Genomic DNA, 144,179 nt, shown 5'->3' on the forward strand with positions numbered 1-144,179 from the left:
GTGGCAGAGGCCATGTTCACAGATCCAGCAGTAGGAAACTGGCGGAGGCCATGTTGGTACACCCAGCAGTAGGAAGCTGGCGAAGGCCATGTTGGTACACCCAGCAGTAGGAAGCTGGCGGAGGCCATGTTGGTACAACCAGCAGTAGGAAGGTGCAGAGGCCATGTTAGTCATCCCAGCAGCAGGAAGGTGGCAAAGGCCATGTTGGTACACCCAACAGTAGAAAGCTGGCAGTGGCCATGTTGGTACACCCAGCAGTAGGAAGGTGGCGGAGGCCATGCTGGTACACCCAGCAGTGGGAAGCTGACAGAGGCCATGTTGGTACACCCAGCAGCAGGAAGCTGGCAGTGGCCATGTTGGTACACCCAGCAGTAGGTAGGTGGCAGATGCCATGTTCACAGATCCAGCAGTAGGAAACTGGCGGAGGCCATGTTGGTACACCCAGCAGTAGGAAGCTGGCGGAGGCCATGTTGGTACACCCAGCAGTAGGAAGCTGGCGGAGGCCATGTTGGTACACCCAGCAGTAGGAAGCTGGCGGAGGCCATGTTGGTACACCCAGCAGTAGGAAGCTGGCGGAGGCCATGTTGGTATACCCAGCAGTAGGAAGCTGGCGGAGGCCATGTTGGTACACCCAGCAGTAGGAAGCTGGCGGAGGCCATGTTGGTACACCCAGCTGTAGGAAACTGGCGGAAGCCATGTTGATATACCTAGCAGTAGGAAAGTGGGGGACGCGATGTTGGTACACCCAGCAGTAGGAAGCTGGCCGAGGCCATGTTGGTACACCCAGCAGTATGAAGCTGGCCGAGGCCATGTTGATACACCCAGCAGTGGGAAGCTGGCAGAGGCCATGTTGGTACACCCAGCAGTAGGAAGCTGGCAGTGGCCATGTTGGTACCTCCAGCAATAGGAAGCTGGCAGTGGCCATGTTGGTACACCCAGCAGTAGGAAGGTGGCAGGGGTCATATTGACAGACCCAGCAGTAGGAAACTAATGGAAGCCATGTTGGCACACCCAGCAGTAGGAAGGTGTGCGGAGGCCCTGTTGGTACACCCAGCAGTAGGAAGCTGGCGGAGGCCATGTTGGTACACCCAGCAGTAGGAAGCTGGCAGTGGCCATGTTGGAACACCCAGCCGTAGGAAGATGGCAGTGGCCATGTTGGTACACCCAGCAGTAGGAAGGTGGCAGGGGCCATGTTGACAGACCCAGCAGTAGGAAACTGACGTCAGCCATGTTGGTACACCCAGCAGTAGGAAGTTGGCAGTGGCAATGTTGGTACACCCAGCAGTAGGAAGCTGGCGGAGGCCATGTTGGTACAACCAGCAGTAGGAAGGTGCAGAGGCCATGTTAGTCATCCCAGCAGTAGGAAGGTGGCAAAGGCCATGTTGGTACACCCAACAGTAGAAAGCTGGCAGTGGCCATGTTGGTACACCCAGCAGTAGGAAGGTGGCGGAGGCCATGCTGGTACACCCAGCAGTGGGAAGCTGACAGAGGCCATGTTGGTACACCCAGCAGCAGGAAGCTGGCAGTGGCCATGTTGGTACACCCAGCAGTAGGTAGGTGGCAGAGGCCATGTTCACAGATCCAGCAGTAGGAAACTGGCGGAGGCCATGTTGGTACACCCAGCAGTAGGAAGCTGGCGGAGGCCATGTTGGTACACCCAGCAGTAGGAAGCTGGCGGAGGCCATGTTGGTACACCCAGCAGTAGGAAGCTGGCGGAGGCCATGTTGGTACACCCAGCAGTAGGAAGCTGGCGGAGGCCATGTTGGTACACCCAGCAGTAGGAAGCTGGCGGAGGCCATGTTGGTACACCCAGCTGTAGGAAGCTGGTGGAGGCCATGTTGGTACACCCAGCTGTAGGAAACTGGCGGAAGCCATGTTGATATACCTAGCAGTAGGAAAGTGGGGGACGCGATGTTGGTACACCCAGCAGTAGGAAGCTGGCCGAGGCCATGTTGGTACACCCAGCAGTATGAAGCTGGCCGAGGCCATGTTGATACACCCAGCAGTGGGAAGCTGGCAGAGGCCATGTTGGTACACCCAGCAGTAGGAAGCTGGCAGTGGCCATGTTGGCACATCCAGCAATAGGAAGCTGGCAGTGGCCATGTTGGTACACCCAGCAGTAGGAAGGTGGCAGGGGTCATATTGACAGACCCAGCAGTAGGAAACTAATGGAAGCCATGTTGGCACACCCAGCAGTAGGAAGGTGTGCGGAGGCCATGTTGGTACACCCAGCAGTAGGAAGCTGGCGGAGGCCATGTTGGTACACCCAGCAGTAGGAAGCTGGCAGTGGCCATGTTGGAACACCCAGCCGTAGGAAGATGGCAGTGGTCATGTTGGTACACCCAGCAGTAGGAAGGTGGCAGGGGCCATGTTGACAGACCCAGTAGTAGGAATCTGACGTCAGCCATGTTGGTACACCCAGCAGTAGGAAGTTGGCAGTGGCCATGTTGGTACACCCAGCAGTAGGTAGGTGGCAGAGGTCATGTTCACAGATCCAGCAGTAGGAAACTGGCGGAGGCCATGTTGGTACACCCAGCAGTAGGAAGCTGGCGGAGGCCATGTTGGTACACCCAGCAGTAGGAAGCTGGCGGAGGCTATGTTGGTACACCCAGCAGTAGGAAGCTGGCGGAGGCCATGTTGGTACACCCAGCAGTAGGAAGCTGGCGGAGGCCATGTTGGTACACCCAGCTGTAGGAAGCTGGCGGAGGCCATGTTGGTACACCCAGCTGTAGGAAACTGGCGGAAGCCATGTTGATATACCTAGCAGTAGGAAAGTGGGGGAGGCGATGTTGGTACACCCAGCAGTAAGAAGCTGGCCGAGGCCATGTTGGGACACCCAGCAGTAGGAAGGTGTGCGGAGGCCATGTTGGTACACCCAGCAGTAGGAAGCTGGCGGAGGCCATGTTGGTACACCCAGCAGTAGGAAGCTGGCAGTGGCCATGTTGGAACACCCAGCTGTAGGAAACTGGCGGAAGCCATGTTGATATACCTAGCAGTAGGAAAGTGGGGGAGGCGATGTTGGTACACCCAGCAGTAGGAAGCTGGCCAAAACCATGTTGGCACACCCAGCAGTAGGAAGGTGTGCGGAGGCCATGTTGGCACACCCAGCAGTAGGAAGGTGTGCGGAGGCCATGTTGGTACACCCAGCAGTAGGAAGCTGGCAGTGGCCATGTTGGAACACCCAGCCGTAGGAAGATGGCAGTGGCCATGTTGGTACACCCAGCAGTAGGAAGGTGGCAGGGGCCATGTTGACAGACCCAGCAGTAGGAAACTGACGTCAGCCATGTTGGTACACCCAGCAGTAGGAAGTTGGCAGTGGCCATGTTGGTACACCCAGCAGTAGGTAGGTGGCAGAGGCCATGTTCACAGATCCAGCAGTAGGAAACTGGCGGAGGCCATGTTGGTACACCCAGCATTAGGAAGCTGGCGGAGGCCATGTTGGTACACCCAGCAGTAGGAAGCTGGCGGAGGCCATGTTGGTACACCCAGCAGTAGGAAGCTGGCGGAGGCCATGTTGGTACACCCAGCAGTAGGAAGCTGGCGGAGGCCATGTTGGTACAATCAGCAGTAGGAAGGTGCAGAGGCCATGTTAGTCATCCCAGCAGTAGAAAGGTGGCAAAGGCCATGTTGGTACACCCAACAGTAGAAAGCTGGCAGTTGCCATGTTGGTACACCCAGCAGTAGGTAGGTGGCAGAGGCCATGTTCACAGATCCAGCAGTAGGAAACTGGCGGAGGCCATGTTGTTACACCCAGCAGTAGGAAGCTGGCGGAGGCCATGTTGGTACAACCAGCAGTAGGAAGGTGCAGAGGCCATGTTAGTCATCCCAGCAGTAGGAAGGTGGCAAAGGCCATGTTGGTACACCCAACAGTAGAAAGCTGGTAGTGGCCATGTTGGTACACCCAGCAGTAGGAAGGTGGCGGAGGCCATGCTGGTACACCCAGCAGTGGGAAGCTGACAGAGGCCATGTTGGTACACCCAGCAGTAGGAAGCTGGCAGTGGCCATGTTGGTACACCCAGCAGTAGGTAGGTGGCAGAGGCCATGTTCACAGATCCAGCAGTAGGAAACTGGCGGAGGCCATGTTGGTACACCCAGCAGTAGGAAGCTGGCGGAGGCCATGTTGGTACACCCAGCAGTAGGAAGCTGGCGGAGGCCATGTTGGTACACCCAGCAGTAGGAAGCTGGCGGAGGCCATGTTGGTACACCCAGCAGTAGGAAGCTGGCGGAGGCCATGTTGGTACACCCAGCAGTAGGAAGCTGGCGGAGGCCATGTTGGTACACCCAGCAGTAGGAAGCTGGCGGAGGCCATGTTGGTACACCCAGCTGTAGGAAACTGGCGGAAGCCATGTTGATATACCTAGCAGTAGGAAAGTGGGGGAGGCGATGTTGGTACACCCAGCAGTAGGAAGCTGGCCGAGGCCATGTTGGCACACCCAGCAGTAGGAAGGTGTGCGGAGGCCATGTTGGTACACCCAGCAGTAGGAAGCTGGCGGAGGCCATGTTGGTACACCCAGCAGTAGGAAGCTGGCAGTGGCCATGTTGGAACACCCAGCCGTAGGAAGATGGCAGTGACCATGTTGGTACACCCAGCAGTAGGAAGGTGGCAGGGGCCATGTTGACAGACCCAGCAGTAGGAAACTGACGTCAGTCATGTTGGTACACCCAGCAGTAGGAAGTTGGCAGTGGCCATGTTGGTACACCCAGCAGTAGGTAGGTGGCAGAGGCCATGTTCACAGATCCAGCAGTAGGAATCTGGCGGAGGCCGTGTTGGTACACCCAGCATTAGGAAGCTGGCGGAGGCCATGTTGGTACACCCAGCAGTAGGAAGCTGGCGGAGGCCATGTTGGTACACCCAGCAGTAGGAAGCTGGCGGAGGCCATGTTGGTACACCCAGCAGTAGGAAGCTGGCGGAGGCCATGTTCGTACAATCAGCAGTAGGAAGGTGCAGAGGCCATGTTAGTCATCCCAGCAGTAGGAAGGTGGCAAAGGCCATGTTGGTACACCCAACAGTAGAAAGCTGGCAGTGGCCATGTTGGTACACCCAGCAGTAGGTAGGTGGCAGAGGCCATGTTCACAGATCCAGCAGTAGGAAACTGGCGGAGGCCATGTTGGTACACCCAGAAGTAGGAAATTGGCGGAGGCCATGTTGTTACACCCAGCAGTAGGAAGCTGGCGGAGGCCATGTTGGTACAACCAGCAGTAGGAAGGTGCAGAGGCCATGTTAGTCATCCCAGCAGTAGGAAGGTGGCAAAGGCCATGTTGTTACACCCAACAGTAGAAAGCTGGCAGTGGCCATGTTGGTACACCCAGCAGTAGGAAGGTGGCGGAGGCCATGCTGGTACACCCAGCAGTGGGAAGCTGACAGAGGCCATGTTGGTACACCCAGCAGTAGGAAGCTGGCAGTGGCCATGTTGGTACACCCAGCAGTAGGAAGCTGGCAGTGGCCATGTTGGTACACCCAGCAGTAGGTAGGTGGCAGAGGCCATGTTCACAGATCCAGCAGTAGGAAACTGGCGGAGGCCATGTTGGTACACCCAGCAGTAGGAAGCTGGCGGAGGCCATGTTGGTACACCCAGCAGTAGTAAGTTGGCGGAGGCCATGTTGGTACACCCAGCAGTAGGAAGCTGGCGGAGGCCATGTTGGTACACCCAGCAGTAGGAAGCTGGCAGAGGCCATGTTGGTACACCCAGCAGTAGGAAGCTGGCGGAGGCCATGTTGGTACACCCAGCTGTAGGAAGCTGGCGGAGGCCATGTTGGTACACCCAGCTGTAGGAAACTGGCGGAAGCCATGTTGATATACCTAGCAGTAGGAAAGTGGGGGACGCGATGTTGGTACACCCAGCAGTAGGAAGCTGGCCGAGGCCATGTTGGTACACCCAGCAGTATGAAGCTGGCCAAGGCCATGTTGATACACCCAGCAGTGGGAAGCTGGCAGTGGCCATGTTGGTACATCCAGCAATAGGAAGCTGGCAGTGGCCATGTTGGTACACCCAGCAGTAGGAAGGTGGCAGGGGTCATATTGACAGACCCAGCAGTAGGAAACTAATGGAAGCCATGTTGGCACACCCAGCAGTAGGAAGGTGTGCGGAGGCCATGTTGGTACATCCCAGCAGTAGGAAGGTGTGCGGAGGCCATGTTGGTACACCCAGCAGTAGGAAGCTGGCGGAGGCCATGTTGGTACACCCAGCAGTAGGAAGCTGGCAGTGGCCATGTTGGAACACCCAGCCGTAGGAAGATGGCAGTGGCCATGTTGGTACACCCAGCAGTAGGAAGGTGGCAGGGGCCATGTTGACAGACCCAGCAGTAGGAAACTGACGTCAGCCATGTTGGTACACCCAGCAGTAGGAAGTTGGCAGTGGCCATGTTGGTACACCCAGCAGTAGGTAGGTGGCAGAGGCCATGTTCACAGATCCAGCAGTAGGAAACTGGCGGAGGCCATGTTGGTACACCCAGCAGTAGGAAGCTGGCGGAGGCCATGTTGGTACACCCAGCAGTAGGAAGCTGGCGGAGGCCATGTTGGTACACCCAGCAGTAGGAAGCTGGCGGAGGCCATGTTGGTACACCCAGCCGTAGGAAGATGGCAGTGGCCATGTTGGTACACCCAGCAGTAGGAAGGTGGCAGGGGCCATGTTGACAGACCCAGCAGTAGGAAACTGATGTCAGCCATGTTGGTACACCCAGCAGTAGGAAGTTGGCAGTGGCCATGTTGGTACACCCAGCAGTAGGTAGGTGGCGGAGGCCATGTTGGTACACCCAGCAGTAGGAAGCTGGCGGAGGCCATGTTGGTACACCCAGCAGTAGGAAGCTGGCGGAGACCATGTGTGTACACCCAGCAGTAGGAAGCTGGCGGAGGCCATGTGTGTACACCCAGCAGTAGGAAGCTGGCGGAGGCCATGTTGGTACACCCAGCAGTAGGAAGCTGGCGGAGGCCATGTTGGTACACCTAGCAGTAGGAAGCTGGCGGAAGCCATGTTGGTACACCCAGCAGTAGGAAGCTGGCGGAGGCCATGTTGGTACAACCAGCAGTAGGAAGGTGCAGAGGCCATGTTAGTCATCCCAGCAGTAGGAAGGTGGCAAAGGCCATGTTGGTACACCCAACAGTAGAAAGCTGGCAGTGGCCATGTTGGTACACCCAGCAGTAGGTAGGTGGCAGAGGCCATGTTCACAGATCCAGCAGTAGGAAACTGGCGGAGGCCATGTTGGTACACCCAGCAGTAGGAAACTGGCGGAGGCCATGTTGGTACACCCAGCAGTAGGAAGCTGGCGGAGGCCATGTTGGTACACCCAGCAGTAGGAAGCTGGCAGTGGCCATGTTGGAACACCCAGCCGTAGGAAGATGGCAGTGGCCATGTTGGTACACCCAGCAGTAGGAAGGTGGCAGGGGCCATGTTGACGGACCCAGCAGTAGGAAACTGACGTCAGCCATGTTGGTACACCCAGCAGTAGGAAGTTGGCAGTGGACATGTTGGTACACCCAGCAGTAGGTAGGTGGCAGAGGTCATGTTCACAGATCCAGCAGTAGGAAACTGGCGGAGGCCATGTTGGTACACCCAGCAGTAGGAAGCTGGCGGAGGCCATGTTGGTACACCCAGCAGTAGGAAGCTGGCCGAGGCCATGTTGGTACACCCAGCAGTAGGAAGCTGGCAGAGGCCATGTTGGTACACCCAGCAGTAGGAAGCTGGCGGAGGCCATGTTGGTACACCCAGCAGTAGGAAGCTGGCGGAGGCCATGTTGGTACAACCAGCAGTAGGAAGGTGCAGAGGCCATGTTAGTCATCCCAGCAGTAGGAAGGTGGCAAAGGCCATGTTGGTACACCCAACAGTAGAAAGCTGGCAGTGGCCATGTTGGTACACCCAGCAGTAGGTAGGTGGCAGAGGCCATGTTCACAGATCCAGCAGTAGGAAACTGGCGGAGGCCATGTTGGTACACCCAGCAGTAGGAAGCTGGCGGAGGCCATGTTGGTACACCCAGCAGTAGGAAGCTGGCGGAGGCCATGTTGGTACACCCAGCAGTAGGAAGCTGGCGGAGGCCAAGTTGGTACAACCAGCAGTAGGAAGGTGCAAAGGCCATGTTAGTCATCCCAGCAGTAGGAAGGTGGCAAAGGTCATGTTGGTACACCCAACAGTAGAAAGCTGGCAGTGGCCATGTTGGTACACCCAACAGTAGGAAGGTGGCGGAGGCCATGCTGGTACACCCAGCAGTGGGAAGCTGACAGAGGCCATGTTGGTACACCCAGCAGTAGGAAGCTGGCAGTGGCCATGTTGGTACACCCAGCAGTAGGTAGGTGGCAGAGGCCATGTTCACAGATCCAGCAGTAGGAAACTGGCGGAGGCCATGTTGGTACACCCAGCAGTAGGAAGCTGGCAGAGGCCATGTTGGTACACCCAGCAGTAGGAAGCTGGCAGAGGCCATGTTCGTACACCCAGCCGTAGGAAGATGGCAGTGGCCATGTTGGTACACCCAGCAGTAGGAAGGTGGCAGGGGCCATGTTGACAGACCCAGCAGTAGGAAACTGATGTCAGCCATGTTGGTACACCCAGCAGTAGGAAGTTGGCAGTGGCCATGTTGGTACACCCAGCAGTAGGTAGGTGGCGGAGGCCATGTTGGTACACCCAGCAGTAGGAAGCTGGCGGAGGCCATGTTGGTACACCCAGCAGTAGGAAGCTGGCGGAGACCATGTGTGTACACCCAGCAGTAGGAAGCTGGCGGAGGCCATGTGTGTACACCCAGCAGTAGGAAGCTGGCGGAGGCCATGTTGGTACACCCAGCAGTAGGAAGCTGGCGGAGGCCATGTTGGTACACCTAGCAGTAGGAAGCTGGCGGAAGCCATGTTGGTACACCCAGCAGTAGGAAGCTGGCGGAGGCCATGTTGGTACAACCAGCAGTAGGAAGGTGCAGAGGCCATGTTAGTCATCCCAGCAGTAGGAAGGTGGCAAAGGCCATGTTGGTACACCCAACAGTAGAAAGCTGGCAGTGGCCATGTTGGTACACCCAGCAGTAGGTAGGTGGCAGAGGCCATGTTCACAGATCCAGCAGTAGGAAACTGGCGGAGGCCATGTTGGTACACCCAGCAGTAGGAAACTGGCGGAGGCCATGTTGGTACACCCAGCAGTAGGAAGCTGGCGGAGGCCATGTTGGTACACCCAGCAGTAGGAAGCTGGCAGTGGCCATGTTGGAACACCCAGCCGTAGGAAGATGGCAGTGGCCATGTTGGTACACCCAGCAGTAGGAAGGTGGCAGGGGCCATGTTGACAGACCCAGCAGTAGGAAACTGACGTCAGCCATGTTGGTACACCCAGCAGTAGGAAGTTGGCAGTGGACATGTTGGTACACCCAGCAGTAGGTAGGTGGCAGAGGTCATGTTCACAGATCCAGCAGTAGGAAACTGGCGGAGGCCATGTTGGTACACCCAGCAGTAGGAAGCTGGCGGAGGCCATGTTGGTACACCCAGCAGTAGGAAGCTGGCCGAGGCCATGTTGGTACACCCAGCAGTAGGAAGCTGGCAGAGGCCATGTTGGTACACCCAGCAGTAGGAAGCTGGCGGAGGCCATGTTGGTACACCCAGCAGTAGGAAGCTGGCGGAGGCCATGTTGGTACAACCAGCAGTAGGAAGGTGCAGAGGCCATGTTAGTCATCCCAGCAGTAGGAAGGTGGCAAAGGCCATGTTGGTACACCCAACAGTAGAAAGCTGGCAGTGGCCATGTTGGTACACCCAGCAGTAGGTAGGTGGCAGAGGCCATGTTCACAGATCCAGCAGTAGGAAACTGGCGGAGGCCATGTTGGTACACCCAGCAGTAGGAAGCTGGCGGAGGCCATGTTGGTACACCCAGCAGTAGGAAGCTGGCGGAGGCCATGTTGGTACACCCAGCAGTAGGAAGCTGGCGGAGGCCAAGTTGGTACAACCAGCAGTAGGAAGGTGCAGAGGCCATGTTAGTCATCCCAGCAGTAGGAAGGTGGCAAAGGTCATGTTGGTACACCCAACAGTAGAAAGCTGGCAGTGGCCATGTTGGTACACCCAACAGTAGGAAGGTGGCGGAGGCCATGCTGGTACACCCAGCAGTGGGAAGCTGACAGAGGCCATGTTGGTACACCCAGCAGTAGGAAGCTGGCAGTGGCCATGTTGGTACACCCAGCAGTAGGTAGGTGGCAGAGGCCATGTTCACAGATCCAGCAGTAGGAAACTGGCGGAGGCCATGTTGGTACACCCAGCAGTAGGAAGCTGGCAGAGGCCATGTTGGTACACCCAGCAGTAGGAAGCTGGCAGAGGCCATGTTGGTACACCCAGCAGTAGGAAGCTGGCGGAGGCCATGTTGGTACACCCAGCAGTAGGAAGCTGGTGGAGGCCATGTTGGTACACCCAGCAGTAGGAAGCTGGCGGAGGCCATGTTGGTACACCCAGCAGTAGGAAGCTGGCGGAGGCCATGTTGGTACACCCAGCTGTAGGAAGCTGGCGGAGGCCATGTTGGTACACCCAGCTGTAGGAAACTGGCGGAAGCCATGTTGATATACCTAGCAGTAGGAAAGTGGGGGAGGCGATGTTGGTACACCCAGCAGTAGGAAGCTGGCCGAGGCCATGTTGGCACACCCAGCAGTAGGAAGGTGTTCGGAGGCCATGTTGGTACACCCAGCAGTAGGAAGCTGGCGGAGGCCATATTGGTACACCCAGCAGTAGGAAGCTGGCAGTGGCCATGTTGGAACACCCAGCCGTAGGAAGATGGCAGTGGCCATGTTGGTACACCCAGCAGTAGGAAGGTGGCAGGGGCCATGTTGACAGACCCAGCAGTAGGAAACTGACGTCAGCCATGTTGGTACACCCAGCAGTAGGAAGTTGGCAGTGGCCATGTTGGTACACCCAGCAGTAGGTAGGTGGCAGGGGCCATGTTCACAGATCCAGCAGTAGGAAACTGGCGGAGGCCATGTTGGTACACCCAGCATTAGGAAGCTGGCGGAGGCCATGTTGGTACACCCAGCAGTAGGAAGCTGGCGGAGGCCATGTTGGTACACCCAGCAGTAGGAAGCTGGTGGAGGCCATGTTGGTACACCCAGCAGTAGGAAGCTGGCGGAGGCCATGTTGGTACACCCCGCAGTAGGAAGCTGGCGGAGGCCATGTTGGTACAATCAGCAGTAGGAAGGTGCAGAGGCCATGTTAGTCATCCCAGCAGTAGGAAGGTGGCAAAGGCCATGTTGGTACACCCAACAGTAGAAAGCTGGCAGTGGCCATGTTGGTACACCCAGCAGTAGGTAGGTGGCAGAGGCCATGTTCACAGATCCAGCAGTAGGAAACTGGCGGAGGCCATGTTGGTACACCCAGCAGTAGGAAACTGGCGGAGGCCATGTTGGTACGCCCAGCAGTAGGAAGCTGGTGGAGGCCATGTTGGTACACCCAGCAGTAGGAAGCTGGCGGAAGCCATGTTGGTACACCCAGCAGTAGGAAGCTGGCGGAGGCCATGTTGGTACAACCAGCAGTAGGAAGGTGCAGAGGCCATGTTAGTCATCCCAGCAGTAGGAAGGTGGCAAAGGCCATGTTGGTACACCCAACAGTAGAAAGCTGGCAGTGGCCATGTTGGTACACCCAGCAGTAGGAAGGTGGCGGAGGCCATGCTGGTACACCCAGCAGTGGGAAGCTGACAGAGGCCATGTTGGTACACCCAGCAGTAGGAAGCTGGCAGTGGCCATGTTGGTACACCCAGCAGTAGGTAGGTGGCAGAGGCCATGTTCACAGATCCAGCAGTAGGAAGCTGGCAGAGGCCATGTTGGTACACCCAGCAGTAGGAAGCTGGCGGGGGCCATGTTGGTACACCCAGCAGTAGGAAGCTGGCGGAGGCCATGTTGGTACAACCAGCAGTAGGAAGGTGCAGAGGCCATGTTAGTCATCCCAGCAGTAGGAAGGTGGCAAAGGCCATGTTGGTACACCCAACAGTAGAAAGCTGGCAGTGGCCATGTTGGTACACCCAGCAGTAGGTAGGTGGCAGAGGCCATGTTCACAGATCCAGCAGTAGGAAACTGGCGGAGGCCATGTTGGTACACCCAGCAGTAGGAAACTGGCGGAGGCCATGTTGGTACACCCAGCAGTAGGAAGCTGGCGGAGGCCATGTTGGTACACCCAGCAGTAGGAAGCTGGCAGTGGCCATGTTGGAACACCCAGCCGTAGGAAGATGGCAGTGGCCATGTTGGTACACCCAGCAGTAGGAAGGTGGCAGGGGCCATGTTGACAGACCCAGCAGTAGGAAACTGACGTCAGCCATGTTGGTACACCCAGCAGTAGGAAGCTGGCAGAGGCCATGTTGGTACACCCAGCAGTAGGAAGCTGGCGGGGGCCATGTTGGTACACCCAGCAGTAGGAAGCTGGCGGAGGCCATGTTGGTACACCCAGCAGTAGGAAGCTGGCGGAGGCCATGTTGGTACACCCAGCTGTAGGACGCTGGCGGAGGCCATGTTGGTACACCCAGCTGTAGGAAACTGGCGGAAGCCATGTTGATATACCTAGCAGTAGGAAAGTGGGGGACGCGATGTTGGTACACCCAGCAGTAGGAAGCTGGCCGAGGCCATGTTGGTACACCCAGCAGTATGAAGCTGGCCGAGGCCATGTTGATACACCCAGCAGTGGGAAGCTGGCAGAGGCCATGTTGGTACACCCAGCAGTAGGAAGCTGGCAGTGGCCATGTTGGTACATCCAGCAATAGGAAGCTGGCAGTGGCCATGTTGGTACACCCAGCAGTAGGAAGGTGGCAGGGGTCATATTGACAGACCCAGCAGTAGGAAACTAATGGAAGCCATGTTGGCACACCCAGCAGTAGGAAGGTGTGCGGAGGCCATATTGGTACACCCAGCAGAAGGAAATTGGCGGAGGCCATGTTGGTACACCCAGCAGTAGGAAGCTGGCGGAGGCCATGTTGGTACACCCAGCAGTAGGAAGCTGGCGGAGGCCATGTTGGTACACCCAGCAGTAGGAAGCTGGCGGAGGCCATGTTGGTACACCCAGCAGTAGGAAGCTGGCGAAGGCCATGTTGGTACAATCAGCAGTAGGAAGGTGCAGAGGCCATGTTAGTCATCCCAGCAGTAGGAAGGTGGCAAAGGCCATGTTGGTACACCCAACAGTAGAAAGCTGGCAGTGGCCATGTTGGTACACCCAGCAGTAGGTAGGTGGCAGAGGCCATGTTCACAGATCCAGCAGTAGGAAACTGGCGGAGGCCATGTTGGTACACCCAGCAGTAGGAAGCTGGCGGAGGCCATGTTGGTACACCCAGCAGTAGGAAGCTGGCGGAGGCCATGTTGGTACAACCAGCAGTAGGAAGGTGCAGAGGCCATGTTAGTCATCCCAGCAGTAGGAAGGTGGCAAAGGCCATGTTGGTACACCCAACAGTAGAAAGCTGGCAGTGGCCATGTTGGTACACCCAGCAGTAGGAAGGTGGCGGAGGCCATGCTGGTACACCCAGCAGTGGGAAGATGACAGAGGCCATGTTGGTACACCCAGCAGTAGGAAGCTGGCAGTGGCCATGTTGGTACACCCAGCAGTAGGTAGGTGGCAGAGGCCATGTTCACAGATCCAGCAGTAGGAAGCTGGCGGAGGCCATGTTGGTACACCCAGCAGTAGGAAGCTGGCGGAGGCCATGTTGGTACACCCAGCAGTAGGAAGCTGGCGGAGGCCATGTTGGTACACCAGCAGTAGGAAGCTGGCGGAGGCCATGTTGGTACACCCAGCAGTAGGAAGCTGGCGGAGGCCATGTTGGTACACCCAGCGGTAGGAAGCTGGCGGAGGCCATGTTGGTACACCCAGCTGTAGGAAACTGGCGGAAGCCATGTTGATATACCTAGCAGTAGGAAAGTGGGGGACGCGATGTTGGTACACCCAGCAGTAGGAAGCTGGCCGAGGCCATGTTGGTACACCTAGCAGTATGAAGCTGGCCGAGGCCATGTTGATACACCCAGCAGTGGGAAGCTGGCAGAGGCCATGTTGGTACACCCAGCAGTAGGAAGCTGGCAGTGGCCATGTTGGTACATCCAGCAATAGGAAGCTGGCAGTGGCCATGTTGGTACACCCAGCAGTAGGAAGGTGGCAGGGGTCATATTGACAGACCCAGCAGTAGGAAACTAATGGAAGCCATGTTGGCACACCCAGCAGTAGGAAGGTGTGCGGAGGCCATGTTGGTACACCCAGCAGTAGGAAGCTGGCGGAGGCCATGTTGGTACACCCAGCAGTAGGAAGCTGGCAGTGGCCATGTTGGAACACCCAGCCGTAGGAAACTGGCGGAGGCCATGTTGGTACACCCAGCAGTAGGAAGCTGGCGGAGGCCATGTTGGTACTCCCAGCAGTAGGAAGCTGGCGGAGGCCATGTTGGTACAACCAGCAGTAGGAAGGTACAGAGGCCATGTTAGTCATCCCAGCAGTAGGAAGGTGGCAAAGGCCATGTTGTTACACCCAACAGTAGAAAGCTGGCAGTGGCCATGTTGGTACACCCAGCAGTAGGAAGGTGGCGGAGGCCATGCTGGTACACCCAGCAGTGGGAAGCTGACAGAGGTCATGTTGGTACACCCAGCAGTAGGAAGCTGGCAGTGGCCATGTTGGTACACCCAGCAGTAGGTAGGTGGCAGAGGCCATGTTCACAGAACCAGCAGTAGGAAACTGGCGGAGGCCATGTTGGTACACCCAGCAGTAGGAAGCTGGCGGAGGCCATGTTGGTACACCCAGCAGTAGGAAGCTGGCGGAGGCCATGTTGGTACACCCAGCAGTAGGAAGCTGGCGGAGGCCATGTTGGTACACCCAGCAGTAGGAAGCTGGCGGAGGCCATGTTGGTACACCCAGCAGTAGGAAGCTGGCGGAGGCCATGTTGGTACACCCAGCTGTAGGAAGCTGGCGGAGGCCATGTTGGTACACCCAGCTGTAGGAAACTGGCAGAAGCCATGTTGATATACCTAGCAGTAGGAAAGTGGGGGAGGCGATGTTGGTACACCCAGCAGTAGGAAGCTGGCTGAGGCCATGTTGGCACACCCAGCAGTAGGAAGGTGTGCGGAGGCCATGTTGGTACACCCAGCAGTAGGAAGCTGGCGGAGGCCCTGTTGGTACACCCAGCAGTAGGAAGCTGGCAGTGGCCATGTTGGAACACCCAGCCGTAGGAAGATGGCAGTGGCCATGTTGGTACACCCAGCAGTAGGAAGGTGGCAGGGGCCATGTTGACAGACCCAGCAGTAGGAAACTGACGTCAGCCATGTTGGTACACCCAGCAGTAGGAAGTTGGCAGTGGCCATGTTGGTACACCCAGCAGTAGGTAGGTGGCAGAGGCCATGTTCACAGATCCAGCAGTAGGAAACTAGCGGAGGCCATGTTGGTACACCCAGCATTAGGAAGCTGGCGGAGGCCATGTTGGTACACCCAGCAGTAGGAAGCTGGCGGAGGCCATGTTGGTACACCCAGCAGTAGGAAGCTGGCGGAGGCCATGTTGGTACTCCCAGCAGTAGGAAGCTGGCGGAGGCCATGTTGGTACACCCAGCAGTAGGAAGCTGGCGGAGGCCATGTTGGTACAATCAGCAGTAGGAAGGTGCAGAGGCCATGTTAGTCATCCCAGCAGTAGGAAGGTGGCAAAGGCCATGTTGGTACACCCAACAGTAGAAAGCTGGCAGTGGCCATGTTGGTACACCCAGCAGTAGGTAGGTGGCAGAGGCCATGTTCACAGATCCAGCACTAGGAAACTGGCGGAGGCCATGTTGGTACACCCAGCAGTAGGAAGCTGGCGGAGGCCATGTTGGTACACCCAGCAGTAGGAAGCTGGCGGAGGCCATGTTGGTACAACCAGCAGTAGGAAGGTGCAGAGGCCATGTTAGTCATCCCAGCAGTAGGAAGGTGGCAAAGGCCATGTTGGTACACCCAACAGTAGAAAGCTGGCAGTGGCCATGTTGGTACACCCAGCAGTAGGAAGGTGGCGGAGGCCATGCTGGTACACCCAGCAGTGGGAAGCTGACAGAGGCCATGTTGGTACACCCAGCAGTAGGAAGCTGGCAGTGGCCATGTTGGTACACCCAGCAGTAGGTAGGTGGCAGAGGCCATGTTCACAGATCCAGCAGTAGGAAACTGGCGGAGGCCATGTTGGTACACCGAGCAGTAGGAAGCTGGTGGAGGCCATGTTGGTACACCCAGCAGTAGGAAGCTGGCGGAGGCCATGTTGGTACACCCAGCAGTAGGAAGCTGGCGGAGGCCATGTTGGTACACCCAGCAGTAGGAAGCTGGCGGAGGCCATGTTGGTATACCCAGCAGTAGGAAGCTGGCGGAGGCCATGTTGGTACACCCAGCTGTAGGAAGCTGGCGGAGGCCATGTTGGTACACCCAGCTGTAGGAAACTGGCGGAAGCCATGTTGATATACCTAGCAGTAGGAAAGTGGGGAAGGCGATGTTGGTACACCCAGCAGTAGGAAGCTGGCCGAGGCCATGTTGGTACACCCAGCAGTATGAAGCTGGCCGAGGCCATGTTGATACACCCAGCAGTGGGAAGCTGGCAGAGGCCATGTTGGTACACCCAGCAGTAGGAAGCTGGCAGTGGCCATGTTGGTACATCCAGCAATAGGAAGCTGGCAGTGGCCATGTTGGTACACCCAGCAGTAGGAAGGTGGCAGGGGTCATATTGACAGACCCAGCAGTAGGAAACTAATGGAAGCCATGTTGGCACACCCAGCAGTAGGAAGGTGTGCGGAGGCCATGTTGGTACACCCAGCAGTAGGAAGCTGGCGGAGGCCATGTTGGTACACCCAGCAGTAGGAAGCTGGCAGTGGCCATGTTGGAACACCCAGCCGTAGGAAGATGGCAGTGGCCATGTTGGTACACCCAGCAGTAGGAAGTTGGCAGTGGCCATGTTGGTACACCCAGCAGTAGGTAGGTGGCAGAGGCCATGTTCACAGATCCAGCAGTAGGAAACTGGCGGAGGCCATGTTGGTACACCCAGCAGTAGGAAGCTGGCGGAGGCCATGTTGGTACACCCAGCAGTAGGAAGCTGGCGGAGGCCATGTTGGTACACCCAGCAGTAGGAAGCTGGCGGAAGCCATGTTGGTACACCCAGCAGTAGGAAGCTGGCGGAGGCCATGTTGGTACAACCAGCAGTAGGAAGGTGCAGAGGCCATGTTAGTCATCCCAGCAGTAGGAAGGTGGCAAAGGCCATGTTGGTACACCCAACAGTAGAAAGCTGGCAGTGGCCATGTTGGTACACCCAGCAGTAGGTAGGTGGCAGAGGCCATGTTCACAGATCCAGCAGTAGGAAACTGGCGGAGGCCATGTTGGTACACCCAGCAGTAGGAAGCTGGCGGAGGCCATGTTGGTACACCCAGCAGTAGGAAGCTGGCGGAGGCCATGTTGGTACAACCAGCAGTAGGAAGGTGCAGAGGCCATGTTAGTCATCCCAGCAGTAGGAAGGTGGCAAAGGCCATGTTGGTACACCCAACAGTAGAAAGGTGGCGGAGGCCATGCTGGTACACCCAGCAGTGGGAAGCTGACAGAGGCCATGTTGGTACACCCAGCAGCAGGAAGCTGGCAGTGGCCATGTTGGTACACCCAGCAGTAGGTAGGTGGCAGAGGCCATGTTCACAGATCCAGCAGTAGGAAACTGGCGGAGGCCATGTTGGTACACCCAGCAGTAGGAAGCTGGCGGAGGCCATGTTGGTACACCCAGCAGTAGGAAGCTGGCGGAGGCCATGTTGGTACACCCAGCAGTAGGAAGCTGGCAGAGGCCATGTTGGTACACCCAGCAGTAGGAAGCTGGCGGAGGCCATGTTGGTACACCCAGCTGTAGGAAGCTGGCGGAGGCCATGTTGGTACACCCAGCTGTAGGAAACTGGCGGAAGCCATGTTGATATACCTAGCAGTAGGAAAGTGGGGGAGGCGATGTTGGTACACCCAGCAGTAGGAAGCTGGCCGAGGCCATGTTTATACACCCAGCAGTGGGAAGCTGGCAGAGGCCATGTTGGTACACCCAGCAGTAGGAAGCTGGCAGTGGCCATGTTGGTACATCCAGCAATAGGAAGCTGGCAGTGGCCATGTTGGTACACCCAGCAGTAGGAAGGTGGCAGGGGTCATATTGACAGACCCAGCAGTAGGAAACTAATGGAAGCCATGTTGGCACACCCAGCAGTAGGAAGGTGTGCGGAGGCCATGTTGGTACACCCAGCAGTAGGAAGCTGGCGGAGGCCATGTTGGTACTCCCAGCAGTAGGAAGCTGGCAGTGGCCATGTTGGAACACCCAGCCGTAGGAAGATGGCAGTGGCCATGTTGGTACACCCAGCAGTAGGAAGGTGGCAGGGGCCATGTTGACAGACCCAGCAGTAGGAAACTGACGTCAGCCATGTTGGTACACCCAGCAGTAGGAAGTTGGCAGTGGCCATGTTGGTACACCCAGCAGTAGGTAGGTGGCAGAGGCCATGTTCACAGATCCAGCAGTAGGAAACTGGCGGAGGCCATGTTGGTACACCCAGCAGTAGGAAGCTGGCGGAGGCCATGTTGGTACACCCAGCAGTAGGAAGCTGGCGGAGGCCATGTTGGTACACCCAGCTGTAGGAAACTGGCGGAAGCCATGTTGATATACCTAGCAGTAGGAAAGTGGGGGAGGCGATGTTGGTACACCCAGCAGTAGGAAGCTGGCCGAGGCCATGTTGGTACACCCAGCAGTATGAAGCTGGCCGAGGCCATGTTGATACACCCAGCAGCGGGAAGCTGGCAGAGGCCATGTTGGTACACCCAGCAGTAGGAAGGTGGCAGGGGCCATGTTGACAGACCCAGCAGTAGGAAACTGACGTCAGCCATGTTGGTACACCCAGCAGTAGGAAGTTGGCGGAGGCCATGTTGGCACACCCAGCAGTAGGAAGGTGTGTGGATGCCATGTTGGTACACCCAGCAGTAGGAAGCTGTGGGAGGCCATTTTGCTACACCCAGCAGTAGGAAGGTGGCGGGGGTCATGTTGGTACACCTAGCAGAAGGAAGCTGACGGAGGCCATGTTGGTACACCCAGCAGTAGAAAGCTGGCAGAGGCCATGTTGGTACACCCAGCAGTAGGTAGGTGGCAGAGGCCATGTTCACAGATCCAGCAGTAGGAAGCTGGCGGAGGCCATGTTGGTACACCCAGCAGTAGGAAGCTGGCGGAGGCCATGTTGGTACACCCAGCAGTAGGAAGCTGGCGGAGGCCATGTTGGTACACCAGCAGTAGGAAGCTGGCGGAGGCCATGTTGGTACACCCAGCAGTAGGAAGCTGGCGGAGGCCATGTTGGTACACCCAGCTGTAGGAAGCTGGCGGAGGCCATGTTGGTACACCCAGCTGTAGGAAACTGGCGGAAGCCATGTTGATATACCTAGCAGTAGGAAAGTGGGGGACGCGATGTTGGTACACCCAGCAGTAGGAAGCTGGCCGAGGCCATGTTGGTACACCTAGCAGTATGAAGCTGGCCGAGGCCATGTTGATACACCCAGCAGTGGGAAGCTGGCAGAGGCCATGTTGGTACACCCAGCAGTAGGAAGCTGGCAGTGGCCATGTTGGTACATCCAGCAATAGGAAGCTGGCAGTGGCCATGTTGGTACACCCAGCAGTAGGAAGGTGGCAGGGGTCATATTGACAGACCCAGCAGTAGGAAACTAATGGAAGCCATGTTGGCACACCCAGCAGTAGGAAGGTGTGCGGAGGCCATGTTGGTACACCCAGCAGTAGGAAGCTGGCGGAGGCCATGTTGGTACACCCAGCAGTAGGAAGCTGGCAGTGGCCATGTTGGAACACCCAGCCGTAGGAAACTGGCGGAGGCCATGTTGGTACACCCAGCAGTAGGAAGCTGGCGGAGGCCATGTTGGTACTCCCAGCAGTAGGAAGCTGGCGGAGGCCATGTTGGTACAACCAGCAGTAGGAAGGTACAGAGGCCATGTTAGTCATCCCAGCAGTAGGAAGGTGGCAAAGGCCATGTTGTTACACCCAACAGTAGAAAGCTGGCAGTGGCCATGTTGGTACACCCAGCAGTAGGAAGGTGGCGGAGGCCATGCTGGTACACCCAGCAGTGGGAAGCTGACAGAGGTCATGTTGGTACACCCAGCAGTAGGAAGCTGGCAGTGGCCATGTTGGTACACCCAGCAGTAGGTAGGTGGCAGAGGCCATGTTCACAGAACCAGCAGTAGGAAACTGGCGGAGGCCATGTTGGTACACCCAGCAGTAGGAAGCTGGCGGAGGCCATGTTGGTACACCCAGCAGTAGGAAGCTGGCGGAGGCCATGTTGGTACACCCAGCAGTAGGAAGCTGGCGGAGGCCATGTTGGTACACCCAGCAGTAGGAAGCTGGCGGAGGCCATGTTGGTACACCCAGCAGTAGGAAGCTAGCGGAGGCCATGTTGGTACACCCAGCTGTAGGAAGCTGGCGGAGGCCATGTTGGTACACCCAGCTGTAGGAAACTGGCAGAAGCCATGTTGATATACCTAGCAGTAGGAAAGTGGGGGAGGCGATGTTGGTACACCCAGCAGTAGGAAGCTGGCCGAGGCCATGTTGGCACACCCAGCAGTAGGAAGGTGTGCGGAGGCCATGTTGGTACACCCAGCAGTAGGAAGCTGGCGGAGGCCCTGTTGGTACACCCAGCAGTAGGAAGCTGGCAGTGGCCATGTTGGAACACCCAGCCGTAGGAAGATGGCAGTGGCCATGTTGGTACACCCAGCAGTAGGAAGGTGGCAGGGGCCATGTTGACAGACCCAGCAGTAGGAAACTGACGTCAGCCATGTTGGTACACCCAGCAGTAGGAAGTTGGCAGTGGCCATGTTGGTACACCCAGCAGTAGGTAGGTGGCAGAGGCCATGTTCACAGATCCAGCAGTAGGAAACTAGCGGAGGCCATGTTGGTACACCCAGCATTAGGAAGCTGGCGGAGGCCATGTTGGTACACCCAGCAGTAGGAAGCTGGCGGAGGCCATGTTGGTACACCCAGCAGTAGGAAGCTGGCGGAGGCCATGTTGGTACTCCCAGCAGTAGGAAGCTGGCGGAGGCCATGTTGGTACACCCAGCAGTAGGAAGCTGGCGGAGGCCATGTTGGTACAATCAGCAGTAGGAAGGTGCAGAGGCCATGTTAGTCATCCCAGCAGTAGGAAGGTGGCAAAGGCCATGTTGGTACACCCAACAGTAGAAAGCTGGCAGTGGCCATGTTGGTACACCCAGCAGTAGGTAGGTGGCAGAGGCCATGTTCACAGATCCAGCACTAGGAAACTGGCGGAGGCCATGTTGGTACACCCAGCAGTAGGAAGCTGGCGGAGGCCATGTTGGTACACCCAGCAGTAGGAAGCTGGCGGAGGCCATGTTGGTACAACCAGCAGTAGGAAGGTGCAGAGGCCATGTTAGTCATCCCAGCAGTAGGAAGGTGGCAAAGGCCATGTTGGTACACCCAACAGTAGAAAGCTGGCAGTGGCCATGTTGGTACACCCAGCAGTAGGAAGGTGGCGGAGGCCATGCTGGTACACCCAGCAGTGGGAAGCTGACAGAGGCCATGTTGGTACACCCAGCAGTAGGAAGCTGGCAGTGGCCATGTTGGTACACCCAGCAGTAGGTAGGTGGCAGAGGCCATGTTCACAGATCCAGCAGTAGGAAACTGGCGGAGGCCATGTTGGTACACCGAGCAGTAGGAAGCTGGTGGAGGCCATGTTGGTACACCCAGCAGTAGGAAGCTGGCGGAGGCCATGTTGGTACACCCAGCAGTAGGAAGCTGGCGGAGGCCATGTTGGTACACCCAGCAGTAGGAAGCTGGCGGAGGCCATGTTGGTATACCCAGCAGTAGGAAGCTGGCGGAGGCCATGTTGGTACACCCAGCTGTAGGAAGCTGGCGGAGGCCATGTTGGTACACCCAGCTGTAGGAAACTGGCGGAAGCCATGTTGATATACCTAGCAGTAGGAAAGTGGGGAAGGCGATGTTGGTACACCCAGCAGTAGGAAGCTGGCCGAGGCCATGTTGGTACACCCAGCAGTATGAAGCTGGCCGAGGCCATGTTGATACACCCAGCAGTGGGAAGCTGGCAGAGGCCATGTTGGTACACCCAGCAGTAGGAAGCTGGCAGTGGCCATGTTGGTACATCCAGCAATAGGAAGCTGGCAGTGGCCATGTTGGTACACCCAGCAGTAGGAAGGTGGCAGGGGTCATATTGACAGACCCAGCAGTAGGAAACTAATGGAAGCCATGTTGGCACACCCAGCAGTAGGAAGGTGTGCGGAGGCCATGTTGGTACACCCAGCAGTAGGAAGCTGGCGGAGGCCATGTTGGTACACCCAGCAGTAGGAAGCTGGCAGTGGCCATGTTGGAACACCCAGCCGTAGGAAGATGGCAGTGGCCATGTTGGTACACCCAGCAGTAGGAAGTTGGCAGTGGCCATGTTGGTACACCCAGCAGTAGGTAGGTGGCAGAGGCCATGTTCACAGATCCAGCAGTAGGAAACTGGCGGAGGCCATGTTGGTACACCCAGCAGTAGGAAGCTGGCGGAGGCCATGTTGGTACACCCAGCAGTAGGAAGCTGGCGGATGCCATGTTGGTACACCCAGCAGTAGGAAGCTGGCGGAAGCCATGTTGGTACACCCAGCAGTAGGAAGCTGGCGGAGGCCATGTTGGTACAACCAGCAGTAGGAAGGTGCAGAGGCCATGTTAGTCATCCCAGCAGTAGGAAGGTGGCAAAGGCCATGTTGGTACACCCAACAGTAGAAAGCTGGCAGTGGCCATGTTGGTACACCCAGCAGTAGGTAGGTGGCAGAGGCCATGTTCACAGATCCAGCAGTAGGAAACTGGCGGAGGCCATGTTGGTACACCCAGCAGTAGGAAGCTGGCGGAGGCCATGTTGGTACACCCAGCAGTAGGAAGCTGGCGGAGGCCATGTTGGTACAACCAGCAGTAGGAAGGTGCAGAGGCCATGTTAGTCATCCCAGCAGTAGGAAGGTGGCAAAGGCCATGTTGGTACACCCAACAGTAGAAAGGTGGCGGAGGCCATGCTGGTACACCCAGCAGTGGGAAGCTGACAGAGGCCATGTTGGTACACCCAGCAGCAGGAAGCTGGCAGTGGCCATGTTGGTACACCCAGCAGTAGGTAGGTGGCAGAGGCCATGTTCACAGATCCAGCAGTAGGAAACTGGCGGAGGCCATGTTGGTACACCCAGCAGTAGGAAGCTGGCGGAGGCCATGTTGGTACACCCAGCAGTAGGAAGCTGGCGGAGGCCATGTTGGTACACCCAGCAGTAGGAAGCTGGCAGAGGCCATGTTGGTACACCCAGCAGTAGGAAGCTGGCGGAGGCCATGTTGGTACACCCAGCTGTAGGAAGCTGGCGGAGGCCATGTTGGTACACCCAGCTGTAGGAAACTGGCGGAAGCCATGTTGATATACCTAGCAGTAGGAAAGTGGGGGAGGCGATGTTGGTACACCCAGCAGTAGGAAGCTGGCCGAGGCCATGTTTATACACCCAGCAGTGGGAAGCTGGCAGAGGCCATGTTGGTACACCCAGCAGTAGGAAGCTGGCAGTGGCCATGTTGGTACATCCAGCAATAGGAAGCTGGCAGTGGCCATGTTGGTACACCCAGCAGTAGGAAGGTGGCAGGGGTCATATTGACAGACCCAGCAGTAGGAAACTAATGGAAGCCATGTTGGCACACCCAGCAGTAGGAAGGTGTGCGGAGGCCATGTTGGTACACCCAGCAGTAGGAAGCTGGCGGAGGCCATGTTGGTACTCCCAGCAGTAGGAAGCTGGCAGTGGCCATGTTGGAACACCCAGCCGTAGGAAGATGGCAGTGGCCATGTTGGTACACCCAGCAGTAGGAAGGTGGCAGGGGCCATGTTGACAGACCCAGCAGTAGGAAACTGACGTCAGCCATGTTGGTACACCCAGCAGTAGGAAGTTGGCAGTGGCCATGTTGGTACACCCAGCAGTAGGTAGGTGGCAGAGGCCATGTTCACAGATCCAGCAGTAGGAAACTGGCGGAGGCCATGTTGGTACACCCAGCAGTAGGAAGCTGGCGGAGGCCATGTTGGTACACCCAGCAGTAGGAAGCTGGCGGAGGCCATGTTGGTACACCCAGCTGTAGGAAACTGGCGGAAGCCATGTTGATATACCTAGCAGTAGGAAAGTGGGGGAGGCGATGTTGGTACACCCAGCAGTAGGAAGCTGGCCGAGGCCATGTTGGTACACCCAGCAGTATGAAGCTGGCCGAGGCCATGTTGATACACCCAGCAGCGGGAAGCTGGCAGAGGCCATGTTGGTACACCCAGCAGTAGGAAGGTGGCAGGGGCCATGTTGACAGACCCAGCAGTAGGAAACTGACGTCAGCCATGTTGGTACACCCAGCAGTAGGAAGTTGGCGGAGGCCATGTTGGCACACCCAGCAGTAGGAAGGTGTGTGGATGCCATGTTGGTACACCCAGCAGTAGGAAGCTGTGGGAGGCCATTTTGCTACACCCAGCAGTAGGAAGGTGGCGGGGGTCATGTTGGTACACCTAGCAGAAGGAAGCTGACGGAGGCCATGTTGGTACACCCAGCAGTAGAAAGCTGGCAGAGGCCATGTTGGTACACCCTGCAGTAGGAAGGTGGCAGAGGCCATGTTGGTACACCCCTCAGTAGGAAGGTGGCGGAGGCCATGTTGGTTCACTCCGCAGTAGGAAGGTGGTGGAGGCCATATTGGTACTCCCCGCAGTAGGAAGGTGGCGGAAGCCATGTTGGTACACCCCGCACTGAATCCTTTACATTTACAGTAATACATTACATCACCGGGTCTCTTTGATTCTGTATGTCGTGTTGGATGATCATGGCTGGTGGGAGGGGGCTACCTGAATACAGCACCCTGCTTCATTCTCCACTCAGGATTCCTCAGTCCTGATGCAAGCAGTGGGCTGGCTCTTTGGAAGAGTTATGCAAATATCAAATTACCTTAATGGGGGGAGTGTCAGTCTGGAGTACTGGGAGTTCCTAGGCAGGTGCATTTGCATAGGTAACGCCCACATGTGATTCTGAGCCTCCATGCTTTTCCCTGATACTTTTGTGGGGTGCTGGTGACCCACTCCTCCAAGGTGACAGCACTAATGCTCAGTGAGTGGCTGCTCATGGCTGTCACATATGGGGTGGGGGGGAGATGAGGTCTGAGTCCTTTGCCCATATAAGCTCCAGTCCCAAACCATTTTTTTTTTTTTTTGCCAATTTGCCATAGGCAAAGACTGTCCGAGTTACATTTATGATAAAATGCCCCACCATCAAGGATGCAGCTTGTCCACACCCCCAAAATATTGTGTAGGCGGGATTATCATAGCACTGGGCGGGTTCTGGGAAGTGATGGGACGTTTGACCAACACTTTTCCATGCAACGGGGTCCATAACTCTTTCCCGGCCGCCCCAGGGTCCCTCTATAAAGTTCTGAACCCGGGGGGGGGGGGGGGGGGTAGATCAGCCATTCATGTGAGCATTGTGACACAGTGGTCACATGATCAGGAGTGGTTCCCATATTCGCCACATCCATTTTTATTTTTCTGGGGGGAGGAGCCGCACACACCCCACCCACTTTAGATGTTGGTCCCATCCAGACTCTGCCTCTAAATATGCAAGGACTGCCCATCCCACCCACCTTATTGGTTGGGCCTTGCCCAGTCTCCACCTCTAAAGGTGGAGACCACCCGCTTGTAGCCTCAGTCCCCATAATGGGATGGATTGCCTTTACAAGTTACTGAGCATGTGCAGTCACTCAGTGCTGTAGACCCGGGACACCGCATTGGTTGGACAGAGGGGCAAGGGGTGGGACTGTCCTGGCAAAGCTGACCTAATTGGCTAATTGGTACATTTTGGGAAAAAGTGTAAATTTTCCTGTTATGTGGGCGCTGTGCCGTGGCAAGGTCATCTTGAGCCCAGAGCGAAGATGGCAAAGGGCACCCCCTAAAATGTGTCAGCAAAAATCCCCCCCCACCCCCCCAAATAAAAAATTGAGCACCAATCTTCACAATTGCCTTCTAAGCATAAATTCCCTTTGCAAGCCAAAATTCTCCCCAAACAAAAATTCCCCCTCCCAGCTCAAATCTGATTCCTCCTCCTAGCACAAATCCCCCCCCCCCCCCAAATTTACATTCTGAATATGAATCCTCTACCCCCTCCAAATCCCCCCCTCCCAGCAAAAATCTCCCCCAAATCCCTTCTCCTAGCACTAACCCCCCCTTCAATACTCCCCCTCCAAGCACGAACCCCCCATCATACCCCTTCCTAACACAAATCCATCCTCCTTGCTCAAATTCCTGCTTCCAAAGTACCCCTTCCAACACAAATCACCCCCTCTAAATATCCCCTCCTAGCACAATTCCCCTCTTTTCATACCCCATCCTAGCACAAATCCCCCTCCCCCAAATTTCCATTCTGAACATGAATCCTCTGCCCCCCTCCAAATCCACCACTCCCAGCAAGAATCTCCCCCAAATCCCCTCTCCTGGCACTAACCCCCCCTCCTAGAACAAACCCCCCTCCCCCTCCCAAATTTCCATTCTGAACATGAATCCTCTACCCCTCCTCCTCCAAATCCCGCACTCCCAGCAAAAATCTCCCCCAAATCCCCTCTCCTAGCACTAACCCCCCCCCCCTCCAGTACCCCCCCCTCCTAGCGCGAATCCACCCCCCCTTCATACCCCTTTCTAACACAAATTATCCCTCCTTGCTTAAATTCCCATTTCCAAAGCACCCCTTCCAGTACAAATTTCCCCTCCTAGCATAATTCCCTCCCTTTCATACCACGTCCTAACACCCCCCCCCCCTCCAAGTTTCCATTCTGAACATGAATCCTCTACCCCCCCCCCCCCCATCCAAATCTCCCATTCCCAGCAAAAATCTCCTCCAAATCCCCTCTCCTAGCACTAACCCCCCCTCCAGTACTCCCCCTCCTTGCGCGAATCCACCCCCCTTCATACCCCTTCCTAACACAAATGATCCCTCCTTGCTCAAATTCCCATTTCCAAAGCACCCCTTCCAGTATAAATTTCCCCTCCTAGCACAATTCCCCCCCCCCCCCCAGCAAAACCTCCCTCCAAATTTCCCCTCCTAGCACAAATCCACCCTTCCTAGCTCAAATCCCGTTTCCAAAGCACCCCTTCCAGCACAAATCCCCACTGCGCCCAGGGCACCGCCTGCCCCCCCCCTCCCCTCTCATCCCCACCTCTTGTCTGGGCTCTGTGGGCGGGTCTCCCTAGTTACACGACTTATTGGCTCTTGCAGATAGTTTATGCAGCTGAGTTTATTTCAAACAAAATGATTGAGAATATGAACAATAAAAAAAGACTACTGTGAAGGATATGCTGTGATGAGAGGGCGGGCTTACTGGCCGGATGTAGAAATGACTCCTCCCCCAAAGACTTCTAACACTCCTGAGATTGCCCTCAGTATAGCAATCTGTATCGTCTCTCGTCTGCTCCGCCTCCCATGCTGCTAGACTTCCAGGCTCTGCGGGGGCGGGGTCTGTTGTGCGTACAGGGCGGAGCACTTCACTGGAGCATGTCCCTACAAACCGAATAACATCATCAGTTTTTGGAAGAAAATGAAAGTAACTTTTATATGAAATATTTTCATGAGCTTTGTGTGATTGTGACTTCTGTTCATAAAATGATACAATGTACGAGAGAAGAACACGGCAACCTCCCCCGCTGATCAGACTGTACATTGTAACTTTGTAGAAGGAGGCGGGGTCATTATCACAGTCTCCCCTCCCCCACTGATCAGACTGTACATTGTAACTTTGTAGAAGGAGGAGGAGTCATTTCCTCAGTCTCCCCTCCCCCACTGATCAGACTGTACACTGTAACTTTGTAGAAGGAGGAGTCATTTCCTCAGTCTCCCCTCCCCCACTGATCAGACTGTACACTGTAACTTTGTAGGAGGAGGAGGAGTCATTTCCTCAGTCTCCCCTCCCCCAGTGATCAGACTGTACATTGTAACTTTGTAGAAAGGGGAGGAGTCATTTCCTCAGTCTCCCCTCCCCCACTGATCAGACTGTACACTGTAACTTTGTAGAAGGAGGAGTCATTTCCTCAGTCTCCCCTCCCCCACTGATCAGACTGTACACTGTAACTTTGTAGGAGGAGGAGGAGTCATTTCCTCAGTCTCCCCTCCCCCAGTGATCAGACTGTACATTGTAACTTTGTAGAAGGAGGAGGAGTCATGTCCTCAGTCTCCCCTCCCCCAGTGATCAGACTGTACATTGTAACTTTGTAGAAGGGGGAGGAGTCATTTCCTCAGTCTCCCCTCCCCCAGTGATCAGACTGTACATTGTAACTTTGTAGAAGGAGGAGGAGTCATGTCCTCAGTCTCCCCTCCCCCAGTGATCAGACTGTACATTGTAACTTTGTAGAAGGGGGAGGAGTCATTTCCTCAGTCTCCCCTCCCCCAGTGATCAGACTGTACATTGTAACTTTGTAGAAGGGGGAGGAGTCATTTCCTCAGTCTCCCCTCCCCCAGTGATCAGATTGTACATTGTAACTTTGTAGAAAGGGGAGGAGTCATTTCCTCAGTCTCCCCTCCCCCAGTGATCAGGCTGTACACTGTAACTTTGTAGGAGGAGGAGGAGTCATTTCCTCAGTCTCCCCTCCCCCAGTGATCAGGCTGTACATTGTAACTTTGTAGAAGGAGGAGTCATTTCCTCAGTCTCCCCTCCCCCAGTGATCAGACTGTACATTGTAACTTTGTAGAAAGGGGAGGAGTCATTTCCTCAGTCTCCCCTCCCCCAGTGATCAGACTGTACATTGTAACTTTGTAGAAGGGGAGGAGTCATTTCCTCAGTCTCCCCTCCCCCAGTGATCAGACTGTACATTGTAACTTTGTAGAAGGGGGAGGAGTCATTTCCTCAGTCTCCCCTCCCCCAGTGATCAGACTGTACACTGTAACTTTGTAGAAGGGGAGGAGTCATTTCCTCAGTCTCCCCTCCCCCAGTGATCAGACTGTACACTGTAACTTTGTAGAAGGAGGAGTCATTTCCTCAGTCTCCCCTCCCCCAGTGATCAGACTGTACATTGTAACTTTGTAGAAAGGGGAGGAGTCATTTCCTCAGTCTCCCCTCCCCCAGTGATCAGACTGTACACTGTAACTTTGTAGAAGGGGAGGAGTCATTTCCTCAGTCTCCCCTCCCCCAGTGATCAGACTGTACACTGTAACTTTGTAGAAGGGGAGGAGTCATTTCCTCAGTCTCCCCTCCCCCAGTGATCAGACTGTACATTGTAACTTTGTAGAAGGGGAGGAGTCATTTCCTCAGTCTCCCCTCCCCCAGTGATCAGACTGTACATTGTAACTTTGTAGAAAGTCACACGGTGAGAGGCTTCAGCAGGGGGCTGATCTGTGTCAGACATTTGTTTACATGATTGTGTGATCTGAGTCCAGGAAGTAGATGATGCCACAACAAAGATGGCGCCTCTCTTCTGGAGAGAAAAGCAGATGAAGACGTTATCAGTCCTGTGATGTCCGGGTTGGAATGAATCTCCGGACACATTACTGGGGATGTATATAATGTGATGACACTTTACACTCTCCATGTGGAAGTACTGGGGGGTCCTGAGACCCCCCCACAGTCCGGGTGTTCTTTGTCCTCCGGCTCCCGGGCGGGGAATAGAAATGGAAAATGTTGCTTTCTGGTAACAATGATCATTCAGCATCCCGGCGTAATAATCCCCCCCAGGAGGGAAATCTCTCTCCGCCGCTCAGGAAGTTCTTATCTGCATTTCCTGCCACTCGCAAAAACAATGGCGGCCAACAAAAGGGGCGTGTCCCCCCTCCCCCGCTCTCTTCTACTCTTATCAAAGAGGACCACCGACCATGGATGGTGACACCGGCAGTGCCCCCCCCCCCCCAACACAAATCTTTACCCCTCTACCACCTCCCTCTCCACCCCAAATACCACAAAATTAACCCCTAAAAATCACTTCTTAGTACAAGTCCTTGCTCTGCCCCCACCCAAAAAAAAACCCCTCTAAATAAAAATGCCCTCCATCCCCCTTCCCAGCACAACTACTCCCTCAAATTTCTATCTACCCCCCAGCACAAATCCACCCCCTCAAAAAAATTCCCCTCCTAACACAAATCCCCCCCAAAAATTCCCCTCCTAACACAAATGCCCCCATCCCCCCTCCCAGCACAAATCCTCCCCCCAGCACAAATCATTCCCCCATCACCCCCTAGCACAAATACTCCCCCTCATCACCCCCCCTAGCACAAATCCTCCCCCCATCACCCCCCTAGCACAAATACTCCCCCTCATCACCCCCCCTAGCACAAATCCTCCCCCCATCACCCCCCTAGCACAAATCCTCCCCCCATCACCCCCCTAGCACAAATCCTCCCCCCATCACCCCCTAGCACAAATCATCCCCCTCATCACCCCCCCAGCACAAATCCTCCCCCTCATCACCTCCAGCACAAATCCTCCCCCTCATCCCCCCCTAGCACAAATCATCCCCCTCATCACCCCCCCCCAGCACAAATCATCCCCCTCATCACCCCCCCAGCACAAATCATCCCCCTCATCACCCCCCCTAGCACAAATCCTCCCCCTCATCACCCCCCTAGCACAAATCCTCCCCCTCATCACCCCCTAGCACAAATCCTCCCCCTCATCACCCCCCTAGCACAAATCCTCCCCCTCATCACCCCCTAGCACAAATACTCCCCCTCATCACCCCCTAGCACAAATCCTCCCCCTCATCACCCCCCAAGCACAAATCCTCCCCCTCATCACCCCCCTAGCACAAATCCTCCCCCTCATCACCCCCCAGCACAAATCCTCCCCCTCATCACCCCCCTAGCACAAATCCTCCCCCTCATCACCCCCCAAGCACAAATCCTCCCCCTCATCACCCCCTAGCACAAATCCTCCCCCTCATCACCCCCCTAGCACAAATCCTCCCCCTCATCACCCCCCAAGCACAAATCCTCCCCCTCATCACCCCCCTAGCACAAATCCTCCCCCTCATCACCCCCTAGCACAAATCCTCCCCCCATAACCCCCTAGCACAAATCCTCCCCCCATAACCCCCTAGCACAAATCCTCCCCCTCATCACCCCCCTAGCACAAATCCTTCCCCTCATCACCCCCCTAGCACAAATCCTCCCCCTCATCACCCCCCAAGCACAAATCCTCCCCCTTATCACCCCCCTAGCACAAATCCTCCCCCTCATCACCCCCCAAGCACAAATCCTCCCCCTCATCACCCCCCTAGCACAAATCCTCCCCCTCATCACCCCCCTAGCACAAATCCTTCCCCTCATCACCCCCCAAGCACAAATCCTCCCCCTCATCACCCCCCTAGCACAAATCCTCCCCCTCATCACCCCCCCTAGCACAAATCCTTCCCCTCATCACCCCCCTAGCACAAATCCTTCCCCTCATCACCCCCCTAGCACAAATCCTCCCCCTCATCACCCCCCAAGCACAAATCCTCCCCCTCATCACCCCCCCTAGCACAAATCCTTCCCCTCATCACCCCCCTAGCACAAATCCTCCCCCTCATCACCCCCCAAGCACAAATCCTCCCCCTCATCACCCCCCCCCTAGCACAAATCCTCCCCCTCATCACCCCCCAAGCACAAATCCTCCCCCTCATCACCCCCCTAGCACAAATCCTCCCCCTCATCACCCCCTAGCACAAATCCTCCCCCTCATCACCCCCTAGCACAAATCCTCCCCCTCATCACCCCCCTAGCACAAATCCTCCCCCTCATCACCCCCCTAGCACAAATCATTCCCCTCATCACCCCCCTAGCACAAATCCTCCCCCTCATCACCCCCCAAGCACAAATCCTCCCCCTCATCACCCCCCTAGCACAAATCCTCCCCCTCATCACCCCCCTAGCACAAATCCTCCCCCTCATCACCCTCCTAGCACAAATCCTTCCCCTCATCACCCCCCCTAGCACAATTCCTCCCCCTCATCACCCCCCTAGCACAAATCCTCCCCCTCATCACCCCCCAAGCACAAATCCTCCCCCTCATCACCCCCCCAGCACAAATCCTCCCCCTCATCACCCCCCCTAGCACAAATCCTCCCCCTCTTCACCCCCCTAGCACAAATCCTCCCCCTCATCACCCTCCTAGCACAAATCCTTCCCCTCATCACCCCCCCTAGCACAATTCCTCCCCCTCATCACCCCCCTAGCACAAATCCTCCCCCTCATCACCCCCCAAGCACAAATCCTCCCCCTCATCACCCCCCCAGCACAAATCCTCCCCTCTCATCACCCACCTAGCACAAATCCTCCCCCTCATCACCCCCTCTAGCACAAATCCTCCCCCTCATCACCCCCCTAGCACAAATCCTCCCCCTCATCACCCCCAAGCACAAATCCTCCCCCTCATCACCCCCTAGAATATATCCTCCCCCTCATCACCCCCCTAGCACAAATCCTCCCCCTCATCACCCCCAAGCACAAATCCTCCCCCTCATCACCCCCTAGAATAAATCCTCCCCCTCATCACCCCCCCAGCACAAATCCTCCCCCTCATCACCCCCCTAGCACAAATCCTCCCCCTCATCACCCCCTAGAATAAATCCTCCCCCTCATCACCCCCCCAGCACAAATCCTCCCCCTCATCACCCCCAAGCACAAATCCTCCCCCTCATCACCCCCCTAGCACAAATCATTCCCCTCATCACCCCCCTAGCACAAATCCTCCCCCTCATCACCCCCCAAGCACAAATCCTCCCCCTCATCACCCCCCCTAGCACAAATACTCCCCCTCATCACCCCCCTAGCACAAATCCTCCCCCTCATCACCCCCCTATCACAAATCCTCCCCCCAGGAGTATTGATGCTGCAGCTGCTGTCATTACTCCTCTCAGCTTCTAGCAGCAGGAACCCCCCCCCCCCAAAGTTCTCCTTAGACATAATGTGTGCTGCCGAAAAGTTTGTTTTCGTTTCATTTTTTTTTTCTTTTCGTTTTTTGGGTCATTCGTTATGATTCATAAATCCGAATATAAGAAAGGAAAAACAAAAATTCAAAAGAGTAACTAACTAATAATAACTATTAAATTCTTGGTATTGGAATTTCCTTTGAAATTTGTCTGTTACTGAATGTAACGAATGCGAATTTCTCCGAAGTGATGAATTATCCGACAGAAGGAATGCCGCACTGAAACAAATCGAAGGTAATGAATTAATAATAATAAATAATAATAACAGTACAAGATTTGTATAATTATTTATTATTATTAGATTGTTACGTTGCGTTGGTTTAGAAGCGCCATTCCTTATATACAGATAATTGGTAACTTCGGAGAAATTCCTATTCCTTGCATTCAGTAACAGACAAATTTCAAAGGAAATTCCAATTCCTAGAATTTAATAGTTATTATTAGTTATTTCAGATTTCCAAATTTTCAGGTTTTCGGATTTCCAAATTTTAGAATTTCTGAATTTTTGGCTTTCAGAATCTACAAATTTTCAAACGTTCGAATTTACGCATTTTTCAAAAAATTAAACGGGTTTTCATTAATTCTGAAATATTTTAACCACTTGCCGCCCGCCCTATAGGCAATTGACGGTGGCAAAGTGGTTTCATAATCCTGATCGGACGTCATGTGACGTGATCAGGATTATGAGCCGCTGCGCGCCCCCGGGGACGCCCATCGCGGCAATCGTTGTTGCAGGGGGGTCAGTCTGACACCCGGCAACTACGATCTCGGTAAAGAGTCTCCGACGGAGACTCTTTACCACGTGATCAGCCGTGTCCAATCACGGCTGATCACAGTGTAAATAGGAAGAGCCGGTGATCGTGTCAGACGCGAGTAGAGGAGAGCCGATCGGCTGCTCCTCTGACAGGGGGGGGTCTGTGCTGATCGATTATCAGCACAGCCCCCCCGAGGATGCCCACACTGGACCACCAGGGACGCCACCAGACCACCAGGGATGCCCAGCAAAAGATAATCCTCCCTAGACCACCAGAGATGCCAGTCAGTGCCACAATGGATGCCAATCAGTGGCCATAATGGATGCCAATCAGTGCCCACAATGGGCATCACTGATTGGCATGCATTATTGTTTGGCACTGATTGGCATCCATTAGTACTGTATAACACCAATGCCGCCTATCAGTGTCCACCTGTGCCGCCTATCAGTGCCCACCCATGCCCATCTGTGCCGCCTATCCATGCCCATCTGTGCCGCCTATCCATGCCCATCTGTGCCGCCTATCCATGCCCATCTGTGCCGCCCATCCATGCCAATCCGTGCCAGCTATCAGTGCCAATTTGTGCCACCTATCAGTGCCCATCCGTGTCGACCATCAGTGCCACCCATCAGTGCCACATATCAGTGTCCATCAATGCCACCTCATCAGTGCCACTTCATTGGTGCCCATCAGTGTAGCCCCATCAGTGCCCATCAGTGAAGGAGAAAACGTACTTATTTACAAAGTTTTGAAACTGAAACAAAAAAAACATTTTTTTTTTCCAAATTTTCGGTATTTTTTTATTTGTAGCGCAAAAAATAAAAACCGCAGAGGTGATCAAATACCACCAAAAGAAATCTCTATTTGTGGGAAAAAAATGATAAAAATTTCATTTGGGTACAGTGTAGCATGACCGCGTAATTGTCATTCAAAGTGCGACAGCGCTGAAAGCTCAAAATTGGTCTGGGCAGGAAGGTGTTTAAGTGCCCCCCGGTATTGAAGGGGTTAAATTTGCCTAAATTCATTCGTTTTAGTTAAAAAAAAAATTTTTTTTTTTCATTTTTTGGGTCAGTCGCTATGACCACAATCCATAAATAGATGCGGCATTCGTTATTTCGGATAATTGGTAACTTCGGATGAATTCGTATTGGTTACATTCACCAACAGCCAAATTTGAAAGGAAATTCCAATACCGATAACCTATTATTAGTTCATTATTTCAGGTTTTTCGGATTTCTGAATTTCCGGATTTTGGAATTTTCCAATTTACGAATGTTCAAATGTTCGTATTTATGAAATTTCGAATGTTTGAATTTACGCATTTTCGGAAAAATGTGTTAAACGGGTTTTCGTTAATTCGGAAAATATTTAGAATTTGTCAAAATTTGTTGAAATTTGTTAAAATGACTAATTCGGAACAAATTGCACAATTCTAGTGCCCCCTCCCCCCACATGAGGCCGCTGCAATCCCCTCATCCCGAAGCTGTCCTCCAGGGAGCACTCACACAGGTCCCGGCTTCCTTCTTAGGCTTTCTGGCTCCTAAACTGAACTCCATAGAAGTCTATGGGGGGGGGGGGGGTCCGGGAACCCGCGGGCATCTCGCAGAGTTTAGGAACTTCTACGTTGTGGTTCAACCTCCATCTCCTGAATGCAGAACGATCGCTTTCAGGAGAGGAACGTCCTGACTACCGGCCAACAGGGGACACGAGACGTGGCAAAAAAAACATTTCCCCGCAGTCAGGGTCGGCTAGTGCACATGTAAGTCTTATGCAACATGCGGTCACTGACTCCGCCTACTGCTAAACGCGTAACGCGCACCGCTCAAATTTTTGGGCGGATCTTACATATTTTATCAACCTGATGAAGTGGAAGGCCCCCCCGAAACGTTTCCTTTGTTATGATTTTTTTTTTAAATTATTATTCATATTAACGGCTTCCTGGACTGCCCACCGTACATATACTGCGGCAGGGCGGCCCGGCAGCGGTTAATATGAATAATAATAAAAAAAAAATCATAATAAAGGAAGTGTTTCGGGGGGGCCTTCCACTTCATCAGGCTGATAAAATATGGAAGGTCCAGCCGAAATGCTTCTGTAAGAGCGGTCTCGGGCATGCGCGCTCCGCCGGCGAACCCACTCCCGCTGCGATTGGACACAGCAGGAGCCAATCAGCGGGTCCCGGCAGGCCCACGATGGCCGTTGGGACCCGCCGATCGTTTACCAATTTTCCAATTCACGAATATCGGGGAAAAAATCTTTGTTAATTCTGATATTTCTGAATTAACAAATTTGCAGAAATCCGTTAATTTGGAAGGAAAGGAATTGTCTAGTTGTTCAGGCGGGCGCAGTATTGAAGTGGCACGTTTGGGATCTATTCACTCGGTGTGACTTCATCTTTTATATTATACAACAAAAAAAATGGGGTTATTTGTTGTGGGTTTTTTTTTTTTTTTTTTTTGCGATAAAACCCACAAAAAGTGCGTTTGAAAAATCACGGCACAAATTACCACGTGACCTAAAAAATTGCGAAACCCACCAAATTTACTCTCTAGGGCAGCGATGGCGAAGCTTGGCACCCCAGATGTTTTGGAGATACATTTTATGGGAAATGGGGGTACCAAGGTTCACCAATCACTGCCCTGGGGCCTCTGCTCTACATACAATATATAATGTTTGGGGGGTTCGAAGATATTTTCTAGCAAAAAAAAAAATACAGATTGTTACATGTAAACAAAAGGGTCAGAAAAAGCCAAGTCTTCAAATGGCTATAGGTGGGCGGTCAGTAAAACTTTGGCTCAACCTTGGCCCCCAATCCTCTAATTGGATATTCATTTTATCTTGTTATTTTTTTGGGGCTGGAGTTCTGCTTTAACCACTCCCATCCCCCCTCTCAGGGGGGGCGCTCTCCCACCCCCCTCTCGGAGGGATGCTCTCTCATTCCCCCTCTCGGAGGGACGCTCTCTCATTCCCCCTCTCGGAGGGGCGCTCCCCTCTCGGGGGGGGACTTTCTCCCATCCCCCCTCTCGGGGGGACTTTCTCCCATCCCCCCTCTGGGGGGGCGCTCTCCCATCCCCCCTCTCGGGGGGGACTTTCTCCCATCCCCCCTCTCGGGGGGGACTTTCTCCCATCCCCCCTCTCGGGGGGACTTTCTCACATCCCCCCTCTGGGGGGGCGCTCTCCCATCCCCCCTCTCGGGGGGGACTTTCTCCCATACCCCCTCTCGGGGGGGACTTTCTCCCATACCCCCTCTCGGGGGGATGCTCTCCCATCCCCCTCTCAGGGGGGTCATGGATGTCCCATCCTAAGTTAGCTAGACGCAGACAGTCTGGAAGTTTTCCGATGTTCCGGAAGAATCTTCCATGTAAAATGAGAGTGATCCGAAGAGGAAGGTGATTATTACCGTCTCAGTGACGTCATCACTGGGTCTCTGTGCTTCTCTATGCAATGCAGGCAGATCATGGCAGGTGGGAGGGGCCGGCAAGGGGCGGTACATCACTTCCTGAAAACATCTGAGCCCCCCCCCCCCCTGGCCTCAGTACTCCTTCTCAAGAGCCCCCAGCCCAGTGGGAGGAGTTATGCTGATATCAAAGTGCTTGATGGGTCGGGGTGGAGGAGTGGGTGTTCCCAGACAGGCGATATTTGCATGCAGACCGCCTTTTGTGATCATCACAACTCCCGCCCTCATTACTCCTCTGAGTCCTCAATCCTGATGTAAGCAGTGGGCGGGCTCCTGGGAGGAGTCATGTAAATATCAAAATGGCTTGATGGGTGGATGTCAGTCGGGAGGAGTCTGATAGTGCCCCACCCCCACACTCACTGGTGAAGACAGAAGTCTATGGCTCAGTGTCGGTGTTCTGGCAGATAGTGTCCGACCATCATATAGTGTCCGCCCTGTACTGCGCATGCGCAGTGCGGGGCAGAAGAAGCTTCGGAAAATCTCCGAAGATGAACGGCGCCTGCGCCGTGAGTGGAGGTGGTAGCCCCACCATCCAAGCGGACATAGGGCTGTGAAAATTAGAGGGCTCCCCGCGGGTTTGATTCGCTCGCCACGCTTCGGGCTCGGCCTCGCTGCGCTCGGCTCTTTTATATTCCGACTCTATGTCCACTTGGATGGTGGGGCTGGAACCTGGACTCACGGTGCAGGCGCCGTTCATCTTCAGCTATTTTCGGAATCTGTGTGTGCTGTGTACTGCGCATGCGCACTACACAGCGGACACTATCCGATGGGGGACCATATATGATAGGACACCGGTGCAGTGCAGAGATGATTATTAATGTTTTAGTTTAATTAATAACTGACCTCAATCTTCAATTCTTCCGCAGAATTCCTGCAGGTATCCCAGGCGGGTATGGCTGGTGGCCTCTACCCCCTAGGCGGGTATGGCTGGCTGCTGTCCCCAGGGCGTGTAAGGCTGGCGGCTGCTGCTGGCTGTCCCCCAGGTGGGTATGGCTGGCAGCTGCTGTCCCCCAGGCTGGTGACTGCTGTCCCCTAGGTGGATATGGCTGGCGGCTGCTGCTGTCCCCCAGGCGAGTATAATTGGCGGCTGCTGTCCCCTAGGCGGGTATGGCTGGTGGCTGCTGTCTCCCAGGCGGGTATGGCTGGCGGCTGCTGTCCCCTAGGTGGGTATGGCTGGCAGCTGCTGCTGTCCCCCAGGCGGGTATGGCTGGTGGCTGTTGCTGTTCCCCCAGGCAGGTATGACTGGGGCTGCTGCTGTCCCCCAGGTGGGTATGGGTGGCGGCTGCTGCTGTTCCCCCAGGCAGGTATGGCTGGGGCTGCTGCTGTCCCTTAGGGCGGGTAGGGCTGGCGGCTGCTGTTGTCCCCCAGGCGGGTATGGGTGGCGGCTGCTGTCCCCCAGGCGGGTATGGCTGGCGGCTGCTGTCCCCCAGGCGGGTATGGCTGGTGGCCTCTACCCCCTAGGCGGGTATGGCTGGCTGCTGTCCCCAGGGCGTGTAAGGCTGGCGGCTGCTGCTGGCTGTCCCCCAGGTGGGTATGGCTAGTGGCTGCTGTCCCCCAGGCGGGTATGGCTGGCAGCTGCTGTCCCCCAGGCTGGTGACTGCTGTCCCCTAGGTGGATATGGCTGGCGGCTGCTGCTGTCCCCCAGGCGAGTATAATTGGCGGCTGCTGTCCCCTAGGCGGGTATGGCTGGTGGCTGCTGTCTCCCAGGCGGGTATGGCTGGCGGCTGCTGTCCCCTAGGTGGGTATGGCTGGCAGCTGCTGCTGTCCCCCAGGCGGGTATGGCTGGTGGCTGTTGCTGTTCCCCCAGGCAGGTATGACTGGGGCTGCTGCTGTCCCCCAGGCGGGTATGGGTGGCGGCTGCTGCTGTTCCCCCAGGCAGGTATGGCTGGGGCTGCTGCTGTCCCTTAGGGCGGGTAGGGCTGGCGGCTGCTGTTGTCCCCCAGGCGGGTATGGGTGGCGGCTGCTGTCCCCCAGGCGGGTATGGCTGGCGGCTGCTGTCCCCCAGGCGGGTATGGCTGGCAGCTGCTGCTGTCCCCCAGGCGGGTATGGCTGGCGGCTGTTGCTGTTCCCCCAGGCAGGTATGACTGGGGCTGCTGCTGTCCCCCAGGCGGGTATGGCTGGGGCTGCTGCTGTCCCTTAGGGCGGGTAGGGCTGGCGGCTGCTGTTGTCCCCCAGGCAGGTATGGGTGGCGGCTGCTGCTGTACCCCAGGCGGGTATGGCTGGCAGCTGGCTGCTGTCCCCAGGGCGGCTAAGGCTGGCGGCTGCTGCTGGCTGTCCCCCGGGTGGGTATGACTAGTGGCTGCTGTCCCCCAGGTGGGTATGGCTGGTGGCTGCTGTCCCCCAGGCGTTTATGGCTGGTGGCTGCTGTCCCCTAGGTGGCTATGGCTGGCGGCTCCTGCTACTGCTGTCCCCAGGCGGGTATGGCTGGCGGCTGCTGTCCCCCAGGCGGGTATGGCTGGTGGCTACTGTCCCCTAGGTGGGTATGGCTGGTGGCTGCTGTCCCCTAGGTGGGTATGGCTGGCGGCGGCCGCTGTCCCCTAGGTGGGTATGGCTGGCAGCTGCTGCTTTCTTTCAGGTGGGTATGGCTGGCGGCTGCTGCTGTCTTTCAGGTGGGTATGGGTAGCGGCTGCTGCTGTTCCCCCAGGTGGGTATGGCAATGGCTGCTGCTGTCCCTTAGGGCAGGTAGGGCTGGCGGCTGCTGCTGTCCCCAGGGCGGGAAAGGCTGGCGGCTGCTGCTGTCCCCCAGGCGGGTATGGCTGGCAGCTGGCTGCTGTCCCCAGGGCGGGAAAGGCTGGCGGCTGCTGCTGGCTGTCCCCCAGGTGGGTATGGCTAGTGGCTGCTGTCCCCCAGGTGGGTATGGCTGGCGGCTGCTGTTGTCCCCAGGGCGGGTATGGCTGGCGGCTGCTGTTGTCCCCAGGGCGGGTATGGCTGGCGGCTGCTACTGTCCTCCAGGCGGGTATGGCTGGCGGCTGCTACTGTCCTACAGCTGGGTATGCTATGGCTGGTGCTGTCCCCCAGGGCGGTTATGGCTGGCAGCTTGTACTGGCTGTACCTGGGGTGGGTAAAGGCTGGCAGGTACTGCTGGCTGTCTACCTGGGTGAGTACAGCTGGTGGGTATCGCTGGCTGTTGCTGTCCCAGATGGCGTGCATTTGGTGTCGCTCTCCCTGTGACAGGAGTCGGCGTTATACAGGAAGCAGCGGCTCTGCTCTCTACTGCAGCCGCATGCTTCCTCTAGCGATGACTCTTCACACTGATGCTCGGGGCTGGCGTGTCAGAAACCTGTGATCTGGGAAACCTGTGATCTGGTCCCGCCATCCCAGAGCAGGAGGTGGCCGGCCACGCCAGCGGTTTGGGCACCCCTGGCATAGTGTGAAGGAATGGGTACAATCAGGTAGATACCAAACATGCCTGTATTAAGAAGGGCAGAAAACGCGAATGCGAAAACATTACATCTCCTAGGGAAGAATTCATATCCTATTCCGTGTGACCCAAATCAGAATTTTGATACATTTAATAATATGTTTCTTCCCAGAGTGCAGAGTGATTGTCATCGGGAAATATTGATATCGTTACTCTATATGGCCATAAAGGAATATCTGCTGTAGATATAATATAATGCTTCAGCCCCCCATCATACCATTGTGATTGAATGGGGGATTTACTCAGTGGCGCCCTCTACAGGGCCAACAAAAATAGGAGACATTTGCATCTACGCAGTTCTTGTCTCCATCAGAACTACGAAGGAATGCTGAGAGGTATTTCTGAGAGCCGCTGACTCTGCCAGGCTGGACTTGAATCCGATTGGACGCTTCATAAAGCCAAAGACCAGGACCCAATAGTGCTAAATACTTTTCCATTTCAATTCCAGTTATTTTATTGATGTTATTTGCATAAATATTATTTATTTATTTTTCTTTTCAAAGAATACTTTAAAATCATTAAAGCGGAGGTCCACCCTAAAATGGACCTTCCGCTCATCGGAACCCTCCCCCCCTCCGGCGCCACAATTGGCACCTTTCAGGGGGGAGGGGGGTGCAGTTACCTGGATAATCCAGGTAACTGCACCCACTTCCGGGATAGCTCTCTGCGGAAAGGGGCGTAGATTACGCCCCTTTCCGCAAGTGCCCGCCCCCTTCCGCAAGTGCCCCGCTGCCTGCTGGGAAACACACAGATCCCAGAGGCAGCGGGGACCGTCCTCATTGCGCAGCGCGGCTCGCGCATGCGCAGTAGGGAACCGGGAAATGAAGCCGAAAGGCTCCATTTCCTGATTCCCATACCCAAAATGGCGGCGGCAGCACCCGAGTGACGATCTAGAGATCGGCTTCGGGTGCCGACATCGCGGGCGCGCTGGACAGGTAAGTGTCACTATTTTAAAAGTCAGCAGCTGCAGTATTTGTAGCTGCTGACTTTAAAAAAAAAAAAAAAACGCGGAGTCCCAGCGGACTCCCGCTTTAAGCCAAATCTGTAAATGCTCTAAACCCGAAATGAAAGAACCCAACGCCTTTCTTTGAAGAAAGCAACCATACGTCGAAGTGGTAATTCCTTGCATTGAGGTAGAAAATGTTTAGGCACCCCCCCTCCCCCCCCTATACTTGAGCCCTTATTGGATCCAGCGCCGCGCACATCTGCAGATCGTCTCTCCTCTCATTAGCGGGTCTCGCTGGCTTTACTGTGGCACCAGCAACCATTGGCTCCCTGGCCTGTCAATCAAAGCCAGTGATAAGGGAGCAGGGGGGGGGCAGGGCCGAGTCCCGCTGTTTGTGTCAATGGACGCAGGTGCGTGGTTTGGGAGCGAGCGCGCTCGAGTGCCCCCCATTGGAAGCGGCTTGGAAAACTTTTCATATACTTAAAGCGGAGTTCCCACTTAAAAAAAAAAAAAAAGTCAGAAGCTACAAATACTGCAGCTGCTGACTTTTAATAATCGGACACTTACCTGTCCCGGGGTCCAGCGCTGCTGGAGATCGAAGCCCCGCTCGTCTTCCCCCCTCCGCTCGGCGGCGCCTATATTTTAGCTGTGGGCGCCCAGCTGTGGCTTTACAGCCGGGCACCCACTGCGCATGCGCGAGCCGCTCGCCGTGACTGCCCACGCAATCACGTCCTGTCCCAGATGATTTACAAGAGGGAGAGGGGAGGGGCGATCTCCCTTCCTGCGCCGAGGGGAAGTGACGTCAGGAGTCCAGGCGCCGAAGGAGGCAGATTACGAGGGACCCCCTAGCAACAGCCATTCAAGTGAGTAAAGGGAAAAAATTTTTTTTTTTTTTTCATGCACATTAATGATTTTTTTAATTTTTTTTGGGTGGAACTCCACTTTAAGATCTACGCTTGATAGACCCTCATAAATACCTGGTTAACCACTTCAGCCCCGAACCATTTGGCTGGTAAAAGACCAGGACGTTTTTTGCGATTTCGGCACTGCGTCGCTTTAACTGACAATTGCGCGGTCGTGCGACGTGGCTCCCAAAAAAAAATTGACGTCCTTTTTTCCCCACAAATAGAGCTTTCTTTTGGTGGTATTTGATCACCGCTGCGGTTTTTATTTTTTGCGCTATAAACAAAAAAAAGAGCAGCAATTGTGAAAAAAAACAACATTTTTTTTTACTTTTTGCTATAATAAATATCCCCCCAAAAAAAATGTTTTTCCTCAGTTTAGGCCGATACGTATTCTTCTACATGTATTTGGTAAAATCACAATGAGCGTTTATTGATTGGTTTGCGCAAAAGTTATAGTGTCTACAATATAGGGGATAGCTTTATGCCATTTTTATTATTAATTTTTTTTTTATTAGTAATGGTGGCGATCTGTGATTTTTTTATCATGACTGCGACGTTATAGCAGACAGATCGGACACTTTTTTGGCGCAATTTTGGGACCATTCACAATTATACAGCAATCAGTGCGATTAAAAATGCATTGATTCCAGTGTAAATGTGACTGGCAGGGAAGGAGTTAACCACTAGGTGGCGCTGTAGGGGTTAAGTGTGTCCTAGGGAGGGATTCTAACTGGAGGAGGGGGGGGCTGTGTGTGTCACGTCACTGATCACCGCTCCTGATTACAGAGATCAGTGTCCTGTCACTAGGCAGAACAGGGAAATGCTTGTTTACATCAGCATCTCCCCGTTCTACCTCTCCGTGAGACGATTGCAGGTATCCCTGCGGTCATTTATGAAAAAAATTTTGGCGTGGGTTCCCCCTCCGAGAGCATACCAGGCCCTTAGGTCTGGTATGGATATTAAGGGGAACCCCCTACGCCAAAAAAACGGCGTGGGGGCCCCCCCCAGATCCATACCAGACCCTTATCCGAGCACGCTACCCGGCCGACCAGGAAAGGGGGTGGGGACTAGCGAGTGCCCCCCCTCCTGAGCCGTTCCAGGCCGCGCTCCCTCAACATGGGGGGGTGCATTGGGGAAGGGGGGGGCCGCGCGGCCCCCCCCCACCCCAAAGCACCTTGTCCCCATGTTGATGAGGACAAGGGCATCTTCCCGACAAAACTGGCCGTTGGTTGTCGGGGTCTGCGGGCGGGGGGCTTATCGGAATCCGGGAGCCCCCCTTAATAAGGGGGTCCCCCGGATCCCGGCCCCCCACCCTATGTGAATGAGTATGGGGTACAACGGGGTACCCCTACACATTCACCTGTTAAAAAAGTACAAAAAAAAAAAAACACAACACACAAGGGTTAAAATAGTTTATTGCACAGCTCCGGGGGTCTTCTTCCGTCTTCGGGGGTCTTCTCGCCGGACTCCTCTATCTTCCTCTATCTTCTGCTAGCTCTTTTACTAGCGGAGGAGCCCGGCATTCTTCTTTGCGGCCGCCCTCTTCTTCCGACTTCGGGGGACTGTGACATCATAAAGGGCGGGGACATCATCCGGCGATGTCCCTATATAAGTCGCCGCACGCCGCGTGTTCTGTCATAGTAAGCGGAGACAGCGGCGAGGCAACATCTCCAGAAGAGAAGGACAGAAGACGGCGGCGGCGACAGAAGACCGGGCCACCGCTTGTAAAAGAGCTATAAGAAGGCGCGGTGGCCCGGCAAGAAGAACCGAAGAGGGGGACAAGACCCCCGAAGTCGGAAGAAGAGGCCGGTGGCGAAGAAGAAAGCCGGGCTCCTCCACTAGTAAAAGAGCTAGCAGAAGATAGCGGAGGAGTCCGGCGAGAAGACCCCGAAGACGGAAGACCCCCGGAGCTGTGCAATAAACTATTTTAACCCTGTGTTGTGTTTTTTTTGTACTTTTTTTTACAGGTGAATGGGTAGGGGTACGTTGTACCCCATACTCATTCACATAGGGTGGGGGGCCGGGATCCAGGGGCCCCCTTATTAAAGGGGGCTCCCGGATTCCGATAAGCCCCCCGCCCGCAGACCCCCACAACCAACGGCCAGGGTTGTCGGTAAGAGGCCCTTGTCCTCATCAACATGGGGACATGGTGCTTTGGAGTGGGGGGGCCGCGCGCCCCCTCTTCCCCAATGCACCCCCCCATGTTGAGGGCGTACGGCCTGGTACGGCTCAGGAGGGGGGGGCGCTCACTCGTCCCCACCCCCTTTCCTGGCCGGCCGGGTAGCGTGCTCGGATAAGGGTCTGGTATGGATATGGGGGGGACCCCCACGCCGTTTTTTCGGCATAGGGGGTTCCCTATAACATCCATACCAGACCTAAGAGCCTGGTATGCTCTCGGAGGGGGAACCCACGCCAATTTTTTTTCTCATAAATTTGGCGTGGAGTTTCCCCTTGAGAGCTCATTCTCTGATTTGCTGTGGCAAAAGTCGCCTGGCCTGGGGCGACTTAAAGTCGTGTTGTAAGTCACCCCAAGTCGTGTTCAGGTCGTGTCCAAGTTGCCTCCAAAAGTCGTGTTGAAAGTCGTGTTGCCCCTGTGTGAACGGACCCCTAGTAACTTTTTTTCTTGTGCCTCACACCTGAATTATTTGTTTTTGCTACATGTTTAGTTATGGCAACAGCAGCCTACGTGGTGTAGGATCTGTGATGGGCGCTGGTGAGGCTGCATTTGATAGACACTGGTGAGGCTGAATTTGATAGGCACTGGTCAGGCTGCATTTGATGGGCACTGGTGAGGCTGCATTTGATAGACACTGGTGAGGCTGAAATTGATGGGCACTGGTCAGGCTGCATTTGATGGGCACTGGTGAGGCTGCATTTGATGGGCACTGGTGAGGCTGCATTTGATGGACACTGGTGAGGCTGAAATTGATGGGCACTGGTCAGGCTGCATTTGATGGGCACTGGTGAGGCTGCATTTGATGGGCACTGGTGAGGCTGCATTTGATGGACACTGGTGAGGCTGCATTTGATGGACACTGGTGAGGCTGCATTTGATGGGCGCTGGTGAGGCTGCATTTGATGGACACTGGTGCGGCTGCATTTGATGGGCACTGGTGCGGCTGCATTTGATGGGCACTGGTGAGGCTGCATTTGATGGCTGCTTCATTAAAAAGGTGGGGTATACATGGGCAGGGCAGGGAGTCAGAGGTGGAGCCAATGGGGAGGGGGGAAAAATGAGGTTTCGCCTAGGGTATTGGTATTTTTTTTTGTTTTTTTTGCTAGAAAATGACTTAGAAACTCCAAACATTATATATATATATTTTTAGACACCCTAGAGCAGGGATATACAATTAGTGGACCTCCCAGCTGTTGCAAAACTACAAGTCCCATCATGCCTCTGCCTCTGGGTGTCATGCTTGTGGCTGTCAGAGTCTTGCTATGCCTCATGGGACTTGTAGTTCTGCAAGAGCTGGAGGTCCGCTAATTGCATATCTCTGCCCTAGAGAATAAAATGGCGGTCTATGCAAAACTTTATGTCACACTATATTTGCACAGCGGTCTAACAAACGCATTTTTTTGGGGGGGGGATACACATTTTTAAATTAAAGAATAACGGTAAAGTTAGCACAATTAATTTTTTTATATTGTGAAAGATGATGTTACTCCAAGTAAACTGATAACTAAAATGCACACTTCAAAAATTGCGCACACTTGCGGAATGGCGACACACTATGACCCTTAAAAATCTCCATATGCGATGTTTAAACTGGTTACCAGTTTTGAGAGAAGGTCTAGGGCTAGAATTATTGCTCTCGCTCTACCGATCGTGTGTGATTTGAACACCGTTTACATATGCGGGCGCTACTCCCGTATGTGTTCACTTCTGCGCACGAGCAACAGGGCATTTTTTTCTTTTTTACTTTATTTTATTTTTATTTTTTTACACTGTCCCTTTAAAAAAAATGTGAACACTTTTATTCCTATTAGAATGTAAACATCCCTTGTAATAGAAAAAAAGCATGACAGGACCTCTTAAATGTGAGCTCTGAGGTCAAAAATACTTCAGATCTCAGAGCATATAAGCGAGAACTTTTGGGTGGAACTCCGCTTTAAATACAATAAATAAATAAAAAATAAAATGTGTGTATATATATATATATATTTTTTTTTTTTCAATAAAAAAAAAAGAAGTCCCTTTTAACCACCTCAATACCGGGCACTTTCACCCCCTCCAAGCCCAGGCCATTTTTCAGCTTTCAGCGCCTTCACACTTTGAATGACAATTCCGTGGTCATGTAATACTGCACACAAATGAATTTTTTATCATTGGTTTCTTCGGATGACAATGATTGACTCCTCCTGAGGAAGTGCCTTACGCTGCGAAACATGTGGAGGACTGTGCCAACATCTACCTTTTACCCTTGGGGCTCATCAACCCTTTGAAATCTCTTGAATGAAAAATGCACGGCTGTAACTATTGTTTGTACAAAGCCCCCCTTTTTTAAAATTGTCCTCTTTCCTTATTTTAATCATGTTTTTCTATTAATAAATTGTTACATTTTATCATACTTCTTGCCTAATCCTTGTGTACCGAGTCCAATCCTCTCCATTTTTGCCAGGGGCTTGTTTGGGGGAGCCCACACTTTGAATGACAATTACGTGGTCATGTAATACTGCACACAAATTATTTTTTTATCATTTTTCCCCCCACAAAAATGATAATAATACTTACATAGTATAAAATTATTTCTATTATTATTATTATTATTATTATTATTATATAATAATAATAATAACAGTATAAAATGATTACTAATTTTAATAATAATGATGATGATAATAATAATAATAATACTAACATAGTATAAAATGATTACTAATAATAATAATACTAACAGTATGAAATGATTACTAATTTTAATAATAAGAATAATAATAATGATGATAATAATAATAACATAGTATAAAATGATTACTATTAATAATAATAATAATAATAATAATAATAATAATATACTAACAGTATGAAATGATTACTAATTTTAATAATAAGAATAATAATGATGATAATAATAATAATAATAATAATAACATAGTATACAATTATTACTATTTTTAATAATAATAATAATAATAATATACTAACATTATGAAATGATTACTAATTTTAATAATAATGATGATGATAATAATAATACTAACATAATATAAAATGATAACTAATTTTAATAATAATAATAATGATGATAATAATAATAATAATAATAACATAGTATACAATTATTACTATTAATAATAATAATAATAATAATAATAATATACTAACAGTATGAAATGATTACTAATTTTAATAATAATGATGATGATAATAATAATACTAACATAGTATAACATGATTACTATTAATAATAATAATAATAATAATAATAATAATAATAATGATAATAATAATAATAACATAGTATACAATTATTACTATTAATAATAATAATAATAATAATAATAATAATAATAATAATAATAATATACTAACAGTATGAAATGATTACTAATTTTAATAATAATGATGATGATAATAATAATACTAACATAGTATAACATGATTACTATTATTAATAATAATAATAATAATAATAATAATGATGATGATGATGATGATGATAATAATACTAACATAATATAAAATGATAACTAATTTTAATAATAATAATAATAATAATATACTAACAGTATGAAATGATTACTAATTTTAATAATAATGATGATGATAATAATAATAGTAATAATAATAATAACATAGTATAAAATGATTACTATTAATAATGATAATAATAATAGTATTAGAAGAAGAATCCTGTGACTCGTCGGTCCTCCGGGTCTCTCCATGTCTTGTTATTTCCTCCATATCCGGCCATCTGGCGGACCATTGTTCCCGTGTCTTGTCTGCGCGCTCCGGATCCGTACGTTCTACACATTCTCTGTCCTCCTCATTCAACAACTTCTCTGACTGCGTGCCAAATAGAAGGACAATTCCCCCCGGAGAGGGAGGAGAGGACTGTTTACATCTGGAAGACTGGGATGGAAGCTTCCATCGGGGCTCAGAGCACTCACCACGCCGGGCGACTGCACGCAGGACGCGGTTCACGTTCCCGGTAAGTTTTTACTGCTATTATTTTTACTTAGAAAATGATCGTGCCGGTACAATCTCCTTCCTATTCATTACACTGGTCGGAAACAGGTCCCATTTAGGGCTTCATCACACTAGCAGTTGAGGGTCAGTAAAGCTCTGTGATTGAGAGACTTTTTTTTTTACCCCCCCCCAACTGCTCCCCAATTAGCCACCAGTGGTGTACACATGCCACGGCAATGATGCTTTGCTTCATATTATATATATATATATATATATATATATATATATATATATAATTCTTTTTTTTTTCTTTTTTTTTTAGCAGAGACCCTAGGGAATAAAGTGGCGATTGTTGTAATATTTTATGTCACACGGTATTTGCGCAGCGGTCTTTCGAACGCATTTTTTTGCGGAAAAAATAATAATTTTCATGAATAAAAAACAAAAAAAAACTAAACAGTAAAGTTAGCCCAATTTTCTTTTTGTATAATGTGAAAGAGGATGTGACGCCGAGTAAATAGATACCCAACATGTCGCGCTTTGAAATTGCGCAACCCTCGTGGAATGGCGACAGGCTACGGTACCTAAAAAAAAAAAAAAAATCCCCATAGACGCCACATTTCAAAAAATTTTACAGCTACCAGGTTAGAGTTACAGAGGAGGTCTTTTGCTAGAATTATTACTCTCACTCTGGCGATCGCGGCGATACCTCACATGTGTGAGTTGAACACTGTTTACATTTGCGGGTTGCGACTTACGTTTGTGTTTTATTTAATTTTTTTCTTATTTTTTTTTTTTATTTTTTTTTACATTGTCCCTTTAAAAAAAAATAAAAAATCTGATCACTTTTATTGCTGTCACAATGAATGTAAACATCCCATGTGACAGTAATAGGGGGTGACAGGTACTCTTTATGGAGGGATCGGGGGGGTCTAAAAGACCCCAAATTGCTCCCTTGCATCTCAAAGTAATCAGATCGGCAAAATTGCTGAATTCTGAATATTGTCATTTTTTTTTTTTTTTTTTTTAAATCTGCGCCATTGGCAGCCGAGTAACCGTGGAAGTGACGTTGCTTCCAGGATTTTACATCGGAGACCCGTTCAGAGCCGAATCCATCTTTGTTCGGATCATTCCGGTATAACCCCCTTTTTAGCCATGAATTCAAATTTGCGTATGGTCGGCGTGAAGGGGTTAAAATAAGGAAGGAGGACAGTTTACAAAAAGGGCTATGTACCAACAATAGTTACAGCCGTGCATTTTTCATTCAAGAGATTTCAAAGGGTCGATGAGCCCCAAGGATCACAAGGGGCACCAAAGTGCAGATCCGGTGCTACCACTAGGCAAACTAGGCAGCTGCCTAGGGCACCCGGGCCACTGGTGTTCCTACTCTCTTCTCTCTGCAGCAAGCAACTAAGTCTCAGCATCAGCGGGCAGAGGGGGGAGGACTGCGTCTGTGTCCCGACTCTCGAATGGAAGCAAGCAAACGTTAATTGATGGGCGCTGGTAGGCTGCATTATTGGGCACCGGTGAGGCTGCATTTGATGGGCGCTTCATTAAAAAGGTACATAGGCAGGGAAAAGGGGGGTGGAGTTTCACCTAGGGTGTAAAAAAAACCCTTGCACCAGCCCTGCTGAAATATAGATCTTGACACAGTCCTCTACATGTTTCGCAGCAAAAGCTGCTTCCTCAAGAGGAGTCAATCATTGTCATCTGAAGAAACCAATGGAGCGTAAGACAGCACAATAGAGGCAACTAAAGGGGTAGCCCCCCAGGGCGGACATGGGAGACACTGGAGAGTGCTGAGTTCTAATATTTCTGGATGTGTTTATCCAAACCGGGGGTCAAGGGCAAAGGCTGAAGGCAATTTTAGTGGATATGGAAGTTTTTAAAAGAAGGTTTTTGCAGACAGGGACTATGTTGGGAGACTCCCGCCATACGGGGGAGGGGGGGGGTCTACCCCTTTGGGTGCCTCTATTGTGCTGTCTAACGTTCCATTGGTTTCTTCGGATGACAATGATTGACTCCTCCTGAAAAAGCGCCTTTTGCTGCGAAACATGTGGAGGACTGTGTCAAGATCTACCTTTTCGGTGCCCCTTTGGGGCTCATCGACCCTTTGAAATCTCTTGAATTAAAAATGCACGGCTGTAACTATTGTTTGTACAAAGCCCCCCTTTTTTTTTTAAATTGTCCTCTTTCCTTATTTTAATCATGTTTTTCTATTAATAAATTGTTACATTTTATCATACTTCTTGCCTAATCCTTGTGTACCGAGTCCAATCCTCTCCATTTTTGCCAGGGGCATGTTTGGGGGAGCCCACGGGGTATCTTTCTCTAATACTAAACCATTGTTGACGATGGTACCTGCCCCTATCTCCAGATCATTTCCATTGCGGCACTCCTCCAAATTATAGTCAGGAAGTGGAAAAATAGCAGATCTGCTGGCAGGATCACCCCTCACCGCCAATCCCTATGCTGGCTTCCGATCGCCCAGCGAATTAAATTCAAAATACTAACCACAACATACAAAGCCATTTCCAATTCTACCCCGAGCGACATCACCAACCTTCTCTCCAAATATCAGCCAAATCGTCCTCTCCGCTCCTTCCATGGCCTCATACTCTCAAGCTCTCTCGTCTCCTCCTCCCATGCCCGTCTCCAGGATTTCTCCACAGCCTCTCCCATCATCTGGAACTCGCTACCTCAACCTGCCCGGCTATTCCCTACTCTGTCTCCAGGCGATCCCTGGAAACTCGTCTCCTCCTCCCATGCCCGTCTCCACGATTTCTCCAGAGCCTCTCCCATCCTCTGGAACTCGCTACCACAACCTGCCCGGCTATTCCCTACTCTGTCTCCAGGCGATCCCTGGAAACTCGTCTCCTCCTCCCATGCCCGTCTCCACGATTTCTCCAGAGCCTCTCCCATCCTCTGGAACTCGCTACCTCAACCTGCCCGGCTATTCCCTACTCTGTCTCCAGGCCATCCCTGGACACTCGTCTCCTCCTCCCATGCCCGTCTCCACGATTTCTCCACAGCCTCTCCCATCCTCTGGAACTCGCTACCTCAACCTGCCCGGATATTCCCTACAATGTCTCCAGGCGATCCCTGGACACTCGTCTCCTCCTCCCATGCCCGTCTCCAGGATTTCTCCAGAGCCTCTCCCATCCTCTGGAACTCGCTACCTCAACCTGCCCGGCTATCCCCTACTCTGTCTCCAGGCGATCCCTGGAAACTCGTCTCCTCCTCCCATGCCCGTCTCCACGATTTCTCCACAGCCTCTCCCATCATCTGGAACTCGCTACCTCAACCTGCCCGGCTATTCCCTACTCTGTCTCCAGGCGATCCCTGGAAACTCGTCTCCTCCTCCCATGCCCGTCTCCACGATTTCTCCAGAGCCTCTCCCATCCTCTGGAACTCGCTACCACAACCTGCCCGGCTATTCCCTACTCTGTCTCCAGGCGATCCCTGGAAACTCGTCTCCTCCTCCCATGCCCGTCTCCACGATTTCTCCACAGCCTCTCCCATCATCTGGAACTCGCTACCTCAACCTGCCCGGCTATTCCCTACTCTGTCTCCAGGCGATCCCTGGAAACTCGTCTCCTCCTCCCATGCCCGTCTCCACGATTTCTCCAGAGCCTCTCCCATCCTCTGGAACTCGCTACCACAACCTGCCCGGCTATTCCCTACTCTGTCTCCAGGCCATCCCTGGACACTCGTCTCCTCCTCCCATGCCCGTCTCCACGATTTCTCCACAGCCTCTCCCATCCTCTGGAACTCGCTACCTCAACCTGCCCGGATATTCCCTACAATGTCTCCAGGCGATCCCTGGACACTCGTCTCCTCCTCCCATGCCCGTCTCCAGGATTTCTCCAGAGCCTCTCCCATCCTCTGGAACTCGCTACCTCAACCTGCCCGGATATTCCCTACAATGTCTCCAGGCGATCCCTGGACACTCGTCTCCTCCTCCCATGCCCGTCTCCAGGATTTCTCCAGAGCCTCTCCCATCCTCTGGAACTCGCTACCACAACCTGCCCGGCTATCCCCTACTCTGTCTCCAGGCGATCCCTGGAAACTCGTCTCCTCCTCCCATGCCCGTCTCCAGGATTTCTCCAGAGCCTCTCCCATCCTCTGGAACTTGCTACCACAACCTGCCCGGCTATTCCCTACTCTGTCTCCAGGCCATCCCTGGAAACTCGTCTCCTCCTCCCATGCCCGTCTCCAGGATTTCTCCAGAGCCTCTCCCATCCTCTGGAACTCGCTACCACAACCTGCCCGGCTATTCCCTACTCTGTCTCCAGGCGATCCCTGGAACCTCGTCTCCTCCTCCCATGCCTGTCTCCACGATTTCTCCAGAGCCTCTCCCATCCTCTGGAACTCGCTACTTCCATCTGTCCGGCTATTCCCTACTCTGTCTGCCTCCAGGTGATCCCTGGAAACTCATCTCTTCAGGGAAGCCGATCCCACCTCCAACTAATCTCCTATCACTTCCATCAGCTCCTCCCCCACAGTTACAACCCTTTGTACCACCTGCCCCACCCTATTAGATTGTAAGCTCTTCTGAGCAGGGCCCTCTTAATCCTCTTGTATTTTATTGTATAACTGTGTTGTCTCCCTTTTATATTGTAAAGCGCTGCGTAAACTGTTGGTGCTATATAAATCCTGTATAAGGCCGGGTTCACACTGCTGCGATGCGGGAACGCCGCGAATCCGCTGCGTTTTCCCGCATCGCACACCTCCCGCCGGCAGTTCACACTGCCCTATGCGGACGGCTGGGAGTGTCAATGTTATGTTAATGACACCCCCAGATCCGTCCGCATATCGCAGTGCGATCTGCCAACTCGCACAGGAATCGGATCGCATGGTGTGAACCCCCATGCGATCCGATTCTGTTGCGGACCAAAAAAAGGGTCCCGTGCGAGTTTGCTGCGGGAGCGATGCGAATTCAGCCATACTATCTGTATACTATCTGTATACTATCTGTATGGCTGAACTCGCATCGCTACAGAGATCGGATGTGATTTGCGGTGCGAATCACATCCGGATCTCCCCCCGCAGCGGTGTGAACCCAGCCTAATAATAATAATAATAATAATGTTACTGTATTACAGGGAAGACTCAGGAAAAAAAACAATATTACTGACAGATGGCATCATAGATGTCATTTTTATATTTAGTAAAACATGGTGCAGACTGGCGCTATAAAAATCCTGTATAATAATGATAGTAATAATAATATTTCTAATATTAACCCCTTCCGTTCTGCTCTATAGCGGATCCGCTCTGTGGGGAGGCCGTCAATAGATCTCCTCCCCTTGGCACGCTTGCCACGCCCCCCCAAAGGGTGATCAAAGAGCGGAGTAAGGGGTCGATCGCCATCCCTTACCACGTGATCAGCTGTCGGCCAATGACGGCTGATCACGTGATGTAAACAGAAGATCGGCAATCGTTTTTTGTTTTTTTTTTCTTCTCACGCCGACAGCATGAGGAGGAGAAAAAAAAAAAGCCGATCACCGGCTTCTGTTGAAGGGACATCGATCCTGAAGAGGAAGAGGTGAAGACGCCTTATATGTGCCCTCCAGTACCGCCTGCCGGTGCCACCTGCCAGTGCCACGAATCAGTGCCCACCAATCAGTGCTCACCAGTACATAAGTGTCAGCAATCAGTGCCAAATATCAATGCCCATGAGTGGCACCTATCAATCACCACCAGTGCAGTGGTGTCAATCAGTGCCACGAAGCAGTGCTGCTTACCCTGTTTCCCCAAAAATAAGACCTAGCGTGATTGTCGCTGATGGCTGCAATATAAGCCCTACCCCCCCACAAAGAAGCCCTACCCTGTTTCCCCCTGAAAATATGCCCTACCCTGAAAATAAGACCTACAAGGACTTTAACTAGGGCTCATTTGGGGGGGGGGGGTAGGGCTTATATTGCAGCCATCACTGACAATCACGCTAGGTCTTATTTTTGGGGAAACAGGGTATCAGTGTCACCTATCAGTGCCGATATGTGCCCATCACTGCAACCCATCAGTACCCATCTATTAGTGCACTTCAGTGCCCACCTATCAATGCCCTTCAGTGCCGCCCATCAGTGCCACTTCCAGGGGCGGACTGACAACTCATGGGGCCCCCGGGCAATAGGAGATTATGGGGCCCCCAGGCAATCAGAGATTATGGGGCCACACAGTATACAATCACATAGTATACACAGACATGTTTCTATTGGCTACTGGAGAGGTGGGGCAGCTATAATCTCTGGATTTTTAGACCAAAAGGATGTCGGTAAGGGACATTTCAGAGGCTGGCAACCCTGATGGGGCCCCCTAGTGGCCAGGGGCCCTCGGGCAGTGGCCGAGTGGCCAAATGGTCAGTCCGCCCCTGGCCACTTCTCATTGCCCACCAGTGCCACCTATCAGTTTCACCTATCAGTGCAGCCTCATCAGCGTACATCAATGAAGGAGAAAAATTAACTGTTTGCTAAATTTATTAACAAAAAATATAAAACGGTTTTGCATTTTTTTTTTTTTTTTAACAAAAAATAAAAACCCCCAGAGGTGATCAAATACCACCAAAAGAAAGCTCTATTTGTGGGTAAAAAAAATGATAAAAATGTCATTTGGGTACAGTGTTGTATGACCGCGTAATTGTCATTCAAAGTGCATCAGCGCTGAAAGCTGAAAATTGGTCTGGGCAGGAGGGGGGGGGGGGGGGGGGGGGGGGGTTTAAGTGCCCGGTAAGCAAGTGGTTAATAACATAATAGTAAATATAATAATAATGATAATAATAATTTTCCTTTAAGTAAATAAAATTCCTGTGTATGTGTGTTTCAAAATAATGACACCACCTTCCCTACATAACCTTTAGACTAAAGCCCCCTACAGACGGTGCGATTGTTGGACGCCGGGTGTCTGATTTATTTTGCCGTATGCCAGGATCTTGTCTTGCAAACGAACGTTACACAAATTGTCGCACCACAAACACGAACGTAGTGACGTACTACGAGGAATTTCAGCTCTTGAGCGCCACACCCTTTGGGCACCCTTCTGCTAATTTCTTTTTCGTGTTTGGTGAGCATGGATTCCGAGCGTGCGTCGTGTTTGTACATTTTGGAATTTTGGGTGACGGATTTGTGCACTGGCCACCCGAACGTCTGACGTGGCGCCGCCGCTCGAAATTTACTCGCCTGCCATCCAACATTTGTTGTCGGAAAATTGGAAAACAGTTGTCAAAAGGAGCGTACTAAGGGTAAGATTTTACGGGGCAACAGTCTGTCAGACAATCCCCCTTCCAGAAAGCGAACCGCGTGTACGAGGCTTTAGAGACGAGCGGGGGGCGGGGCGGGGCGGGGGGCGGGGTGGGGGGGAGGGAATGTCTTTAACTGATTTTGCCATATAATTACTGATTGGAGAATTATCGCTCAAAGCACAAAAACGCAGCTTTGCTTAATGAGATAATTAGCTGAACTTTGCTTGAAAAAACAAACAAACAAAAATCTATTTCCTGGCGCCACCATGGCAGCAAACTAGTGATAGGCTCCGCCTCTCTTCCACTCCCCCTCGGGACCAGCCAATAACATAAATGAACCACTCCCCGCCCGCGCTATAGCTGAAAGACGGTTACAGCACGGACCTACTTTGCCGGGAGGGCGTCCATAGAAGTCCTTCTGTGCTCGAGGGGCCTGCGCGCCCCCTGCAGGGCGTGGGCGGCGCGCTCTGTGATCAGCGAGTCTTTGAGACTCAGCTGATCACAGATTGGAGAAAGGGGTCGATCCCGACCGCTTACCGCGTGATCAGCTGTCAGCCAATGACAGCTGATCATGTGAGGTAAACGGAGCCGGTAATCGGCTATTTTTTCCCTTCGCGCTGGTAGAGTGAGGAGGGAAAAGAAGCCGATCACCAGTGGCTGTGAGAGGGACATCAGTCCCAAACGTGGAGAGCCTCTGCAGATGCTTCTGTGCCACCTACCGGTGCACAGCAGTGCCACATCAGTGCCCACAGTGCCACCTATAAATGTCACCAATCAGTGCCTCACCACCCGTGCTGCCTATCAGTACCACCTACCAGTGCCCATAGGTGCCACCTATCAGTGCCCATAAGTGACATCTATCAGTGCCCATAAGTGACATCTATCAGGGCTCATCAGTGTCGCCTTATCTGTACCCATCAGTGCCATCTTATTAGTGTCACATTATCTGTGCCTATCAGTGTCGCCTTATCTGTGCCTATCAGTGCTGCCTCATGAGTGAATATCAGTGAAGGAGAAAAATTACCCGTTTGTAAAATTTTATAACAGTCTTATCAGTGCTTATCAGTGTCGCCTTATCTGTGCCCATCAGTGCTGTCTTATCAGTGCCTATCAGTGCCGCTTTATCTGTGCCCATCAGTGCTGTCTTATCAGTGCCTATCAGTGTCGCCTTATCTGTGCCCATCAGTGCTGTCTTATCAGTGCTTATCAGTGTCGCCTTATCTGTGCCCATCAGTGCTGTCTTATCAGTGTCGCCTTATCTGTGCCCATCAGTGCTGTCTTATCAGTGCCTATCAGTGTCACCTTATCTGTGCCTATCAGTGCAGCCCATCAGTGCCCATCAGTGCCACCTCATCAGCGAATATCAGTGAAGGAGAAAAATTACCCGTTTGTAAAATTTTATAATAAACTATGAAACCTTGTTGTTTTTTTTTGTTTGTTTAACAAAAAATAAAAACTCCAGTGCTGATTACATTTTATCAGTGCCATATTATCATTGCCTATCAATGTCGTCTTATCAGTGCCCATCAGTGCTGTCTTATCAGTGCCTATCAGCGTCACCTTATCTGTGCCCATCAGTGCCATATTATCAGTGCCTATGGGTGTCGCCTTATCTGTGCCCATCAGTGCCGTCTTATCAGTGCCTATAAGTGTCGCCTTATCTGTGCCTATCAGTGTCGCCTTATCTGTGCCTATCAGTGTCGCCTTATCTGTGCCTATCAGTGTCGCCTTATCTGTGCCTATCAGTGTCGCCTTATCTGTGCCTATCAGTGCAGCCCATCAGTGCCCATCAGTGTCGCCTTATCTTTGCCTATCAGTGCCATATTATCAGTGCCCATCAGTGCCCATCAGTGCCGCCTCATCAGCGAATATCAATGAAGGAGAAAAATTTCCCATTTGCAAAATTTTATAACAAACTATGAAATGTTTTTTTTTTCAAAAATTTCTGTCTTTTTTAAAACCCGAGTGGTGATCAAATACCACCAAAAGAAAGCTCTGTTTGTGGGAAAAAATATATAAAAAATTCATTTGGGTACAGTGTTGCATGTCGGCGTAATTGTCGTTCAAAATGTGACAGCGCTGAAAGCTGAGCATTGGTCTGGGCAGGAAAGGGGGGGGGAAGAGCTAAAGGCCTAGCTCACTGCAGGTCTTCTATGAGCCGGTCCACAGGTGGGGGAAACCACAGACAGGCCACATTGCTTCTCACAGCAATTACAAACGTAGGAGGACATTGGAATGAGTTCCGCCCCCCCCCCCCCCGAGGCGGAGCCAACAAACGCCTTCTCCATGGATCTGCAGTCTAGCCTATAGATATTCCAACAACATTTCTGGTAATGGGATTCCTCCTGAGAAGTGAACGCGGTGGTCATATCCAATCCTCCATGTGGACTATGAAGGGCTCACGTTTTCGTGGCCATTCATCTCAGAAGCCGATTCCCCTTCACATACGGAGGCCGTGGCTGCAAACAGGACGACCGAAACCAAAATAATTTCCAGGAACGTAAAACACCCCTCCCCCTCCCTCCCCAGAGAACTTGATACAAATGATATCTTAGAAAAAAAGGGATTTTTATTTTACTGCAGATCGGGGAATTTCCAAAGGAAGAAAACAGATTGGTTTTCAATGGTGGAAGACTTCGGGAAAAACAAAGAGTATTGTCGGCGTTGGTGTACTGTGATGTATTGGGGACGATCAACGCCATATACAATAGACAGAAGCAATAAAAATAGACATACAATAATAACAGTAATAGGGGCGTATTTATAAAAAAGGAAATTGCATAGCAATTTGCCCAGTTAAAGTGTGTGTGCGTGAATATGGGGGGGGGGGGGGGATACAGTAAAACCTCGGATTGAGGGTAACTTGGTTTGAGAGCGTTTTGCAAGACAAGTAACATTTTGAAATACATTTTGACTTGATATACAAGCGATGTCTTGATATACAAGTAGCGTTATGTCACAGCTAATTATAAAAGAGAAGAGAGGGGCGCCTCTAAGTGTAGCAATGTGGTTACATTTAATGAAGGTACAACATTTAGAAACTCACATGGTTTATGATTAAAACAGGTACCTGGGGTAAAGCTGTCCACATAGACCACCCCCCGCACTGCCGTCGACGCTGTCTCTCATGGTGGAGGACAGGGGTCAGAATGGCAGTGTACAGGGGTCAGAAGGGCATGTGTACAGAGGTCCACAGGGCCAGGGGAGGGCTGGGCCAGGGGGCAGGGATGCAATTGCCCCCTGGGCTGCTCTGTTATGCGATGGCAAAGGCTGCTGTGTCGTCAGCTCAAAACCGCAACATGCACAGTTCTTGAGCTGGCCGAGTCCAATACTGTGAGCCAGCGATGTCTTCATGTCCTGGCTGACAGTCTGTGTTACACAGCACAGCCCCGCCCAGCCTCTCCCTACTCCACACCATTGGCTGGCAGAGGCTGGACCTGCTCTCTGCTCAATCTGAGCAGTTGGCTGGAATCCAGTGAGGCTCCTGGGAGGCGGGGACCATCCAAGTAAGTGAGCTCCTCCTCTCTCCTCCTCTCTGCAGCCAAAGAGTTTTTTTTTCTAGCAGCCTGTGCCAGTACCTTGCCCTCCTAGGGCTAGGTGGTATGATGTGGGCTGTCGCTGACATGCTGCAGTTTGGCTGCAGTGCTGGTGTACTGGCAGTCATCCTGCATATTGCCCCTTGGACATAGAGGATGCACATTTTTACTGCATGTTCTGAAGGTGCACAAAACGTCCTGCATGCTGCATGTTTGGTGCACTTTCAGAACATGCAGCAACAATGAGTAACCTAAAAGAAGTCTGAGGGGGTGTGACACCCGCCAGTACACCCGCACTGCAGCCAAACCGCAGCACACCAGTGTGAGCCTAAATGCTTGTATTCACTTGCAGCAGCCACTGCCACTCCTCTGAAAAGTGATCCATGCTCAGGTCACTTTTCAGAGGCATTTGACAGACAGTGAATAGTTGATATCACATTTCATCCCTGCCTGCTTTAACCCCCCTAAATGCCAATCCCTGCAGGTAATGACACAGTTCACTTTGAACTCCACCTTATTTCCATTACTCTCTGTAGGTATTAGATGTGGTCTCACCTTTTTGTTTGCACATCTAATACCAAAGGGTTCATTCACACTGGGGCGATGTGGGCGGTAGTGGTACAGCGCTGCTCGTTTTAGTGGCGCTTTACCATTGTTTTAGTGGCGCTAGCGGGGCACTTTTAACCCCCACTAGTGGCCAAAGAAAGTGTTAAAAACGGCCGTGTTGCATTCATTTCAATGGGCTGGGCACCTCTCCCAAACCGCCCCAATAATGCTGCTTGCTGGACTTTTCAGAATGTCCTTCAAGCGCACCGCCCCAGTGGGAAACCTGGGGTGGCATAAGAAGCACTTTACAGGTGCTATTTTTTAGCACTAAAACGCCTGTACAGCGCCTTCAGTGTTAAAGGACCCGAAAGAGAGTTCTGGAAATAAGGTGGAGTTCAAAGTGAATTTCTACACCTAAGTGGAGCCCCCCTTTCAGAAGATTTGAGGATATTATTAAACCCAGAGACTGGTGGACTTAGGCCACAATAGACATATTGAAATTCTGCCGCTACAGCAGACATTTCAATCTATCTCTGTGCAGACTGGTTGTACAGAATTTGACTCCATCAACTGACAGGACAACCAGCGTGTCTTTATGTTTTTTAGCGATCAGTGCTGGATGCTATAGCTGCCAGCAGTGATCACTGTATTCTGATGGCTTGGAAACTTTCCCCTCAGAGCACACACCGACACACGGCTCTTACGGAAGCTTGGTAATTCAAGTTCTGGGCTTCCCTAACATTACAGCCCTGTGGGGCTGTGACCAAGTCTGGGCAAGAGCTGGGATATGACATTACTTACCTCATATCCCTGCCACTCCTAAACCTGCTCCACTGCAGCACCAGGCCCACAATGCCCTTAATCTGGCCTGTGCTCCGGCATGCGCCTGCATGTGCATTTCTTACTATCCGCAATTGAGACAGGAGGAACCTGCACCCTGGTGAATCTGGTGTTCATGCCGGGGAGACAGCAGGACTTGCGTGTTTAGTCTGCTGCGCTCACTGTGACTCTCGGCTACTCTGCTGGCTTGGCTTGCCCAGTGGTGTGGTGCTCACTCACCAGAGAAGCTCCGGACTCCACAAGTAGTGCTAAGTGTGGTGGCAGTGACAGCACAGTCTTTAGTCTTCATCTTCCTGCAGTCTCATTGGTCTGTGTACTGGGTGTGGGGAAGGGGCCAGCTCTTTTTCTCAGTCTCTCTGGGGGCAATCATGCAGTCTCTTTCTGAGAGACTGCTCCATTCTCTGAGAGTCTGCTCCACTTCACACTACCTGTACAGAGACTGACTGCTTCACAGTGCCTGCACAGAAAGTGACTGCTCTCTCTGTGCAGGCAGTGTGAAGCGGGGTCTGTGCAGGCAGTGTGAAGCGAGGTCTGTGCAGGCAGTGTGAAGCGAGGTGTGTGCAGGCAGTGTGAAGCGGTCTCTCTCTCTGTGCAGGCAGTGTCGAGCAGTCTCTCTCTCTTTGGGGCAATGTGGAGCAGTCTCCCTCTCTCGCTGTACGGGGAATGTGGTGTAGATGGGTTGTGATTCAGTGGTTCAATGGGCCACTTGACTGGACTTTCCCCCCAGGCCTAAGGCTGCCAGACCTCCCCTGCACAGGGCGGTGCACAGGGGTCAGAAAGGCAGTGTACAGAGGTCCACAGGGCAGTGTACAGGGGTCAGAAAGGCCATGTACAGAGGTCCACAGGGTGGAGGACAGGGGTCAGAAGGGCAATGTACAGGGGTCAGAAGGGCAGTGTACAGAGGTCCGCAGGGTTGAGGACAGGGGTCAGAAGGGCAGTGTACAGGGGCCCAGAAGACAGGGATCTGCAGGGCAGAGGATAGGGGTCAGAAGGGCAGTGTACAGAGGTCCACAGGGTAGAGGACAGGGTTCATAAGGGCAGTTTACAGGGGTCAGAAGGGCAGTGCAAAGGGGTCAGAAGGGCAGTTTACCGAGGTCCACAGGGTGGAGGACAGGGGTAAGTAGGGCAGTGTACAGGGATCCAGAAGACAGAGATCCGCAGGGCAGAGGATAGGGGTCAGAAGGTCAGTGTGCAGGGGTCCACAAGGGGGAGGACAGGGGTTAGAAGGGCAGTGTACAGAGGTACGCAGGGTGGAGGACAGGGGTCAGATCTGAAGGGCAGTGTACAGAAGTCCGCAGGGTGGAGGACAGGGGTCAGAAGGGCAATGTACAGGGGTCCACAAGACAGAGGACAGGGGTCTGCAGGGCAGAGGATAGGGGTCAGAAGGTCAGTGTGCAGGGGTCCGCAAGGTGGAGACAGGGTTAGAAGGGCAGTGTACAGAGGTACGCGGGGTGGAGGACAAGGATCAGGACAGTCAGTGTACAGTGTTCTGCAGGACAGGGGTCTGCAGGGCAGTCTACAGCGTAGGGTTGCCACCTCATTCCGTTAAAACCCGAACATATATAAATTACACGAGTTCTGAGGCCCAATTTCATGCAGAGAAGGCACCAAGTGAGTTTAATTACCACCTTAATCAGCCACAGAACCCGTGTAATTATTATGTGTTTGGGTTTAACCACTTGCTTACTGGGCACTTAAACCCCCTCCTGCCCAGACCAATTTTCAGCTTCAGCGCTGATGCACTTTGAATGACAATTGCGCCGTCATACAACACTGTACCCAAATGACATTTTTATCATTTTTTTCCCACAAATAGAACTTTCTTTTGGTGGTATTTAATCACAGCTCGGAGTTTTATTTTTTGCTAAACAAACAAAAAAAGATGCAAAATTAAAAATCATGTTTAATAGTTTGTTATAAAATTTTGCAAACAGGTCATTTTTCTCCTTCATTGAAATGCGCTGATAGGCGGCACTGGTGGGCACTGATAGGCACAGTTAAGCGGGCACTAATAGGCACAGATAAGGTGGCACCAATAGGCACAGATAGGGCGCTGTGGGCAAAGATGGGCACAGATAAGATGGCACTGATGGGTGGCACTAAGGGGCACTGATAGGTAGCACTGATAGGTGGCACTGATAGGTGGCTCTAATAGGTGGCACTGATAGGCGGCACTGATGGGCACTCGTAGATGACACTGATGGGCACGGATATGTGGCACTGAGGTGCAGCACTGTTGTTGAGGCAGATTGTGGGCACTGATAGGTGGCACTGTGGGTACTGATGGGTGGCACTGATGGGTGGCACTGTTTTAATATTTAGGTGGAACTGGCAGGGGGCAGGTGGGCACTGATGAGCTGGCCGTGATCGGGACTGAAGTCCCTCTCACGGCCGCCGGTGATCGGCTCTTTTTTTTTTTCTCCTCGCGCTGTCAGTGCGAGGAGGAAAAATAGCCGATTACCGGCTCTGTTCTGTTGTGTCACATGATCAGCTGTCATTGGCTGACAGCTGATCACGTGGTAAGGGGTCGGGATCGACCCCTTGCTCCGATCCGTGATCAGGCGAGTCTCATAGACTCGCTGATCACAGAGCGCGCCGCTCGTGCACGGGACGATGTCAATAGACATAGTCCCGGCAAAGCAGGCCCACTCTGTAGCCATCATTCGGCTATAGCGCGGATCTCCAGTGGTTAAAGGGATGAGGTGGCAACCCTAGTACAGGGTTCTTCAGAACAGGGGTCAGCAGAGCAGTGTACAGGGTTCCGCAGGGTGGATGACAGGTGTCAGCAGGGTGTAGGACAGGGCTTTTGGGGGGTACAAATGAAACCCCATCAACCCCCCTAGATTCGGCCATGATTTAAAACTATCTTCCTTCTTAGCTATCTCCTGTAAACTACCAACTGCCTTGCCACCCATGTAATGGACATATTTCGAGTCCATGTCAGGGGGGCAGCATAGGGTGACAACCATGGCTTCCTCCATAGATACAGTGTATTGGCAGAAGTATCAGGTAATACTTGAAAAGAAAAAGGAGAAGAATGCAGCCACCACACCAAGGACTAGTAGTCTCCAATATATTACATTTTTGGTTTGGGGTTTAGACACCCCCACCATATATAACCCCTATTCTACTGTTTAATCACTTTGTAAGAAAAAATGACTTTAATTAAATGGCCCCCAGTTGAGTAAATTTATATGAGGCTTAAAGGGTCAGTCCATCCAAATGTTAATAATCACATATCAATGAAGTCTGATGGGCGGAGCTACCTGCTTAGTGCATCTCTAGATGGGCCCTTGATGAATGGTGTAAAACTTAGAGTGGATCTCAACTTTGGCTTTGGCTCTTTGCAGTGCCAGGACAAGGTCACCTAGGGCCCAGGGCGAACATGCCAAATTGCACCCCCAAAATAGGCCGCTAATCTGCATGCTTAGCTCAAATGCCCTCATTTCACATGTGCTGCCCCCCCCCCAAAAAAATCCCCCTTCCTAACACAAATCCTCTACCCCTCAAATGTCCCCTCCAAGCGCAAATCCCCCCCCCCCCACACTACAAATCCCCCTTCCCTAATCTCCCATCCTTGCACAAATCCCCCCCCCTGCAAATCCCCCCTCCTAGCACAAATGCCCCACCCCCCAAAAAAGTCTCCTCCTAGCACAAATCCTCTCCCCCCACCATATTACCTGTTCTAGCAGAAATCCCCCATCCTAGCACATATCCCCTACCCCATCTCCCCTCTCAGCAACCCCCCCCCCCCCCCAATCAACTCACCTCCCCAAATTCCACCTGAGAGCAATTCTTACCTCCAGCCACCCCCCCCCCCAAATTCCCCCCCAACATAATTCCCCTCCCCCCAATCACCTTGGGATGCTCCCAAACCTCACATGATACCAGAGTGCCCAGGTCAGCTGCCCCTCCTGCCCTCGTCCTGGCCCTGCTCTTTGGGCGTTCGGTCAAATGCCCCAACATTTACCGTGTGGTTATAATGAACAACACTGGTTTTACTTTCACTATTATAAATAACAGCTTCCCGCTATCAATGGATGGTAAAGACGCGGGTGGGTGCGGGATGCCGGCAGGTAGGGTGGTACACCTGGTATAGTTCTGGATGGCGGGGGGAGGGGAGGGTAAATAGTGACGCTCTCCTCTGTGGATTAAAGGTCTGCTTTGCATTTTGGGGACCTTTAGGAGGTTTTTTTTTTTTTTTTTTTTTTTTTTTAGGAAGCAGGCAGGAAAATGTCATTTGATGGCAATTTAAAAACGTTCTTCCTTTGTAAATGTCGGAGCTTTAAAAATCGCAGCTCCTGGCCAAATTTTCGTTTTTTTGCATTGGTACATGTTCCCCAGGGTAGGGGTTCGTGTTTGAAGTTCACTGAATCCTGCTTGAGCCAATCCCAGGGCAGTTCAGTTTATCCCGATGCAGGAGCTGAGAACCCCGCCGTTAGTTTTCGGGAGATTTCCCTCTGCTGTGAGACTAAAACAAGCAGAGGATATCTGATGGGACTTTGGCCTGGATCTACCATTGTGTTGGGTAGAGTTGGAACAAATAAATGAGAGGAAATGTCTAAAGATGACCATACATGTTATCATTTGATTGCATCTCCTATAGTAGCACCACAGCCTGGCTGAATGAGGACACATATCATTGGTTTCCATTGGTTTTAGTAAATCTAATGGAGATTGTGGAGATTGTTAGATATACGGCTCCTTTGGCAACCTCACTCACTGTTCAGATCTTTTATCCTAATCAGCAGTGGATCTTCCAGCTTGTTGACTGACCGGCTCGGAGATTATAAAGATCCTGGAATGGGGACAAAGTTTCCATATTTCCTCACTTGACTATTTTCCCAGATGTCTGCCAAAGTAGTAAAATCTTCCATCCGTAATGATAGGTGGCTGATCCTCAGGGGGCCATTGCAGTTTACATTGGGGGAGGGGGCAAGGGCTGTTTCACAAACTGTAACGTTTTCTCAAATAAAATTACTGTTGTACATTATGTACTTCTGTGAATTTTGATCTCCTCAGGGACTTGTACGAGGAGAAATGCTGGTATAAAATATGTAAAAAGCCTACATGTTTTTCCCTTTTTGGATAGAGTGTAGAAGGATTAGATCCATCCACCATATCTTCCTTTATGTCATCCATCCCCCATATTCTCCTAGATGTCCCCCATCCACCATATCGTCTTAGGTGTCACCCATCCCCCATATTCTCCTAGATGTCCCCCATCCACCATATCGTCTTAGGTGTCACCCATCCCCCATATTCTCCTAGATGTCCCCCATCCACCATATCGTCTTAGGTGTCACCCATCCCCCATATTCTCCTAGATGTTCCCATCCACCCACCATATTCTCCTAGATGTCACCCATCCACCATATAGTCTTAGGTGTCACCCATCCCCCATATCCTCCTAGATTTCACCCATTCACCCACCATATCCTCCTAGGTGTCACCCATCCACCATATTCTCCTAGATGTCCCCCATCCATCTACCATATCCTCCTAGATGTCACCCATCCCCCATATTCTCCTAGATGTCCCCCATCCACCATATCGTCTTAGGTGTCACCCATCCCCCATATTCTCCTAGATGTTCCCATCCACCCACCATATTCTCCTAGATGTCACCCATCCACCATATAGTCTTAGGTGTCACCCATCCCCCATATCCTCCTAGATTTCACCCATTCACCCACCATATCCTCCTAGGTGTCACCCATCCACCATATTCTCCTAGATGTCCCCCATCCACCTACCATATCCTCCTAGGTGTCACCCATCCACCATATCCTCCTAGGTGTCGCCCATCCACCATATCCTCCTAGATGTCCCCCATCCACCATATTTTCCTTTATGTCATTCATTCCCCATGTTCTCCCTTCATGTCATTCATCCACCACGATTTCCTTCATTTTATCTATCCTCTATGTTTTCCATGTTCTTTTTCATGTCATCAATCCACTATATCCTCCTAGATGCCATCCATTCACCATATCCTCCTAAATGTCATCCATCCACCATATCCTCCTAAATGTCATCCATCCACCATGTTTTCCTTTATGTCATCCATCCCCAATGTTCTCATTCATGTCGTTCATGCACCATGATTTCCTTCATTGTATCCATCCTCCATGTTTTCCATACCCTCCTAGATGTCATTCATCTACCATATTCTACTTTATGTCCTCCATCCACCATATCCTCCTAGATGCCACCCATCCACCGTATCCACCTAGATGTCATCCATCCACCGTATCCACCTAGATGTCATCCATCCACCGTATCCACCTAGATGTCATCCATCCACCGTATCCACCTAGATGTCATCCATCCACCGTATCCACCTAGATGTCATCCATCCACCGTATCCACCTAGATGTCACCCATCCACCGTATCCACCTAGATGTCACCCATCCACCGTATCCACCTAGATGTCATCCATCCACCGTATCCACCTAGATGTCACCCATCCACCGTATCCACCTAGATGTCATCCATCCACCGTATCCACCTAGATGTCATCCATCCACCGTATCCACCTAGATGTCATCCATCCACCGTATCCACCTAGATGTCATCCATCCACCGTATCCACCTAGATGTCACCCATCCACCGTATCCACCTAGATGTCATCCATCCACCGTATCCACCTAGATGTCACCCATCCACCGTATCCACCTAGATGTCATCCATCCACCGTATCCACCTAGATGTCATCCATCCACCGTATCCACCTAGATGTCACCCATCCACCGTATCCACCTAGATGTCATCCATCCACCGTATCCACCTAGATGTCACCCATCCACCGTATCCACCTAGATGTCATCCATCCACCGTATCCACCTAGATGTCACCCATCCACCGTATCCACCTAGATGTCACCCATCCACCGTATCCACCTAGATGTCACCCATCCACCGTATCCACCTAGATGTCATCCATCCACCGTATCCTCCTAGATGTCATTCAACCACCATATCCTACTTTATGTCCTCCATCCACCATATCCTCCTAGATGCCACCCATCCACCGTATCCACCTAGATGTCACCCATCCACCGTATCCTCCTAGATGTCACCCATCCACCGTATCCTCCTAGATGTCCTCCATTCACCATATCCTCCTAGATGTCCTTCATCCACCATATTCTCCTAGATGTTTTTCATCCACCATAGCCTCCTAGATGTCATCCATCCACCATTTTCTCCTAGATGTCCTCCATCCACCATATCCTCTTTGATGTAATCTATCCATCGTATCCTCCTAGATGTCATCCATCCACCATATCCTCCTAGATGTTCGCCATTCACCATATCCCCTGAGATGTCATCCATCCACATGTGCTCCATTATGTCATCCATCCCTGATGTTCTCCATGTCGTCCATCCACCATGTTCTCTTTTATATCATCCGTTTACCGTGTCCTTCTATATGTCATCCACCCACCATGTTCTCCTTTATATCATCCATCCAACATGTTCTCCCAGATGTCATCCATCCAACATGTTCACCTTTATGTCATCCATCCACCATGTTCTTCTTCATTTTATTTCACCTCCTAGATGTTCTTCATTATGTCATTCATCCCTGATGTTCTCCTTCATGTCATCCATCTACCATGTTCTTCTTCATTTTATTTCACCTCCGTGATTTCCTTTATATCTTCCATCCAACATCCCTTTCCCTTTATGTCATCCATACATATTGTTCTCCTTTATGTCAGGCATCTACTATGTTCTCTTTTATGCCATTCACTAACTATGGTCTTCTATTTTTCATTCATCCACCATGTTCTCCTTTATGTCATCCACCATGCAATCCTTTATGTCACCCATTCACCATATTCTCCTTTATGTCATCCAGCATGTCCTCCTTTATGTCATCCATCCACCATGGTATCCCTTATGCCATCCATCTACTATGTTCCACCTCATGCCATGCATCCACCATGTTCTTCTTCTCCTTTTCTTTATGTGGAAGAAAGCAAGATATTTATAATGCTTTCTTCCACAATTTTTCATAACCCCCTCTACAGTTAAGTTTTATTCAATATGTGCAAAAAATTGCCATTTTCTAATCCATATTCTTTCCAACAGATGTATATTTGTTTTTTGACCCTTTGCAGCACTTCTGCATGCCTGTCCAGCTAATATTTAACATCCTCCTGTAGCAACGCAGTTCAAAATATGTGATATTCCTAATTAGTCACATTTTGAGTAGAAATGTTTCATCCACCATATCCTCAGATCTTAGATGGAGATTGTATATGATACACTATAAGGCCAGAAGTATGGACACCCTTCCATATAATGCCTCCAGTGAAGGGTACTGTAAATACTGTTAACACATACAAACACATTATAGACCATGGTGTGCTTCCAACCTTGTGGCAATTTCCTACAAATAAATTCAAAATAATTTTGCAAAGCCTTCCCCCTCCAATTTTCTGGGAAGACTTTCCACAAGATTTTAGAGGGTGGTGTCTGTGGGAATTTGTGCCTAATTATGGGGTCAGGCACTGATATTGTGTGAGATGATCTGGCTCATGTGTTGGGCCTCACGTTGGGCGAAAAAAATCACAAATAGCGTTCAAATTTATCCTAAAGGTGTTCAGTAAGGTTGAGCTCAGGGCTCTGTGCATGGGAACTTGTGCCTAATTATGGGGTCAGGCACTGATATTGGGTGAGATAATCTGGCTCATGTGTTGGGCGTCATGTTGGGCGCCAAGAATCACAAATGGCATTCAAATTCATCCTAATGGTGTTCAGTAAGGTTGAGCTCAGGGCTCTGTGCAGGACACTCAAGTTCCTCCACATGTTTTTATGGAGTTGGATTCTGGTCAACCCATGTCTTTATGAAGCTGCTCCAAAATGGTCTACCCATGTCTTTATGAAGCTGGCCCAAACTGGTGACACCACGTCTTTATGGAGCTGGCTTTGTACACAGGGGGCACAGTCATGCTAGAACAGAAAGGGGTCTTCACCAAACTGTTACCACAAGGTTAGAGGAGCACAATTGTCTACAATGTCTTTGTATGATGTAGTATTACCAGGGCCCTTCACTGGAGACTCCTGAACTCCATTACTTGGAGAGATGTCTACATATGTTTGTCCATAGCGTGTATTATATAGTGATATTTGGCCTTATAGTATATGAATCCTCAGTAGATATGAAGATGTGGATCTAAGTGATTGCATTGCAATGGGTTGGAGGTTATACGCTTGCTTTGCGTTATTATTAGTTACATAGAGGGAGGTGCCCATAGACAGCTCATGGTGGCAGTTCACCAAGTACTATTCACGCTGGACATAGACAATGCATGCCGTGATTACACCCTGTGCCACTGATCTGCAGATGTGGAGGAACAATTGGAAGGACATCTGTTATTCTGCAGGAAAATAGAAGAAGGGGGGTGTGATGGGGGGCATCACACAGCATCTAAAATTGGATCTGACATTTTATACACAATCATTGACGCCAGGACATAGCCAGGAACAGATACAATCTATTTACTGCTGAGAGTGCTACCTTCAAAGGTTAAAGTTTCCACTCAAATATATTTAGGTTGTACAGTAGGTTATAGATGGAGACTGGCTGGTGGGCACCCCACTGGTTGCTTGTGTCTCCAGCAGGCTGCAGTGGTGATACCTCCCTGCTATTATTCCCAGATCTTTTCATGCCCACCTGGGAGTTTGGGTTCCAGATTCTTCGCTTACATTCTCCATAATGTAAGGTAGAATAAAAGTCCAAGAGGAATGAAAGGAGACTGTTGTGATGGGCACAGCAAGTATACAGACCCGGGAACTCAGCACAAGGATTATGGGAACTCCTCATAATGGGCACAGCGGGTGTACAGACCCGGGAGCTCAGCACAAGGATTATGGGAACTCCTCATAATGGGCACAGCGGATGTACAGACCCGGGAACTCAGCACAGGGATGGTGAGAACCCCTCATAATGGGCACAGCGGGTGTACAGACCCGGGAACTCAGCACAGGGATGGTGAGAACCCCTCATAATGGGCACAGCGGGTGTACAGACCCGGGAACTCAGCACAGGGATGGTGGGAACCCCTCATAATGGGCACAGCGGGTGTACAGACCCGGGAACTCAGCACAGGGATGGTGAGAACCCCTCATAATGGGCACAGCGGGTGTACAGACCCGGGAACTCAGCACAGGGATGGTGGGAACCCCTCATAATGAGCACAGCGGGTGTACAGACCCGGGAACTCAGCACAGGGATGGTGAGAACCCCTCATAATGGGCACAGCGGGTGTACAGACCCAGGAACTCAGCACAGGGATGGTGGGAACCCCTCATAATGGGCACAGCGGGTGTACAGACCCAGGAACTCAGCACAGGGATGGTGAGAACCCCTCATAATGGGCACAGCGGGTGTACAGACCCGGGAACTCAGCACAGGGATGGTGAGAACCCCTCATAATGGGCACAGCGGGTGTACAGACCCGGGAACTCAGCACAGGGATGGTGGGGAACCCCTCATAATGGGCACAGCGGGTGTACAGACCCGGGAACTCAGCACAGGGGTGGTGGGAACCCCTCATAATGGGCACAGCGGGTGTACAGACCCGGGAACTCAGCACAGGGATGATGAGAACCCCTCATAATGGGCACAGCGGGTGTACAGACCCGGGAACTCAGCACAGGGATGGTGAGAACCCCTCATAATGGGCACAGCGGGTGTACAGACCCGGGAACTCAGCACAGGGATGGTGAGAACCCTTCATAATGGGCATAGCGGGTGTACAGACCCGGGAACTCAGTACAGGGATGGTGGGAACCCTTCATAATGGGCACAGCGGGTGTACAGACCCGGGAACTCAGTACAGGGATGGTGGGAACCCCTCATAATGGGCACAGCGGGTGTACAGACCCGGGAACTCAGCACAGGGATGGTGAGAACCCCTCATAATGGGCACAGCGGGTGTACAGACCCGGGAACTCAGCACAGGGATGGTGGGGAACCCCTCATAATGGGCACAGCGGGTGTACAGACCCGGGAACTCAGCACAGGGATGGTGAGAACCCCTCATAATGGGCACAGCGGGTGTACAGACCCGGGAACTCAGCACAGGGATGGTGAGAACCCCTCATAATGGGCACAGCGGGTGTACAGACCCGGGAACTCAGCACAGGGATGGTGGGGAACCCCTCATAATGGGCACAGCGGGTGTACAGACCCGGGAACTCAGCACAGTGATGGTGGGAACCCCTCATAATGGGCACAGCGGGTGTACAGACCCGGGAACTCAGCACAGGGATGGTGGGAACCCTTCATAATGGGCATAGCGGGTGTACAGACCCGGGAACTCAGCACAGGGATGGTGGGAACCCCTCATAATGGGCACAGCGGCTGTACAGACCCGGGAACTCAGCACAGGGATGGTGGGAACCCCTCATAATGGGCACAGCGGGTGTACAGACCCGGGAACTCAGCACAGGGATGGTGGGAACCCCTCATAATGGGCACAGTGGGTGTACAGACCCGAGAACTCAGCACAGGGATGGTGGGAACCCCTCATAATGGGCACAGCGGGTGTACAGACCCGAGAACTCAGCACAGGGATGGTGGGAACCCCTCATAATGGGCACAGTGGGTGTACAGACCCGAGAACTCAGCACAGGGATGGTGGGAACCCCTCATAATGGGCACAGCGGGTGTACAGACCCGGGAACTCAGTACAGGGATGGTGGGAACCCCTCATAATGGGCACAGCGGGTGTACAGACCCGGGAACTCAGCACAGGGATGGTGAGAACCCCTCATAATGGGCACAGCGGGTGTACAGACCCGGGAACTCAGTACAGGGATGGTGGGAACCCCTCATAATGGGCACAGCGGGTGTACAGACCCGGGAACTCAGCACAGGGATGGTGGGAACCCCTCATAATGGGCACAGTGGATGTACAGACCCGAGAACTCAGCACAGGGATGGTGGGAACCTCTCATAATGGGCACAGCGGGTGTACAGACCCGGGAACTCAGCACAGGGATGGTGGGAACCTCTCATAATGGGCACAGCGGGTGTACAGACCCGGGAACTCAGCACAGGGATGGTGGGAACCCCTAATTCCTCTTCCGTTCTAATAACATTCTTGAGATTTTACATATAACGACTATCTTTAATAGCTGTATATAGATGATCTTATATTATATAAGATGCCTTGTGCCCTCAGTCTGCACCGGGCCCCTGGAGGTCCAGTACTGGTGGAAAACTTTGGCAGGCGGAGTTGTTATTCCTTCTCTGCATTCTGTGTGGAGCCGATTGTTTTATGTTTATTATTATGCCTGTGTTATCGTCAATGAATGAATGTCCCCGCAGGAGGGGCCCCGTCCACTTCTTGTTTGTACTCCAAGCGGAGCTCTCCTGAGTTACCAATATCGGTTGTCATCTAATGATATTTCTGATCTTCAGGTGTGTGAACGGCTGACTCGGGAGCACCATGACCCACCAGAGAGCCCTGTCGCCCCTCTCCCTCCTGCTCGCCTCCCTCCTAGGCTATGGTGAGTTCATTCTACTGATCAGTGCTAACAATGAAAAAATGTTTTCATATTATACAGGAGTGACATCATCAGTCTCCAGATATAAGATATATTATACAGGAGTGACATCATCGGTCTCCAGATATAAGATGTATTATACAGGAGTGACATCATCAGTCTCCAGATATAAGATGTATTATACAGGAGTGACATCATCAGTCTCCAGATATAAGATATATTATACAGGAGTGACATCATCGGTCTCCAGATATAAGATGTATTATACAGGAGTGACATCATCAGTCTCCAGATATAAGATATATTATACAGGAGTGACATCATCGGTCTCCAGATATAAGATATATTATACAGGAGTGACATCATCAGTCTCCAGATATAAGATATATTATACAGGAGTGACATCATCGGTCTCCAGATATAAGATATATTATACAGGAGTGACATCATCAGTCTCCAGATATAAGATATATTATACAGGAGTGACATCATCAGTCTCCAGATATAAGATATATTATACAGGAGTGACATCATCGGTCTCCAGATATAAGATATATTATACAGGAGTGACATCATCAGTCTCCAGATATAAGATATATTATACAGGAGTGACATCATCGGTCTCCAGATATAAGATATATTATACAGGAGTGACATCATCGGTCTCCAGATATAAGATATATTATACAGGAGTGACATCATCGGTCTCCAGATATAAGATGTATTATACAGGAGTGACATCACTGCTCTCCAAATATAGCATACACTGTATTACCAAAAGTATTGGGACGCCTGCCTTTACACACACATGTACTTTAATGACATCCCAGTCTTAGTCCGGAGGGTTCAATATTGAGTTGGCTCCGCCCTTTGCAGCTATAACAGCTTCACCTCTTCTGCGAAGGCCGTCCACAAGGTTTAGGAGGGCGTCTATGGGAATGTCTGACCTTTCTTCTAGAAGAGCGTTTGTGAAGTCAGGCACTGATGTTGGACAAGAAGGTTTAGCTCACAGGCTCCACTCAATTCATCCCAAAGGTGTTCGGTTTGAGGTCAGGATTCTGTGCAGGCCAGTCAAGTTCCTCCACCCCAAAACTCGCTCATCCATGTCTTTATGGACCTTGCTTTGTGCACTGGTCCAAATCATTTGGTGGAGGGGGAATTATGGTTTGTGTGTGTGTGTGGGGGGGGGGGGGGGGTTTAGGGGTTGGGCTTGGTCCCTTAGTTCCAGTAAATAGAACTTTTAAGGCGCCAGCATACAGTTTGGGGACGGCCCCTTCCTGTTCCAACATGACTGCGCACCAGTGCACAAAGCAAGGTCCAAAAATAGATGGATGAGCGAGTTTGGGGTGAATGAATGAATGAATGAATGAAATACTTGTATAGCGCACAATGCGAACTGAATCGCCTCTAGGCGGGGAGGAACTTGACTGCCCTGCACAGAGTCCTGACCTCAACACCTTTGGGACGAATTAGAGTGGAGACTGCAAGCCAAGCCATCTCATCCAACATCAGTGCCTGACCTCACAAATGCGCTACTGAAAGAATGGTCAAACATTCCTGTAGCCAACAGTGGACTACAGTTACCTTGTTCTTCAGACTATCCCCCCCCCCGTTATTATTCATCTATTCCATTGTCCCTCTAGTGCTGGGCTCCAGTGACTGACATCATATCTTTGAGCCAAGCAGGCTGGATTGTGGGACTAGTAGTCTCTTGAGCAGCCATTCTGATGTGGTGATATTACCCCTGGACTACACATCCCAGAGGTCCCTCTGCAACACGAACAGACCTCTGGGAGGAACTATGAATGGGCCAGCAGATCCGCCTCATGCTCTCTATTTCCTGGGCCTGATTGAGTGAGCACCTCTCTGCTGCTAGGCGAGAGGGCTGCGGCCTACCACGCGGCGATCGAGTGACTCCAGCCTGGCCCCGGAGGGCCCAACTCTGCTCGCACATCCCGGCGGCACCAGCTCATTAGATGGATCCAACGACCGCCCGTGTCCAGCAGCTGGTGGGTAACCGCCGTTCGTCTCCCAGAAGGACATCTAATCCAGGACCGCTGTTCTGGAGGTTCCTATTCAGCTCTGCAGTCGGTGAGAGGGCAGTCGCCCATCATTCACGACCCTTACCTGATTATCTTGCTACAGACACCTTGCCCATGGAAACACTTTATTGCATTACATAGGACACTGTACATAGACATCCATATCCTGAACTACTCGAAGGAATATCACTAGCCTGTTTAAGGTGTGCTGCTTCTATCATATCGCTGTGCCATATTTTTGATATAATTCAATGAGCTCCAACTGCTGGTGAAGACTACTGCAGGCCTGCACTCTGGACATTGCTGTTGCTATTGGTTACAGGGCCCTTATGCTATTCCTATTTTAACTGGTCTCTCATTAGGATTTAAAGGTTGAATAGGCCGGCCTGGGATTCTCCTTTAGCGTGGCATCATATTGCATTAACTAGTGGATTCTTTACAACCCCTCCAGTCTATTCTCTAGTTGGTATTTCACTGTATGTATATGTATATATATATATATATATTTTGCTCCTTGCTATTGAACTGTAATGAAGCTGTTTCAAGGGGATTCTTCACCTGAGTCTCGGAAGTATATCCAGGACTGAGTTGATCAATAACCACTTTTTGTACACATATCCTTACTCCAGTAAAACCTAATAGAATATCTATTTGACATGTGATAGAGTGTCATTTAAAGGGTCTTGCAAGAAGATGTCTGAACCCAGAGTGTCAGGTGGGTCGGAGTGTTCACAGCAGGGTCAGGGCGGTGCAGATGAACAGGTAAATCAAAGCAGGCCTCAAGGGGGCAGCACTACATTCCCATAGACAATTAACGGCAAACCTCGGCACCCCAGATGTTTTGGAATTACATTTCCCATGATGCTCAACTACACTGCAGAGTGTATGAGCATCATGGGAAATATAGTTCCAAAACATCTGGGGTGCCAAGGTTCGCCATCACTGCCATAGACACCCTCCTAAACCTTGTGGACGGCCTTCCCAGAATAGTTGAAGCTGTTATAGCTGCAAAGGGGCGGAGCCAACTCAATATTGAACCCTCCGGACTAAGACTGGGATGCCATTAAAGTTCATGTGCGTGTAAAGGCCGGGTGTCCCCAATACTTTTGGTAATATAGTATATATTATACAGGAGTGACACAGATCTCTAGATATAAGATATATTATACAGAGTGACATCACCCCTCTACAGATATAAGATATATGTGTATATGTATATATATATATATATTACACAGAGTGACTTCACTGCTATCCAGTGGTCATGTTGTAGCTGCTTTCCAATAAATAGAAAACTTTTATTTGCCGCAAGACATAAGGGGTGACGTTTGGTGCTGCCTTTTGCTTGCAGCACATCACTGCTTCATTTAAAAGGAAAATAAAACTAATGCCGCGTACACACGAGTGGATCTCCAATGCTTCCGAGCATGCGTAGGAATTTTGCGCGTCGGAAATGGTACAGACGATTGGAATTTCCGATCAAAACTTTTTCTGACCGAATAGGTGAGAACACGCTCTCAATCTTTTGCTGGCGGGAATACGGCCAGCAAAAGTCCGATGGAGCGTACACACGGTCGCATTTTCCGACCAAAAGCTCTCATCGGTCTTTTGCTGGCTGAAATTCCGATCGTGTGTACGCAGCATAAGTATAAGAACAGTGAAAACCTAAATCACCTCCAGCTATATCACTCACATTCTTCGCACCTCCCTATCCCCACAGAGAAATCAAAAGTTAGGCATATGCCAGTTAGGTCTGTTATCCCTGATCAAAATTGTCCTGCCGCTGACCTGTTTTACACTGCTATATCCTCTGCTGTCTTTTAATTCTTGTAAAAAAAAAAATACCCGTCTACTCTTTTCTCTAGTACATTTTGGCCTATTCTCCCCAATAAATATTTCCTGTTGCTGCCCAGTTTTACACTGCTGTATTATCTGCATTATCATAATTCTGAAGGTCAAGGGGAGCCTGTTAAGAGTTTGCTTTGTCACTGCTGACACTTCCTGAAAATATGAAATGAATGAGATTGAGGTGCTGCTATATGTGAGCCAAGAATGCCCATCTACCATCTGCTCACACTGGTGTGTGCTGGAGGTTTCAGAAAGAGACCGAGGGGGCCCCTTTTTCTTGGGACACGTTCAGCTGTGCCTTTGAGCCTAGTGAGAGGGCCATCGGGCCATTACTTATACTGCTAGCAGAGACTGAGTTGTCATAAGCAGGACACTAACTGCCCTACACGCAGACCGCTTCAGTGCCAGTCTTACATGGCAATTTACCAACACTATACTGCATTCGTACCAGCTCTATACCACCGCCACACCAAACTATCACCGTGTCTGACCCACATCCACTCTGTATCTGTACAAAGAACACACCACCTCTATACTATAGCATACGTTATCTGCATGCAGGCTTTTCAGGACTGTAATTAAGCGCACCAACATGTCTTAAAGGGCCTCAATGATAGCCGGCAGAAGAAACATCTTAAGAACTGCCCGTCTGCCCAAATCCTACCCCACCACCTCTCACCTATTACTGACTCATCAAGCCCTGACAGTGCTTAGCAGACAGTCTTAGACCTACCATAGCCACCGTTAGTGCTCCTATGAAAGTATAGCTCCTGTGACTTGTAGTTAGAGTCTTATTACTGATCGCTGCGGCACTGCAGGTGGCATTGTTACTGTTTATGCTGATCTGGACAGCCAGTATTATTCCATGCCTTGTCTTTGTTGTTAATTATCTTGCAAACCAAAGTGTATTATTACCATCCTCATTTTAACCCTTTATCTCTGCATGCCTATTATAAACTTTGTAGAATGACAATATATACGAAGCTTGCTTTACTACTTGATTTGGTTCCCCGCATTCTTTGCAATAGCATTACTGCCGGGTACTCAGTGTTGCTGTCGGTGATCTCTTGTGATACCGTACAGGCGTACATTTGTGCGCTCAGCCTGGTGTGTCAGAGGGGCTGAGGTCTGTGAGAAGGTTGAGATCAAGAACAGAGGACCCATCCCAACCAGCGGCTCCTGCGGGGGTAGCGCTACATTAATGTTGCCCCTGAAGTTAATAAGAAATGACTCCCCCCCCCCCCCCCCGACTCCTGTGGGAGTAGCGCTACATTAATGTTGCCCCTGAAGTTATAAGAAATGACTCCCCCCCCCCCCCGGCTCCTGCGGGGGTAGCGCTACATTAATGTTGCCCCTGAAGTTAGAAGGAATAACTCCCCCCCCCCCCCGACTCCTGCGGGGGTAGCGCTACATTAATGTTGCCCCTGAAGTTATAAGAAATGACTCCCCCCCCCCCCCCCGGCTCCTGTGGGGGTAGCGCTACATTAATGTTGCCCCTGTAGTTATAAGAAATGACCCCCCCCCCCGGCTCCTGTGGGGGTAGCGCTACATTAATGTTGCCCCTGTAGTTATAAGAAATGACCCCCCCCTCCCACCTTGTTGTATGGTAACTTTGTTTTTAATCTTTGCATTGGTCCATGTCCCCCGTGGCAGTGCCCAGACCCCTGTGCCCTTTTTTTTGTACAGTTGTTGGCCTATTATCCCCTAAAAATGGTCAGAATTGAATTACAAGATTGCCCCCCCCCCCCCCCCCCCCCTTTGACTTCAATGCGATTCGCCACTAAGCTCGAGTTTTCTGAATTTGAAACTGGATTCAGCAGATTGATCCCATGCGGAGGTGCTCGGCCCTTCCCCCAAATAAGTGATATTTTGCCATTTCCCCTCCCAGTCATATAGTCAGTATAATAAATGGTTACAATGTATCCTCTGGGCTCTGAGTACATTGTCGCGGTGCGTCTCCCGTATCTGATCTCCTCGTGGTCTGGGAGGTTTCCGGCTCAGAAGTTGGGATGGCTCCCGTTGTGCGGAGTCAGCGGGATCCGTATTGCTCTAAGATTCCCTTCCTCCGGTAGGACGCACGTTGTCAGGAAATCCTCACTTCATTCAGTCTGAAGAAGAATCGGAGTAATAAAGTAAATCGGAGATCATATCCTCAAGTGTTCTGTGAGAGGCGCTATGGAGCGAGGCCAACAAGAAGTATCTCCATAGGGAGTCCTTCTGCTCCGTTCCCCGTTCTATGACACTGTTACCTTAAAGAGGAACTCCACCCTTACTATCAAAATATTTTGTTTTGTTAAATCTTAAAACTAGTCCCTGAATAGAAGACAAAAAACTAAAACAAAACCATAGTAGTCTATGGAGTCCAGCGCTGTCTTGTAGGGAATGTGCTCCCCGCACTGCTCCTCTGGTGCCGCTATCTTCAATTCAGTAGCGCCGCTATGGGGGCTATGGTGGTGCGTATCGCACCCGGGTGGTACTCGCCAGAGGGGTGACACCATCAAGTAGGAAGTGATATCCCACTGTGATGATGTTGATCCCCCCCCCCCAATCCGTGAGGGAGAGGTTAGACAGGAGACAGCCCAAAAAGGGGGTTATGTCACCCCCCCTGTAGGGAGGTCACTGTCACTCCCCCTGTAGGGAGGTCACTGTCACTCCTCCTGTAGGGAGGTTATGGTCAGAGGTTATGGTCACTCCCCTGTAGGGAGGTCACTGTCACTCCCGCTGTAGGGAGGTCACTGTCACTCCCCCTGTAGGGAGGTCACTGTCACTCCCCCTGTAGGGAGGTCACTGTCACTCCCCCTGCAGGGAAGTCATGGTCACTCCTCTGGTAGAGAGGTCACCTGCAGGAGGAGTGACAATGACCTCCCTACAGGAGGAGTGACAATGACCTCCCTACAGGAGGAGTGACAGCAGCATGGGGAGAAATGGGGAGGAGAGGGAATGGGGAGGAGGAGGATGTGTTTTGGGAGGGGGGATTTGGAGGGAGATGATTTGTGCTAGGAGGGGAAATTTGGGGGAATTTGTGGGATTTGTGGTAAGGGGATGGGGGGGGGAGGGTGAGTAAAGATCAGTGCTTAGAGGGAGGATTTAGACTAGGAGGGGAATTTGCATTTTTGTTTGTGGAGAATCTGCAGCAGAAAATGTGGGTGAGTCGGTCGTAGTCAAACCCTACAAAGTCCCAATCTTATCGCATTCCTGCATCAGCTCCTGTATACCAACCGGAGGGGGGGGTGAGAGATCCCAGCCAGCACCTCCTCCCGGCTCTCTCCTCCTCTCTGCTGCTGTCACAACTCCTGTAGCGAGTTCTCACCGCTGTAACATTTGAAGTCTGGAAGTTTCAGGGAGGGAGGGGGAATTGCACTGGGAACACTATGGTGGGGGTGGGGTAACAAACATGAATGGGTAAATTTTGAGGGGAGAGGATTTGTGCTATGGATGGGGGGGATTTGTGCTAGGAGGGGGGATTGGGGAAGGATTTATGCCAGCAAGGGACATTGGGGGGATGTATGCTGGGGTGGGGGGGGGGGGGTTGGGGGGTTGAGAATCTGTGCTAGGAAGGGTAATTTCTGGTGGGTGTTTTTTGCTAGACAGGGATGGGGGGTGGTTTACGCTAGGAAGGGGGATTGGGGTGGCTGAATCTATGCTAGGAAGGGTAATTTTTAGGGGTGGTCTTTGCTAGAAGGGGGAATGGTGGGCGGGGGTGTTTGTGCTAGGAGGTGGCATTGAGGTGGGTTTGTGCTGATAGGGGTAATTGGGGGAGGATTTGTATTGAATGGAGGGATTTGGGGGCAGAGGATTTGTGCTGGGGAGGGATTTGTGCTAGGAGGGGGGATTGGGGAAGGATTTATGCCAGCAAGGGACATTGGGGGGATGTATGCTGGAGGGGGGTTGGGGGGTTGTGAATCTGTGCTAGGAAGGGTAATTTCTGGTGGGTGTTTTTTTCTAGACAGGGATGGGGGGTGGTTTACGCTAGAAAGGGGGATTGGGGGGTGAATCTATGCTAGGAAGGGTAATTTTTAGGGGTGGTCTTTGCTAGAAGGGGGAATGGTGAGCGGGGGTGTTTGTGTTAGGAGGGGGGGGGGGGTTGTTTGTGCTAGGAGGTGGCATTGGGGTGGATTTGTGCTGATAGGGGGAATTGGGGGAGGATTTGTATTGAATGTAGGGATTTGTGGGCAGAGGATTTGTGCTGGTGGGGGGGGGGGATTTGTGTTAGGAGGGGGGATTGGGGAAGGATTTATGCCAGCAAGGGACATTGGGGGGGATGTATGCTGGAGGGGGGTTGGGGGGTTGTGAATCTGTGCTAGGAAGCTAGGAAGGATAATTTCTGGTGGGTGTTTTTTGCTAGACAGGGATGGGGGGTGGTTTACGCTAGAAAGGGGGATTGGGGGGTGAATCTATGCTAGGAAGGGTAATTTTTAGGGGGTGGTTTTTGCTAGACAGGGGAATGGTGGGCGGTGGTGTTTGTGCTAGGAGGTGGCATTGGGGTGGATTTGTGCTGATAGGAGGAATTGGGGGAGGATTTGTATTGAATGTAGGGATTTGTGGGCAGAGGATTTGTGCTGGTGGGGGGGGGGGGATTTGTGTTAGGAGGGGGGATTGGGGAAGGATTTATGCCAGCAAGGGACATTGGGGGGATGTATGCTGGAGGGGGGTTGTGAATCTGTGCTAGGAAGGATAATTTCTGGTGGGTGTTTTTTGCTAGACAGGGATGGGGGGTGGTTTACGCTAGGAAGGGGGATTGGGGGGGGGGGGGGTGTTTGTGCTAGAAGGGGGAGATTTTCGCTAGAAGGGGATGAGGGGAAGCATTTGTGCTCAGAGGGGGAATGGGGAGGAGGAGGACGTGTATTGGGAGGGGGGATTTGGAGGGAGATGATTTGTGCTAGGAGGGGAAATTTGGGGGAATTTGTGCTAAGGTGATGGTGGGGGGGGGGGGGGAGATCAGTGCTTGGAGGGAGGATTTAGACTGGGAGGGGAATTTTTGCATTTTTGTGAGGAAATTTATGCTTAGACGGGTAAGAGTGCAGATTAGTGCTTGATTTTTTTTGGGGGGGGGGGGGGGGTTTCACTAAAACATAGGATGACCTTGTTCCAGCTCTGAGCACAATACCTCGAATCATGCAGATACGGGTCAGGAGCACCTTTGAACCCCTCACACACTTTGATCCACATTTTTTTTTTTTATGTTTACAAGTTTTCAGGTTAACGTTTTATATAAATTTTTATTATCAATTTTATTATCAATCATCAACACAGGGCACTTCCATGACACCAACTTTGCAGAAAACCCAACACTGCCTGCTTTTTGGCCACCTGTGTATAATTGTTAGATGTAAAATATTGGTAAAAAAAAAAAAAAATGGACCCCAAACCATTATAATTTCAGGACAATATCTATACACCGGGTTCTATATACTGTATATACGTGTGCGGATTCTACAAGTAAATAGGTGTTTCCTGTTTTGGGTTTTCAGGCTTCATGTTGGTGTGGACACAGAAGGTCACCCTTGACACGACGACAACCTTCGAGGATCTCAGCACACCGTTTTCCGCACCTAGGGTGCTGTCCGGTGGGAACTTCTCAGTGTCTGTGGCCCCGTGGGAGAGTACCACGGAGCCGCCTGCTGTCAGTACTCGGAGCAGCCTCGCTATACACAACACTACACCTAAGGACAGCATCGCCATCCCGCCGCCAACTGCCATGGAGAGCCCTTCCACTACGGTGACCACGGGTGGCACAGAGACCACTACAAGCGACGAGCTTACGATCGCTGTAGGCAGCACTGGGGCTCCAATGGCCACAACTACCAACACTGCCGTCAGCGCTCCGACCGAGAGACCGAGGGGCACCACTGAACTAGAAATGTCATCTTCTGTAAGTGAAAACGGCAACAAAGTATCAACTGGGACCCCCACGGCCGGCGACACCACAGACACCGCTGCAACCAGTACTGGAGTCCGTGTAACCAGGAATGTATCTGCCCCACTGAGGGCCATGGAGAAGTCCTCCACCATTGGTGGTGAGCCATTAAATCTGTGTATTATTTATTGTGCATCATCCGAGGTAATTCTGAGTGATGGGTAGATGGCGCTGGCAAGCCCACGATGGCTGACAAAAAACCTAAACACCCTGCGAACAAAAAAAATGCATGGAAGGACCCCCCCCCGTCCTCTCTGGGGCACAAGGCTCCTGACAGGGACAGCGCGCTCTGGTCCACCGAGAATGCCTGGTGGAGCCTTCTTCTCATGGCCAACTGAAGCAACTACTGGGTTAGGCACTCTACCAAAGAAAGACCCCACCCCACCCCCCCAAGGCAGTGAAAGAAGGAACCTAAGGGCTATGCATTCCCCCCCTAGACTTTAGGTTAGGCCCAAAGACCTGCACCCTACCACCCATGGAGTGGTTACAATGGCTACAATCCAATGTGTAATACAACATCTAGGTCTTGCAGCCCCGGTAACAAAAACTTCCCCGGTCTTGTCCAAAGACTTAGCTCGTGAGGCGTAGTGCAGAAAAAAAGAATTTGGTGTGGTGGCCTAGTGCAGTTTCACACAGTGGGGTCCCAAACCCATATTGTTACTCTGGCACTCCTGGGTGGCCAATCCCTGGGGGTGCTTGACATGGTGGGGCTCTCTGCTTTCCCATCCTTCATCCAGGCCAGTTAGCACTGCTCAATTCAGGGGGCACTCCCCCCCCTCCCCAGTGGGCACTTAATTTGGATTCCTTTCCATGGGGGCACAGCGAGGGGGGGGGGAGGCACAGTGATTGGGGGCACAGCGATGGAGAGCACAGCGATGGAGGGCACAGCGATGGGGGGCACAGCGATGGAGAGCACAGTGATGGGGCGCACAGTGATGGGGCGCACAGTGATGGGGGGCACAGTGATGGAGGGCACAGTGATGGGGGCACAGTGATGGGCACAGTGATGGAGGGCACAGTGATGGAGGGCACAGTGATGGGGGGCACAGTGATGGAGGGCACAGTGATGGAGGGCACAGTGAGGGGGAGCACAGTGATGGAGGGCACAGTGAGGGGGAGCACAGTGATGGAGGGCACAGTGATGGAGGGCACAGTGAGGGGGAGCACAGTGGTGGGTAGCACAGTGATGGAGGGCACAGTGATGGGGGGCACAGTGATGGAGGGCACAGTGATGGAGGGCACAGTGATGGGGGGCACAGTGATGGGGGGCACAGTGATGGGGGGCACAGTGATGGGGGGCACAGTGATGGAGGGCACAGTGAGGGGGGGCACAGTGATGGAGGGCACAGTGATGGAGGGCACAGTGATGGAGGGCACAGTGAGGGGGAGCACAGTGATGAGCGCAGTAACAACACTTTAACACAGTGACAGTGAGGCTTTTTTTTCTGATTGTGTTGAGGTTTATGTGTGTTTGAGACTCTTGCTTGTGGCGCAGCAATCAATGTTTATGTTACAGGTACAAGGAAGCCTGTTTTTTTTTTTTTTAACCATGCTCCTTTAGCCCCTCCTACTGTCTGGCCACACCCGCTTTTTGCAGCCATGCGCTACATACACTGCAGGTCATTGTCTCCTTGAAGTGTCCCACATTCTCAAGTACCACAGTTGGGAGGTATGCATGGGGAAAGACCCTCAGGACCCCCATCATGCCAGCAGAGATACTATACAGCCAGTCATTCCTGTCAAAAGGCCAGATTGATGGTGGAGCGCCCCCTACTGGACACTGATAAGAACAACACTTACGATCTCTGACATTGCATGTGATTTGCACCCGCACCGCAGGTGCCGATCACATGCGATGTCTGAGCAATGCGAGTTCAGCCATATGGTTGTATACAGTTGTATGGCTGAACTTGCATTGGATTTGCACAGAAAAAGGTTCAGGGGCTTGTTTTTCTCAGCACTAGAATCGGATCGCATTGGGTGTTCTCCCCAATGCGATCCGATTCCTGTGGGAGTTTGCTCTGGGGGTGTCATTAACATAGTATTGACACCCGCAGTGGTTCGCAGAGGGCAGTGTGGTTCCCGCATCTCACTAGTCTGAACCCGGGCTTAATGTTATCCAATAGCCAGAGGAGTGATGTAGTGTAAGGATGTGCAGTGATTAAAGCTGGGCAGACAGCTCATATGTGCAGAAGTGCCTCTCAGTGATATCAGCACTGTGCTGTACATTGCTTGTGCAGAGAGTAGAGGGAGGAGTCCCCAGCAGGCTCCACCCACTACAAGCTGATCGCTTGTAGCAGAAAACTACAGGAGGGGGCGGAGACAAGACCAGTCTCCCTGCAGGGAGAGAGCAGAGCTGTGGGAGGGGCCGAGCAGACCCTACCCACTACAGGAGACTACAGGAGGGGGCGGAGACAAGACCAGTCTCCCTGCAGGGAGAGAGCAGAGCTTTGGGAGGGGCCCAGCAGACCCCACCCACTACAGGAGACTACAGGAGGGGGCGGAGACAAGACCGGTCTCCCTGCAGGGAGAGAGCAGAGCTGTGGGAGGGGTCCAGCAGACCCCACCTACGACAGGAGACTACAGGAGGGGGCGGAGACAAGACCAGTCTCCCTGCAAAAGGAGAGAGAGCAGAGCTGTGGGAGGGGCCCAGCAGACCCCACCTTCTACAGGAGACTACAGGAGGGGGCGGAGACAAGACCTGTCTCCCTGCAGGGAGAGAGCAGAGCTGTGGGAGGGGCCCAGCAGACCCCACCTACGACAGGAGACTACAGGAGGGGGCGGAGACAAGACCTTTCTCCCTGCAAAAGGAGAGAGAGCAGAGCTGTGGGAGGGGCCCAACAGACCCCACCTTCTACAGGAGACTACAGGAGGGGGCGGAGACAAGACCGGTCTCCCTGCAGGGAGAGAGCAGAGCTGTGGGAGGGGCCCAGCAGACCCCACCTACGACAGGAGACTACAGGAGGGGGCGGAGGCAAGACCAGTCTCCCTGCAAAAGGAGAGAGAACAGAGCTGTGGGAGGGGCCCAGCAGACCCCACCTTCTACAGGAGACTACAGGAGGGGGCGGAGACAAGACCTGTCTCCCTGCAGGGAGAGAGCAGAGCTGTGGGAGGGCCCCAGCAGACCCCACCTACGACAGGAGACTACAGGAGGGGGCGGAGGCAAGACCAGTCTCCCTGCAAAAGGAGAGAGAGCAGAGCTGTGGGAGGGGCCCAGCAGACCCCACCTTCTACAGGAGACTACAGGAGGGGGCGGAGACAAGACCGGTCTCCCTGCAGGGAGAGAGCAGAGCTGTGGGAGGGGCCCAGCAGACCCCACCCACTACAGGAGACTACAGGAGGGGGCGGAGACAAGACCGGTCTCCCTGCAAAAGGAGAGAGAGCAGAGCTGTGGGAGGGGCCCAGCAGACCCCACCTTCTACAGGAGACTACAGGAGGGGGCGGAGACAAGACCGGTCTCCCTGCAGGGAGAGAGCAGAGCTGTGGGAGGGGCCCAGCAGACCCCACCTACGACAGGAGACTACAGGAGGGGGCGGAGACAAGACCAGTCTCCCTGCAAAAGGAGAGAGAGCAGAGCTGTGGGAGGGGCCCAGCAGACCCCACCTTCTACAGGAGACTACAGGAGGGGGCGGAGACAAGACCTGTCTCCCTGCAGGGAGAGAGCAGAGCTGTGGGAGGGGCCCAGCAGACCCCACCCACTACAGGAGACTACAGGAGGGGGCGGAGACAAGACCGGCCTCTCTGCACAAGGAGAGAGCAGCAGTGGCCGGTCTTTTTTTAGTGGTGAGCTGAACATTCCTGGGTTTGGTTCAGGGCAGGTTTGCCGAACATTACCGAAGTTTGGATGCCGAATCCGACTCCTTAGTCAATGAGGAGATTGAATACTGGAAATCACCACTGGCCATTTTCTAGGCACGAACTTGCCAAACATGACATGGGGTGGGGGCTGGGCACTGCCCTAGGGAACATGTGCCAAAGCAAAAAAAATAAATAAAAAATCAGTTTGGCGGGGAGCAGTGATTTTAATACTGTTTAACATTAAAATGCAGGGTCTGGTCTGGTAGTTAATGGGGGACCCCACATATAAACCCCCCCCCTCCGCAAATTCAATCCCCAGCACTCCCCCAGGAATGGCCAATGTCTCTTCTTAGGAAGCTTTTTAGCCCCCTCTAGTGGTGATTAGAGAGAAGTGCAGTATTTTTTTTATTTATTTTTTTGCAAAGTTTATTTTGCACCAAAAACACCTTTTGACCCATCCCTAGAGGTGACAACCGGCCAAAAACCGACCCAATTCACTCAACATTTCCAGTGTTGAATGGCCGGTGATGGGGTGATTCACTTCAGAGACTTCAATGGTTCATTTTTTTCCCCCTCTCACCGAACCATAAAGTCAGTGTTCTGGTTTTATCCTTTTGTCTCTTTAGTAGATTTAATCCCACTGACCGTACACCAGGAGAATCTTCTTCCCGAAATGTCGGCTTTCAGAACATTTATCAGATTTTTCTATAAATATCGAGCAGAATTTAGTTTGGCCTCCACAACAGTCGCAGTTTCTCATGTGGCCCCCTCTGGGAAAATGAATTGCCCACCCTTGCTATGGGTGGTAAAAATATAGATCAACCTCCTGTTTTTACCATCCCCCCCCAGCTGCCCATGTGAACAAGGTAAAAGATAAATAAATGCAGAAATATCCCCACCGCTGCATCTCTTTAGGCCTCGTTGACACGGGAAGAACGATCATTGCATTACGGCATAAGGTATAGCACATCGCCTCAAGAGTGGACATGTGCAATTTGTTTCGTTTCGAATTTATTTTTTAAAAGAATTTCAACAAATTCATTAATTTGGAAATATCGGAGATTAACGAAAAACCCATTTAAGGAATTTTTCTGAATATTTTTCAATTTTTAATATTTGAAAAGTTGCAAATTTTGTAAATTTGAAAAGTCGTAAATCCGAAATAATAACTAATAATAATAACTTACCTATTACTAACTATTAAATGATAGGTATTGGAATTTCCTTTGAGATTTGGCTGTAAAGTGAATGTAACAAATAATTTTTTTTTTTTTTTCGAAGTTAAGAATTATCCGAAATAACGAAGTCCTCATCTAAACAAATGGAATGCAACAAAATAATAATAAAAACTTTTTATTCTTCTTCTTATTATTTATTATTCATTTGTTTTGTTCCATTTGTTTAGATGCGACCTTCGCTATTTCGGATAATTCTTAGACCCCTTTCACACCACACCGCCCTTTGCGTCGGCGGTAAAACGGCGCTATTTTTAGCGGCCGTTTTACCGCCGGATTTGCGGCGTATTTTTCGGCCGCGAAATGGCCGCGAAAGGGTTAAAGCCGCCGGTAATACGCCGCAATAGCGGCGTTTTGCCGGCGGCATTACAGCGCTGCCCCATTGATTTCAATGGGGAGCAGCGGTGGAGGAGCGGTAAACACACACCGCTCCAAAGAAGCTGCTGGCAGGACTTTTTTCTGACGTCCTGCCAGCGCACCGCTCCAGTGTGAAAGCCCTCGGGGCTTTCACACTACACACAATGGTGCAGCTTCTTTAGGGCGTTTTGCAGGCGCTATTTCTAACGCTATAGCGCCTGCAAAACGCCCTGGTGTGAAAGGGGTGTTAAAGCGGAGGTCCAGCTGAATTTTTTTTTTTTTAAAGTCAGCAGCTACAAACACTGTAGCTGCTGACTTTTAATAAGCGCACTTACCTGTCCAGGTTGCCCGCGATGTCGGCCGCCCCGAGGCTGAATCGTCCATCGGATCGGGTCCCAAAGCCGCCTTCCTAACTAAGGCAAACAGGCCGTGGAGCCTTGCAACTTCACTGCCCGTTTTCCTACTGCGCATTTGCGGGGTGCTTTGTGAATGGCCGGCTTTGTTCCTGGGACACATAGAGTTCCCAGAACACAGAGCGCCACCTTCCCCAGAAGACAACGCGGAGGAGGAGAAGAATGAAGACCACTGCGGAATAGGAAGTAGCAGATTAGGACGATCTGCCTAGCAACAGCCATTTCTGGAACGTAAAAAAATTTTTTTTCCCGATTTTTAGGAGGATTTTTATGTCTTTTTTTTTTTTTTTAGGGTGGACCTCCGCTTTAAAGCGGGATTCCACCCTAAAGTGGAACCTCCGCTGATCGGAACCCCCCCCCCCCCCTCCGGTGTCACAATTGACACCTTTCAGGGGGGAGGGGGGTGGAGATATCTGTCAAAGACAGGTATTTTCACCCACTTCCAGGCATAGACTCCCACGGGAGTCTACGCCATTTCCTGCCCTGCCGCGCTGTCTGCTGGGACACACGCGGGTCCCAGTGACAGCGCAGAGATTTCCTATTGCGCGGCGCGGCTCGCGCATGCGCAGTAGGGAACCGGGAAGTGAAGCCGTTTTGCTTTACTTCCTGATTCCCTCACCTCGAATGGCGGCGGCAGCAGCCAAGGCCTGAGCGGTCGATCGGCCTCGGCTGCCGGCATCGCTGGAACCCGGGACAGGTGAGTGTCCATTTATTAAAAGTCAGCAGCTGTAGTATTTATAGCTGCTGGCTTTTAATATTTTTTTTTTGGGCGGAATCCCTCTTAACTTCGGATAAGTTCGTATTTGTTACGTTCACTAACAGCTAAATTTGAAAGGAAATTCCAATACCTATCATTTAAAAGTTATTGTTGGTTAGTCATTCTTTCGAATTTTCTTTCTTATTTTCGGATTTCCGAGTTGCGATCATAACGAATGACCCGAAAAAAAAAAAAAAACAATAAAAAAATAAAAAAAAATAAATGAATGAAACTAAAATAAAATTGAACAAATTTTTCAGCAATGCGCATGTCTAGGGATCTCTACAGCAACAATAAACAGCACAGGGCGCAATCTAAAGGCAGCACAACAGTGGAAAATAAAAATGGCGACTCGCGTCATGTGGACTAACGCTGTCACCTGTGCGGTACGCAGTGCAGCGAGAATCCAATGTGAGATTCAGGGCCCTCCGCCGGCCCCGGGAAGACTCAAAGCCTGGGGAATCGTTTTGACATTGTGGGAACAGTCCACTGTGACGTCAAACGGTGAGGGGTGTAAAAGTCGCATGCCTACGCATTTCGAGGCCGCGCCTTCTCTTTCTTAAGCCTGCTTAACCTGTGTGTAGAGCAATCTATAAACATATATATATATATATATATATATCCGTCCCAGACAGGGTGGGCAGGCTGGAGAAAGAGGCAGAGCTTGGAGACATGTAGCCACACCCCTGTGATACCCCTCAGCGGTTGACCTCACATTGGACTGTTCCCACGCTGTCAGATTGGCCCGTCAGGCTTTGAGTCTACCCAGGCCAGTGGCGGTGTATGAATGTCGGACTGCAATAAGCACCATCATACAGACGACATTCTTAGTCCACCTCACAGAGGCACATATGGTTTAACTGCAGGTGAGCTGCGATTTTTTTTTCTTTTTTACTAATAAACATTCGTTTTGCTGCACTTAGAATGCGCCCTCTGGCGTTTTTCTTCTCAATCACACAGGCGCTGAGACTTGTAGTCCATGAATGGGCTGTGTGATTATACAGTCTGACCTGCCAGGTGCTGTACGCAGGTAGCCCATTTAAGCCAATAGGGATGCAGCAGTTGCATAGACACAGTCGCTCCTCCCAATTTGACGGGCGTATGGGTGGGTGGCCCCAAAAGCCCACTGTCTGCATTAAGGGCCCCTGTACAGCACGCCTTTGAAATTGGGATGAACGACGGTGTCCATGCAACTGCTGCATCCCTATAGGCTTGAATGGGCTAGAGATCAACATTCATGGACTACGGGTCTCAGTGCCGGTGTGAATGAGGCCCGCAGATTTTATATACGTATATAGATATATATATCTATATATATCTATATATGTGTATATATATATATCTATATATCTGTGTGTGTGTGTGTGTGTGTGTGTGTGTGTGTGTGTGTGTGCGTATATATATATATATATATATATATATAATGTATGTATATGTGTGCGTATATATATATATATATATATATAATGTATGTATATGTGTGCGTATATATATATATATATATATATAATGTATGTATATGTGTGCGTATATATATATATATATATATATATATATATATATATAATGTATGTATATGTGTGCGTATATATATATATATATATATATATAATGTATGTATATGTGTGCGTATATATATATATATATATATATAATGTATGTATATGTGTGCGTATATATATATATATGTGTGTTATGTAACAATGTAGCCAGCAGGTGTATGATTCAACATGGCAGCGAGCACCCAACGCTGAGAGATGATTTGTGGGCGGAGTCTGGCTGTAGCGCTGGAACACTGACTCCGCTCTATAGATTCAATTTATTGGAGATCTATTAATAATCAATCATTTCTGTATCCCAGGAAAGCTGACATGGAGGGTGAAGCTGCAGAGTAGTCTGTCCCGGGAAGACGCCGTCCGCGCATTCTATGAGAAGGTAAGAGAAAGAATCACGGCTTCCTTCTTCCGTGCCGCGCGCCTGGCTGTCATGTGGATCCGCCGGTGTTCTGTCAAGTTAGCCAACTCGTCAGAAACTCCCAACGACCTCACTAGATAGAGAGAGAAGAGAAAGTAAGAGGGACGGCGAGAGACAAAAAGAACAAGAAAGAAAGAGGGATGGAGAGAGAGAGAGAGAGAGAAAAAAGAAAAGAAAAGAAAGATGGATAAAAAATTAAAATAAACAAAAGAAAGATAAAAAATTAAATAAAAAATAAAATAAAAACAAAGAAATAAAGAAAGATTAAAAACAAATAAATAAATCTAAAAACATAAAAGAAGATTACAAAAAATAAAAACAAAAGAAAGACTCAAATTAGCCGATTCGTCAGAAACTCCCAACCACCTCACTTCCGCTTTCTTTAACCACCTTCAGACCGGACCATTTTGCTGGTAAATGACCAGAGGTCTTTTTACAATTTGGCACTGCGCTGCTTTAACTGGTAATTGCGCGGTCATGCAATGTTGTACCCAAACAAAATTTGCGTCCTTTTCTTCCCACAAACAGAGCTTTCTTTTGATGGTATTTGATTGCCTCTGCGATTTTTATTTTTTGCGATATAAATGGAAAAAGACCGCAAATTTTGAAAAAAAATGATATTTTCTACTTTTTGTTATTAGAAAAATCCAATAAACTCAATTTTAGTCATACATTTAGGCCAAAATGTATTCAGCCACATGTCTTTGGTAAAAAAAAAGTCAATAATTGTATATTTATTGGTTTGCGCAAAAGTTGTCACATCTACAAACTAAGGTACGTTTTCTGGAATTTACGCAGCTTTTAGTTTACGACTGCCTATCTTATTTCTTGAGGTGCTAAAATGGCAGGGCAGTACAAAACCCCCCAAATGACCCCATTTTGGAAAGTAGACCCCCTGAGGAAATTGATAAGAGGCATGTTGAGCCCATTGAATATTTTATTTTTTTGCCTCAAGCGATTGAATAATGACACAAAGTTGTCACTAAATGATATATTGCTCACACATGCTATGGGCATATGTGAAATGACACCCCAAAATAAATTCTGCTGCTTCTCCTGAGTACGGGGATACCAGATGTGTGGGATTTTTTGGGAGCCCCGAAAGCCAAGAACCGCCTTCAGGCTTTCTAAGGGCGTAAATATTTGACTTCACTCCTCACTACCTATTACAGTTTTGAAGGCCATAAAATGCCAAGATGGCACAAAACCCCCACAAATGACCCCATTTTAGAAAGAAGACACCCCAAGCTATTTGCTGAGAGGCATGTTGAGTCCATGGAATATTTTATATTTTGCCACAAGTTGCGGGAAAATTACAAACTTTTTTTTTTATTTATTTTTTTCACAAAGTTGTCACTAAATGATATATTGCTCATGCATGCCATGGGCATATGTGAAATGACACCCCAAAATAAATTCTGCTGCTTCTCCTGAGTACGGGGATACCACATATGTGGGACTTTTTGGGAGCCTAGCCGCGTACGGGGCCCCGAAAACCAAGCACCGCCTTCAGGCTTTCTAAGGGCGTTACAGTTTTGAAGGCCATAAAATGCCAAGATGGCACAAACCCCCCCCCAAATGACCCCATTTTGGAAAGTAGACACCCCTAAATTTAGGGGTACACTAGTGAGACTAGGTAATAAATGGCGGGTGCCCTGAAACTATAAAAAAATAACTAACCAACCAGCGTCACCTGTAACAGTTATATGGTGATCACTGGTGAAAGGGTTAACTAGGGGGCAATCAGGGGGCTTTATGCGGTAGTATATGGGGGTCCCTGGCGCTATAAAAAGCTGCGGCGAACCTAAATACCTACCTGCCTAACTAGCGTCACCTGTGACACTAATACAGCGATCAGAAAAACGATCGCTTATTAGGCTGGGTTCACACTGGAGCGATGCGGGAACGCCACGAATGCGCGGCGGGTTCCCGCATCGCATGCCTCCCGGCGGCAGTTCACACTGCTCTATGCGAACTGCTGGGAGTGTCAGTGAAATGTTACTGACACCCCCAGATCAGTTCGCATATCGCAGTGCGATCTGCAAACTCGGATCGCATGGTGTGAACACCCATGCGATCCGATTCTGCTGCGGGCCAAAAAAGGGTCCCGTGCGAATTTGCGGCGGGTGCGACACGAATTCAGCCATACTATCTGTATACTATCTGTATACTATCTGTATACTATCTGTATACTATCTGTATGGCTGAACTCGAATCGCACAGAGATCGGATGTGATTTGCACTGCAGTGCGGTGCGAATCACATTCGTTCTCATAAACCGCTGCAATGTAAACCCAGCCTTAGTGACACTGGCGACGGGGGGTGATCACGGGGTTAAACCTTTATTGGGGGGTTATGGGGGGTACATTAGAATTAAAGGGGGCTAACCCTAACTGCCCTAACAGTTATTACAGTCACAAATGACACCAATGCAAAAAAAAAAAAAATGCAATTGGTGTCACTGTGACTGGGGGGGCAGGGGTAATTGGGGGGTGATCGGGGGGGTGTGAGTGTGCCTGGCATGTTCTACTGTGTAGTGTCGTGTTGGTGCAACTCACCGATCCTCTCTCCTCGGTGCCGGAACGAAAAATACCGACACGGAGGAGAGATCACATCACTTCCTCTCCTGTGTTTACATTACAGGAGAGGAAGTGATGTCACGGAGCATTTCTATTCGCCGGGAGCGATCGCGAGGGGGTGGTCATGAATGAATGGCCGCCCCCTCATCCCGGATCGCTCCCGAACGAATGCCAACCGCCGCAGTCACCGGGGGGGGGGGGGGGGCCCGATCGGGCCCCCCACCCGCGGGCAGGCAGGGACTTATATATACGCCCATATGCCTGCCCGTGCCATTCTGCCGACGTATATCGTCGTGCGGCGGTCGGCAAGTGGTTAAAACATCATTAATTGGAGATTTCGAAGAATTGCTGTCTGGACACAACGCCGGCAACCGAATACGGTCCGCTGCAGGATAATATGAGCGGAGATTGTTACTCGTTCCGATACTAACCAACAAAATGGCCGCCTTCTAGGCGGCGACAACTTTTTGTCCTCGTTAGCCGCTGTGCTGTCAAAACAGCGAAATCTTCCTGCGTCGCACCGTATTCGGTTGCCGGCGTTGTGTCCAAATAGTAATTTGTCGAAATCTCCAATTACTGATGTTTTAACCGCTTGCCGACCAGCCGCGGTCATTATACTGCGGCAGGTCGGCGTGATCCCGCAAACCGTCGTAGCTGTACGTTGGTCCCTGTAAGCGCGATAGCAGATGCGCGTGCCTGCTGCACTGAGGGGGTGCCAATGCTTGTGACGCTCTCGCCATGAGCGATCACGGGCACGAGAGGCAGAACAGGGACGTGTGTGTGTGAGAACCCACAAATCCCTGTTCTGTGAGGAGAGGAGAGAGAGATTGTGAGTTCCTACGAGCTGAGAACCATGATCTGTCATCTCCTATAGTCACTCCCCTCACCCTACAGTTAGAACACGCCGAGGGAACACAATTTACCCCTTGATCGCCCCCTAGTGTCAACCCTTCCCTGCCAGTGACATTTACACAGTAATCAGTGCATTTTTATAGCACTGATCGCTGTATAAATGTCAGTGGTCCCAAAAATGTGTCATAAGTGTCCGATGTGTCCGCCGCAATGTCGCAGTCCTGATAAAAATTGCAGATCGCCGCCATTACTAGTAAAAAATAAGAATAATAATAAAAATGCCATAAATCTATCCCCTATTTTGAAGACGCTATTATTTTTGCGCAAACCAATCAATATACGCTTACCAAAAATATTTTATTTTATTTTTTATCCATCTTTCTTTTCTTTCTCTCTCCCCCCTCCGTTCCTCCACCCCCTCTCTCTCTCTCCCCCTCCATCCCCCTCCATGCCTCTTTCTCTCTCCTCCTCCACCCCTTGTCTCTCTCCCCCCTCCATTCCTCCACCCCCTCTCTCTCTCCCCCTCCATCCCCCTCCATCCCTCTTTCTCTCTCCTCCTCCACCCCTTGTCTCTCTCCCCCCTCCATTCCTCCACCCCCTCTCTCTCTCCCCCTCCATCCCCCCTCCATGCCTCTTTCTCTCTCTCTCTCCCCCTCCATCACTCTCTCCCCCCCACCCCTCTTTCTCTCTCTCTACCCCCTCCTCCATCCCTATTTCTCCTCCATCCCTATTTATCTCTCTCCCCCACCCTTCCCTCCCTCCTTTCTCTCTCCCCCCCTCCACCTCTCTCTCTCTCCCCCTCCACCCCTCTTTCTCTCTCTCCCCCTCCACCCCTTGTCTCTCTCCCCCCTCCATTCCTCCACCCCCTTTCTCTCTCTCCCTCCACCCCCTTCCTCCATGCCTCTTTCTCTCTCTCTCTCTCCCCCTCCACCCCTCTTTCTATCTCTCTACCCCCTCCTCCATCCCTATTTCTCTCTCTCTCTCCCCCTCCTCCATTAATCCCCCCTCTTTCACTCTCTCTCTCCCCCTCCTCCATCCCTATTTCTCTCTCGCTCGCCCTCTCTCTCTCCCTCCCTCCCTCTTTCTCTCCCTCCCTCCCTCTTTCTCTCTCTCCCTCCCTCTTTCTCTCTCTCTCCCCCCTCCACCCCTCTCTCTCTCCCCCCTCCACCCCTCTCTCTCTCTCTCTCTCTCTCCCCCTCCACCTCTCTCTCTCTCTCTCTCTCTCTCTCTCTCCCCCTCCACCCCTCTCTCTCTCTCTCTCTCTCCCTCCACCCCTCTTTCTCTCTCTCCCCCTCCACCCCTTGTCTCTCTCCCCCCTCCATTCCTCCACCCCCTTTCTCTTTCCCCCTCCACCCCCTTCCTCCATTCCTCTTTCTCTCTCTCTCTCCCCCCTCCATCACTCTCTCCCCCCTCCATCCCTATTTCTCTCTCTCTCCCCCCTCCTCCATTAATCCCCCCTCTTTCACTCTCTCTCTCCCCCTCCTCCACCCCTCTTTCTCTCTCTCTCCCTCCCTCCACCCCTCTTTCTCTCTCTCTGTTCCCCCTCCTCCATCCCTATGTTTCTCTCTCTCCCCTTCCACCCTCTCTCTCTCCCTCCCTCTTTCTCTCTCTCTCTCCCCCTCCACCCCTCTTTCTCTCTCTCCCCCTCCACCCCTTGTCTCTCTCCCCCTCCACCCCTCTCTCTCTCTCCCCCTCCATCCCCTTCCTCCATGCCTCTTTCTCTCTCTCTCTCCCCCTCCATCACTCTCTACCCCCTCCTCATCCCTCTTTCTCTCTCTCTCTCTTCCCTTCCCCTATGTTTCTCTCGTTCTCTCTCTCTCTCTCTCTCCCCCTCCACCCTCTCTCTCTCTTCCTCTCTCTTTCTCTCTCTCCCCCTCCCTCCCTCTCTCTCTCTCCCCCCTCCACCCCCCCTCTCTCTCTCCCCCCCTCCACCCCTCTCTCTCTCTCTCCCCTCCCCCTCTCTACCCCTCTTTCTCTCTCTCTCTCTCTCTCTCTCTCTCTCTCCCCCCCTCCTCCATCTCTATTTTTCCCTCTCTCCCCCTCCACCCCTCTTTCTCTCTCTCTCTCTCCCCTCCCCCCTCTTTTTCTCTCTCCCCCCTCCTCCATCCCTCTTTCTCTCTCTCTCTCCCCCTCCATCACTCTTTCTTTCTGTCTTTCTCCTGACAGGGGCTCTAATCCTCCTCTCTCGGGTTCTATATTATCCATGGTCCTGTCTTCTCTTGTAGGTGTGCATTGTGATCATCCAGAACCTTCACCTGAAGGACATCTCCATCTCGGGGGCCCCGGGGCTCACACCCCTGCGCTGCACATAGCCGCCTCCCATGTTCTGCAATGACCCGGAAATATTATTATCCCTTCCCTCCCATCACCGGACGCTGAGCTGAAATAAGAGAATCTTCATAGAGAGCATCAGAGCGACCCTCAGGAACTGTAATAAGAACGCTCCTCTGTGACCCCCGGATACGGGAAGTATTTATGTCCTGCAGGTTCCTGGGCCTCCGATGGACCAGAATCTCTATATTCCGGAAGATTCCAGAACACAGAGGGCGACCTCCGATTACAGGAGATGTCAGAGAAATAATCTATTATAGGGACGGAGACTCCGCAGATACAAAACAATGGTGTGACTTTGGACTATGTGAGCTCCTCACCATGTGCATTAGAAGCAGCAGCAAGTCAGATAGAACCACTGCCTCATTTCCTGGCTGGAGGACGTCCAGCATCATCCAGCCCTTTCCTCCCCATCCTGTCACCCATCCACCCTTTTCATTCATTGGATTTCAATTCTGTCACTCAGTGAGGCTCAGCACCACATGTGGGTGTTACCAAACTTCAAATCAAAGCCTACAAATACTGCCTGCCTAGGAACGCCCACTCCTCCAGACTGACGCCCGCCATCGAGGCATTTTCATATTTGCATAACTCCTCCCATGGTCCAGCCCACTGCTTACATCAGGACTGAGGACTCTTGAGAAGAGTACTGGGGGAGGGTGCGGTGATGTTTTCAGAAAGCCGTGTACAGCGCCCTGCTGGCCCCTCCCACCAGCTACAATCTGCCTGTGCTGAATAGAATAGCACAGAGGCCCAGTAAAAAAAAAAGCATCTCTGGATCTGATGTAGCATTTTAAAGATTCAGCACTATTACTTCCAACACTGATAATGTTAGGCAGGTTAGGGGTCTGGTGAAGGTGGGAGGGATTGGGTTAGGGCAAAGTTTTAGGGGTAAGGTGAAGATGGTGGTAGGGGGTGGGGGATTGGGTTAGGTGTCGGGTTTTAAAGTTATGGTGATGTGTTAAGGCTACTTTATAGGTTTAGATTGAAGCCCAACTTCAGGCCTTTTTTTTTTTTATTAATGATAAAATGTCTTTTATCATTAAAAAATAAAAAAAAACAGCTTGGGCTGCAATACTCATGTATACGCTAGAGCTATCCCCCGTAGTATCCTGCAGATAACCATTGGTTACATTCATTTGGTAATTCCCTCCAGTGTTCTCCACTATTGTTACATTGTATCTCTTGCTACTAAGACGTATGCACTTCCTCTGCTTCTCAGCTCCACCTAGTGGCCATAAAGTGGTACAATGAGTGAAAAAAGTATTTGATTGGCTGCTGATTTTGTACGCTTGCCCACCGACAAAGAAATGATCAGTCTATACTTATAATAGTTGGTTTATTTTACCAGTGAGAGACAGAATAGCAAAAAAAAAATAAAAAATACGCATTTCAAAAAAGGTATTAATTGATTTGCATTTTAATGAGTGAAATAAGTATTTGATCCCTTATCAATCAGCAAGATTTCTGGCTCCCAGGTGTCTTCTATACAGGCAACAAGCTGAGATTAGGAGCACTCTCTTAAAGGGAGTGCTCCTAATCTCAGCTTGTTACCTGTATAAAAGACACCTGTCCACAGAAGCAATCAATCAGATTCCAATCTCTCCACCATGGAGGCCAAAGATCTGTCAGAGGATGTCGGGGAGAAGATTGGAGACCTACACAAGGCTGGAATGGGCTACAAGACCATCGCCAAGCAGCTTGGTGAGAGGAGACAACAGATGGTGGGATTATTATTCACAAAATAACGATGGATCTCCTCGGTCTGGGGCTCCATGGAAGATCTCACCTCGTGGAGGATCAATGATCAGGAGAACGGTGAGGAATCCGCCCAGAACTACACCGGAGAATCTTCTCCATGATCTCAGCTGGGACCATAGTCACCGAGAATACAATCGGTAACACACTACACCGGGAGGGACTGAAACCCTGCAGCCCCTTCAAGGCCCCCCCGCTCAGGAAATCACATGTACAGGAACGTCTGAAGCTTGCTAATGAACATCTGAATGATTCCGAGGAGAACCGGGGAAAGTGTTGTGGTCAGAGGAGACCAAAATCCAGATCTTTGGCATCAACTCAACTCACCGTGTTTGGAGGAGGAGGAATGCTGCCTATGACCCCAAGAACACCATCCCCCACTGTCATACATGGAGGACCTATGACCCCAAGAACACCATCCCCCACCGTCATACATGGAGGTCCTATGACCCCAAGAACACCATCCCCCACCGTCATACATGGAGGACCTATGACCCCAAGAACACCATCCCCCACCGTCATACGTGGAGGACCTTTGACCCCAAGAACACCATCCCCCACCGTCATACGTGGAGGACCTATGACCCCAAGAACACCATCCCCCACCATCATACATGGAGGACCTATGACCCCAAGAACACCATCCCCCACCATCATACGTGGAGGACCTATGATGCCAGAACACCATCCCCCACCATCATACATGGAGGACCTATGACCCCAAGAACACCATCCCCCACCGTCATACATGGAGGACCTATGACCCCAAGAACACCATCCCCCACCGTCATACATGGAGGACCTATGACCCCAAGAACACCATCCCCCACCATCATACGTGGAGGACCTATGACCCCAGAACACCATCCCCCACCGTCATACATGGAAGACCTATGACCCCCAAGAACACCATCCCTCACCGTCATACATGGAGGTCCTATGACCCCAAGAACACCATCCCCCACCGTCATACATGGAGGACCTACGACCCCCAAGAACACCATCCCCCACCGTCATACATGGAGGACCTATGACCCCAAGAACACCATCCCCCACCGTCATACATGGAGGACCTACGACTCCAAGAACACCATCCCCCACCGTCATACATGGAGGACCTATGACTCCAAGAACACCATCCCCCACCGTCATACATGGAGGACCTACGACCCCAAGAACACCATCCCCCACCGTCATACATGGAGGACCTACGACCCCAAGAACACCATCCCCCACCGTCATACATGGAGGACCTATGACCCCAAGAACACCATCCCCCACCGTCATACATGGAGGTCCTATGACTCCAAGAACACCATCCCCCACCATCATACATGGAGGACCTATGACCCCAAGAACACCATCCCCCACCATCATACATGGAGGTCCTATGACCCCCAAGAACACCATCCCCCACCGTCATACATGGAGGACCTATGACCCCAAGAACACCATCCCCCACCATCATACATGGAGGACCTATGACCCCAAGAACACCATCCCCCACCGTCATACATCATACATGGAGGTGGAAACGTTAGGCAATGGGGGTGTTTTTCTGGTAAGGGGACAGGACAACTTCACCGCATCGAAGGGATGATGGACGGGGCCATGTACCAACAAATCTTGGGTGAGAACCTCCTTCCCTCAGCCAGGGGTCATAGATGGGTCTTCCAGCATGACAATGACCCAAAACACACGGCCAAGGCAACAAAAGGAGCGGCTCCAGAAGAAGAAGAAGCACATTAAGGTCCTGGAGTGGTCTAGCCAGCCTCCAGACCTTAATCCCATAGAAAATATGTAGAGGGAGCTGAAGGTTCGAGTCACCAAACATCAGCCTGGAAACCTTAATGACTTGGAGAAGGTCTGCAAAGAGGACAAGATGTGTGCGAACCTGGAGGCCAACTCCAAGAAACGTCCGACCTCTGTGATCGCCAACAAGGGATTCTCCACCAACTCCTAAGTCATGTTTTACAAAGGGGTCAAATATTTATTTCACTCATTAAAATGCAAATCAATTTATAACTTTTTTGAAATGCGTTTTTCTGGATATTTTTGTTGTTGTTCTGTCTCTCACTGTTATAATAAACCGACCAATAAAATTATAGAGCGATCGTTTCTTTGTCGGTGGGCAAACGTACGAAAAAATCATCAGCCGATCAAATACTTTTTCCCCCCCTCACTGTATTTTACTATTTGGACATAATAGAACATTCGATCAGAAGAGAAAATAGCCTAAAGAACATTCGTTTTGTCCAATACACACAGATTGCGAATTCACTGGATGAATGGCTATTAAACCTTCTATTTATAAATGGACCTGTGTGTCAGCGTGGGGGTTTCGGGTTAAGTGTCAGGGTGGGGGTTTCGGGTTAAGTGTCAGGGTGGGGTTTCGGGTTAAGTGTCAGGGTGGGGTTTCGGGTTAAGTGTCAGGGTGGGGTTTCGGGTTAAGTGTCAGGGTGGGGGTGGGGTTTCGGGTTAAGTGTCAGGGTGGGGGTTTCGGGTTAAGTGTCAGGGTGGGGGTGGGGTTTCGGGTTAAGTGTCAGGGTGGGGTTTAGGGTTAAGTGTTAGGGTGGGGTTTCGGGTTAAGTGTCAGGGTGGGGTTTCGGGTTAAGTGTCAGGGTGGGGTTTCGGGTTAAGTGTCAGGGTGGGGTTTCGGGTTAAGTGTCAGGGTGGGGGTGGGGTTTCGGGTTAAGTGTCAGGGTGGGGGTTTCGGGTTAAGTGTCAGGGTGGGGGTTTCGGGTTAAGTGTCAGGGTGGGGTTTCGGGTTAAGTGTCAGGGTGGGGTTTCGGGTTAAGTGTCAGGGTGGGGTTTCGGGTTAAGTGTCAGGGTGGGGTTTAGGGTTAAGTGTCAGGGTGGGGTTTCGGGTTAAGTTTCAGGGTGGGGTTTCGGGTTAAGTGTCAGGGTGGGGTTTCGGGTGAAGTGTTAGGGTGGGGTTTCGGGTTAAGTGTCAGGGTGGGGTTTCGGGTTAAGTGTCAGGGTGGGGTTTCGGGTGAAGTGTTAGGGTGGGGTTTCGGGTTAAGTGTCAGGGTGGGGTTTCGGGTTAAGTGTTAGGGTGGGGTTTCGGGTTAAGTGTCAGGGTGGGGTTTCGGGTTAAGTGTCAGCGTGGGGGTTTCGGGTTAAGTGTCAGGGTGGGGTTTCGGGTTAAGTGTTAGGGTGGGGTTTAGGGTTAAGTGTTAGGGTGGGGTTTCGGGTTAAGTGTCAGGGTGGGGTTTCGGGTTAAGTGTCAGGGTGGGGTTTCGGGTTAAGTGTCAGGGTGGGGTTTCGGGTTAAGTGTCAGGGTGGGGTTTCGGGTTAAGTGTCAGGGTGGGGTTTCGGGTTAAGTGTCAGGGTGGGGTTTCGGGTTAAGTGTCAGGGTGGGGGTTTCGGGTTAAGTGTCAGGGTGGGGTTTCGGGTTAAGTGTCAGGGGGGGGTTTCGGGTTACGTGTCAGGGTGGGGGTTTCGGGTTAAGTGTCAGGGTGGGGTTTCGGGTTAAGTGTCAGGGTGGGGTTTCGGGTTAAGTGCCAGGGTGGGGTTTCGGGTTAAGTTTCAGGGTGGGGTTTCGGGTTAAGTGTCAGGGTGGGGTTTCGGGTTAAGTGCCAGGGTGGGGTTTCGGGTTAAGTTTCAGGGTGGGGTTTCGGGTTAAGTGTTAGGGTGGGGTTTCGGGTTAAGTGTCAGGGTGGGGTTTCGGGTTAAGTTTCAGGGTGGGGTTTCGGGTTAATTGTTAGGGTGGGGTTTCGGGTTAAGTGTCAGGGTGGGGTTTCGGGTTAAGTGCCAGGGTGGGGTTTCGGGTTAAGTTTCAGGGTGGGGTTTCGGGTTAAGTGCCAGGGTGGGGTTTCGGGTTACGTGTCAGGGTGGGGTTTCGGGTTAAGTGTCAGGGTGGGGTTTCGGGTTAAGTGTCAGGGTGGGGTTTCGGGTTACGTGTCAGGGTGGGGTTTCGGGTTAAGTTTCAGGGTGGGGTTTCGGGTTAAGTTTCAGGGTGGGGTTTCGGGTTAAGTGTTAGGGTGGGGTTTCGGGTTAAGTTTCAGGGTGGGGTTTCGGGTTAAGTGTTAGGGTGGGGTTTCGGGTTAAGTGTTAGGGTGGGGTTTCGGGTTAAGTTTCAGGGTGGGGTTTCGGGTTAAGTGTTAGGGTGGGGTTTCGGGTTAAGTTTTAGGGTGGGGTTTCGGGTTAAGTGTTAGGGTGGGGTTTCGGGTTAAGTGTTAGGGTGGGGTTTCGGGTTAAGTTTCAGGGTGGGGTTTCGGGTTAAGTGTTAGGGTGGGGTTTCGGGTTAAGTTTCAGGGTGGGGTTTCGGGTTAAGTGTTAGGGTGGGGTTTCGGGTTAAGTGTCAGGGTGGGGTTTCGGGTTAAGTTTCAGGGTGGGGTTTCGGGTTAATTGTTAGGGTGGGGTTTCGGGTTAAGTGTCAGGGTGGGGTTTCGGGTTAAGTGCCAGGGTGGGGTTTCGGGTTAAGTGTTAGGGTGGGGTTTCGGGTTAAGTGTCAGGGTGGGGTTTCGGGTTAAGTGCCAGGGTGGGGTTTCGGGTTACGTGTCAGGGTGGGGTTTCGGGTTAAGTGTCAGGGTGGGGTTTCGGGTTAAGTGTCAGGGTGGGGTTTCGGGTTACGTGTCAGGGTGGGGTTTCGGGTTAAGTTTCAGGGTGGGGTTTCGGGTTAAGTTTCAGGGTGGGGTTTCGGGTTACGTGTCAGGGTGGGGTTTCGGGTTAAGTGTCAGGGTGGGGTTTCGGGTTACGTGTCAGGGTGGGGTTTCGGGTTAAGTGTCAGGGTGGGGTTTCGGGTTAAGTGTTAGGGTGGGGTTTCGGGTTAAGTTTCAGGGTGGGGTTTCGGGTTAAGTGTTAGGGTGGGGTTTCGGGTTAAGTGTTAGGGTGGGGTTTCGGGTTAAGTTTCAGGGTGGGGTTTCGGGTTAAGTGTTAGGGTGGGGTTTCGGGTTAAGTTTTAGGGTGGGGTTTCGGGTTAAGTGTTAGGTTAGGTTTCAGGGTTGGGATAAAGTATGTAAAGCCAAGCTAGTCTAGGAGGGGACATCCTCTTGCTTTGGAGAGATCTCTGACTACTTCCTGGCTGTATTTCTGGGTCAGGAATTGAAGGGAAGTCTCCCCCAAACTAAGCGGCTGTGGTGTTATTTTATGCATTTTAAAAAGCCCTATTGGTCACATGTTGGGTGCGAGTTTTACATTGTGTGTTTTATTAAACCTTATTTCAAAAAGGGGCCAGTGTGTTTTTTTATTTCTTACTAAAAACTTCCGTCTACTTTTTTTTTTTATATCAAAGATGGGCGGGGCACTGGAAAAAAGAGGGTTAGTGTTATGGTTTCAGGGAGGGTCAGTGTTGGAGTTACAGGGAGGATTAGGGTTACAGGGAAGGTTAGTGTTGGGGTTAGAGGGAGGGTTAGTGTTAGGGTTAGAGGGAGGGTTAGTTTTGGGGTTACAGGGAGGGTTAGTGTTGGGGTTACAGGGAGGATCAGTGTTGGGATTACAGGGAGGGTTAGTGTTGGGGTTACAGGGAGGGTTAGTGTTGGGGTTACAGGGAGGGTTAGTGTTGGGGTTACCGGGAGGATTAGTGTTGGGGTTGCAGGGAGGGTTAGTGTTGGGGTTACTGGGAGGGTTAGTGTTGGGGTTACTGGGAGGGTTAGTGTTGGGGTTACTGGGAGGGTTAGTGTTGGGGTTACTGGGAGGGTTAGTGTTGGGGTTACTGGGAGGGTTAGTGTTGGAATTACAGGAAGGGTTAGTGTTGAGGTTACAGGGAGGATCAGTGTTAGGGTTATAGGGAGGGTTAGTGTTGGGATTACAGGGAGGGTTAGTGTTGGAGTTACAGGGAGGGTTAGTGTTGGGGTTGCAGGGAGGGTTAGTGTTGGGATTACAGGGAGGGTTAGTGTTGAGGTTACAGGGAGGATCAGTGTTAGGGTTATAGGGAGGGTTAGTGTTGGGATTACAGGGAGGGTTAGTGTTGGAGTTACAGGGAGGGTTAGTGTTGGGGTTACTGGGAGGGTTAGTGTTGGGGTTACAGGGAGGGTTAATATTAGGATTACAAGGAGGATTAGTGTTGGGGTTACAGGGAGGATCAGTGTTGGGGTTACAGGTAGGGCTAGTGTTGGGGTTACAGGGAGGGTTAATATTAGGATTACAGGGAGGGTCAGTGTTAGGGTTTCAGGGTAGGTCCCACTAACACTATTCCCCCAGTCCCCCCCCCCCTCCCCACAGACTGAAGGGGACACATTACATGATAAAAACAAAGAAAATGCGTCGCACAAAGCAAAAAAATGATATATAAACACATTTATGTGTAAAAGTCCAAAACAAGTAGTGAAAGTTCAGTGAATCCACAACAGATCTCCCTCCACCTCATTCAGCAGAGATAAGGATAGTGGGGGGTCCCATCACCGTCACCCAACACGACAGACCCCCCACCATCAGTGCAACGATAATTCACAAATAGAAAAGCCACTTTGCTCCACAACTCCTCACAAGCCGTACACTGGAAATCTCTCCAATCACGAGCCGGTATTTCCATTCCCATGCAGTTCAGCAGTCATGTGGACAGAGAAAAACAACAACACTCATTGTGCAAATATCCTAAGAAACGATCCCCAATTTATTAAGGAAAAACAATTCCACTCACATTTCAGTTGAATAAAACAGGCAAAACAACCGTCTGTCCAGGTGCCACGTTAAGCCCGGCTCTGCCCAACGTTTCGCCACTCGAAGTGCATCATCAGGACACATCACATGACTCTGCCAGAGATCCCGACTATCACGGCGCCATTCCTGATCAATGATTCCCCGTCTGTCTTCCCTTCGTCTGCCTTGGACATTTCTTGGCTCACAATCTATAATAATTCTCCAGGAATGGGCGGAGCAGACAAGGAAATACACTGCTTACCCTCTAAAAGTCATTTTAACCACTTTCAGACCGGACCATTTTGCTGAACAAAGACCAGACCCCTTTTTGCGATTCGGCACTGCGTCGCTTTAACTGACAATTGCGCGGTCGTGCGACGTGGCTCCCAAACAAAATTGACGTCCTTTTTTCCCCACAAATAGAGCTTTCTTTTGGTGGTATTTGATCACCTCGGCGGTTTTTATTTTTTGCGCTATAAACAAAAATAGAGCGACAATTTTGAAAAAAACGCATTATTTTTTACTTTTTGTTATAATAAATATCCCCCAAAAATATATAAAAAAACATTTTTTTCCCTCAGTTTAGGCCGATACGTATTTTTCTTCTACATATTTTTGGTAAAAAAAAAATCGCAATAAGCGATTATTGATTGGTTTGCGCAAAAGTTATAGCGTTTACAAAATAGGGATAGTTTTATAGCATTTTTATTAATAATTTTTTATTCTTTTTTTTTTTACTAGTAATGGCGGCGATCAGCGATTTTTATTGTGACTGCGACATTGTGGCGGACACATCGGACATTTTTGACACATTTTTGGGACCATTGTCATTTATACAGTAATCACTGCTATATAAATGCAGTGATTCCTGTGTAAATGACACTGGCAGTGAAAGGGTTAACCAGTGGGTGGCAGTGTAGGGGTTAAGTGTTCCTAGGGGTGTGTTACTAACTGTGGGGGGGGGGGGGGCTGGGCTTTCATTTAGTGAACACTGATCCCTGCTCCAATCACATGGAGCAGAGATCAGCGTCACTAGTTGCTAGGCAGAATGGAGAAATGTTGTTTATACAGCATTTCCTCCATTCGGCCGCTCCGTGAGACGATCGCGGGGATGCCCGCGGCGATCGAGTCTTCGGGTCCCGCGACCGGACTCACGGGGGTCCCAACCAGCGCGGGAGCGCGCCGCCGGCGGCGCGCTCCCGATGGCAGGGCGGCATCGAATATTGGACGTACCTGTACGCCAATATGCCTGCCCGTGCCATTCTGTCGACGTACATCGTCGTGCGCTGGTCGGGAAGTGGTTAATGAATACAGAGAAGAGCGCCAAATAAGTGCCAAGGGGCCACAACCTGGACGCTAAATCGTTTCTATGCCAGGCGGCACCAAGTTTTGCACTCTCCAGTTTTAGTAAATACCTCTAATTGTTTATAAACATTCAGGAGGGAGATAGAGAGAGATACAAAGTAACATTGTTTATAAACATTGATCAGACAGAAGATAGAGAGATTCAAAGTAACATTGTTTATAAACATTGATCAGACAGGAGATAGAGAGATACAAAGTAACATTTTTTATAAACATTGATCAGACGGGAGATACAGATATACAAAGTAACATTGTTTATAAACATTGGTCAGACAGGAGATAGAGAGATACAAAGTAACATTGTTTATAAACATTGATCAGACAGGAGATAGAGAGATACAAAGTAACATTTTTTATAAACATTGATCAGACGGGAGATACAGATATACAAAGTAACATTGTTTATAAACATTGATCAGACAGGAGATAGAGAGATACAAAGTAACATTGTTTATAAACATTGATCAGACAGGAGATAGAGAGATACAAAGTAACATTTTTTATAAACATTGATCAGACGGGAGATACAGATATACAAAGTAACATTGTTTATAAACATTGATCAGAGAGGAGATATATAGATACAAAGTAACATTGCTTATAAACATTGATCAGATTGGATAAAGAGATATACAAAGTTACATTGTTTATAAACATTGATCAGACAGAAGATAGAGAGATTCAAAGTAACATTGTTTATAAACATTGATCAGACAGAAGATAGAGAGATTCAAAGTAACATTGTTTATAAACATTGATCAGAGGGGAGATATATAGATACAAAGTAACATTGTTTATAAACATTGGTCAGACAGGAGATAGAGAGATACAAAGTAACATTGTTTATAAACATTGATCAGACAGGAGATAGAGAGATACAAAGTAACATTTTTTATAAACATTGATCAGACGGGAGATACAGATATACAAAGTAACATTGTTTATAAACATTGATCAGACAGGAGATAGAGAGATACAAAGTAACATTGTTTATAAACATTGATCAGACAGGAGATAGAGAGATACAAAGTAACATTTTTTATAAACATTGATCAGACGGGAGATACAGATATACAAAGTAACATTGTTTATAAACATTGATCAGAGAGGAGATATATAGATACAAAGTAACATTGCTTATAAACATTGATCAGATTGGATAAAGAGATATACAAAGTTACATTGTTTATAAACATTGATCAGACAGGAGAAAGAGAGATACAAAGTAACGTTGTTTATAAAAAGTGATCAGAGGGGAGCTATATAGATACAAAGTAACATTGTTTATAAACATTGATCAGAGAGGAGATATATAGATACAAAGTAACATTGTTTATAAACATTGATCAGACAGGAGATACAGATATACAAAGTAACATTGTTTATAAACATTGATCAGACAGGAGAAAGAGAGATACAAAGTAACATTGTTTACAAACATTGATCAGACGGGAGATAGAGAGATACAAAGGGACATTGTTTATAAACATTGATCAGACAGGAGATAGGGAGATAGAGAGATACAAAGTAACATTGTTTATAAACATTGATCAGACAGGAGATACAGATATACAAAGTTACATTGTTTATAAACATTGATCAGACAGGAGATAGAGAGATACAAAGTAACATTTTTTATAAACATTGATCAGACGGGAGATACAGTTATACAAATTAACATTGTTTATAAACATTGATCAGACAGGAGAAAGAGAGATACAAAGTAACATTGTTTATAAAAATTGATCAGAGGGGAGCGATATAGATACAAAGTAACATTGTTTATAAACATTGATCAGAGAGGAGATAGAGATTCAAAGTAACATTGTCTATAAACATTGATCAGATTGGATAAAGAGATATACAAAGTAACATTGTTTATAAACATTGATCAAACAGGAGAAAGAGAGATACAAAGTAACATTGTTTATAAATATTGATCAGACTGGAGAAAGAGAGATACAAAGTAACATTGTTTACAAACATTGATCAGACGGGAGATAGAGAGATACAAAGGGACATTGTTTATAAACATTGATCATATGGGATATAGAGAGATACAAAGTGACATTGTTTATAAACATTGATCAGACGGGAGATATAGAGATACAAAGTAACATTGTTTATAAACATTGATCAGACAGGAGATAGGGAGATAGAGAGATACAAAGTAACATTGTTTATAAACATTGATCAGACAGGAGATAGGGAGATAGAAAGATACAAAGTAACATTGTTTATAAGCATTGATCAGACAGGAGATAGAGAGATACAAAGTAACATTGTTTATAAACATTGAGCAGACGGGAGATAGAGAGATACAAAGTAACATTGTTTATAAACATTGATCAGACAGGAGATACAGATATACAAAGTTACATTGTTTATAAACATTGATCAGACGGGAGATAGACAGATACAAAGTTACATTGTTTATAAACATTAATCAGACAGGAGATAGAGATTCAAAGTAACATTGTCTATAAACATTGATCAGATTGGATAAAGAAATATACAAAGTAACATTGTTTATAAACATTGATCAGAAGGGAGATAGAGAGATACAAAGTTACATTGTTTATAAACATTGATCAGACAGGAGATAGAGAGATACAAAGTTACATTGTTTATAAACATTGATCAGACAGGAGATAGAGAGATACAAAGTTACATTGTTTATAAACAGTGATCAGACAGGAGAAAGAGAGATACAAAGTAACATTGTTTATTAAAAATTGATCAGAGGGGAGCGATATAGATACAAAGTAACATTGTTTATAAACATTGATCAGAGAGGAGATATATAGATACAAAGTAACATTGTTTATAAACATTGATCAGAAGGGAGATAGAGAGATACAAAGTAACATTGTTTATAAACATTGATCAAACAGGAGAAAGAGAGATACAAAATAACATTGTTTATAAACATTGATCAGACAGGAGAAAGAGAGATACAAAGTAACATTGTTTATAAACATTGATCAGACGGGAGATAGAGAGATACAAAGGGACATTGTTTATAAACATTGATCATATGGGATATAGAGAGATACAAAGTTACATTGTTTATAAACATTGATCAGACAGGAGATAGAGAGATACAAAGTTACATTGTTTATAAACATTGATCAGACAGGAGATACAGATATACAAAGTAACATTGTTTATAAACATTGATCAGACGGGAGATAGAGAGATACAAATTAACATTGTTTATAAACATTGATCAGACAGGAGAAAGAGAGATACAAAGTAACGTTGTTTATAAAAAGTGATCAGAGGGGAGCGATATAGATACAAAGTAACATTGTTTATAAACATTGATCATATGGGATATAGAGAGATACAAAGTTACATTGTTTATAAACATTGATCAGACAGGAGATAGAGAGATACAAAGTTACATTGTTTATAAACATTGATCAGACAGGAGATAGAGAGATACAAAGTAACATGGGGTGATTTACTAAAGCACTCAGAATCTGATTCAGCTATGAATGGCAGCCAATCAGCTTCTTACTTCAGCTTATTCTATTTAGAGTTGACAATAAAACCTGGAAGCTGATTGGTTTCTATGCAGAGCTGCACCAGATTTTACCCTCTGCAGTTTTAGTAAATCTCCCCCACTGTCTCTGGTCATGAAGGGGTTAAGGAGAACGGTCTAATGACTGTCCAGCCGTGTCCGGGTTCCTTGTTCTGGGACAAGCCGTCTGCCCGGGCTCGTGATTTGGGATTTGCAGGTCAGAGATTGTGAAAGGCGATAAAGTCTCAGCTCATCCTCCGTAATAGGCTGTGGGTGCGGTGACGGCCCCGGGGCCCATTGTGCAGGTTGGGATGACGTCACTCACCCAAAGTCTGCACTGTCAGTGGGGTGTGAAGGGACTTCCTCCCACCCAGCACTTTAATCCCCGTCATTCACCCGCACAAGGGAGGGGCTCCTTCTACAGAGATCTCCCCATTACAAGGGCCATTATTGTGTCTCTGCAAAAGAAATGAGCGCCGTCTATGTCGCCGCTCGGATCAGTAGTGTCGTACAAAGGCGATGCTTAGATCCCACAAGTCCCCCATTGGCATGGACTTTCCGATATGTGTAACCCCCGCCTCTCCCTCGTCCCTCCTCCATGCCCCCCACTCACTCCTCCATGCCCCCCACTCACTCCTCCATGCCCCCGCTCCTTCCTCCATGCCCCCCTCGTCCCTCCTCCATGCCCCCCTCGTCCCTCCTCCATGCCCCCGCTCCTTCCTCCATGCCCCCCTCGTCCCTCCTCCATGCCCCCCTCGTCCCTCCTCCATGCCCCCCGCTCCCTCTTTCATGCCCCCTTGTCCCTCCTCCATGCCCCCCGCTCCCTCCTCCATGCCCCCCTCATCCCTCCTCCATGCCCCCGCTCCTTCCTCCATGCCCCCCTCATCCCTCCTCCATGCCCCCCGCTCCCTCCTCCATGCCCCCCTAATCGCTCCTTCATGCCCCCCTCGTCCCTCCTCCATGCCCCCCGCTCCCTCCTTAATGCCCCCCTCGTCCCTCCTCCATGCCCCCCTCGTCCCTCCTCCATGCCCCCCGCTCCTTCCTCCATGCCCCGCTCATCCCTCCTCCATGCCCCCCGCTCCCTCCTCCATGCCCCCCTAATCGCTCCTTCATGCCCCCCTCGTCCCTCCTCCATGCCCCCCGCTCCCTCCTTCATGCCCCCCTCGTCCCTCCTCCATGCCCCCCTCGTCCCTCCTCCATGTCCCCCGCTCCCTCCTTCATGCCCCCCTCGTCCCTCCTCCATGCCCCCCTCGTCCCTCCTCCATGCCCCCTGCTCCCTCCTTCATGCCCCCCTCGTCCCTCCTCCATGCCCCCCTCGTCCCTCCTCCATGCCCCCTCGTCCATCCTCCATGTCCCCCGCTCCCTCCTCCATGCCCCCCTCGTCCCTCCTCCATGCCCCCCTCGTCCCTCCTCCATGCCCCCCTCATCCCTCCTCCATGCCCCCCTTTCCCTCCTCCATGCCCCCCTCGTCCTTCCTCCATGCCCCCCTCGTCCTTCCTCCATGCCCCCCTCATCCCTCCTCCATGCCCCCGCTCCCTCCTCCATGCCCCCCTCATCCCTCCTCCATGCCCCCGCTCCCTCCTCCATGCCCCCCATTCCCTCCTCCATGCCCCCTCTGCCCTCCTCCATGCCCCCTGCTCCCTCCTCCATGCCCCCCATTCCCTCCTCCATGCCCCCCTCGTCCCTCCTCCATGCCCCTTGCTCCCTCCTCCATGCCCCCCGCTCCCTCCTCCATGCCCCCTGCTCCCTCCTCCATGCCCCCTGCTCCCTCCTCCATGCCCCCCGCTCCCTCCTCCATGCCCCCCGCTGTGGAGATCTCTGTAAATAAATGGGCAACGTAACTGACAAAGGTGACACATTGTTCAACTCCGGACACTAATATAAAGGAAACAACAAAGTATCGCTGAAGGAAGAGCCGCCATGGAATGAAGGGATCGTTCTTCTTCTTTAACCATTTCAGCCCCCCAGTAATTGTTACATTTAGACTATCAGCCACTTAAGGACCGAGCTTCTTTCTGAGATTTGTTGTTTACAAGTTAAAGTTACATTAATATTCTCCAAAAAAAAAATATAACAAAAAATTGAAAAGAAAAATTTTTTTTTACGCACAAGAAACCTCTGTTGTATACTTTATTGTCATTGTATACATACAACAACATTTTTCCAAGTACTCTTTACTCCGCCGCTTACCAGATCCGTCGGCAGCGGGCACCGGAGTGCAGCAGGAGGAGGAGGGGGGGGGCTCCTCTCCCACCCCCGATAAAAGTCAACTTGCGGCGAATCCGCCGCAGAGACCACTTTTGTCTTAAACCGGACCGCCGGCCAAAGAAGAGGATACTGGGGTGATGGTAGCCGCTGCCATAACAATGATATCCCTGTTCAAAGTGGCGGGGTATAACGACGGTGGGCGGTCCAGATGCGGTTTTTAATACGGTGATAACCGTTGCCAATATTTAAAGCGATAGTAAACCCCAAACCAAAAATGTGATATATTTGCAGCTCACCGATCACTAGATGTGGCGGCTGCATTCATTTTCTTTTTTTTTTTTTTGTCTTTTCTCTGTTTTCTGGTCTGGCCAGTAACACATCTCTTGTATTAGAGCCCCTCCCCCCCCCCACTCTGGATGAAGGAGCACAGGGGGCACTTTTGGACAGCAGCATTGTCAGTCTTGGTGGGGGGGGGGGGGGGGAGTGAGAAATGTATTAGCGGATACAGAACACAAATCGATGCCAAACGCCAACTCACACTTTCTAACCAATTACAGCACAACAGAAGATTGTATACTCACCTCACGCTGCCACGATGCCGCAGGAAACTTTTGTGTTTGTTTTTTTTTTTTTCATTTTGGGATAAAGGTTTTTTTTTTTTTTTTTGCATAAATGAATAAAAGCTGATATTTGTAAGCACCCCTGTCAGTGTGAAGTGGTTTGTCTCATCTCTGTAATCTGATGCATTTGGCTGGTGAGCTTGTGCTTTGAAAAACAGCAACATTTCACCCCAGTCACGCTTGTGTGCGACTTGTCATGGCAATGGGCGGACATCAAAGTGGCATGACAAGTCTCCCCCCCCCCCCCCCGTGTTTTCCAATGATAACCATTCATATATGTGTGCGATTTAACCCATTCCTGACCGCCGCACGCCGATACATGTCGGCAGAATGGCACGGGTGGGCAAAAGGGGCGTACGGGTAAGTTCCCTTTAAGATGCGGCATTGTGGACGCACCACACCGCGTGCTCGGTGAACATGGGTCCCGCAGACTTGATGCTCGCCGCAGGGGGGGGGGGGATGCCCCCGATCGCGTCACTGAACCACAGAACAGGGAAATGCTTATGTGAACGCGGCATTTCCCCCGTTCTGCCTTGTGACTTGACAGAGATCACCGCTCCCTGTGATCGGGAACAGTGATCGCTGTGATGTCAGTGGTAGCCCATCCCCCCCCCCCCCACAGTTAGAATCACTCCCTAGGACACACTTAACCCTTTGATCGCCCCCTAGTGGTTAACCGCTTCCCTGCCAGTGTCATTTACACAGTAATCACAGTAATCAGTGCATTTTTATAGCACTGATCGCTGTATAAATGACAATGGTCCCAAAATAGTTAGTTAGTAAAGTTGAATAAAGACACCAGTCCATCCAGTTCAACCTGATTGAGTGTCTACAATTGTCCCTATCCCTGTACATTGCACACTCACATCGGTCCCTACCCTCAATCCAAGGTCCCCATTCATACACTAGGGGCCATTTTTGGATAGAAGCCAATTAACCTACCTGCATGTCTTTGGAGTGTCAAAATAAGTGTCCAAAATGTCCGATGTGTCCGCCACAATGTCGCAGTCCCGATAAAAAACGCTGATCGCCGCCATTACTAAAATAAAAAAAAATTAATAATAAAAATGCCATAAAACTATCCCCTATTTTGTAGACGCTATAACTTTTGCATAAACCAATCAATAATCGCTTATTGCGTTTTTTTTTTTACCAAAAATATGTAGAAGAATACGTATCGGCCTAAACTGAGGGAAAAAAATGTTTTTTTTATATATTTTTGGGGGATATTTATTATAACAAAAAGTAAAAAATAAAGTTTTTTTTTTCAAAATTGTCGCTCTATTTTTTGTTTAACCACTTGCCGCCCGCCCTATAGGCAATTGACGGTGGCAAAGTGGTTTCATAATCCTGACCGGACGTCATATGACGTGATCAGGATTATGAGCCCCTGCGCACCCCCGGGGGCGCGCATCGCGGCAATCGTTGTTGCGGGGGGGGGGTCAGTCTGATACCCGGCAACTACGATCTCGGTAAAGAGTCTCCGACGGAGACTCTTTACCACGTGATCAGCCGTGTCCAATCACGGCTGATCACAGTGTAAATGGGAAGAGCCGGTGATCGGCTTTCCCTCACTCGCGTCCTTCAGACGTGAGTAGAGGAGAGCCGATCGGCTGCTCCTCTGACAGGGGGGGGTCTGTGCTGATCGATTATCAGCACAGCCCCCCCCCCGAGGATGCCCCCACTGGACCACCAGGGACACCACCAGACCACCAGGGAAAAGGTAATCCTCCCTAGACCACCAGGGATGCCAGTCAGCACAATGGATGCCAATCAGTGCCCATAATGGATGCCAATCAGTGCCCACAATGGGCATCACTGATTGGCATGCATTATTGTTTGGCACTGATTGGCATCCATAAGTACAGTATAACACCAATGCCGCCTATCAGTGCCCACCTGTGCCGCCTATCAGTGCCCACCCATGCCCATCTGTGCCGCCTATCCATGCCCATCTGTGCCGCCTATCCATGCCCATCTGTGCCGCCCATCCATGCCAATCCGTGCCAGCTATCAGTGATAATTTGTGCCACCTATCAGTGTCCATCCGTGTCGCCCATCCGTGACGCCCATCAGTGCCACCTCATCAGTGCCACATCATTGGTGCCCATCAGTGCCGCCTTATCAGTGCCCATCAGTGTAGCCCCATCAGTGAAGGAGAAAATGTACTTATTTACAAAGTTTTGAAACTGAAACAAAAAAAAATGTTTTTTTTCTAAATTTTTGGTATTTTTTTATTTGTAGCGCAAAAAATAAAAACCGCAGAGGTGATCAAATACCACCAAAAGAAAGCTCTATTTGTGGGAAAAAAAGGACGTCCATTTTGTTTGGGCTCAGCGTCGCACGACCGCGCAATTGTTAGTTAAAGCGACGCATCGCTATATCGCAAAAAAAAAAATGGCCTGGTCATTAAGGGGGGGGGGGGGAAATTCTTCTGGTACTGAAGTGGTTAAAGTCGCAAGGACTTCAAGGTAGTTCATGCAGTATTTTGGAGCGACTTTCTGACTGGGTTCACACTATCTTTGCATGCGGCTCACAGCGTGGGGGGGGGGGGGGGGGTTGTCCGGTGTGTCCGGGTTCACACCAGTTCAGGTCAGATTTCAGCCCGAATTTTTAGCTGAAAACGGATCAAAAGACGCACAGCGATCCCCTGCAAATTCGCAGCGGAGCCGCAGCAGAGATATGTGATCCGGCTACATAGAGAGCTCTATAGAGAGCCAAAATCTCCTACTATTGTGAACTGGATGCGAGAATCCGCATCTAATTCGCCATAGATGTGCGCAGACCATTGCATTAGGGTGTGCACCCCGAAAGCTCGAACACTCGCGCCTTTCTCCGCAGCCTCAGCTGAACGGGAAGTGCTCTGTGCTGAAGTGCTATTTATTCACAAACTGAAGCATAGTAAACACCATTCACTATGCTTCTGACTATAGCTTTATGTTTGACCCAATGAGAGTTCACTATGCCTCAGTTATGATTGGACACAGTGAGTGAGTGTGTTCGCTGTGTTCATTTAGAAAAGGAAGGGGCCGGTAAATGACATATTGATTAGCCCCCTCCCCCACACGCCATCATGAAACATCCCACGCAGCAGAGGAGAGGAAAGGCGGAAAGCCAGCAGCACTGCGGTGGGGGAGGCGCAACACAAGGGGAAGCTTGGGCAGTAGGGGGGAATCGGCATGGCGCAGAGTGATTTGGGTGTGCCCAGGCACACCTGGCACACCCCCTGCGCACGCCTATGCCATTCGCAGTAGTGGCACCTATCAGTGCCAACCATAAGTACCCATCTTTGCAGCCTTTCAGTGCCCATCATTGTCACCTATCAGTGCCCATCAGTGCCCACCAGTGCCACCCATGAGTGCCTATCAGTGCTGCATATCAGTGCCGCCCATCAGTGCCGCATATCAGTGCCCATAGTCTGTGCCTGTCAGTGCCCGCTCATTGGTGCCACCTTATCAGTGCCCATCAGTGAAGGAGAAAACTTACTTATTCACAAAACTGTATAACAGAAACAAAAGCAAAACTTTTATTTTTAAAAAGAAATCTCTATTTGTGGGGACAAAATGATAAAAATTCTGTTTGGGTACAGTGTAGCACGACCGCGCAATTGTCATTCAAACAGCGACAGCGCTGAAAGTGAACGGAAAATTGGCCTGGGCAGGAAGGTGTATAAGTGCCCGGTATTGAAGTGGTTAATGATAAAAGTAGAAGTGAAAAAAAAAGCAGGGAAAATAGTAAAGGAGAGGAGGGCAGGAAGGGGTTAATTAGGGCCGAGTGGGGCCTATTCTACAGAGGAATAAAAAAAGGAATAACAAGTTACATTGTATTATAAATATTGATATTTACAGACTTTCTACAACTTAGTGCCATTTTACATGAGAGCATTCTGACCTGACTACTGTGTAAAACAAAGCCATTCCCCGCTGACATTTTGGGTATTAGCAGTGGAGGGTAGACATGGGCGCTGTCCAAAATTTTGTTTCGTTTCGTTCCGTACGAAAAAAAAATTTAAGTTTTCGTTAAATTCATAAACTTTTAGTTAAAATAACGAAAGTTTGTTATGATGAATTTATCATTATGAGGGGTTCCCACCATCCCTGTGCTGAGTTTCCGGGTCTGTACACCCGCTGTGCCCATTATGAGGGGTTCCCACCATCCCTGTGCTGAGTTTCCGGGTCTGTACACCCGCTGTGCCCATTATGAGGGGTTCTCACCATCCCTGTCCTGAGTTCCCGGGTCTGTACACCTGCTGTGCCCATTATGAGGGGTTCTCACCATCCCTGTGCTGAGTTCCCAAGTCTGTACACCCGCTGTGCCCATTATGAGGGGTTCCCACCATCCCTGTGCTGAGTTCCCGGGTCTGTACACCCGCTGTGCCCATTATGATGGGTTCCCACCATCCCTGTGCTGAGTTCCCGGGTCTGTATACCCGCTGTGCCCATTATGAGAGGTTCCCACCATCCCTGTGCTGAGTTCCCGGGTCTGTACACCCGCTGTGCCCATTATGAGGGGTTCCCACCATCCCTGTGCTGAGTTCCCGGGTCTGTACACCCGCTGTGCCCATTATGAGGGATTCCCACCATCCCTGCGCTGTGCTGACTTTCTGGGTTTTTAACTTTTAGGTTCGCTAACTTTTCATAACAAATACGAATTTTCCTTATGAATTTGTATCCAAAATTTGTAAACAAAATTTTGTATTTCTTACGGAATTCGTATGCATAAAAATTCGTGTTTCGGATTCGTACGAATGTACGAATTTTGGGAAATTCGCACAAATTTTAGTTTCGTACGAAACTAATCGCAGATGTCTAGTGGGGGGTGGGGGGAGTTGGACATAAGCGATACATCCTTAAGCGGTTAACTCACTGTGCTCCATGTGATTGGTGGCGTCGGGGGGGAGGGGGGGTGAGTTAGGGGCATGTCTATCGTCTAAATATTCTGTACTGTACGGCATCCCTTTGTCCTACCTCAGAAGGTCAGGAGGTTGGAAAAGTCATTTATACTTGAGGATGTGTTCACCTCCCCCCTGAAAAGCGATCGACGGTGGACTTTCTCTGTCCCAATGTTTAGATGGGGCATGACGAGGGTCAGAACTATCCACCCTGTGCCCCTTTTTGCTGCCCAGCCTCACAGACATAGTACAGATATACTGAGCCCTGTATTATTGAGGGGACCATATGATGCTCCCATCATTGCAATATGGTGGCCTCGGTATGTGTGGATGGGTTCTTCTTGCTACGTTGCGTTCCTTTCCTCACTTGATGGCTGTGCACCCGGAAGATCCATAGTTGTCCTTCACAGCTTCTAACTCTCCGGCTCACAGCTCCAGGGAACCTATAAAAGAAGAGAAAGACACTGAAGCGATAGTTGTTAGAAGATACCTACAGCTTCTACCTTCCACTGGGCAGAATCTTGGTCAATAGTCCAGGCAGGTGGCGGCAGCAGAGATAGACAGCAAACATAAGCAGCAACAGCAGGTCAGGAGAAAGCCGAGGTCAGTAACAGGAACAGGATCAGAGTATCAGGATCAGGAAGTCAGGAGCGAGACTGAAGACCATTGAGCAAGGAGCTGGCGCAGAGTTCAGGGTTCAGTAGCCCGCTTGGCAGTAGTGGACATGGGCGACCCGCCAACAATGCACGTGCAGTAAGCCTTCTATGTCCAATCTTAAGCCTCATACACACGGTCGGACTTGTACAAACTTTTCCGTGGACTTTTGTACAAAGGGCGTGGTCCACAAGTTTGTATTGCATACACACGGTCGGACTTTTTGACAACAAACACGAACGTGGTGACGTCACAACGTACGGACGCCACTTCAAAAGAGGACGTTCAATGACTCCAGCGCCACCTTTGGTCAACTTCTGTATTGTAGTCTGATCGTTTGCATAGGTTCTGAGCATGCGTGTTTGTACCTTGTACAAAAGTCCGATGCTTTTGCGTACACACGGTCGGACTTTGCTCCATCAGACTTTTGTTGCCAGAAAGTTTGTCCGTTCGCACAGCCAACAAAAGTCCGATGAAAACAGAAAAAGTTTGTCCGATGGAGCGCACACACGGTCGGATGTTGCTCCAAAACAGCTAATTTGCATGTTTGTTGTCAAAAAGTCCGACCGTGTGTACAGGCCTTTAGATGCACGCGCCTGATGGCTGGTGCAATGTTCTCCGATAAAGGCAGAATACACCAAGGGACAGACTGCAGAAAGCAAAGAGCAAACATAGTAAGTCCCGTTTAATGATACATTCGTTGAGTTTGTTCTTGTAAATGTAAACTGATTATATAAAAAAAACATTAATGCTTACCAATCCGTAATAAATCCCAAGACCAATTATTACCCAGATAGTGTCAATGTTTATCTTTATGTAATCCCACCAGTCTGCCGATCAGCTCATGTCCAGGAATCGCCCAACAACCCAATTAACATCCCATCGTAGACACTCGGATAATCCTCAGGAAGTCACCTTGCCTATCCAGTTCAGGAACAGTCAGCTGGGAGGGGACTCACCTGTTATCCTGCAGACCATCTGTAGATGGGGACAGCAGGAGAAACAAAAGAGACCATCAGACCTAGACGAGTACAAGTGACAGTTTACTTTTCAGGAGACCATTGGAGAAGAAGGCCCTGACTACCGGAGACCACTGCCCCTCCAGAAGATCCCAACTATTAGAAACCACCACCCCCCCCCCCCCAAAAGACCCTGAATATCAGGGGCCACCATCCCTCCAGAAGACCCTGACTACCAGACCACCGTCCCTACAGAAGAGCGCACCTACCAGAGACCACCACCCCTCCAGAAGACTCCAACTACCAGTGGCCACCATCACTCGAGAAGACCCTGGCTTCCAGAGACCACCATCCATCCAGAAGACCCCAATTTCCTGGGGCCACCATCCCGCCAGAAGATCCTGACTACCAGAGACCACCATCCTGCTAGAAGACCCTGGCTACCAGAGACCACTGTCCCTACAGAAGACCTCACCTACCAGAGATCACCACCCCTCCAGAAGACTCCAACTACCATTGGCCACCATCACCCGAGAAGACCCCGGCTACCAGAGACCACCATCCATCCAGAAGAACCCCAACTACCAGAGGCCATCACCCTGCCAGAAGACCCCAACTACCAGAGACCACCACCCCTCCAGAAGACTCCAACTACCAGTGACCACCATCTACCCCAACTACCAGAGGCCATCACCCCGCCAGAAGACCCCAACTACAAGAGACCACCACCCCTCCAGAAGACTCCAACTACCAGTGACCACCATCACTTAAGAAGACCCCGGCTACCAGAGACCACTATCCATCCAGAAGAACCCCAACTACCAGAGGCTATCACCCCACCAGAAGACCCCAACTACCACAGACCACCACCCCTCCAGAAGACTCCAACTACAAGAGGTCACCATACCCCCAGAAACCCCAACTACCAGTGACCACCATCCTTCCAGAAGACCCTGACCACCAGAGACCGCTATTGCTCCAAAAAAACCCTGACTACCAAAGACCACCATCACTTCGGAAAACCCTGACTATCTGGGACCACCATCCCTCCAGAAGACCCCAACTAACAGAGACCACTATTTCTTTAAAAAAACAAAACAAAAAAAAAACAACTACCAAGGACCACTATCACTTCAGAAAACCCTGACTACCAAAGACCACCATACCTCCAGAAGACCCCGACTACCAGAAACCAGCGTCCGTCCAGAAGACCCTGACTGCCAGAGACCACCATCCCTCCAGAAGACAATCTCAGAAGGCACAGCAAATGTCTGGGCAAGTATCCATAAAGCAGAACTCAAACTATATGTGGCCACACTGGGACCAAAAAGGAGGACTGAAAGTGAAGGGGGGAGTTCAAAACGTTGAGTTGTCACCGGAACAGGAATTGGAGGAAAAATCTTCCAATGGGGACACCTGTTCTGGTGACAACTAAGTAGGTACCTCTCCTCACTTTGGAGGGATTTTATTTCACTTTCTGTTGTGCCTACGGGGTGGGATGTGAAGGAAATCTCCCCAATAGGACGTAGGCATAAATAATTGTTTAGCAGTTTTGTAATTTAACCCACTGGGGCAATTTTTACATTTTTGTGCTATAAATTACTGTAAACCTCCTCAAAAAAAACAGTATATATTTTCTGAAAGCAGAGGCCCTGGAGAATAAAATGATGCCAGTTGAGCATTTTTTTTATGTCACGTGGTATTTACAGTTATTTATCAAATGCATATTTTTATGTTAAAATACACTAAAATAAATTTTTGTGGAAACACAATATAATACCTACTTTTTTAAAAGTAAAATATAAAAGAGTGGGTTGCGTAAACAAATGCCAAACATGTCAAACCTTAAAATTGCACACGCCCCAATGGGGGGGGGGGGGGGGGGGGATGGGATGGGAGTGCTTTCAATTGCTTTCAATTGTTTAACCACTTCAGCTCTGACATCACCAACAGTGACACTAAAACAATGATCAGTGCTAAAGATATACACTGTCACTGTACTAATGACACTGGCTGGGAAGGGGTTAACATATGGGGCACTCAAGTGGTAAACTGTGTGCCTAGCTATGTGTAATGTGTGCTTGTGTGGGTTTAATACCCCTTTAAAGAGTAACTCCACTTTTGTTGAGAAAATAACCCCTTCCCCTCTGGGTAATCTCTGTAACATGAATTGTAACAAACTTTGTAGCAAATTCCGACCTCTCTGTGTCCATGTGCACAGTGAATGTGAATGGAAGTGATTTTCTCATTATCAGTCAGCTGCCGCACCTGCAGGGTTCTAATGAGGAAAGTGGCAGGGTCTGCATCCCCGTAGATGTGATTTTTTGCCTTTGGGAGCATCTCACCGAAAATGACATTTTTTGTTGCAGGGGATGCCCAAAATCCGACTTCTTAGTTCAGACTTCTGGAAAAATCAGGGAGCCAATCACACAAGCAGGAAATTACATTTCTGGGTGGTGTTCTGTATACCATCTGTGTAATGATTGCAATGAATTTAAATATTGTAAATATTGTATTGTAATTAATTTTACATAAAATTACAGCGGCTGCAGATTGAAAAGGAAAGGTCATTTTTAATAACATTCACTTACAATGTGACTTGTGTCACAATTGTATATGTTATATTATTATTATTTATAATATATTATTATTATTATTTTTATTTATTATTATTATTATTATTATTTATTTAACCACTTGCTTACCGGGCACTGTCACCCCCCTTCCTGCCCAGACCAATTTTCAGCTTTCAGCGCTGATGCACTTTGAATGACAATTACGCGGTCATACAACACTGTACCCAAATGACATTTTTATCATTTTTTCCCCACAAATAGAGCTTTCTTTTGGTGGTATTTATTTACAGCTGGGAGTTTTATTTTTTGCTAAACAAACAAAAAAAGATGCAAAATAAAAAATAAAATAAAAAATCATGTTTCATTGAAGTGCGCTGATGAAGTGGCACTGGTGGGCACTGATAGGCTGCATTGGTGGGCACTGATAGGCATAGTTAAGGTGGCACCGATAGGCACAGATAAGGCAGTACTGATGGGCAAAGATGGGCACAGATAAGATGGCATGGATGGGTGGCACGGATGGGTGGCACTAAGGGGCACTGATAGGTACCACTGATAGATGGGACTGATGGGCACTGATGGGTGGCTCTGATAGGTGGCACTGCTGGGCACTGATGGGCAGCACTGATGGGCACTGGTAGATGACACTGATGGGCACGGATATGTGGCACTGGGGTGCAGCACCGCTGTTGAAGCAGATTGTGGGCACTGATGGGTGGCACTGATGGGGGGCACTTTTTAATTACTGAGGTGGCACTGGCAGGGGGCAGGTGGGCACTGGTAAGCTGGCCGTGATCGGGACTGATGTCCCGATCACGGCCGCCGGTGATCGGCTCTTTTTAAAAATAGCCGGTTACCGGCTCCGTTGCATCACATGATCAGCTGTCATTGGCTGACAGCTGATCACGTGGTAAGGGGTCGGGATCGACCCCTTGCTTCGATCCGTGATCAGGCAGATCACAGAGCGCGTTGCGCGCGCCCCTCAGGGGGCACGCAGGTCGCTCGTGCACGGGATGACGTCAATAGACGTAGTCCCGGCAAAGGAGGTCCGCGCTGTAGCCGTCATTTGGCTATAGCGCGGATCTCTAGTGGTTAAAATTTTTTTATAAGCTATATTTCTTCCATGAAAGTGAAGTTCAAATAACTTCTATAAAGGTATATTCATGTTTCCATTTTAATATATATACTGTCTGTGTATATATATATATACATACAGTATCTCACAAAAGTAAGTACACCCCTCAGTGACATTTGTGTAAATCTTTCCTTCTCTCTTTTCATGTGACAACACTGAAGAAATGACACTTGTCTACAATGTAAAGTAGTGAGTGTACAGCTTGTATAACAGTGTAAATTTCCTGTCCCCTCAAAATAACTCAACACACAGCCATTAATGTCTAAACCACTGGCAACAAAAGTCAGTACACCCCCTAAGTGAAAATGTCCAAATTGGGCACAATTAGCCATTTTCCCTGCCCCCGGTGTCATGTGACTTGTTAGTGTTACAAGGTCTCAGGCGTGAATGGGGAACAGGTGTGTTAAATTTGGTGTTATCGCTCTCACTCTCTCATATGAGTGCTGCCAGCATTGCTGCAGAGGTTGTAAGGGTGGGGGGGGGTCAGCCTGTCAGTGCTCAGACCGCACACTGCATCAAATTGGTCTGTATGGCTGTCATCCCCAGAAAAGATGATGCACAAGAAAGACCACAAACAGTTTGCTGAAGACAAGCAAACTAAGGAGATGGATTACTGGAACCATGTCCTGTGGTCTGATGAGACCAAGATAAAGGTATTTGGTGTCAGATGGTGTCAGGCGTGTGTGGGGGCAACCAGGTGAGGAGGACAAAGACAAGTGTGTCTTGTCTACAGTCAGGCATGGTGGTGGGGGTGTCATGGTCTGGGGCTGCATGAGTGCTGCCGGCACTGGGGGGCTACAGATCATTGAGGGGACCATGAATGCCAACATGTACTGTCAGAGGCGGCTCTAGGCTTTGTGAGGCCTTAGGCAAACCTTAGACATGAGGCCCCACTCACTCCCATAACTGAAAAAAATATTTGAGCGATAGAAATTGGCGCAGAAAAGACCGCAGACATGATAAAAGAGATGGTCATAGATGGCAGACATGATACAAGAGATGGTCAGAGGCCGCAGACATGATACAAGAGATGGTCAGAGGCCGCAGACATGATACAAGAGATGGTCAGAGGCCGCAGACATGATACAAGAAATGGTCAGAGGCCGCAGACATGATACAAGAGATGGTCAGAGGCCGCAGACATGATACAAGAAATGGTCAGAGGCCGCAGACATGATACAAGAGATGGTCAGAGGCCGCAGACATGATACAAGAGATGGTCAGAGGCCGCAGACAGGATACAAGAGATGGTCAGAGGCCACAGACAGGATACAAGAGATAGTCAGTGGCCACAGACATGATACAAGAGATGGTCAGTGGCCGCAGACATGATACAAGAGATGGTCAGAGGCCACAGACATGATACAAGAGATGGTCAGAGGCCGCAGACATGATACAAGAGATGGTCAGAGGCCGCAGACATGATACAAGAGATGGTCAGAGGCCGCAGACATGATACAAGAGATGGTCAGAGGCCACAGACAGGATACAAGAGATAGTCAGTGGCCACAGACATGATACAAGAGATGGTCAGTGGCCGCAAACATGATACAAGAGATGGCCTAGAGGCGATTCAGTTCGCATTGTGTGCTATACAAGTATTTCATTCATTCATTCATTCATTCATTCACAGACATGATTCAAGAGATGGTCAGAGACTGCAGACATGATTCAAGAGATGGTCAGAGACTGCAGACATGATACAACACGATAACGTCACATTGCTGCAGCACCCACAAAACACTAGAGCCACAGACAATCCCGCCACAGACAGAGTTCAGACAGATAATCCCTCTATACACTACTCTGTCCTCTACTACAAGCAGGAGAAGCTGACACATTCGCTTTGGGTGCCCTGCAGTGCATCCTGGGAGTTGTAGTCTCTGCAGAGCACAGGCACTGGAGGACCAAGTCCAGTGTGTGGTGTGGAGAACTACAACTCCTGCCTTGCAATGTGGTTCTGGCTTTGGGTGATGGCTAGGATGGGGGTAGAGCTTGCTATTGCCTGCAGCTGATGAGAATTATCTAAAAAAAACAACACGTTAATAATGTAAACATAAAGATCTGGTTCACACTCACTGATTGCTTCAAGCTCGCTGATTGGTTGCTAGAGGTTACTGCACATAATTTCCGCTTACCCATTGGTTGCTGTAGGTTACTGCACATCATTACTGCTCACCGATTGGTTGCTATAGGTTACTGCTTATCATTATCACTCTGATTGGTTGCTAGAGGTTATTGCACATTATTAATAATCACTGATTGATAGGGGTTACAGCACATCATTACTGCTCACTGGGTGGCAGAGCAGTATTGTGGTGTGTGACGCAATTGTTGGGGTACTGTTGGTTGGATGGCAGGATACAGGATACAGTTTAGGGTGATGGTGGCAGCATTGGGGTGAGAGGCTGAGATATCTCCCATATAAATGATAGGGGGTTGGGTGATAGGATGCCAGAGATGGGGTACAGGAGGGATGTGGATGATAATGACAGGAGGCAGGGTTGTAAGATGCCAGAGGTGGGGTACAGGGTGATGATGACAGGGGGGGGGGTGGTAGGATGTCAGCAGAGGGGGAGGATAATGATAGTGGGGAACAGGGGGGGATGAAGATGGGGATGATGATGGGGATAGATTGTTGGATGCTAGAGGTGGGGTACAGGGGGGTGATGAGGATGTTGATGACAGGGGGCAGGGTGGTAGGATGTCAGAAGCAGGGTGTAGGGATGATGATGATTATAGTAGGTGGGGTGGTAGGAAGCTGGAAGAGGGGTACAGGGGAGTGAAGATGACAGGGGGTGGGGTGGAAGGAAGCTAGCAGAGGGGTACTGGGGGAGGTTGAAAATGATAGGGGGTGGGGTGATAGGATGTCAGAGAGGTCATTGGGTACAAGGGGATGAAGATGAGAGGGGATGGAGTGGTAGAAAGCTGGCAGAGGGGTACAGGGGGTGAAGATGACAGGGGTGGAGTGGTAGGAACCTGGCAGAAGGAAGCAAGGGGGAGGAAGATGACAGGGCATGGGGTGGTAGGAAGCTGGTAGAGGAGTGCAGGGGGGATGAAGATGACAGAGGGTGGGGTGGTAGGAAGCTGGCAGAGGGGTGCAGGGGGATGAAGATGACAGGGGGTGGGTGATAGGATGTCAGAGATGGGGTAAAGGGGGATAAAGCTGAGAGGAGGTGGAATGGTAGGAAGCTGGCAGAGGGGGTTGGTAGGAACGTGGCAGAGGGGTGCAAGGGGATGAAGATGACAGGGGGTGGGTGATAGGATTTCAAAGATGGGGTACAGGGGGATGAAGATGAGAGGGGTTGGAGTGGTAGGAAGCTGGCAGAGGGGTACAGGGGGTGAAGATGACAGGGGCTGGAGTGGTAGGAAGCTGGCAGTGGGGTGCAGAGGGGATGAAGATGACAGAAGCTGGCAGAGGGATGCTGAGGGGATGAAGATGACATGGGGTGGTAGGAACCTGGAAGAGGGGTGCAAGGGGGATGTAGATGACAGGGGTGGGCTGGTCGGAAGCTTGCATAGGAGTGCAGGGTGGATGAAGATGACAGGGGGTGGGGATGTAGGAAGCTGGCAGAGGGGATGAAGACGACAGGGGGGTGGGGTGGTAGGAACCTTGCAGAGGGATGAAGATAACAGGGGGTGGGGTGGTAGGAAGCTGGCAGAGGAGTGCGGGGGGATGAAGATGACAGGGGGTAGTGGATGTAGGAAGCTGGCAGAAGGGATAAAGATGACAGGGGGTGGGGTGGTAGGAAGCTGGCACAGGGGTGCAGAGGGGATGAAGATGACAGGGGTGGGGTGGTAGGAAGCTGGCACAGGGGTGCAGAGGGGATGAAGATGACAGGGGTGGGGTGGTAGGAAGCTGGCAGTGGGGTGCAGGGGGATGAAGATGACAGGGAGTGGGGTGGTAGGAAGCTGGCAGAGGGGTGCAGGGGGGGATGATAAGAAGTATGATGATAGGATGCCAGGAACAGGATAATGATGACAGGGGTCAGTAGGTGGCATCATATGCTGGACGGCAAACATATCATCAGTGTACTGCTCTGTGTCTGAGTGAGGTCACAGGTGGCCGGCAGCGGTGATATTCTGGGCGCCGGTCATGGGATGCTGTTTGTGTCCAGTAGTGTCGGGCAGTACCTTGAGACCTGGATGTTCGGCAGGCGCCAGCTCCATTACGGATTTGATTAGGGAGCTGCTCAGCCGCTGCGGGCATTATCGGAGCTCTGTCTGCAAGTGCACATGGTAGGAGAAGGAGATCCTTAGAGCGCGGAAGAAGGGGAGGAGCCAGAGGAGGGGACTACATGCAGCCACTCGGGATCATGACTCATTAGCTCTCGGGCAGTTCTCAAGTGGCCGGGGAAAACCTGGTTGCGCGTACTGCAGGCTTTTGCCCCACATTAAAGGCTCTGAGGGCGCTGACCAGGGGACATTCACTCCCACACACGGTAGGCAAATTAAGTCGGCCGCGAGGCCCCTGGGAGTTCGAGGCCTTAGGCGACCGCCTAATTTGCCTAATTAGAGAGCCGCCTCTGTGTACTGTGATATACTGAAGCAGAGCATGATCCCCTCCCTTCAGAGACTGGGCCGCAGGGCAGTATTCCAACATGATAACCACCCCAAACACACCTCCAACACCACCACTGCCTTGCTAAAGAAGCTGAGGGTAAAGGTGATGGACTGGCCAAGCATGTCTCCAGACCTAAACCCTATTGATCATCTGTGGGACATCCTCAAACGGAAGGCGGAGGAGGGTAAGGTCTCCAACATCCACCAGATCCGTGATGTCATCATGGGGGAGGGGAAGAGGACTCCGGTGGTGACCTGTGAAGCTCTGGTGACCTCCATGCCCAAGAGGGTGAAGGCAGTGCTGGAAAATAATGGCGGCCACACAAAATATTGACAATTTGAGCCCAATTTGGACATTTTCACTTAGGGGTGTACTGACTTTTGTTGCCAGCGGTTTAGACATGAATGGCTGTGTGTTGAGTTATTTTGAGGGGACAGGAAATTTACACTGTTATACAAGCTGTACACTCACTACTTTACATTGTAGACAAGTGTCATTTCTTTAGTGTTGTCACATGAAAAGAGAGAAGAAATGTCACTGAGGGGTGTACTTACTTTTGTGAGATACTGTATGTATGTTGTGTATATATAGATATATATACACACACAGTATATATATTAAAATGGAAACATACCTTTATAGAAGTTATTTGAACTTCACTTTCATGGAAAAAAATCTAGCACATAAAACATTTTTAAATAAAGAAATACAATAATAATAATAATATATATATATATACAGACTATGGTGGGTTTTTTTTTTTGCTTAGCATGAATTTACTTGTCAAAGTATTAAGATGGATCTAACCGTAATACATTCTGTGCCTTATACCTACCTGAGCCCATTGTCACTCCATCATTGTGCACAAGAGCGGCACCGCTCCTCTCTCTCTCCCCTCATTGGCTCAGAGGTATCGGCGGGGGCTATTGGCTTTTGCCTTTGTCAATCACAGTTGGTGAGGAGAGAGCAGGGGGCAGGGCTGAGCCGCACTGTGTGTGTCAATGGGCATACAAAGCGCAGTTTGGGAGCAAGCCTGCATGAGTGGCTGTATAGCAAGAGGCTTGCAGGGGGGAGTAGACCAGAAGCGCCAGTGGGGAACACCAGAAGAGGAGGATCGGGGCTTCTCTGTGCAAAACCATTACACAGAGCAAGTAAGTATGACATATTCCATATTTAAAAAAAAAAAAAAAAAAATCTTTACAATTACCGGTACTTTGTAAAGTAAAAAAAAAAAAAAAAAAATGCCTTTTTTCGCACGCTGTGTACATTGTCCTGATCCCTCTCATCATTCATCGCCAGGTAGGATCATTCACTGAGACGCTCTATGAAAACAATGGTGTCTATTTTCAGGAGGTGTCAGCACTGCACGCCACCGGTCGGCTTTGTCTGTCTCTTTTGTACGAGGTCTCAGACACGAGGTGTGTTCAGTCTGTTTGCGAAGAGCGAGCGAGGAGCGGCTCCTCATATCTCCGTTCTGATGTCCCTCCATGTTCTCCGCAGGATTCCTGGACTCCGCACCTAGAAGATGGGGGTGATGTTCCATAGAACGCGCTCGGCTCTTCTCTGCATCGCCCTCCTTTTTCCAGTATTGTATGGTAAGTTTTTTATTTCATTTTTTTTTTTTTTTTTTTACTATTTTCAAAAGAGGTGCGCGGTGATATCTCCCAATGTTCTTCCTATAGGGGGGGCTTCTAAACCAACTCAATTCATTCATGAAGTGGAGAATTATACTCAACCACTTGTCTACCGCCGCAATTTATTTTTTTCTTGTGAATATCTGCTTTTTTTGCTGGAAATAGAAGTATTGATTTTCTGACTTAATATTATACTTTATATATATATATATATATATATTTTTTTTATTTATTTTTTTAAATATAAAAAAGATTGGGTAGCGTGAAGTAAATAGATGCCAAAAATATAAAGCCGTAAAATACCATGCCTTCAAAAAAAAAAAAAACTACGGTACCCAATTTTTTTCTGCCACTTTTTATTCACATGTAACAATCCATTTTTTTTTTTTTTTTGCTACAAAATTAGTTAGAACCTCCAAACATTATCTATCTAATCTAATCTTATCTATCTAATCTAATCTAATCTTATCTATCTAATCTATCTAATCTTATCTATCTAATCTAATCTAATCTAATCTTATCTATCTAATCTAATCTAATCTTATCTATCTAATCTAATCTAATCTTATCTATCTAATCTATCTAATCTAATCTAATCTAATCTTATCTATCTAATCTAATCTAATCTAATCTTATCTATCTAATCTAATCTAATCTAATCTTATCTATCTAATCTATCTAATCTAATCTAATCTAATCTTATCTATCTAATCTAATCTTATCTATCTAATCTAATCCTATCTAATCTAATCTTATCTATCTAATCTAATCCTATCTAATCTAATCTTATCTATCTAATCTATCTATCTAATCTAATCTTATCTATCGAATCTAATCTTATCTATCTAATCTAATCCTATCTAATCTAATCCTATCTATCTAATCCTATCTATCTATCTATCCCTATCTATCTATCTAATCCTATCTATCTATCTATCTATCTATCTATCTAATCCTATCTATCTAATTCTATCTATCTATCTATCTATCTAATTCTATCTATCTAATTCTATCTATCTATCTATCTATCTAATTCTATCTATCTATCTATCTATCTATCTATCTATCTATCTATCTATCTATCTATCTATCTATCTATCTAATTCTATCTATCTAATTCTATCTATCTATCTATCTATCTATCTAATTCTATCTATCTAATTCTATCTATCTATCTATCTATCTATCTATCTATCTATCTATCTATCTATCTATCTATCTATCTATCTATCTATCTATCTAATTCTATCTATCTATCTATCTATCTATCTATCTATCTATCTATCTATCTATCTATCTATCTATCTATCTATCTAATTCTATCTATCTATCTATCTATCTATCTATCTATCTATCTATCTATCTATCTATCTATACACCGGTATATTAAATCAGAGGCCCTAGAGAATATATTTGTGGGTTTTGCAATTCTTTCATGCCACACAATATTAACGCAGCAGTTTTTTAAATGCAATTTTTTTTCTGCCACTTTTTGTTCACCACACGTAACAATCCATTTTTTTGTTTTTTTGCTAGAAAATTAGTTAGAACCTCCAAACATTATATATATTTATAGAGAATAAATTGGTGGGCTTTGCAATTCTTTTATGCCACACAATATTAATGCAGAAGTTTTTTAAATGCAATTTGTAGGGAAACTTTTTTTTTTTTTTTTTAATTCAATGAAAAAAAAAACATGAAGTAGAGAATTATACTCAACAACTTGTCTACCACTGTAATTTCTTTTTTTCCTTGTGAACATCTGCAATTTTTTTTTTGCTAGAAATAGAAGTATATATTTTCTGACTTAATATTATACCCATTTTTTTTTCCCAGAAATATAAATCCATAAAATAGCATGCCCGCAAAAAAACAAAACAAAAAAAAACAGTACCCAATTTTTTTCTGGCACTTTTTGTTCACATGTAACAATACGTTTTTTTTTTTTTTTTTTGCTAGAAAATTTGTTAGAACCTCCAAACTTTATATATATATTTTTTAGAGCAGAGGCCCTAGAGAATAAATTGGTGGGTTTTGCAATTCTTTTATGCCACACAATATTAACGCAGCAGTTTTTTAAATGCAATTTTTGGAGAAATTTTTTTTTTTCATTCAATGCAAAAAAAAAAACATGAAGTAGAGAACTATATTCAACAACTTGTCTACCACTGCAAATTTTTTTTTTCTTGTGAACATCTGATTTTTTTTGCTAGAAATGGAAGTATATATTTTCTGGCTTAATATTATACCCATTTTTTTTTTTTTTAGAAAAATCTAAAAAAGATTGGGTTACGTCAAGTAAATAGATGCCAAAAATATAAAGGCGTAAAATACCATGCCTGCAAAAAAAAAAAAAAAAGACAGTACCCAATTTTTTTTTTTTTCACTTTTTGTTCACATGTAACAATCCGTTTTTTTGTTTGTTTTTTTTGCTAGACAATTAGAACCTCCAAACATTATATATAATTTTGAGAGTAGAGGCCCTAGAGAATAAATTGGTGGGTTCTGCAATTTTTTTTTTTATGCCACACAATATTAGCGCACTAATGAGGAGGCACTAATGGGCATATGATAGGCAGCACTGGTGAGAAAGCACCAGTGGGCACTGATGAGGCTGCACTACCTTAGTGTAGTTCTGTGTGTTTCTCTATGTCCATGTGCAAAGCGCCTGTGAATGAGAGTGACATTACAATTACCAATCAGCTGCTGCGCCTGCTCCAATGAGGAAAGCTGCAGGGTCTGCATACCTTTACATCCGATTTCCTGTTGGGAGTATCCCACCAAAAATGACATTTGTGTTGCAGGGGATGCCCAAAATCTGACTTGTATTTTACAGCAAAAATCAGTAAGCTAATTACACAAGCAGGAAATGATATTTCCGGTGGGGGGGGGGGGCGTTCTGTATACCACCTGTGTACAGAGCGCCTCCAGGTGGCCATATTGCATTTTACAGATGATGTGTATGATGTGGTGACGTTTGTGATCTGTCTGCCGGTATGGAGGTCACCCACTCCAGGGGGTGTGGGAATTTTCTGTTGGGGGGGGGGGGGGGGCGGGGGTTCGGAGAGATGAAATAATACGTCTCTGACCTCCAAAACCCACGGCAGGGTTATTAGTGGGACATGGGGGGAGGGTGTGATAATGCTCTGTGGCCTCCAGGGGTATCTAAGCCCCCCCCCCAGCCCCCCCCCAGGATCAAACGGTAAGTTGCTGCTGGTGGGGGGCACTCCATCTCCAGCACTGGCCGTGGCATTGTGTGTGTATATGTGTTTAACCCTCTCGTCTACTGGTGGCCCGGGAACCCTGGCACGCCCCTGACCAGGGCATCGTGGGGGGCGCATACTCTCCTCTTCCCCCTTCTCATCACTTTCTTGTTACATTGTAGCGGAAAGAACGTCGGAGCAATTTGAGGATGACGTCAGCGGGCAACCGCCGCAGCAGGAGGAGCACAGCGGGGACGGGGACCCCCTGTTGACCCCGCAGGGTCCGGGCCCGGTACAGGGGCCCTGCCTGCACTCCCCTATCAACGACCCTGCTTTCAGATGTCTCAAATTCCCTAAAGGCTCAAAGAAAACGCAGAGCCGGAAAAGGGGAAAGGTAAAAAAGAGGGGCCCCCAGAAAGGTGAGTATAAACCCTCTTCTACTGCTGGAAACCTTAAACCTGACGGGGGTCACTTTAAAAAAAAGAAAAAAAAAAAGAAAGGAAAAGGGAGTGCGGGATTATAAAGGAAAAGAGTCTGAGCTAGACCCCCATTCCTGGGGAAGGTTGGTTCTCATTCTCACCGCTCTTACCGTAAAGAACCCTTTTCATTTAGTAATGGCAATCACATTTTTTACCGCTCTTACAGTAAAGAACCTGTTAAGAATGAAGAAGTAAACCCCTCCCCTTCTACTCTTGTATTATTTGTGAGGAGAAAGACATTAGGGTTTATTTTTTTTATTTGCAACATTTTATAAAAGAAGAAAAAAAAAACATTAAAACAGAGAGTCTGAGTGTCTGAAGTCCCTAGCACCACACCCCTGATAGATAGAAATAAAGGAATATGGAAAAAGTTATTTTTTTTTTAGGTGCACTCTTCATAGAAGACAATAATATCATCTACTTTATTTGTACAAAATGAGTAAAACATAAATAAAAAGTTTTTACATGTATGCAAGAAGACAATAAGAATATAACAATTCTGAACTTTCTTTGTACAAGAATAGTAAAAACATTCATAAAAAGTTTTTACATATATTCAAGCAGTTGATCCAGTTTTACTCAACATGTTTCGCTATAAAAATGAGCTTCTTCAGGAAGATAACTTTTTTATGGCTGCTGCATATGTAAACTACAAAAAGAAATACATAATTAATCATTAACCACTTTCAGCCCCCCCGGGCCATTTTGCTGGCCAAAGACCAGACCACTTTTTGCGAATTCGGCACTGCGTCGCTTTAACTGACAATTGCGCGGCCGTGCGACGTGGCTCCCAAACAAAAATTGATGTCCTTTCCCCCCCCCCCCCCCCACAAATAGAGCTTTTTCTTTTGGTGGTATTTGATCACCTCTGCGGTTTTTATTTTTTTGCGCTATAAACAAAAAAAAGAGCGACAATTGTGAAAAAAACGCATTTTTTTTTACATTTTGTTATAATAAATATCCCCCAAAAATATCGAAAAAATTTTTTTTTTCCCTCAGTTTAGGCCGATACGTATTCTTCTACATATTTTTGGTAAATAAAAAAAAAACGCAATTAGCGATTATTGATTGGTTTGCGCAAAAGTTATAGCGGCTACAAAAAAGGGGATTGATTTATGGCATTTGTATTAATATTTTTTTTTTTTTTACTAGTAATGGCGGCGATCAGCGATTTTTATTGTGACTGCGACATTACGGCGGACACATTGGACATTTTTGACACATTTTTGGGACCATTGTCATTTATACAGCAATCAGTGCTATACAAATGCACCGATTCCTGTGTAAATGACACTGGCAGTGAAGGGGTTAAGTGTGTCCTGTGGGGGGGGGGTGTTTCTAACTGTGGGGAGGGGCTATGTGTGACACTTCCCTGATCACAGGGAGCAGAGATCAGTGTCACTGTCGCTAGGCAGAACGGCGAGATGCTTGTTTACATTAGCATCCCCCCCCCCACCGTTCTTCCTCCCCGTAAGACGATCGCGGGTATCCCCGCGGCGATCGAGTCCGCGACTACGATTTACGGAGGTCCCAACTGGCGGCGCGCATGCGGTGGCGTATATGACTATAGAACCGCTTTAAATAGTGATTAAACAATACTAGGGCTGCAACTAACGATTATTTTCATAATCGATTAGTTGGCCGATTTATTGTTTCGATTAATCGATTAATAATCTTAAAAAAAAAGCTGTGGTGTATAATTTAGTTAATATGTAAAGTTTAAAAAAAAGTCAATTTATTCTTAAATATCTCTATATGCAGTGGTGAATATAAATAATCAACTATATGGTTAGGGAGCAAAATATCGAATCCACTCTGAGAATAACAGACAGAAGAGATATACTGTATATACCATTAGAGGAGAGAGATAGCGTATATACCATTAGAGGATATATACTGCATATACTATTAGAGGAGATATATACTATTAAAGGGTCAATCTGGTAAATATCATCAGACTCTAACTTTAACCCCATTTTGTTACTGGCCGATTAATCGATTATGAAAATAGTAATCGATTAATTTCATAATCGATTGGTTGTCGATTAATCGATTAGTTGTTTCAGCCCTAAACAATACAATAAAGTTCAAAGAACAGACAAGCAATTGTTATGTACATAATCAAACACTAATGCTTGCATTGCTAAATCCCGAGGAGGAACCCAGCAAATTGTTATACCTCAATGATAACAGAAGGTGGAGACACTCGAGTGTCATAGGAAGGAGCCTAAGAGGAAGACATCAGCAAACGTAGGAGGAGATAGGGATCAATCAAAGCAGACCTGGGAGGGGGCACATCAATTCATTTTTTTAATTTTGATGCTAACCAAAATCAACTAAGAAAAACATAAAATTAAAATTATATTTATAAGTTGCTATGCCTCTAAATGAAACAAAATAGAGAACAACGCAATTACCTCCCGTATATTAGGGATATGGCACGGTAGGTCATAGACTACACATGGTCTACATAGGACCATATATGGATCCAGGTAATAAGACAAAGTGATTTTTATCTCTTCGCTCTAGACTTACAAATATTATTTTATGCTTCTCTTCTAAGTGAAAGGTTATAGACTACATCAGCCTTTCTCAACCTTTTCAACACAGAGGAACCCTTGAAATAGTTCTCCGGTCTCGGGGGAACCCCCTGCTCAAACATTAGAACTCCACATCTCATGATACATTAGTGTGATGGTCAGTGGGAAGAATGATCCTTACACTTGTGGTCAGTGGGAAGAATGATCCTTACACTTGTGGTCAGTGGGAAGAATGATCCTTACACTTGTGGTCATTGGGAAGAATGGTCCTTACCCTTGTGGTCATTGGGAAGAATGATCCTTACACTAGTGGTCATTGGGAAGAAGGGTCCTTACACTTGTGGTCATTGGGAAGAATGGTCCTTACACTTGTGGTCATTGGGAAGAATGGTCCTTACACTTGTGGTCATTGGGAAGAACGGTCCTTACCCTTGTGGTCATTGGGAAGAATGATCTTTACACTTGTGGTCATTGGGAAGAATGATCCTTACACTTGTGGTCATTGGGAAGAATGATCTTTACACTAGTGGTCATTGGGAAGAATGGTCCTTACACTTGTGGTCAGTGGGAAGAATGGTCCTTACACTTGTGGTCATTGGGAAGAATGGTCCTCACACTTGTGGTCATTGGGAAGAATGGTCCTTACACTTGTGGTCATTGGGAAGAATGGTCCTCACACTTGTGGTCATTGGGAAGAATGGTCCTTACACTTGTGGTCATTGGGAAGAATGGTCCTTACACTTGTGGTCATTGGGAAGAATGGTCCTTACACTTGTGGTCATTGGGAAGAATGGTCCTTACACTTGTGGTCATTGGGAAGAACGGTCCTTACCCTTGTGGTCATTGGGAAGAATGATCCTTACACTTGTGGTCATTGGGAAGAATGATCTTTACACTTGTGGTCAGTGGGAAGAATGATCCTTACACTTGTGGTCATTGGGAAGAATGATCTTTACACTAGTGGTCATTGGGAAGAAGGGTCCTTACACTTGTGGTCAGTGGGAAGAATGGTCCTTACACTTGTGGTCAGTGGGAAGAATGGTCCTTACACTTGTGGTCATTGGGAAGAATGGTCCTCACACTTGTGGTCATTGGGAAGAATGGTCCTTACACTTGTGGTCATTGGGAAGAATGGTCCTTACACTTGTGGTCATTGGGAAGAATGGTCCTTACACTTGTGGTCATTGGGAAGAATGGTCCTCACACTTGTGGTCATTGGGAAGAATGGTCCTTACACTTGTGGTCAGTGGGAAGAATGGTCCTGACACTTGTGGTCATTGGGAAGAATGGTCCTCACACTTGTGGTCATTGGGAAGAATGGTCCTTACACTTGTGGTCATTGGGAAGAATGGTCCTTACACTTGTGGTCATTGGGAAGAATGGTCCTTACACTTGTGGTCATTGGGAAGAATGGTCCTCACACTTGTGGTCAGTGGGAAGAATGGTCCTTACACTTGTGGTCAGTGGGAAGAATGGTCCTTACACTTGTGGTCATTGGGAAGAATGGTCCTTACACTTGTGGTCATTGGGAAGAATGGTCCTTACACTTGTGGTCATTGGGAAGAACGGTCCTTACCCTTGTGGTCATTGGGAAGAATGATCCTTACACTTGTGGTCATTGGGAAGAATGATCTTTACACTTGTGGTCAGTGGGAAGAATGATCCTTACACTTGTGGTCATTGGGAAGAATGGTCCTTACACTTGTGGTCATTGGGAAGAAGGGTCCTTACACTTGTGGTCAGTGGGAAGAATGGTCCTTACACTTGTGGTCATTGGGAAGAATGGTCCTTACACTTGTGGTCATTGGGAAGAATGGTCCTTACCCTTGTGGTCATTGGGAAGAATGATCTTTACACTTGTGGTCATTGGGAAGAATGATCCTTACACTTGTGGTCATTGGGAAGAATGATCTTTACACTAGTGGTCATTGGGAAGAAGGGTCCTTACACTAGTGGTCAGTGGGAAGAATGGTCCTTACACTTGTGGTCATTGGGAAGAATGGTCCTCACACTTGTGGTCATTGGGAAGAATGGTCCTTACACTTGTGGTCATTGGGAAGAATGGTCCTTACACTTGTGGTCATTGGGAAGAATGGTCCTTACACTTGTGGTCATTGGGAAGAATGGTCCTTACACTTGTGGTCATTGGGAAGAATGGTCCTTACACTTGTGGTCATTGGGAAGAACGGTCCTTACCCTTGTGGTCATTGGGAAGAATGATCCTTACACTTGTGGTCATTGGGAAGAATGATCTTTACACTTGTGGTCAGTGGGAAGAATGATCCTTACACTTGTGGTCATTGGGAAGAATGATCTTTACACTAGTGGTCATTGGGAAGAAGGGTCCTTACACTTGTGGTCAGTGGGAAGAATGGTCCTTACACTTGTGGTCATTGGGAAGAATGGTCCTCACACTTGTGGTCATTGGGAAGAATGGTCCTTACACTTGTGGTCATTGGGAAGAATGGTCCTTACACTTGTGGTCATTGGGAAGAATGGTCCTTACACTTGTGGTCATTGGGAAGAATGGTCCTCACACTTGTGGTCATTGGGAAGAATGGTCCTTAGACTTGTGGTCAGTGGGAAGAATGGTCCTTACACTTGTGGTCATTGGGAAGAATGGTCCTCACACTTGTGGTCATTGGGAAGAATGGTCCTTACACTTGTGGTCATTGGGAAGAATGGTCCTTACACTTGTGGTCATTGGGAAGAATGGTCCTTACACTTGTGGTCATTGGGAAGAATGGTCCTCACACTTGTGGTCAGTGGGAAGAATGGTCCTTACACTTGTGGTCAGTGGGAAGAATGGTCCTTACACTTGTGGTCATTGGGAAGAATGGTCCTTACACTTGTGGTCATTGGGAAGAATGGTCCTTACACTTGTGGTCATTGGGAAGAACGGTCCTTACCCTTGTGGTCATTGGGAAGAATGATCCTTACACTTGTGGTCATTGGGAAGAATGATCTTTACACTTGTGGTCAGTGGGAAGAATGATCCTTACACTTGTGGTCATTGGGAAGAATGGTCCTTACACTTGTGGTCATTGGGAAGAAGGGTCCTTACACTTGTGGTCAGTGGGAAGAATGGTCCTTACACTTGTGGTCATTGGGAAGAATGGTCCTTACACTTGTGGTCATTGGGAAGAATGGTCCTCACACTTGTGGTCATTGGGAAGAATGGTGCTTACACTAGTGGTCATTGGGAAGAATGGTCCTTACACTTGTGGTCATTGGGAAGAATGGTCCTTACACTAGTGGTCATTGGGAAGAATGGTGCTTACACTAGTGGTCATTGGGAAGAATGGTCCTTACACTAGTGGTCATTGGGAAGAATGGTGCTTACACTAGTGGTCATTGGGAAGAATGTTCCTTACACTTGTGGTCATTGGGAAGAATGGTCCTTACACTAGTGGTCATTGGGAAGAATGGTCCTTACACTAGTGGTCATTGGGAAGAATGGTCCTTACACTTGTGGTCATTGGGAAGAATGGTCCTTACACTAGTGGTCATTGGGAAGAATGGTCCTTACACTAGTGGTCATTGGGAAGAATGGTCCTTACACTAGTGGTCATTAGGAAGAATGTTCCTCACACTTGTAGTCATTGGGAAGAATGGTCCTTACACTTGTAGTCATTGGGAAGAATGGTCCTTACACTTGTGGTCATTGGGAAGAATGGTCCTTACACTTGTGGTCATTGGGAAGAATGGTCCTTACACTAGTGGTCATTGGGAAGAATGGTCCTTACACTTGTGGTCATTGGGAAGAATTACCTCCTTACACTTGTGGTCATTGGGAAGAACGGTCCTTACCCTTGTGGTCATTGGGAAGAATGATCTTTACACTTGTGGTCATTGGGAAGAATGATCCTTACACTTGTGGTCATTGGGAAGAACGGTCCTTACACTTGTGGTCATTGGGAAGAACGGTCCTTACCCTTGTGGTCATTGGGAAGAACGATCCTTACACTTGTGGTCATTGGGAAGAATGGTCCTTACACTTGTGGTCATTGGGAAGAATGGTCCTTACACTAGTGGTCATTGGGAAGAATGGTGCTTACACTAGTGGTCATTGGGAAGAATGGTCCTTACACTAGTGGTCATTGGGAAGAATGGTGCTTACACTAGTGGTCATTGGGAAGAATGTTCCTTACACTTGTGGTCATTGGGAAGAATGGTCCTTACACTAGTGGTCATTGGGAAGAATGGTCCTTACACTTGTGGTCATTGGGAAGAATGGTCCTTACACTAGTGGTCATTGGGAAGAATGGTCCTTACACTAGTGGTCATTGGGAAGAATGGTCCTTACACTAGTGGTCATTAGGAAGAATGTTCCTCACACTTGTAGTCATTGGGAAGAATGGTCCTTACACTTGTAGTCATTGGGAAGAATGGTCCTTACACTTGTGGTCATTGGGAAGAATGGTCCTTACACTTGTGGTCATTGGGAAGAATGGTCCTTACACTAGTGGTCATTGGGAAGAATGGTCCCTACACTTGTGGTCATTGGGAAGAATTACCTCCTTACACTTGTGGTCATTGGGAAGAACGGTCCTTACCCTTGTGGTCATTGGGAAGAATGATCTTTACACTTGTGGTCATTGGGAAGAATGATCCTTACACTTGTGGTCATTGGGAAGAACGGTCCTTACACTTGTGGTCATTGGGAAGAACGGTCCTTACCCTTGTGGTCATTGGGAAGAACGATCCTTACACTTGTGGTCATTGGGAAGAATGGTCCTTACACTAGTGGTCATTGGGAAGAATGCTCCTTACACTAGTGGTCAGTGGGAAGAATGGTCATTACACTTGTGGTCATTGGAAAGAATGGTCCTTACACTTGTGGTCATTGGGAAGAATGGTCCTTACACTTGTGGTCATTGGGAAGAATGCTCCTTACACTAGTGGTCAGTGGGAAGAATGGTCATTACACTTGTGGTCATTGGGAAGAATGGTCCTTACACTTGTGGTCAGTGGGAAGAATGGTCCTCACACTTGTGGTCAGTGGGAAAAATGGTCCTCACACTTGTGGTCATTGGGAAGAATGGTCCTTACACTTGTGGTCATTGGGAAGAATTACCTCCTTACAGAGAGCTAAAAAGATCAATGGTGTTGGTGGAAACTTATCTGAGAGGCAGAAATGGCCCAATGCTGAAGGAACCCCTACAACCTCTGGAGGAACCCTGGTTGAGAATCCCTGGACTACATAGTCTACATAGGACCATATATGGATCCAGGTAATAAGCCAAAGTGATTTTTATCTCTTCACTCTAGACTTACAAATATTATTTTGTGTTTTTCTTCTAAGTGAATCAACTAAGAAAAACATAAAATAATATTTGTAAGTCTAGAGCGAAGAGATAAAAATCACTTTGGCTTATTACCTGGATCCATATATGGTCCTATGTAGACTATGTAGTCCAGGGATTCTCAACCAGGGTTCCTCCAGAAGTTGTAGGGGTTCCTTCAGCATTGGGCCATTACTGCCTCTCGGATAAGTTCCCACCGACACCATTGATCTTTTTTTAGCTATCTGTAAGGAGGTAATTCTCCCCAATGACCACAAGTGTAAGGACCATTCTTCCCACTGACCACTAGTGTAAGGACCATTCTTCCCAATGACCACAAGTGTAAGGACCATTCTTCCCAATGACCACTAGTGTAAGGAACATTCTTCCCAATGACCACAAGTGTAAGGACCATTCTTCCCAATGACCACAAGTGTAAGGACCATTCTTCCCAATGACCACAAGTGTAAGGACCATTCTTCCCAATGACCACAAGTGTAAGGACCATTCTTCCCAATGACCACTAGTGTAAGAAACATTCTTCCCAATGACCACAAGTGTAAGGACCATTCTTCCCAATGACCACTAGTGTAAGGACCATTCTTCCCACTGACCACAAGTGTAAGGACCCTTCTTCCCAATGACCACTAGTGTAAAGATCATTCTTCCCAATGACCACAAGTGTAAGGATCATTCTTCCCAATGACCACAAGTGTAAAGATCATTCTTCCCAATGACCACAAGGGTAAGGACCGTTCTTCCCAATGACCACAAGTGTAAGGAGGTAATTCTTCCCAATGACCACAAGTGTAAGGACCATTCTTCCCAATGACCACAAGTGTAAGGACCATTCTTCCCAATGACCACTAGTGTAAGGACCATTCTTCCCAATGACCACAAGTGTAAGGACCATTCTTCCCAATGACCACAAGTGTAAGGACCATTCCTCCCACTGACCACAAGTGTAAGGACCATTCTTCCCAATGACCACAAGTGTAAGGACCATTCTTCCCAATGACCACAAGTGTAAGGACCATTCTTCCCAATGACCACAAGTGTAAGGACCATTCTTCCCACTGACCATCACACTAATGTATCATGAGTTGTAGATTTCTAATTTCTAGAAGGGGGTTCCCCGAGACCGGAGAATTATTTCAAGGGTTCCTCTGTGTTGAAAAGGTTAAGAAAGGCTGATGTAGTCTATAACTTACCGTGCCATATCCCTAATATACGGGAGGTAATTAGGTTGTTCTCTATTTTGTTTCATTTAGAGGCATAGCAACTTATAAATATAATTTTATGTTTTTCTTAGTTGATTTTGGTTAGCATCAAAATAAAAAAAATCTAATTTATGTGCCCCCTCCCAGGTCTGCTTTTCTTGGTCCCTATCTCCTCCTACGTTTGCTGATGTCTTCCTTTTAGGCACCTTCCTATGACACTCGAGTGTCTCCACCTGAGTAATTCTTCTATTATCATTAAAGTATAACAATTTACTGGGTTTCCCTGGGGATTTATTAACGCAAGCATTAGTGTTTGACTATGTATAAAAAAATGGTTTGTCTATTCTTTGAACTTTTTTTTGTATTGTTTAATCACTATTTAATGATTAATTATGCATTTCTTCTTGTAGTTTACATATGCAGCATCCATAAAAAAATGTATCTCCTGAAGAAGCTATTTTTTATAGCGAAACATGTTGAGTAAAACTGGATCAACTGCTTGCATATATTTAAAAAAATATATATATTTTTTTACTATATTCGTACAAATAAAGTTCATACTTTTTATATTATTATTGTCTTCTGTAAAGTGCACCTAAAAAAAAAAAACAATATTTGTCATTTACATATGCAGCATCCATAAAAAAAAGTTATCTCCTGAAGAAGCTACTTTTTATAGCGAAACATGTTGAGTAAAACTGGATCAACTGCTTGCATATATTTAAAAAATATATATATTTATATTTTTACTATATTTGTACAAATAAAGTTCATACTTTTTATATTATTATTGTCTTCTGTAAAGTACACCTAAAAAAAAAAACCAATATTTGTAGTTTACATATGCAGCATCCATAAAAAAGTTATCTCCTGAAAAAGCTATTTTTTATAGCGAAACATGTTGAGTAAAACTGGATCAACTGCTTGCATATATGTAAAAAAAAACTTTTTATTTATATTTTTTACTCAACTGTTTGCATATATGTAAAAAAATAACTTTTTATTTATATTTTTTACAAATAGAGTTGTAAAGTGTAAAGTGCCCCCAAGAAAAACATTTTTTTTCCATTTTCCTTTAAAAAAAATGTTTTTTTTTTTTCATTTAATTAGACTAAGATATAATTTATAAAACAAAAAGAAACAACAGAAATCAAAGGAGATTTAATTTTTGTGAAATTAAAGTTAATTTGGAGATTTTTTACAATTTTTTTTATTAAATTAAATTTTGAAATTACATTTTTGAAATTTAATTCAACTATGAAAACTTTTTTTTTTTTTTTTAAAGATAACATTTTTCTTACTACATGTAACCCAACTGATCATTTCTAAAAAATTGTTAAGATTCACAAAGCTACATATTGAAGATCTCTTAAAAAAGAGAGTAAGATGTCTGTGTCTTTCCTTGCAGGTATTGGGCCCATACTCGCTCAGACGTCAGCTGGGAACAACGCCATTACCTCGGAATTTCCAACCAATTTATTATTAGTTGTCCCACCCAATAACGTTGCAGAACTGGAGATGGCGATCACTTCATCGGTTGTAGACACAATGGGAGGCGGAGTTACCGAGGTACCAAATACCTCACCCGACCTCGGGAACACCATTGCTCCTGATAAAATGGGAACCAGCATTTCCATCGGGGCAACAGAATCCAGCGATAGTGCCAGAGAAGGTGACGCGGGGTCTGCAATGACGCCAAGTGCA

The 144,179-nt window shown here is 49.3% G+C and overlaps 3 protein-coding genes and 1 long non-coding RNA gene across 4 annotated transcripts in view; all 4 read left to right on the forward strand.

Moving 5' to 3' along the window:
• Nucleotides 1-5,302: 5,302 nt before the first annotated feature.
• On the forward strand, nucleotides 5,303-6,354 carry LOC143998150 (uncharacterized). The gene is made up of 3 exons (XR_013277764.1): nucleotides 5,303-5,468; nucleotides 6,001-6,080; nucleotides 6,121-6,354. It is a non-coding gene; the product is annotated as an uncharacterized LOC143998150 (long non-coding RNA).
• A 41,942-nt stretch (nucleotides 6,355-48,296) lies between these two features.
• Nucleotides 48,297-99,710, forward strand: LOC143995767 (uncharacterized). Its single transcript, XM_077490480.1, has 5 exons — nucleotides 48,297-48,504; nucleotides 73,088-73,176; nucleotides 82,535-83,080; nucleotides 91,402-91,475; nucleotides 97,171-99,710. The coding sequence occupies exons 2-5, from the start codon at nucleotides 73,116-73,118 to the stop codon at nucleotides 97,255-97,257; spliced, it is 768 nt and encodes a 255-aa protein (XP_077346606.1). The 5' UTR covers nucleotides 48,297-48,504; nucleotides 73,088-73,115; the 3' UTR covers nucleotides 97,258-99,710.
• On the forward strand, nucleotides 99,710-101,422 carry LOC143995768 (uncharacterized). The gene is made up of 2 exons (XM_077490481.1): nucleotides 99,710-100,016; nucleotides 100,063-101,422. The coding sequence occupies exons 1-2, from the start codon at nucleotides 99,928-99,930 to the stop codon at nucleotides 100,472-100,474; spliced, it is 501 nt and encodes a 166-aa protein (XP_077346607.1). The 5' UTR covers nucleotides 99,710-99,927; the 3' UTR covers nucleotides 100,475-101,422.
• Nucleotides 101,423-129,558: 28,136 nt separating this feature from the next.
• Nucleotides 129,559-144,179, forward strand: part of LOC143997891 (uncharacterized) — a 43,927-nt gene continuing 29,306 nt past the window's right edge. Inside the window, exons 1-2 of the mRNA XM_077493717.1 lie at nucleotides 129,559-129,709; nucleotides 143,884-144,179. The exon at nucleotides 143,884-144,179 is cut by the window's right edge and continues 11,146 nt beyond it. Coding sequence (XP_077349843.1) covers nucleotides 129,640-129,709; nucleotides 143,884-144,179 — 366 coding nt within the window. The 5' untranslated portion in view covers nucleotides 129,559-129,639. The remainder of the gene's footprint in view (nucleotides 129,710-143,883) is intronic.

Source organism: Lithobates pipiens, unplaced genomic scaffold (genome assembly GCF_037356315.1).
Source record: "Lithobates pipiens isolate NorthernLeopardFrog02 unplaced genomic scaffold, aLitPip1_a1.2 Scaffold_19, whole genome shotgun sequence".
NCBI classification, from domain to species: domain Eukaryota; kingdom Metazoa; phylum Chordata; class Amphibia; order Anura; family Ranidae; genus Lithobates; species Lithobates pipiens.

Coding starts and splice junctions, on each gene's coding strand:
- LOC143995768 (XM_077490481.1), top strand. CDS start 99,928: ATGACCCCCAAGAACACCATCCCTCACCGTCATACATGGAGGTCCTAT. Junction 100,017..100,062: donor CACCGTCATACATGGAGGAC/CTACGACCCCCA, acceptor TACATGGAGGAC/CTATGACCCCAAGAACACCA.
- LOC143995767 (XM_077490480.1), top strand. CDS start 73,116: ATGACCCACCAGAGAGCCCTGTCGCCCCTCTCCCTCCTGCTCGCCTCC. Junction 83,081..91,401: donor GAAGTCCTCCACCATTGGTG/GTGAGCCATTAA, acceptor TCTGTATCCCAG/GAAAGCTGACATGGAGGGTG. Junction 91,476..97,170: donor TCCGCGCATTCTATGAGAAG/GTAAGAGAAAGA, acceptor CTTCTCTTGTAG/GTGTGCATTGTGATCATCCA.